This window comes from Cheilinus undulatus, linkage group 24, assembly GCF_018320785.1.
Source record: "Cheilinus undulatus linkage group 24, ASM1832078v1, whole genome shotgun sequence".
Lineage (NCBI taxonomy): Eukaryota > Metazoa > Chordata > Actinopteri > Labriformes > Labridae > Cheilinus > Cheilinus undulatus.
In genome coordinates, this window is record NC_054888.1 from 3,321,007 (window position 1) to 3,432,576 (window position 111,570).

The following is a 111,570-nucleotide window of genomic DNA, read 5'->3' on the forward strand; positions in this document are numbered from 1 at the left end:
CAGTTTTAGTCATCACAGATCTATTTTTGTCAGCTTTAGTCTAGTTTTTGTCATGGAAAAAGACTGTCGACAAACATTTTTAGTCATAGTTTTAGTTGACGAAATTAACTGCCAAAAAAACAAGATGAAAAGGTTGAAATCTTGAGAAAACAACTAAAATTGACTTATTACAAGAAAGTTAAGTAAATAAATTTCCATCAATATGAGTATAGTGCAAAGGAGTATAAGGGCCACTCTTAAGGATTAAAAAAAATACCAAGTAAGCATGTAAACATGATCAATAAAGAGCTGTATTTATCTTGTTTTCATCAGTAGGATATGTTGCAGGGAAGATACAGATGGTTCTATTCAAAGTTAAAGCCCAGTATGTCATCTCTGTGGAGAAACTCCCCTCATTTGAGAGCTTTTACTCTGAATTTCCCCGGCTCAGTTATACAGTGAATAAAGACACTCTCAGGGAAATTAATTGAGGTAAAACACACCCAGTCTGAAACAAGCACAGCACCAACTTCCAGAAATTTGATGTAGAATTACAAAAGAGTCCAGTTTTATCAAGACTTACACAATAAATCGACTTTTACTGAGCGTCAGTGCTGTGAGTACTGTAACCTTTGGAGCCCTCTGCTGGACAAACAACACCACTCATATCACCCAAGCATGTTATGTGTTGTTTTAGCACGTCTGTAACGTCTGATTTCGGCCTACTAAGGTATCAGTCAGGCTCTAGTTCTACTTTTACACTGCCTTCATGTCTGTAGTCATTAATGCTTCTAAATGTGCCTTCCCATATACATTCCATTGTGCCTGAATCTTTTGATCCTCTCTTGACTTTGTTGACCAGCTTTTTAAAAATACAAACTCATAAAAAAATCCTTCCATTTATCAATCATTAAATAATTTCATATAAAAGCAAACCTAACCAATCTGCGCTTTATGACCTCCTAACTTCACCATGCATGCACTCAATGCATGTATTTCAGTCCTGGTGTCTTTCTCTCTCATGCACACACATCAGAACAGCTTCATGGTTCAACAGCCTGTCCTTACATGCAGTACCGAAGCAGAAAGCTCCTCGGCTGTGTATTCAATCCAGTACGTGGCACAAATTTATGGCAGAGAAGCGGATACATGGTTCGGCTCAGACCTGGATCCAGTAATATTTTTGTTATTAGTGTTTAGTTACATCTGCTTGGTGCACCAGATGGAAGGGGATTACCATACAGAGAAAATTAGGACTTCTTTACTCAAACTCTCCTGTGTTAATCTTAATTTTCTCATGATGCTAAATCCCACTGATCAAGCACATCAAGCTTTCAAAAGAATGCACTATAAAGCAAAAACTAACTGATCACGGTCCAGTTCAGGTTGAAGTATATACACAGTCATTTTATGAATATTCACTCCCATATATTCTTCAATTGTCTTTATCTGTCTCCAAACTCAACACTCTCCGGTAAGTTTCGTGCCGTCCCCCCGTTTGGGCGGTGCAGGTGGGGGTCCTCGTCTTAGCGTTGCATAGCCTGAGATGTTTCCCGACATGTAGCCGCCGTTCCCTCCATTGCTTTGCTTCCCTTGGTCCAGGAGCAGCTCTGGCGGCGGGGGAGGCAGCGCCATGTCGTCCATAGTTCCTGCAGGTTCCAACTTGCCCGTGATACTGGCTGAGTTTTGGGAACCTTGGCGACCCACTGATTTCCGTTTCAGTGTCCGGTTGAGATCCTCCAGGAAGTTAGGCTGGCCCGAGCCGCCCTTTGGGGATGTGGGTGGGGGTGAAAGTGGAGGGGGATCTGGTGTGGTGTTGCTACGCCGCACTAATGTTGGCGGAGCAGTCTTTTTCAGTGAGCTCTTCCCCCATGTTGAGTTGCTTACAAGGGATACAGGTGGCGGAGGAGGGGGAGCTTGGGGCTGGGGGTTGACGACTGCAACCCTTGGTGGTCCACCACTATGTGCATCAGAACCAGGAGGGGGAGGAGGCGGGAAAAGCTCTGAAGCAGGAGGTGGAGGTGGGAAGTAGGCGCACTCTGGTGGCGGAGAAGGGAAGTCGCCACTGATTTGCTTTACTTGGCTGACTTTGGCCTGGAGTGCTGGGGGAAGGTTGGAAAGGTTTAGTTTGCCTGGTTTGGGTGGAGCTGGGGGTCCATTTGAGGGGTCTTTAGACGGGGAACCAGAAGAGTAGGAGGCAGAGGATGTGGTGCTGCTTTTGGGGGCGAATTTGCTCAATAAGTTCCTTCGATTCTCCTCGTAGGAAGTTGAAGCGTTATCCTTGATGCTGGAGTTCCTCTGTGGGGTAGGCGGAGGTTTCTTGCCTCCAAAACCAGAGGATCCAGAAGGTGACCTCCTCATAGGGGAGCCCAGATTTCCAGGAGGGAGGGGAGGAGGTGGAGGAGTTGGGCCAGTGACTGGGGGTGGTGGTGGTGGTGGAGGAGGAGGAGGTGGGGCAGGGAAGCCAGCATTGTTGTCCAGAGGAGGGGGAGGGAACTCTGGAGACTGAAGCTGCTGGCCTCCACCAGGCTGCCATCTAGGTTTGGTCTTGACTGCAGGCGGGGATAAAGGGGCTTTGGGGCTTTCTGTGTGACTGGCCGATTGAGATGGTGCTCCTGGAAACTGACTTGCGAGTTGCTTTACTAAAGACATCGTTGGTGGGGCTCCTGTTGAAATGGAAGATGGCTTGGACAAACTGTGCTGCTTCGGTAGAGTCGGAGGTGGATTATTGGAGGTATGCCCTGCCTGCAGGCTGAACTGCTTCTTTAGAGGAGCTGCTGGAGGAGGTGGTGGAGGCGGGGGTGGGCATGGGCCACCTAGGACAGTGGGAGGTGGAGCAGGAGGGAACGGGGTGACAGGAGAGATAGGTTTGGGTGCAGAATGCGGGATGAAGCCTGGGTTGAAGGTCTTTGGAGGTGCAGGAGGAGGAGGTGGGAACTGGGCTGGCACTGGGAACTGCTGGGGAGGAGGAGGAGGTGGTGGCGGAGGTGGTGGTGGAGGAGGTGGTGGAGGTGGAGCTGGTGCAGGAGGCGGAGATTCCTCAATGCCTCCGTTTGGAGAGAGGAGCTCCCGTGGTGGGCTGGGAAAACGCTCCTTTAGTGCCTGCTTCAGCCCGTTGTGGTAAACTGGGTGGCTCATGGGAGCCATGACCTCAGGAGGTGGAGGAGGAGGTGGAGGAGGGGGAGGAAATGCTACTCCATTCATTTGGGAGGCAGGTGGAGGTGCTGGGGGTGGAGGAATGAAGGAGGGCGGGGCAGCAGGGCTTGGAGGACCCAGTTTTAAGACAGCCATTGCTGATCCTGGAGTCGGCATGGATGGTGGTGGTGGAGGAGGCGGTGGAGGCGGAGGTGGGACATTAGTCCTTGCGGCAATGTGGTTGACATTGGGTTTGACGGGTGCTTGCGCAGGGGGTGGAGTCGGGGATGGGGGCAGAACTTGTTGACCTAGAGCATGGATGTGACTGGGCAGCTTGTGGTTGGCGTTGTTGGAGGATTTCTGATTCTGCAGGCGGTTGATGGTGCTGAATTTGTACATGGTTGGAGCTGGTGAGTGGTGGGAGACCATCTGAACCGGTGGTGGGGGAGGAGGGGGAGGTGGCGGGGGAGGAGGAGGAGGAGGTGGAGCCATTTCTTGTTGCTGGGGTTCTGGGGGAATGTGGTTGTAGCTGTTAAAGTTTTGTTGGGGAGATTGTGGAGCTTGTGGCGGACGTTGAAGTGTCTGTGGGGGAGGAGGCTGCAGGATCTGTGGTGGAGGTGGCTGCGGGATCTGCTGAGGTGACTGAGGCTGAGGGGGCGGGGTCTGGTGCTGTATGGGTGGTTGTTGAGGTGGCGGTGGGTGATGGTGTTGGGGCTGAGGTGGAGGCTGAGGCTGGGGAGGGGGCGTCACAGCGGGATGATCGACTGAATGCTGGCTGTGATGGCGGTGACTGTGTGAGCTTGCCCTGGACGCCTCCATCCTCATGTGCTGAAAAAGAAAAGACAGCGACAGTTCAGTGATGTTTTCTGTTACAAATGAGCAACACTGACCGTGTCCTAACAGCATGTGACGTGAGCATAAGCATCTGCTACAAAATCTGCTCAATAGATTTTCCTATTCAAGTTTCCTCACAGCCTATGAGTAACGCAGCGCAACGTTTCTACTCTATCATCCCATTTTAAGATACTTGCTGCCCAATTTTAAAATTTTCACCTGTTTTTATTGTTTCATCCCATTTTTAACCTTGCCACCCCATTTTTACCTTCTCACCTTGTTTTTACTCTGCAGGCCCGTTTTGACCTTGATGGTGTTTTTTTTGCCTTGTCATCCCATTCTTAATATGTTGCCTAGTTTTTGCCGTTTTCTACGGTCTACATGTGGACAGGGAAAACGCAACTTTCTGAAAACGCACATGTGCATTATGGTTGCGGTCGATTGCCATGCACGAGTTGGGCTCCCTCCGAGGAAGGATGGGTCTCTAGCATGTGTGTGTTTTGGTTCTTTGCAAAAAATCCTACCGCCAACTCGCCAGTTTTCCTGTCTCCTTTGCATGGAGATTGTTTTCAAAATGTTTAAAGAGGGCCCTAACCGTGCTGGTCCCTTTATTACCTTGTCTTGCCATTTCTGCTTTGTTGCCATCTTTACCTTGCAGCCTTGTTTTTACCCTTTCACCCTGTATTTATTATGTCGCCCCGGGTTTACCTTGTCACCCTGATTTACTTCGTTGCGATGTTTTTACCTTGTCGCCAAGTTTCAACGTGCCTACTCTGTTTTTACCTTGTTGCCTGTTTTATACCTTCTCACCCCATCTCTATTTCCTCTCTGTCTCTCATGTCAACATGGACAAAAAACAAAAAAAGACAGAGATATGGCACTAGGAATGTCTGACAAATAATGATTTTCTTTTATATTTTCCCCCTTGAAAGCTTGTTGGCTTATAATCAAAGAGGAAAAGCGGTGCATAAGTAATATCCAAATCCAAATTGTGATTTGTCAGTTGTGCTCTGACAAAGCTGCATTCTTCTCTTTCTCAGAATAAAGGCGCTGCATGTTATATTTTTCACAAGAGGAACACTGGCGTTTACAGAGCAGGGAGTTACATTTTAGACGGATGCAGTGTGGAGTCTGAGCATGCACACTGCCTAATATCTCTCACGGTGTAAGAAGTTGTAAAGAGAAAGTCCTACCTTAGTGTTCTCCTCAATCTGGGTCCCTCTTTTCCAGGCCTCAGAGAAAATGGAGCTGACCACACTCTGGGAGCGACCATGAGACGATCCAGTGTCCACGCCGCTGTCTGAGTGTCCGGAATGATTGGACTGAGACTCTGGAAGCACAAAGAGAACAAAGAGGCAGGAAGGTATATCAGTGATGCAGCCACATTATAAAGAACTATACACCTGCTCCAGAAGTCCGGAGCATTTCTGCCCTATTCTTGTGGACCTAAACTGGTTTTATTTTAAGATTTGCTTGCCATTTTAAGAGCCTTATAAAGACCGGCGCCATCTTCTATTTCTGATATTTTAAGCCTTTAGGCCCCTGATTGGAGTTTGAAATTCTTTGGCAGGAACTTTATGATCAGTCCTGAATCTAGACTTATGAATAACGGTGACTGAGCCTTAAGATGTCCTCAATCAGCTGCTCTTTTAGGCTACTTATGTTCCAATGCTAATTAGACAGTGAACTAACCAGGTATGCTGGCAGAGCTGGAGCCTGATCGGATACTGGAGGTGGACAGGGAGGACCAATCGTAGGCTGCTTCTGTCCTCTTCATGGCCTCCTGGTAGTTCATGTACAGCTGCTTCCCATACTAAAACACACATACAGAAGGATTAACCACATATTCACCAAACAGACACATTCTCTGTTTATGTCCCTTTCTTTCAGAGCAGAAATTCTGTTTCAGACTCACCTTTGCGATGCGAATCCCATTCACCCACTGGTGCAGCGTCCTGACATCGTCACAGCAAAGATACTTGATGTACTGAGACTTCTTCTGGATCTGTGGATGCTGCAGAAAGACGTTTTACCGTTTAGAAATGCTTCCACTAGAAATGACACAAACTCCATTATAAAAGCATTAGGTATGCTTGAATGGGCTGCATGCCTCCTACATTAAATACAAAGAGCAATAACACTTTATGTGCTGGTTAAATGGTAATCTAATTCAATTAAACAACTTTAATTGACTTGTTTGGAGGCCATTTGCAGAGTGCTTTCAACAGAATGGAACTGAAGGCTAATGGCAGCAAATGCAGCGAGATGTTTGTCTGAAGCTTGAGTAGAGAAGCTTTAATAAGTCTCTGTAGGTCAATTAGAATAATATCACATGTCAATGTGTGTGATATGCAATATAAACATGATGCATCTGTTGCTATGAGCAAATTTCTTTCAACATTTGCAGACTATTCCAGATTCTATCACAAAGAAATTGAAATTTCTCAACAAGAAAATTACTTTTTTTACCTTGAGGGCTAAGCAGTAGTCAGTAGGAGCCTTGTATTTGCTGCGGTAGTCCTGACCATAGTACACGTTAACATGGTCCAACTGCAGGAAACACACCAGATCCCTAGAGGCCTGCAGAGGAGACAGAAGAAGATGCAACCATAACTTCTCTACAATTGCATCTAAAAATTCAGACTGACTTTATTTAGAAAACTTGCAAAGGAAAAAGTCTGATTTACATATTAATGGACTACAAGTATTCTTGGACTCAAACTGTTTCTGCTCTTGAGTGATGCTGCTCTAAGTTGGCTTTAAATAATTATGCTAAGAGGATTCAGCAACCACTGTAGTGGATGTTTGTGCATGTTTGTAAGAGTAGTAACAGAGATTTTAATTTAATGCAAAATGCTTTATTCAATAGCTAAGATCAAGCTAACAGTATAGCAGGGTTTCATGTTTTTCCTAGTTAAAGTAGCAGTTTTACAATACATTAGCCTAATGCACCAGCTGTGTTCTAGCTTAAGTTGTAGTGCCAAGTCTACATTAAATGCTACACTGAAACTAATCAGGTTGTAACTTAAGTTGTACCATTGTTGGGTTATGTTATGGCTAGCTCTTCAGTGTAACTGTTACTGAAGAAACTAATGGTTGAAGTTATGGTCTGTTATTCCTAAAAAAACCTTGATGATACAGACCAAAAATCATACCTCGATATTTAGAGCCTGAGCACCAACTTCAGTCGGCAGAGACTCTATTGTATCAGTATTTTTCTGTCAAAAGTTTGGAGGCTTTAACACACTCACATACTCACCAAACTTTACAGAAAATTGTCCAACAGTGAACATTTTTGTATTTTGGTGGAATCGTGAAGGTGCATCAAGCAGGGGCCCCACAGGGGCTCCTAAACTGAGATAGGGTCTGGGTAAGAACTGCGTGCATAAAAATCAGTACACATATGTATCATGACTAGACGAAGAAAAGAGTCTATTGGGGGCCATCCTCTGAAATGTACAGGAAGCGCACTAAAAACAGCTAAAGGTCAAATTGATCTTTTTTTTGGCGATTCACAAGTTTCAGATTTTACCAAACTAGTAGAAGGGATTTCATCAGATTGATTTAAGATTTTTTTTGCTCATACTAGACAACCCAGAGATCTAAAGTTGTACAAACTGTGACTTTTCACCACAAGGTGGAGCTGTGACCAGAGCCCAAACTTCAACTATTTTTTTGCCAATTTTTTGCAGTGAAAATACACCACTAATGCCTTATAACTTTTAACTTTTCAATGCTTCTGTGAATCATCACCAAACTTCACAGGGACGATCACACATTGATCCTGAATTCATTCATACAGCACTATCATTATTTTGTCACAGCGCCCCCTTCTGGCAATTGAACATTTCCGCCTCTGACTTTGAAATTTTCTCATTTAATATCCAGCCCTCAAACACTATTCAGCCTGGGCTTGAGATTTTTGGTCTATCGTCAAACCTACAAAAAAGCCTCTTGGAGCCATGCCCAAATCCAAACAGGAAGTCCACAAGCCTCATCTCTATTTCAAAATAAGGCATTTTTGATGGTGCTAAATGACTTAAGCCTATTACTTTAGCATACAATGATCTTTGATCTACTGCTCTTTCTTGAAAGACAATGATATCATACTGAACACACCCACATGAAAACATCTCATCATAGCGCCTCCTACTGGCAACAGGAAGTGACACACTCGACTCATTCCTCTTATTGCGCTTAACCTGTTTAGCTCTGGTTTTGAAAGAAAAGCTTCAATAGTTGGCCAAAACACAGATATGTTTCACTGGAAGATCACTGGTGATGGCAAGCATTTCAAAAGCTCCAATTAGACAGGAAGTATGTGTAACTCTCATGCCAAAAATCTGATTGCCTTCAAATTTCACATGTAGGATCAAGGCCCACCCCTCTACACACTCAAAGGTTAATTTCATCATTGTGATATAGCACCCCCCCCACTGCAACAGGAAGTGACATGATTGGGCCATATCTTTACTGGTGATCAATTCATTATCTCGCCATTTCACAGGAAGTCACCATAACTCTTATATGAAACTTCTGATTTGCATCAAATCTCACATGTATGACTAGGGTCTGCCCCGCTGGATATTTAAATATGTGTTACATGTTTTTGCTAATGCGCCACCTACTGCAAGGAAGCAGACGTATCTCTAACATACAATATCCTGTTTTTTTCTTATTTACATGAACAGTCTTAGGAGGATCGACATGCTTTCTGCGTTCTGCAGCAGCACACTGCATGGATTGCCAAAACCAATTATTCCTACATATTCCCAAAAGAGTCAAAGGAAAAGGAAGGTAATTGAAAGGTAAGCTCCTGCTGGATGGATGAAATGATCTCAGCTTATGTTAAACTAAAACAGAGGTAAAAACAAAGCCCTCCAGCTGATGCAACACCCTTCAATTACACTATGTATTAATGATGCTTTATAAATTAACTTGACCTGTCTTGCCTAGTCATTCGAACCACAAAATGTTGAAAAAAATATCTAAATAAGCTATGGTTTAATAATACCTGCTTCCCCCTTTATAAGGAGGTAAAAAGTGATCCACAGTATCAGCCTTTGAAGTGAAGCAACTAAAAATGCTGATGTAGCGTCGCTGCTGGCTGTGCAGAAAGTTTGGAGGATCTTTGTGATAAAAATACAGAACATGTGTGCAACTAATGAAAAACTTCTTGCACCTTAATTTCGTCTCACTGACCTTGGCTTTGCCTTTAGGGACGTAGTAGATCCCTGAAGCTCTGAGAAGGAAGTAACGCTTCTTCCACGACTTCTTGCCGTCCTCTTTCAGCCACAGGATGCCTTCAATCTCCGGCACTGAGACTGTGCCACCGCAGAAACACTCCTAGGAAACACACAGATCAATATTAGAGTAATTCTGACCTATTAAATGAAAGAAAAAACAATTATTAGTGTGTAATCTCACCTCTAACAATGCCTCTTTATTCCTGTCAGCCATCTCAGACGTCTCTTTCCGCCCTAGCAAATAGTTCTGGAGAAGATTGAGAGGATTAGTGGAGTGAATGGAGGACAGAGAGGAGGGAGGGGAAGTCAGCAACTCACCTCGTCTTATGTGAAATAAATTATTCACCTTTTACTCGCTTTAGAGCTTTGACCTACTTCCAGCTCTCCTACACAAACCGACTCACTGTTCACTCTGAGCCGTGCATGCATAAACAATGTGTTTATGTGTACAGTGTATGCTTTCAGCCTTTTACACACCGAATACAGAGCAGATATGTGAGAAAATGATCGTCCTCGACCTTGTGAGTAAGAGGTAATGTGGAGTCACCTGAGGGTTCTTGAAGAGGGCGTATTTCTCGATGCGTTCGATGAACATCAGCTTGTTGTGGCTGTCTCGGGTCCAGTTTATGAGGTTCTCCACCAAGTTCTCATGATCCTCGAAAATACGCTCTGAAGAGAAAGGGATGAAAGAGAAGAGGGAGTAATGAAGATAAGATGCAAGATGTGCAAGGTTTTTTTGCTGATCAGCAAACGTGCACTTAATTTTCACCTCCAAGGCAGTGTTACTGAAACCAGCTCAACCAAAGAGCCAAATTGTTGAAAAATACCTTTGCAAGAGCCACAATCTAAGTGGGGAAAAGTGGAAAAAATGGCTTGAAGTAGCAATAAAAATAAGTTAAAGATGAAAAAAATGGCCAAAGAGCAGCAAAAATGGATGAAAAGGGGCAAAAATGAGGAGAAGAAGTCAGAAAGTAGCAAAAAAGGGTGATAAGCTACAAGAAATGAGTTAGCACTCAAGGACCTCAAGTTAGTTGGTTCAAAATTGGCAAAAACAAGGCAAAGAAAATGAGTAAAAAATAGCAAACAAGTGTTATTTAATGACAAAAGGTAGCTTAAATGGGCAACATATGGTGAAAAGGGAAACAATGGGATAAAAGTGGCAAAAAGATGTGGCAAAATGGGCAAAAAAAATAGGAAACAGTAGTTTTTAATGGCAAAAGGTAGCTTAAATGGGCGAAAAGTGGCAAAAAATGGTGAAAAAGGCAAAAAATGGGGAAAAAATGGCAAAAAAAGCAAAAATGGGGAAAAAAATGGCAAAAAGCAAAAAGGGGGGAAAAGGAAAAACGAGCTTCTAAATGGCAAAAGGTAGCTCAAATGGGTGAAAGGTGGCAAAAAAAATTGTGAAAAGGGCTAAAATGGGCAAAAGTAGGAAAAAAGTGGTATTTAATGGCAAAAGGTAGCTTAAATGGGCAAAATATGGTGAAAAGGGCAAAAATGGAATAAAAGTGACTAAAAGAAGTGGCAAAAATGGGATAAAAATAGGAAACTAGTCGCATTTAATGACAATAGGCAGCTTAAATGGATGAAAAGTGGCAAAAAAATGGTGAAATGGGGCAAAAAGAAGTGGCAAAAATGGGGAAAAAAGGAAACAAGGGGTATTTATTGGCAAAAGGTAGCTTCAATTGGCAAAAAGTGGCAAAAAAATGGTGGAAAAGGGCAAAGATTTAAAAAAAGGGGGCAAAAAATTGTGAAAAAGTGGCAAAAAGACGTGGCAAAAATGGGCAAAAAGAGATGAAGTGCATTTGGACTTGAGAAAGATCCCTCCTGTTTAATAAAGACAGCTTCTGGGATGAAAAATTGATATAAACTGGCAAAAAGGGTTAACTGAGACATAAAAGTAGGCAGAAATTGGCAGAAAAGGGTTAAACCGGCAAAAATGAGCTATCAAAGATTGAAACGTGGTTTAAAATGGGCAAAAATCAGCATAGATGTGGTTAAAAAAATGGAAATAATGGCATTAATGGATTAACAAAGGAAACTTTGATGTGAAGTGGCAAGAATTGGTTTAGAAATGGGAAAAAAAGGCAGAAAATGTGATGGAAAGGGTTTAAAAAGGACAAAATGGGTTTTTTGTGGCAAAAATGTGTTAAAATTGGCAAACCTGAGGGGAAAAATGATAAAATGGCTTAAATTTTTGAAAAATTGGTGTACGGTGACAACAGTGTGATTTGAAAATATTCTTAGTTTTTTTTCAGGGCATCTGACGACCCTCTCTTAGTGTCTCGTGACCCCCATGGGGTCCCAACCCCAACATTGAGAACCACTGGTCTACACACAGCAGAACCTGAAGGCCCACATCAGCCCAGTGATGAATGTGGAATTGAATTAACATTGACGTCTTGGGGACAGGACAATCACCCTCAGCACACAGCCAAATTAACAGGAGTGGCTTAGGAACAACTTTTAACACTCAGCCCAAGCCCTGACTCGAACCCTACCCAACATCTCTGGAGGGACTGGACTGAGCTTGAGATGATTTTTCTTCTGCTGTAAATCCAGAATGGTCCAGATTACGTTCATCTCTACGTGAATGCAGGCTAGAACAGGATGGCTGCACACTTATAAATGTAATGTTTCAACTCCAAACATTCCCATGCTGCCGACGGTGAAAATCATCAGGAAATAAAGACTAAAAGCCAGTACTGTGCAGCTGAATTAAGGCCATTTTCTGCTCACTCCCTGTCAACAGTTTGTGCTCTCTGCTGCTATGCTAACTGTGATGTCACGTTCAAGTCTGTTTACATGTATGACTTTAAAAACTACTGCTACAGTTTGATCAGTCATTCCTTGACTGTCCTCGTCTTACCCATCTGCAGCTCGTTGATGGTTTCCACCAGAGACCAGTCAGGGCTGTATCCACAGTGGGATTTATCCAGCAGGCTGTCCAGCACCTGCCTGACTGTCTGACGCTCGTCCACCATCATCGTCTTGGAGCTCTCGTCTGACATGTGGACCCGGATCACCAGCTGGAGAGAGGAAGGCGAGGAAAGATTAGGAGATTTATCTCACATTTATTTCAGGAGTGGAAAACCTTGGAGGCTATACTGAATATATTTAATCTATTTATTATTCAACCTTGAATACAGTGTTGATCACTAGTGTTAGTTCAACTCTGTAAAGCATCAACTGATTTAAGCTCCGCCCAGTGGGATGTGTGGGAAGAGTTTCCCATCATGCCCTTGGGCAGAGTGTTTAGATCAAGCGGCAACCTCCAGTCCTGAAAAATGAAGCCAATGCGGAAGTGCAAAAAATTGCAATACCGCGAGTGTCCACTTGAGGCTGGTTGCAGGAATACCGGAAGTCTCATCTGGACACCTGTTAGACAGCCAGGTTTTACACTAGAAATAAACTGGTTTACAGCCTGGTTCAAAAACCAAACGTGTCTCATTAGCTAGTGTCTTATTGTGCTCACTGTATGGGAGGGTGAATTGTTCTGTACCACAGTGGTTTAGATTATATTTAAGAAAAACCTCACTGTACTGATTGGCGTGTCTCATTTGATTGACAGATAGCTCAACAGGCAGAAGCTACCTATCTGTCCTGTCAGCTGACAGGAAGTCGAGCTCAGTGGGCAGGCCGTTAGGTTGATTCAAAGTGTTAGGAATAAGCATGATAGCTAGAGTCCCTCTTCCTTTCCTTTCTTTTTTCTTTGTGAATTATTTTGGACTGGTTTTCATGTGGGAAATAAACATTGGGTTAAGCTGTGTTGGAATGTCCGACAGTCACGAATGCACCATGACAGCAGTGCGTGCAAAGCTGCAACTGTGTCACCTTTAAATGACGTCACAAGACTCAGGTGGAGGCCAACGCTGCCACTGAGACAAGAAGACGCCAACTCGGACTCTACAACAACCAAAACCCCACGGACTTGAATGAAACCTGTCATTGTTTTTGAATTATAACTCAACCAAAATACAACTGAACTGAAAGAACGCTTGGGCTCGCTGAACCACACAACGCTTCAGCAGCGAACTAGGCCGGAGGCCCTGACGACCACGGCGTGCAGGTGAGCTAACCCAGACTGCTTCTCCATACTGAAAACCAGTCCTGTTCTCTTTCCTTTCTTTAATACACTAGATGTTAGTGCTGTAGTCTGACATCATTCACTTACCCGGGTTTAGCCCGTAACAAAAGTTTGGTTGAGACTGCGATTTCAATATGGAATATGGGGTTTGTCCAATTCTTTCTACAGTCTATGGTTTAGGTGTGTTTTTAGTGTTTCCATGTTGTCTGTTCAGTGATCCCTGCTGGAGTTCTTTTGCTCATGATTCTGGAGAATTGAAGCCGTTTTTGTTGCACAAGACCCATTTGCTACATAAGTGAAGTTGTCTGATGAGTTAGAGTTCCTGCCTGTGTATTTAGGTGCTCCTAAAGGACGTATGGGCCAAAGTCTTCAGCAGTATGCATTTGTTGTCAAATATTTAACACGTTCAAAAATGTAGATTAACTATAGACAGTGTGGACCAATACAGACACTTTGTTTTACTTTAAAGGTGATTTTTTTTGTCAGCTGACCCATATGCTCTTAGAGTATCACTTCTGAAATAAGGACTACTTCATGATTTTTGTTTTTTAGCAGGAAAGAAGCTTGACCAAAAAAGTCTATATACACATATGATAAAGAAATGTAACTTCCAGTTTCCACAGTCCTTCTTAAATCAGGCCACAGCTTCCATTCAGCTTTCTTTAAAAGAAGCAGAAATCTGATTATGTGTGGGGGGGGGGGGGGGGGCTTGTTCCAATTACTACAAAACTATTTATGGGGTCAGTCTGGTCACAAACAGTAAACACTCAAATCCAGTAATCTGGCCAAAGTTGACTCCACAGGCAGCAAAAAGTCCCCCGTAAATCAGCCAGATTAAAATAATCTGGAGACAAACATACACGTGCCAAATCCTTGGAAATCTTGTCCTGTGTGAAATCTAGTAAAGTCCTCAATTCCTTGACCTCCCGTCTGCCCGTCTTCCTCTGCGACGGTGACGTCCAATAAGTTTACAGATGCTGCTGATTGATTGGAGATTTTGACCAATGAGAAAGAGGGGCGAAGAAGCGGCGTCTGACCTATATTTGTGATTACATGAACCTAAACCCCCAAATCTTCATGAAAACGATAAAAATAAAGGCACGTTTTCAAACCTTCACTTGAAATGCAATGAGCCAGTGCTGAAACTAAGAATCCAAAATGTGGTGAAACGTCCCCGCTGTGCAGACAGCTGACCAATTATTTAGTACGTGACAGCCGAGGTTTTGAACGTGCTGGCCGTACCAGCTCTCTTTATCTTGTCATATTGTGTTAACTTGGCAGTGTGGAGTCCAAATACACTACTGGCTCTTTACTATTCATGGCATTAAAGGACACCATTCTATCGCTCTCATTCACAGAGACAGCTCATTCAGTGGCGGTAAAAATGGCCTGCCTGTGGAGTCCCTTACCCACTTCCCAAAGGAGGCATGCACACGCTTTGAATGGAACCGATTGCACTGGTTGCTACGAAAATCAGCTCTTGTTTTAACAAATGGGGCATGTGTGGAGTGAATCTGCATTGTGTTGCAGCGTGGAGCCTCTTTCTGGTTTCTAGCTCCCTCCCTGCAACATAATCAAACACCGCAATGACCTATTTTCTCTGCGCTTCAACGTGAATGAAGTTCACAAAGAAAATCCAGCGTGTGGCGAACACGACGAGACAGCTATTATTTACACGAGTCGGGATTGTGTGGGTTTTTAAAAATCAGGAGGTGCGAGTGTGTCCTACCTTTTTGACCTGGGCCTCCTTGATTTTTTCCAAAGCGACTCGGATCTTCTCCGCTTTCAGTTTGGCAGCTTGCTCCTCCTGGAAGGACACACAAGACATTTAGGATTCACACCGAAAAATGCCCACAGAACGAAGCAGTGTCTGACTTCATAGCCTTGCCTCATCCTCTCCCTGCATGTCTTTCATTATTCTCTGGCAGGAATGAGACATCATGCTCTTCATTAAATAGTAAGCAGCCTTGGAAACCGTTTAAACCCACAAGCCTGGGGCGTGATGGCGCGTGCTGTCAAGTGCAAATCCAAATATTTCATCCACATTTTGATGCTTTCTTACCTGCCCCCTCCAGCAAGACGCCATCACCTCCATGCTGCAGGTCGCGTTTACTTCCAGGTGTGCAAGTAGTAACTGTTGTGCAAGTGTTCGATCAAAAATGCAGCTTTTGTGACATCAGTCGCTCAAATATGGCGTCTATGTTTCCATACTGGATTCATATGGAGCTGCAGCCTTTGATCTCGCTGTATAGGAGACAATAGTAGGAGATCCCTGAAGGGCGAGAGGCTGCGGATGATGCTCTCAGATCTTCTGTGAGGTTTGTATTCGGATTTCAAGAGCAAAAATGGGAAAAATGTCCAGATTCATCCATGGTTTTTGAATTAAAAGAAGACAAAAATAAATTTTTTGAAAATATAGAGCAGAAAAAATGCCTCAAAATGATCCTGGAAGTTATTCCAATTCAGCCTTGCATCCTTGTCTTCCAGATCAGGAGGACTTGGTGAGTGACACGCAGACATGTGCGCCTCATATGAGCACAACTTGACTTAAAAAGCCAAGAGAGACAGCCAGGAGGACGATGCCCCTCCCCCCCTTTCTGCTTCCTCTCTCTCCCTCTCCCTCCCCATATATATCTGATGCAGGGGTTTGGGAGCGTGCCCAATCGATGGAGCATAATCCCCACAAAAATCGTAGCCTCTTCTGCAAGACTCGAGAGCCAATCAGGACGAAGAGGGGAAGAACCGTGACCGGCACCAGCCCATGGCTAAACTACAGTGACAAGGACGGAGGGAGGAATTTGGGTGAATGAGAGGCTGACGTGCTGAATATTTGAAGTGCACAGACGGGGTGAAGGGGTATTAAAAGTGCTCCCCAAGCCTCTTATCTCAAAACTCAAGAAAGAGCCCCCCGCCTTCCTCGCCGTCTTTCCTTGACCCAGACTACCTTTTTACACATGACCGCACATTAATGCTAACACTGTGTTTGGCCAACACATAGTGGCAGGCTTTTAGTCAGCCGAGTGTGAGTGTGAGGAAAGGGGAGGTCACGGGGGGGTTTGTGTGTGATTACAGCCTGAGTCACGCTGCAGGTTTTAGCCCCATAATTGTCAGAGTAACCCAGCTCTACACCCCCCATTATTTCCTCTCTGCAGGCCACCTCCTCTCTGCTAACACCACAGCACACTTCTTAGTCCACCTAAGCCCAACGGCAATAATACAACCATAATTCCAAAAAAGTTGGGGCACTGTGTAAAATGTAAATACATTTGACTATCATGAAAATATGAGTCTGCAAATGCAGTGAGGAGATCAGTGCTGGGACAGGAATGTTGTCCCATTCCTGTCTGACGTATTGGTGACAGGTCAGGACAGCAGGCAGGCCAGTGTTGGACTCTTCTTCTGTGAAGCCATGCTGTTGTGACGGATGTGGTGTGTGGTTTAGCATCAAGTCAAGGTCTTCCCTGAAAGACACGTTGTCTGGATGGGAGCATATGTTGCTCTAAGTCAGTGTTACTCAACCCTGCTCAGCAAAGGGACAAATTGTTGAAAAATGTCATTGCAAGAACCACAATCAAAGTGGTGAAAAGTGACTACAGAGGGCAAAAAAAGCTGTAAAAAGGTGGGTAAATGGCATTTAATGGCAAAAGGGCAGCTGAAAAGGGTGAAAAATTGCAAAGAAGCAGCATAAAAGTGGCTGAAACGGATGAAAAAGCAGCAGAAAAGCATTCAAAGTGGCAAAAAATAGGGGGAAAGGGGAAAATTAGGCATACAATGGAGAAAACTGGGAGAAAAGTGGCAAAAATAGGTACAAAGACAAAAAAAATTGAGTTACAGTTGGTCAAAAAGCAACAAAAATTAGTGAAAAGTGACTAAAATGGGCAAAAAAGCTGTAAAAAGGTGGTGAAATGTGGGAAAAGTGGCAATTAATGGCAAAAGGCAGCTGAAATGGATAAAAAATTGCAAAGAGGCAGGGTAAAAGTGGCCAAAACTGATGAAAAAGGGCAAAAATTGGGTAAAAGTGGCAAAAATGGTCAAAAAGAGGCTAAAAGAAGTGTTAAAAATGGGCTAAAAGCAGCAGAAATGGATTCAAAGTAGCAAAAATTGTAAAAAAAAAAAAAAAAAAAAAAAAAAAAAAAGAAATTAAAAAAAGGGAAAAATAAAGGTTTACCATTAAAATCTACTGTGTACATGTGGGGAAACAAACTGGTTAATGTAACTTGTAATGATAGATTTATGAGGTCAAAGTTTAAAAGAATAATATTTCTAATTAAGACATAAAAGAGCCACATGTGTCTCCAGAGCCACACGTTGAGTATCACTGATCTCTCTAGCTGCCCACGCCATAGGCACTAATGCAACCCCATACCATCAAAGATGCAGGCTTTAGAACTGAGCCAGGAGAACAAGCTGGATGCTCCCTCTTCTCTTTAGTCCACAGGACACAGCGTCTGTGGTTTCCTCTGACCACAGAACAGTTTTACACGTTTCCTCAGTCCATGTTAAATCAGCTTTGGTCTAGAGAAGACGGCAGTGTTTCTGGATCCTGTTCACGTATGGCTTCTTCTCTCCATGATCCAGCTTTAACTGTCGTCTGTGGATGGCATGGCCAACTGTGTTGACAGACGATGATTTCTGGAATGTTCCTGAGCCCATGCAGTGATTTCAGTACAGAACTAGGCCTGTTTTTAATGCAGTGGTCCCTGAGGGCCCCTTCAGCCTTGTTCACAGAGATCTCCCCAGATTCATTAACTGTTGATGGTGGGACATTCAAAGTCCTCGCAATTTTGCCTCTCTAAAATGCTCCTTTTATACCAATTCAGGTGACTGACCCGTTGCCAATCTACCTAATGAGTTGTAAAATGCTCTTCATTTTACCCCTTACTTTTCCAGCCAATTTTTTATGAAATGGTAAAATGTCTCAGTTTCAACATCTGATGTGTTGTTTAATTTCTTTTGTGAATAAATTATGGGTTTATGAGATCTGACAATTATTGAACTTTGTTTTTATTTACTTTGCCCCAACTGCGCCCAAACTTTAGAATCGAGGTTGTATAAAAAAATCCTATTTGTACCTTAATTTTTCATTATCATTATCTAAGACCAAATACAAATCTTTACACATCTAAATCTCTTCTTGAATCAATTTAAAAACATTTTCTTTCATTTTGATTTTTCTTCAGCTTCTAAATCTGCAGCTCTAGCCCTCCTCTTGGATAATTAAGTGATTTTTTTCCTTCACATTTACCGTCCAACCTTCAATAATAGACTTTTTCTGGGAGAGCCCAGGCATGGTCCCATGGCCAACAATAGCTCATAACACAATAATGCTGGGCATAACAACATTCAGAGAGATTTGGGCATAAACGGGTTAAAATGCCTCCTCTTCTGCTGAGAAAAATTTGGCCCCCGCTCTCTTTGATGTCTCCCCTCTCCTCGCTTGTTCCCAAACATCATCGAGCATTCTGATTCGCTGAGCGAGGAGGGGAGCGAGAGAGAATCTGTGAGAGGAGTGTAACACTAACACATAAACTCGCCTACAGCCCACGAGCGATCTGCCCTCCACTTCTTTGTGAAAAGCATCCAAACGGTCTCTTTACACTGAGAGCTGGAAACAGAGAGCCTTTTAACGCTGAACTAATCCAACTGTTGTGTAATCCAGAGCTAATAAAGCAGCGCTTCTTGTAGATTTTGGCAGTAAATTTCATGGCCGGCAAGTTTCTTGGCTTTCCTCCCTCATGTTACACTCCAAAAATCAGATAACTGAAACAAATTTGGAAATAAACCTGTGAGTCAGAGCTAAGAAGACTTAAACAGATCCTTTAGTGTATTTTTACCCTTGAATGAGGCTGTCTATCGTTTAAAGGAGACTTTAAAAGCCTTAAATGTAGAATTGGCATGACTTATTGCTCCTCAGTCCTGCAGCATCAGCTCTCTCTGAATCGGAGCTGCAGCACTTTTAAAAGCATGCCGTGTCTTTAAGTGACAGGAGGATTAATCACAATCAGAAGCTAAACTCTGCACATCTGATCTGCATCTGCATCATATGAAACTCCAGAGGCTGCAGCTGATTCATTTGCATGGGAGAACAGCTTCTGGTAACAGTTAAACACCATAAACAAAGTGCTGAGTACGGCTTTGGAGTGACATATGATGCAAACACAGATGTGAAAGTTTGTTTCCCACTCTGAAGGCATTCATGCACTTGATTCTGATGCATATATTAGTAGTCGTCTTAAAGTCCATGTACACGGACGTGATTTAATACAAAATAAAGTTAATGCAGAATAATCTCTAAATGTAATGATTTTAAATATTCCTCATCTATAATGGGAGAACGGGGTTGGTTGTCACATGGGTTGGTTGTCACACTCATTATATCTTACCATGAGAAGGCACTATCTCCTAAAATTTGGTATGGAAATGTCCAGAATTGGGATCTGAGCTCAACTACGTAGTCCTCTCTGGAGTAACAGAGCTTAACTTGAGGTGAGAGAACTTTTTGTGTTTTTCATGTCAAATTGTAAATATCCAGCTCCTCAGTATTTTCCTCTTTTACATAAGAGGTTTATAACAAAACATGTGTAACCCTTAAAAAGTGTGGAGGGAAAGCCATAGTTTAGATTGTTGTTAGCTAGCAAACAGGTTGTTAACTAGCCAACTAGTTGTTAGGGAGTTGTTAGCCTTGATGCTAGCAAGAAATTCCACTTGGGGTTGGTCGTCACGTTCTCTTTGGGGTTGGTTGTCACATTCTCTTTGAGTTTGGTCATCACGTTCTCTTTGGGGTTGGTCGTCACGTTCTCTTTGGGTTTGGTTGTCACGTTCTCTTTGGGGTTGGTTGTCACACAAGCTTAGATGGAGTACACGGATCCTACATTTTCCACTGCTGTGACTCAGATAGTAAATGTGTAGCCTAGCTGAGTCGGCTGTTATTGTGAGGCCTGTTTATTTTGTTCTTTATGTTGCTATCGGCCTACAGGCTGCCCTAAAGGTGTACCAGTTCACGCGCCTTGCTCATTTTGTGTTAAGATGCATCAAGTTATGGATTTGTCAACTTGGCAATGCAATTTCAAATGTAGTTCTGCCTTCTTGCCTTCTTTTTAAGATTTTTCCGATTAAAATAACATTGTGACAAACAACCCCATAGTGTGTGACAACCATCCCATGATTGGGTTGGTTGTCACAATGTGTCAGGGTCTTTAATCATCAATTACCTCTTTGTTACAATTAGTTGGGAAATACAGGGAAACATATTTTGAGCCAACACCTTAAGCTTCATTTAAATCAATGACTATTAAAGGATGTTTTGATGATGAGTGATTTTATAAGAGTAAAAAGTGTTGGTGCGCAGATGGCTTAGTGGTTTAAGGCGCGTACCATGTATGCAGGCAGACTGGGTTTGAATCCGGCCTGTGGCCCTTTACCGCATGTCTCTCCCCACTCTGAATCTATCCACCATCCAAATCCAAATATATCTGAATTAAAAAAAAACAAACAAAAACAAAAACAAAAAAAGTGTGACAACCAACCCCATGACACAAATCAACAGCACCGATTTCAGCATGATGGGAATAAAGACGCAATTCTTTAAAAGCATGAAACTGCTTAAGGTTAACAACTATGATATGTCCTCAGTTAACTTCTCTATTTAATGCTTAATTTTTTTTGTGATGGTCTTTGTGACTGTCTAGACCAGGGGTGTCAAACTCCATCACATCGGGGCCTGATTCTGAACTTAGGTCTAACCTGTGGCCCTAACAGGGTCAATATTTAAACATAAATTGTCAACATTATTTTCACCAGGAATGAATTCTGGGGGTAAAAAACTTGGCACTGATGATGATTCTCAATTAAAGGTGAACATGATAAGTTAAAAACTCAAAATCTGAGACAAAAAGTCAAATTTATAAGTTTTAAAGGTAAAAACATCCCATGTAGAGTCAAAATAATGTTTTTAAAAGGCAAAATATGAGATAGAATACTGAAACCATGAATTTTAATAGTCAAAAACAGAGATAAAATTCAAAATCATGATTTTTAACAGTCAAAATATGAGACAAACATCGAAATCATGAGTTTCAAATATCAAAATATGAAATAAAATTAAAAATCATGAGTTTTTAAGGTAAAAAAAAGTGAGATAAAAGTTAAAGTGAGGAGTTCATAAAGTTCAAAAGAGACCTCATACTGGTGGGCCACTTATAATAAAAATACCACATAATCTGGTGGGCCTGGTATAACTGCACCATGGGCCAGATTCAGCCCCCGGGCCTTGAGTTTGACACCCATGATCTAAAGGTAAGGGTACCTTACATCCTGTTGAGGAAATAACCTGCTTTTATTTTGAAAGAGAAGGAGAGGAAAGCACAAGACTCCTTACTTGTCCACTGAGCCGTCTGTGGTTTTTTACAGTGAAATGAGACATTAAGGAGCATAGATGGACTTATTTTACATCACTCTGAGTCTCCAGCTGCTGCCCTGCTCTATTGTAGGAGGTATTTATGAGGCTCAAATTTTTACAAAGCTAATTTCTGACCTTAATCTCATCGTGATTAGTGCTGCAATGATAATAGCCCTGTTCTAAACACAGAAAAGCAAAGACATTGTACATTAGAGGAGCTGAAAACACAATTCCTTATTACAAACAATCTTTGAAAATGAAGAATGCAAATCAAAAGCAACTTGATGGAGAAAGAGGAGGAATAATAAATGAAAATAAACACCCACTGACAGACAGACACCAGCCAAGAAGCAGGAAATAGAACAATCATTGAATCTACATGCATGACACAGTGTGTGCATAAATACTAATGTATGACATTTGATTTAGTCCTTGTGACGTTATCATGACATGCAAAGCAGCAGAGAAGCACACAAACACAGAGAAGCAGCAAACACAGAGAGTGTATGAGGAGGTCACCTTGGTCAGGAGGTGAGAAGGCTTTCCAGCTATGCTTTTCAGAATGAGCGAGGTTTCTCGGTCCAGATACGAGTGCTTTGTGGGGCGAAGAGAGATAAAAAAGGAGAGCAGGAGGAGAGACAACAGAGAAAAGTCAGTGCCAGATGATTCTTAAGGCTTATTAATCGCAGGTGTTGTGATTTCTTTTGTATAAAGGAGCGTGAGAGCGAGAGAAGATTTAAAATGAAGCATGTGTGGCTGTCATTAGCTGCAGCTGTGGAGAAAGAAGCAACAGAAACGTACCAAGTCAAAGTGAGTGTTTACTGGCTGGATTAAGATTTACTATATACAGCTACTGTCAAGTCATTCACACACTTATGGTTGCAGGTGCATGCTGCACAGCATGGAGCGACGGCTGCACGCTGTCGCTGAATCTGATATGAAAACCAACTCAAATTTAATGATAAAGGTTTAAATCAGGTTACATTTATGACTGATTCTTAGTATGAGCACTGAAAGACAAAACTAGACACAAGTGAAAGTTCAAACATGAAAATTACTCGTGTTTCTGATGGTTGCAGTCATTGTTTGATAATTCTTAATAGATTAAATCATGGAGGAACATTCACGTTTTTGAAGATCTGGGCTCTATTTCTGCATATTTATAAAGGAAAAATGACTGAGAGGTGCAAAGACACGATGGATTTTCTCACATCAGTGGCTTCAGGCAGGAATGGCTGCAACATAATCCTAAGAAAACTCAGAGCTTTGGCTATACAATAGTATAAAAGCACCAGGGAAAAAAAATATCTATTAACAGAAGTAGGTCTGTGTAGCCTTGAACCCTGAGCATGATGCATGCACGCCTCCTTTAAAATGTAACTATCATGGTTCAGACTGTAAGCACACCGTGATTGGTCCTTTGGTTAGCACTGGCTGAGTTAGACAAATGTTTGCAGACGGCAGCAAAACTGGTCAAATAGAGCTGCTGAAGTTGAGAAATATCAGACGTGCATTTCCTCCTGATGTCTGCTGTCTTTTGTCTTTTTGCAGTAACTGCAGTACTACTACTAATGATCAGTATTTATCCCCTCCTACTCCAACATAACACTCTCAGCTCCAGTTTTGGTTGTTATGGTTTTGTGTGCACAAACAAGCAGGAAACTTGGCAGTGTGGCCAGAAATGGGAACGGAATGAAAACTTTACATTTTGTATGTATCCGCAACTGCTACCCCCTAAGCCTGTGGTGATATGAGAAAAACAGACGATTCTGCTATCTTTATTCTGCTGTTAACTCCGAGGTCAAAGTTCAGCTCAGCCACAGAGCAGTGTTACTGAACCAAAGAGCCGAATGGTTGGAAAATACCTTTGAGAGAGCCAAAATCTAAGTGGTGAAAAGTGGCAAAAATGGCTTGAAGTAGCAATTAAAAAAAACTAATGGGGGCAAAAATGGTCAAAAAGCAGCAAAAATGGGTGAAAAGGTGCGAAAATGGGGAGAAAAAATGAATACAGGGTCAGAAAATAGCAAAATGGGTGCAGAGCGACAAAAAATAAGTTATAGGTTGCAAAAATGGTCCAAAGGGGGAATTACATGGCAAAACATTTGTGAAAAGTGAATAAAATGGGAAAAAAGCAGTGAAAAGAGGAAAAAAATGGTGAAAAAGGGGAAAATGGTATAAAAGTGGCAAAAATTTGAAATAAGTGGCAAAAATAAGAGGCAAAAATGGGCAAAAAACAGGAAACAAGTGGTATTCAATGGCAAAAGTAGCTTAAATGGGTAAAAAAGTGGCAAAAAAGATGGCAAAAAGAAGTAGCAAAAATGGGGAAAAAGTAGGAAAAAAGTGGAATTTAATGGCAAAAGGCTTAAATGGGTGAAAAGAGGCAAAAAGTGTGAAAAAGGGCAAAAAGTTTCCTTTTTTAAGGTTTTCTGAGTGAATAGTATTTAAAATTAAGACACAAAAGTGCCACAAATAATCACAAAAGAGCCACAGGTGGCTCCAGAGCCACACGTTGAGTATCACGCTACAGAGCATGCTCAGAACGTCTGGTCTAGTTTGGGGCTGGTTGGGGTGCATACAAGTGGGAGCAAATCAGTCTCCAACCACATTATCTAGGGCAGCATATTGTCTTTTTTCCCATTATTTAGGAAATGCACGCATAAAATTAGTTAATGAAAAAGGTATTTAGATTAATTGATAGTATCAGTGCATGTGTGTTTATGAGTAGCATTGTAGCTAGCAACCTGGCTAACAGTTAACTCATTTAAGAGCCGAAAAATGTTTTAATGTAATATTAGATTCTTATTTTCAAAGTCTTTACCTGTGCTGATTTAAAACCACTTTACCTGCTCAATTTTGCTACTGTTATTGAGACTTTTCCTCAAATTTGCACCCCTATATGCCTTTAATTTTTACAGATAATTGCCATTTTGCACCAATTTCATCACTTTTCTCACCAACTTTTGCCACTTTTAAAACATTCTACTACTTTTTAACCCCCTTTCACCCTCTTTTCAGCCCATTTTTTCTACTTTAAAGCCGCTGTTGTCACATTTAAACCCTTTCCACCACTTTTTCTGCACGTTTTTGCCACTTCTAAACCAATGCCACCTGTTGTTGCCTCTTTTGACCTGATATTGCCACAATTAACCTCTTTCACTGCATTGTATGCCGATTTTTACTGCATTTAACCATTTGTTATGGCCATATTTCACAGTTTAACCCATTTCTGACACTTTTCACCTCCTTTCCTTCTTCTTTTAACCCATTTTTACCACTTAGTTAATCCCATTTCACCACATTTTTCACCACTTTTGAACCCTTTTTTGCCCCTTTTGTCCCCTTTCACCAATTTTTATGCCAGTTTTTTGAGAAAGGATTACACCAAAAGTAGATCTTTGTTAGACTGCAAACAGCTGATTGTCCTGAAACATGCCTGTGTTGATGGCTTACTTCTAATTTGATGTACTATTTTGTGTTTTTGACTTTCAAACTGAGAGAATAAACCACAGACCACCGTTTTACTGTAAAGGTTATATTTAGCTATGAACAGATACCTTCTTTCCTGGATGCCCCCTCTACTACCAAATAAAGGCAGAAACCCCCTAAATAAATCTAAAAAACCGTCTCTTACTCACAGAAATCCTTTCCATAATAGTGTCAGAAGTACAGAATAACACAAGTCGTCGATTAGAGGACAAACTTGTCCTTAAAGATTACATTTCAGCCCTTCCTGCCTGTTTTGTGGCTAACATCTTGACTACTGGAGATAATCTACAACTATGTGAACATTTTGGTGATTTTGTTCCTAAAATATGAAGAAAACAGAGCCCAGTTTCAAAATGCCGACCCCACCTTTAACTTGCAGCCTTGCGTAATAGGAGTGTATGTCAAAAAGCATGCATGCACACATGCACGCTCACACACATGCACTTACAGTGGCCCGATCCACTTCACCCTCTCGTGAGGTGAAGTCAAGCTGCCGCCTGGCCGTCTTACTGTTGGCCCGCCGCAGTGTGACATGCTGGGGTGCAGGCGTGGAGGTGTATGAGGGCAGAGGCCACGGGTTATAGGAAAGGATGCAAACACAGATAACATGGTGACATGCAGGGAGGTGCAGGGGACATGCAAGACACAGTGCAAACACGGAAACGTGACTCTTTACGCCTGTTTTTACACTTTCTGTCTCATGTTAGCGCTGCTTCTGGCCTCTGAACGTATCCTGCAGGATATTTGCTTTTGTTAGAGAGCCAGCAAGCTTTGTGAGTGACAAAGGCAAAAAGAAATAGTAGAAAACATTGTAATCCTCATTTACAGCCTTTTAGATTACAATGTTTACAATCCACAACCAACGGGCTGCATTGTGGATTGACTGTGTTGCTTTCACACACTTAGAGCATGCAGTTTTACTGGAAAACGACATGCTGTGTGGTTAAACATGCAGGATCAGAGCCGGATTGAGGTCAGTTCAAAGGGTTCGTGTGTGAATGGAAGCCGATTTACGCCAGCAAGAAAAAGAAATACATGACCGCTAAGCATGGATGAAGCAAAAGTTAAAGTCTGAAGTCATAATTATGAGTAAAACGTCAAAACTTTGATGTTACAGTTAGAAACATAAGTTAAAAGGTCTAAATTATGGAGGTAAAAAGTCAAAATTTTAGGTTCAAAAGTCAAAACAATGATGAAAGGTAAAAAAAATGTAAAAAGTCAAAATCATTACACAGACAATCAAAATTAAATGTTAAATAGTCGAAAATATAGATAAAAAGTCTTATAATGATTTAGAGTAAAAATAAAATGATAAACAGTGTGAAGTATTACAGATAAAAATCAAATTATTCATTAAATAGCCCAAATTTTATGATAAAAAGTTGGAACTTTGACACAAATGTCATTCTTATGAGTTAAAAGATCAAAATTTTAAGTTTAAAAGTCTAAATTATGAGTTAAAAAAACAAAATTATGTGGTAGAAAGTCAAATTTCTGAGATTAAAAGACAGAATTATCTGTTCAAAAGTCAACATAATGATTAAAGGTTTAAAAAATTGTAATAAAAAGTCAAAATTATTACACAGAAAATCAAAAAGATAGGTTAGACAAAATTATAGATAAAAGTACAAATTATGAGTTCATAGTAGAAAATTTGATTTAAAGTAAAAAAATATGTGATAAAAAGTCAAAAGCATTACAGAGAAAATTAAAATTATGAGTTAAATAGCTCAAATGATGTGATAAAAAAGGCCAAAACTATAACATATACACTTATAACTTTGACATAAACGTCATTCTTATTATCTAAAGACTCAAAATTATGAGATTAAAAGTCAAATTAAGAGTTTGAAAGTCTTAATTATTAAATAAAAATTGAATATATGATAAGTCAAATTATGGGTCAAAAAGTTTCAAACTGTGAGACAAAAAAAATTAAGACAAGAAAAAAAAAAACAAATTCTAAATTAAAAGCCAAAATTATTTAAAACTTAGTCCATAATTAGGAGTAAAAATGACAAATTTCTAAGGTAAACAGTTTAAATTATTCAATAAAAAGGGGAAATCATAAATAATCATAAATAAGAGATTCAGTCATAATTATTGGATGCTGAGCAAACTTATGGAAATAACATTTAAAATAATTAAATAATATCTTAAAATCATGAGATAGAACATTGAGATTATGAGATATTAAGTCATAATAATGAATCAGCTGTCAAATAGTGAGTTTAAATGTCCAAAATGTCAAATTATGCCATGAAAAATCCAAAGAACAGGACAAAGGAGGATAAAAAAATCTAGTGTGAGATAAAATGTCAAAATAATGAAAAACAAAAATCTGCAGTTTAAAATTAGGATATAGAAAGTCAGGATAAGGAGACAGTAAGTCATTATGGTTGAAAAGTCAAAATTATGAGATAAGAAGCTAAATTTTAAGTTTAACAGTCATCATTGAGATTAAATGTTTACACTAACAAAAATCCATAATTATCAAGAAAAAAGGAAAAAATATGAGAAGAAACGTCAAATCTTAAAGTTAAAAGTCAGAATTAAGAGATATATTTCATAAAAATGAGAAGAAAATATCTAGTTATGACATAACTCAAAATTATGTTTCACAATTTTGTCTTTTATGTCATAATTGAAAAAAAAAAGAGTATTTCATAAATGCTTAACTTCATTTATTTATCTTATTTTTACTGGCAGAAATGGGCCACCGCATTTCTGAGCGTCTCTAAATGTGAAAATAAAGAGAAAAGTGCTTGTGTGCTTTAAAATAAATAGTGAAATGACCTGATTCTCTCATTTTACTCACATTCACATGAAATATTCACACAAATATTCACTCACTCTCATCAGCTCATTAAAGCATCGATCTTTGTGGTGCAGCAACAAAAACAGACGTCCAGGAACCCAGGGGACCATAATTTCTTGGTTTTGTTTGCCAAAAACTGAAAACTGTCTAAACTGCTTAAATCTAACTCAGCTGTGAAGTTTTCTGTGTGAACTCTAGAACTTTTAAAAACCATCAGCCTTTAATGAAGCAGATTTATACGGTAGGTTTAAGTGCAGAAACGCCGCCATCCTGGGCGTGCAGCTGCTCGTACCTCTGTGCTCGTCTGGTTCTGTCCCTGCGTGCCCGGGCCGCTCTGACTCTCCCCCTCTCCGGCCGGCATCGCTTTATCGATGTCCAGCGAGTCCATGCTGGACGCTGAGGCACACGCTGAGTTCACGCTGCTGCGCTGGGACGGAGCCTCCTGCTCGCTGACGGCGCCCACCGAGCCCGTCCTCCGATGCTGACCGCCTCCCGACGAACCCGACGAGGGTCTCCTCATTGTGGTGGAGGAGAAGGAAGAGGAGGAGGAAGAGGAGGAGGAAGTTTGGCGTGCAGCTTCGTCCATGCTGAGGGACGCCTTCTCCAGCTGGGAGGTGATGTCATCCAGGGAGATGTTGGAGGCGGCGGGTCGAGTGTTGACGCTGCCACCTCGGACCGTGTTGGCCGGTGACGCACGGGTGCTGCTGCTTGCACTTCCTGTTAGAGAAAAATGATAGAATTTAAATCAGAACATTTAGATTGACCCACCTTTATCTGACCGGGATATTCCTCTATTCAGATCATACCAATCTCTAAAGCATGGGTGTCAAACTCAAGGCCTGGGGGCCAAATCCGGCCCGTGGTGCAGCTACACCAGGCCCACAAGATCTTATCCTGTTCTTATTATAACTGGCTGCCAAAAATACGAGGTCTGCAGATTTCCTCCAGTATAAAAATGTAAACTTAACCTTGATGATATCAAATATCCTGAAGTCAGAAAAATGTGAAAAAAAATAAAGACTAAAAAAAAACTGACAAAAAGAAATGTGGGAAAAGAATGCATTTGTTTTCATTTCATATTTTCAATTTTGCATCGCAAAGTTATGACCTCAGTTGATTATTTGGGCTTTCATTTCATATTTTCAACTTTTACATTTATTATTTTGACTTTTTATCTCATACTTTAACATTTTCAACTTATAATTTTGACTTTATCTAATGATTTTAGCTTTTCAATTTATGATTTTGGCTTTTTATATCATATTTTGACTTTGTAAATTTTTTTTTTTTTTTTTACTTTTTATGTCATATGCTGACAGTTTCAATTTTTAATTTGACTTTTTATGTCATATTTTGACCATTTACAATTTATTGTTTCAACCTTTATCTCATATTTTAACCTTTTCAACTTATAGTTTTGACTTTATCTAATAATCTTAGCTATTTCAATTTATGATTGACTTTTTATCTCATATTTTGACCTTTTCTTATTATTATTTTAACTTTTATCTCATATTCATTTTATCTCACATTCATTGTATATCACAAGGATGCAAGGCATCTGAACAAACTGGTGAAAAAAGCTGGCTCTGTGGTTGGAATCAAGCTGAACTCATTGGAGGATGAGGTGGAGAGATGCACAATGAAGAAGGTGGAGGCCAACCTAAGGAACATGGATCATCCACTTCATATCTCCCTAAATAACCAAAGAAACAACGGTGGTGGATGGCTCCTATCCCTGCGCTGCAGGACAGAAATATTTAGAAAATCTTTCAATCCATCAGCAGTTAGACTGTATAATTCTACCGTAAACAGATGAGACTCCATACGATTGAATTTCCCTGTGGGGATAAATAAAATTATTGTATTGTATTGTATTGTATATTTTGACATTTTAGGTGCACGATTTTAACTTGTAAGTCATATCTTTGCCTTAAAAAATGACTGTGACTTTCTTTTTTATATATTTGCCTTTTAAAAGCATTATTTTAACATCTTATTTTGTGTTTTGACCTTTCAAACTAAAAAGTTTGACTTTTTATTTCAGATTTTATGCCCTTTAACTTATCATTGTGACTTCTTAAATCTCAGAATCATTTTTCACCAGTGCTATTTTTACCCCCATAATTTATTACTGGTGAAAACGTGGTTGACAGTTTGATTTAATGTGGACCCTGTTGGGCCCTCAGGTTAGACCTAATCCAGAATCCGGCCCCTTCTGTGACTGAGTTTGACACTCCTGCTCTACAGCTCGGTGTAGTTTACTGTGAGGGGAGCCAGACTGAAGGATGGAAACAGGTTGGCCACTCAAAGAGCCCAAATCAGACCACACTTACATTTAAGCATCAGTGTTTACTGGAAACTAAAGAACAGATTTATAAGAAGTTTGCTTTAAAGACCCTGTAAAGTTAAAATGAATCTGTATTTAGGTTTGTTGTATGACAGGCCACTGTGTTATGAACCCCAGGTCAAATTAAACATCCCTATGTAAATGAAATTAAGCTTCAAAATCATGAAAAATGAGGCGGTAAAATCTGCTCTAGGATGGTGTGGGCGTGTCTGTTGAGTGAGCTGAAGCCACGCCCATTCAGGAGAAATACGATCTTCTCAGGTTTTAAAAATATTACAATCTGAACGGAGGACAGCTATCACACCATTATCCTGCCTTTTGACCTTTTGTTGACTTCAGAAGAAGAGACAAAGTCTGTTTTCTGTCTCAAATCTCTGTTATGATGCTTTCAATGATCCATAGACCACTGTGGCTGATAGATTTAGCAAATTTACCTCTCAGTGAACAGAAAAACAGCATTTAACTGACTGTTAACTTTCAATAAAGGCAGTGACATCAGCTAACAACAGACTGGACTGAGATGAACTGCTCTGTGATTTTATATTGTAGTGTTAGAGGGGCGGAGTCATTCCCCACTGTGGGCTGTTGACATCATGAGCCCACATATTGGCCCAGCCCACATGAAACCCAGCCAGAAAAGAGGTGAAAAACTTTCTAACAGTCTAAATCCAGACTTCAGTCACATGTAGATCTCAGTGTTTTCACATGTGTACAGCAACCAGATTCCAACATTTCTAGAGTGTAGAGACAAAAATTTTGGATCTCACTTTACAGGGTCTTTAAAGGTCTGTGCCATTCAAATGAAGGCATTACAGTTCAATAAATGAGTGAGAGGGCCTTAAAGATGGTCTTTCTTAGTCCGCTCAAGTCTCCGTGTGCATTTTAAGGCTTTTACAGTATGGTGTTTGCAGATGTGTTTTATTGATGTGAAAATATCAAACATATCATAACAGCTGCAGCTCTACCTCCACTGCTTCCCCCTCCACTGGTGCCTGTGTGCTTGGTGCTGGCACTGCGCCCCCCTGGGCCCCGCTGGCTTTTGTTCTGACCGCGTGAGTTTGGTTTGGAGATGGTGTTCAGCTCCTGTTCGATGGAGCACAGGTCGGCCATGAGGGCGTCCAGGTCCACCGTGTCGCCCTGACTCAACGCCTCTGCAGTAGGGAAACGACAGAAGATTAAAAGGAAAGGTGAAAACTTTCTGATTTATCTGATGTTTGTGATGGATTTCAGGGCTGACTGAAGTCTCACCGTTGATGTTGTACATGGAGAAGCGGTAGGAGAAGTTGGCCATGTTGGTCTCCTGCCTGAGTGGGGGCTTCTGCAGAGCTTTCTGCGGCCTGCCATCATCCAGACTCTGCAGAAAACAGCGATATGCATGTATGCAAAAACACTTTAACATTACAGTTGCATGAACAGGATCCTAACAACACTCATTCAATCCTGCAGAAACACAATAGTGAGTGGCTGTGGTTGCTAGGATACAGTAAAAGGAGACAGGATTAGCAGTGTAAAGGTTGCTATGCAGACAGCCCCTCTCTCTTCTTTTCTGTGTGTTTAACCTGTGTGAGTTTGTCCAGCTCGCCCAGCCAGGCTCCAAACATCTTATCCAGGTCCTGGTCCTCCTTATCGCTGTCCTCCTCGGCCCCATGGTCCAGCTCATCGTCTGAAACCTGCTCCATCTTCAAACACAGAGAGAGAAAACAGAGAAGGATTCGACGTCAGATGAGTCCACACATGTGTACAAACTCACTATCAGATCACACCCACACAGCAGGGAGAGGAAAAAAACCACCTAGCTCATGCCAACCGCACTGCCTGTTACCATGACAACCACTCATGGACCCCTAGCGGGCGCCCTATGCCGTGAATCGCTAGTGTGCTCTGTAGTGTCTCCTTTGCTCCGCTGACACACCCAGCGTTAAAAAAAGCAGACCTATCTGTTTCAGGAGGACTAAATTGACTCACTGATCACCTTTGGGATCAATAAAGCTGCAGCTAATCTCTACACAAGTGGAGGAAATGTCAGTCAAACCACTCCAAACGACGCTAGAAGGTGCTGCTGTGGGCTAAATGGGGCAGCGGGGGTAAAAACACACACATACAGAGCAGGCAGGGAGATGGAGAGCAGCTGTGATGTCAAAGGTGATGATAGAGCGCCCTCTAGTGGAGGCAGAGGAGAGAGGTGGAGCTGCAACATGCAGATGTGAGACTGGTGAATCTCACGCTTTAAGATCATGTCTGTTAATGTGAGCAGGGCCAGTTCTAGGAATCAGAGACCCCAGACAAAGAGCAGTATGAAGCCCTCCCCCCAAATAATACCCAACAGTTCTCAGTCCGCTAAATCTGAATATTTTAACACAACTTAAAGAAGAAAAATATGCTCACTAGTGGTGCAACATCCATTCTTCTGTGACAAATCAGGTGATTTAATGTACTGTATGCACTTAAAGCTGACATTAATCACAGGGGTTCACCAGTCAGAGCTTTATGAGAGAGTGGCAAAGAGAAAGCCACTGTTGGAGAAAACTCAGATTCAATCTGGACTAGAGTTCACCAACAGGCATGTGGGAGACTCCATGGTCAAGAGGAAGAAAGTTCTTTGGTCTGATGAGACCAGAATGGAGACGCCAAACACTGACATCACCACAAACACACCATCCCCACTGTGGAGCATGGTGGTGGCAGCATCATGCTGTGGGGATGCTTCTCAGCAGCCGGCCCTTGTAAAGGTAGAGGGTAAAAAGAATCCTGAAGGACCATCTTATCCAGTCTGACAGAGAACCACAGCTTGGGGGAAGATTTATTTTCCAGTAAGACAATGAGCCGAAGCATACTGAGAGTATTTTTTTTTTTTTTTTTTTACTTTACTTTGTAGAAATCTGTTTCCACTTTGACTTTAAAGAGGGATTTTTGTGATATTTTTTGTCTAAAAAGCCAAATTTTATTGACCATGATTGATTTATAAAATAAAAAAATAAAAGGGTAAATCAGTGATACCCAACACGTGGCTCTGGGGCCACATGTGGCTCTTTATAGATGATTTGTGGCTCTTTTATGTCTTCATTTGAAATATTATTCTTTTAAACTTTGACCTCAGAAATTTATCATTGCAAGTTACATTAACCAGTTTGTCTCCCACACGTATACAATAGGTTTTAATGGTCAACCTTTATATTTTTCCCTTTTTTCCCCATTTTTGCCACTTTGAATTAATGCTGCTTTTAACCCATTTTTAACATTTTTTTTAAGCCACGTTTTGACCATTTTTTTCCCACGTTTTCCCCATTTTTGCCCTGTTTCATCAGTTTCAGCCACTTTCAACCTGCTTCTTTGCAATTTTTTGCCCATGTCAGCTGCCTTTTGCCTTTAAATGCCACTTTCCCTCCATTTTCCCACCTTTTTACAGCGTTTTTGCCCATTTAGTCACTTTTTACTTATTTTTGCTGCTTTTTGACCACCTGTAACTCAATTTTTTTGTAACTTTGTACCCATTTTTGTCACTTTTCACCCAGTTTTCTCCATTGTTTGCCCAATTTGCCCCCCCCCATTTTTTTGCCACTTTGAATCAATTTCTGCCGCTTTTAGCCCATTTTTACCACTTCTTTTTGCCACTTTTCAACCAGTTTTAGCAACTTTTATCCCACTTTTGCCCTGTTTCATTACTTTCAGCCACCTTTATCCTGCTTCTTTGCAATTTTTTTGCCAATTTCAGCTGGCTTTTGGCATTAAACGCCACTTTTCTCCCATTTTCCCACCTATTTACAGCTTTTTTGCCCACTTTAGTCAGTTTTCACTCAGTTTTGCTGCGTTTTAGACCACCTGTAACTCAATTTTTTGTGACTTTTCACCCATTTTTGCCACTTTTCACCATTTCTCCACTGTATGCATAATTTGCCCCTTTCCCCTTTACCACTTTGAATCCATTTCTGCCGCTTTTAGCCCATTTACCACTTCTTTTAGCCACGTTTTGACCATTTTTTTCCACTTTTGCCCTGTTTCATCAGTTTTAGCCACCTTTATCCTGCTTCTTTGCAATTTTTCGTCCATTTCAGCTGCCCTTTTGCCACCTTCCCCACCTTTTGCACAGATTTTTTTGCCCATTTTAGTCACTTTTCACCACTTAGATTGTGGCTCTTGCGATGGCATTTTTCAGCAGTTTGGCTCTGTGGTTGAGCAGGGTTGAGTCACACTGGGGTAAACCATCTGGGGGGCAGGGGGGTGAATACTTGCCTACTTTGCCTGTTAAAACCACCCTCAGTCAAGTGATGATGTCCCTAAAAGCACTGGATTCAGGAGAAAGAAAAGCTTTATTCTTAAACCTAAATCAAACTCTAGAAAATATCAAACCCTTTGACAACATTTCTGGGTCAGCTGGGACCTTGGTTAGGTAATATGAAATTATGAAAACACAGTGAAAGCCAGAGTACACAGAGAAGGAATGTTGTCTAATCAGCAGAATGTCTGAGTTCAAGGAAAAGGCCTCTATAATAACTGCTGAGATGCATAGCACACAATAAGGCTTTCTTAATGTAAATGGAGCAAATATTCATTGAAAAATAAATCTTACTGCATCATCTCCCCCCCTAAATGTCTTGGTACAGTCCTGTTCCCCCCTAAAGCCTCCTGAAATGGCTTATTCCAGAGTAATCCCATTGATGTTTTCACATGGTGTCATTCCTTCCCGCTAACCACGCTGCATGGTGTCAGTCACCGCTGCGGACAGTAGATTAACCCCTCCTACAGCCCCCGTTTCTTCTGATCCTGTCAAATCTGCATGTGTGACTTCCCTATGTGTGTTTTTTAGCCCTTTGTTGCTGCACGGCGTACTTGAGAGCACTCTACCGTCCCGCTTTATTGTTTGAAGGTGATAAAAGCAGGTTATAAAACAGTCAGTAGGTGAAAAGGCAATAAAAGAGACGGCGATTGGCAAAGCAAACAGGAATATGATAGCAGCGCCGTAGAGAATCGGTCAGCTGAAGACAAACATACACAGCTGAGGGGCGCTTGTTTCACATCGCATTCCAGATGGAGCACACGCTCTGCTCCTTTAAGTCACCAAACACACCCCCTAACCCCATCACAGCATTTTCCTCCTGTTTGTGCGTGTTTATGACGGATGGTTTCCTGTTTTACACTCCTATCAAACAGAAGAGGAGCATCACGGAGCTGTGATCCTGTCAGAAAACATGGTATGCAAACCCAAACAGCTCCACATGTGTGTATATTTTTGTTTGTGAGATGGGACATACAGCGGCTGTGTGGGAGTCGGAACAGGAAATGGCCAGGATGTGCAGAATTCCTAATTTCCCCCACGGCCTGTTTCTCCTCAGGAAACTCCAGCTGTCCCTCGGTTATTCATGCCACTTACAGGACAGGAGGGGGGAGAGGGGGGGCTGTGGTGGGAGGAGGGAGACCTCTGCAGGGCTGACCCAAGACAGATTTCCATCAGTTTACTCACGTAGAGCCATATAAATGAAAGCAAATGCTTCCCTTTAAGCTCAAACATGGCCCATGGAGCATCACTGGTGCTCTTATGCTCTAATCTGCTGCAGACGCTGCTGCAGGTCGGCAGCGGGATTTCAATGCTAGTTAGGTCCACAGTTTTCACAGATTAAGCCTTAAAAATTAGAAAATAAAGAGTAAAAACGTATAAATTAAAGTCAGGACTGTGAGCAAAGAAATTGATCTTTGTGTTGATTTCATATTTTTTAATTGTGCATCTCATAATTAGGACTTAAACTTATAATATGGACTTTTTATCTCATGTTTTGACCTTAAAGTTTCACAACTTTTAATTTTAAGCCATATTTTGACTTTTAAAACTCATTATTTTGAACTTTATCCCATATTTTGAACCTTTCTGATCCTAAATTTGAATTTTAATCCACTGTTTTGACCTCTGAGACTCACAATTTAAGATTCAAACTCATAATCTGACCTTTAAAACTCAATTTTGAATTTATTCCAAATTTTAGCCTTTTAAAATCATGATTTAGATTTTCATCTTGTATTTTCACCTTAAGAGCCATTTTTTTTAACCTTTTGCTCATGTATTTACCCTTTAAAAACATTATTTCGACTTTTAATTCTGTGTTTTGACCTTTTAAACCAATAAATTTGACTTTTTATGTCAGATTTTGAGCTTTTGAACTTAATTCATTACTGGTAAAAATGAGGCTGATAAGTTTTTGGTTAGACCAGTAATACTCAATACTCCGGAGCCACGTGTGTGTGGGTATTTGTGGCTCTTTGATGTTTTAATTTCAGATATTATTCACCCAGAAAACTTTTAAACAGGGAAACTTTTTTCACATTTTTTTTTGCCACTTTTCATCCATTTAAGTTACCTTTTGCCATTAAATACCACTTTTTTCATACTTTTTTGCCCATTTTTGCCACTTTCACATTTTTTTTCCTTTTTCTGCCTATTTCAGCTACCTCTTGCCATTAATACCACTTGTTTCCTATTTTTTGCCCATTTTTGCCAATGTTGACCGCCTAAGTCCCTTTTCACTCATTTTTGCCACTTTTGGACCATTTTTGCCATCAGTAACTAATTTTTTTGTCACTTCTCACCCATTTTTGCTACTTTCTGACCAATTTTCCAGTTTTCCTCCCCATTTTCACCCCTTTTCATCCATTTTTGTTGCTTTTTGACCATTTTTGCCACCCTTCACCCACTGTTATTGCTACTTCAAGCCATTTTTGCCACTTTCACCACTTAGATTGTGGTACGAAGGTATTTTTCAACAATTTGACTCTTTAGTTGAGCAGGGTTGAGTAACACTGGGTGAGATCTTGACCCTGTCAGGCTCTTGAGTTAGATTAAATCAAGAACCCAGCCCCTGCTGTGATTGAGTTTGACACCCCTAAGAATGTCTCTGACCCTTAAAATACACATACTCTGCACTACGCTCTGGCAATGGTGAGGGACCTCGCCGTGAGCAGCCCATGGTATCATGGGCGAACTGTGAGTTCACCCGGGAAAAGCATGTAAGCAGCGGATTATTTAGCCTCTCTGGAGTTGATTAGTCATGATGTTTTTGCTTCCACCATAGTCGAGTTAATTAGGAAGTTAAAAGGTTCATGTTTTCTAGTTAGGATGTGTGGTTTCATGTAAAATTCTGTGGTTTTGCACCTTTTCCCAGCTGTTTGGATCAATCTGCTCCAAGCAGGCTGACGTTGTTGATAATAGACCTAGGATGGACTAAAGCCTTGCTTAATAAAACACACATTGTGAAAGAAGATATTGATAGGAAAGACATCCTGCGGAAGCAGCAATGGCTGCTATAACCAATCTATTTTTGCACTGGTCTCAAACCTGCCTTACTGGCCCGGCTCTGTTGAAAAGGTTCACTATCCTCGCTGTGAGGTATGACATCATGGCCGTCTGCAGGCGGACAGAGGAAATGGCTAAAATCAAATGAGCCTCCATTGTGTTTGCCGATGCTCTCTGGAGCCGCTTCCATATGTAAATAAGCCTGAAAGAAACCAGCCCAACTGCAGGACACTTTAACAGCTGTGTTTAAACAGAAGCCAGCCCGCGGCTGCCTCACAACGCTTAAACACTTCTGCAGATAGGTAGTGTGCTGGATTATATTCATGCTGTTGGTGCATTTTAAACGGGACTGTGAGAGAGAAACAGAACAAAAGACGAAGCGGCTCTGTGAAAATAGCTCTGCTGCTGTCATTCTAATGGAATCACAGCGTCATGCTGCAGATGATGGAGCAGGTTTAAGTGAATTACCACCTGAGGCCCGGCTTTTAAGCTTATGGAGCATGACCGGGGGGGCTGTGGGGGAGGGGGTGCATTAGGGCTGGCCAAAACTGACCAAAGAGCATATCTAATATATTTATCTTGGAATGGCAACACATGATGTGTCTGAATATTTCCACGGTTGTCACAATACCCTGATTATAATTCCTGATGTGATTCTAGTAAAATAAAACCAAACTCAAACCTCTCTGATCCCACGGCAACAAGATCTTCACTGTTGGCGTGCAAATGGGTATGGATGTGTATGAATGGGACTAGCTAAATCTGATGGCCACTTCTCCATAGCAACCGCTGCCAAGACAACGCAAACTAATGAAGAATGTGCTCTGTGGATCTTTAAGGAACGCCTACTGACAGACAGGAACCCTGACTCAGTGGATAACTTCACTCATGGTGCAAATGTGTCTTACATAATAAAAGAGGAGGAAAGAACCCCAGCAGGACGCGATGCACAGCAGGCAACAAGCAAACACAAAAAGCACCGGTTCTAAATGATTAAACAATCTATAAGCAGAATAATGCTCTTAGTTTTGGGGAATCCTGCTAGAATCAGGGTGGGCAGCATGGATCCTGGATGACCAGTTGTTACATAACTGGACGAGTGTTTTACATCAGTGATACTCAACGTGTGGCTCTGGAGCCACATGTGGCTCTTTTCTGATGATTTGTGGCTCTTTTTTTTTATTTCAAATTTCTTTAGTAAGTTTTAATCATGCATATATATATAAAAGTGCAAACACAAAAATACAGAAACAGGGTTGGGCAGTAAGATTTGTGGGTCTTTTACATCTTAATTAGAAACATTATTCCCATTTTTGACACTTCTTTTTGACACTTTTATCCTGCTTTTTGCAATTTTTTTGACCCTTTTTTTGCTACTTTTTGCCCATTTACACTGCCTTTTGCAGCTAAATGCCACCTATTTCCCATTTTGCCATTCTTTGATGCGTTTTGCCCATTTTGCCACCTTTTAACTGATTTTTGCCCATTTGAGTCACTCATTTTTTGCCTCGGTTTTGCCACTTACACCATTTTTGCCACCTGTATCTAATTTTTTTCCCACTTCTCACCCATTTTGCCACCTTCTGCCCTTTTTCTCCACATTTTTGCCACTTTTCTCTCAGTGTTTGCTGCTTTTATCCCACTTTTGCCACTTCTTTTTTGTCACTTCTCACCTATTTTTGACACTGTTATACTGCTTTTTGCAATTTTTGCCTATTTTTGCCAATTCTCACCCATTTAAGCTGTCTTTAGCAGTTAAATTCCACTTAATTCCCATTTTTCCACCTTTTTTAACTGGTTTTTGACCATTTTAGTTACTTTTCACTCATTTTTTTGCCACAGTTTTGCCACTTTAGGACTATTTTGCCACGTGTAACTCATTTTTTTTGCCACTTCTCCACTTTCTTGCCACTTTTCGCACAGTGTTTGCCCCTTGTTGCCTATTTTTGATACTTATTGCCCATTTAAGCTGCCTTTTGCAATTAAATGCCATTTTTTTGCCCATTCTCCCACCTTTTTTTAAATTTTTGGCCATTTTCACCGACTGTCTTCAGATTTTTGCTACTTTTTGACCGTTTTTTGCCACCTTTAACTTATTTTTTGGTCACTTCCCACCCATTTTGCCACATTCTGCCCTTTTTCGCCACTTTTCTCCCAGTGTTTGCTGCTTTTTGACCACTTTTGCCACTTTTCACCACATAGATTGTGACTCTTGCAAAGGTATTTTTTTTTTTTAACAATTTGGCTCTTGAGGTTGAGAAGGGTTGAGTAACACCGGTGCAGAGTGTATTTGATCACAGTGAGTCAGATAAATTCAGAGGGTCTGATTTAGCACATGCAACACTAGATTCTCTGAATTCTAGAGAAAAATTATGCAACAAATTGTGGAGGAAGCTGTTCAGAATTGTTGGCTTGAAAACAAAGATGGGATACGGACATCTCTTACTCATAGTGCCTTTCTTAAATCTAAGACCCACTGGTAGAAATCAGACTTTAAGACTTTGTAAGGCCTTACATTTCAAATCTGCAGCTTAAGACTTGTCAAGGATCTGCAGGAACCCTGGTGACTTTTTGCCCAAAACGATAAATAAAAAAACAGAGATTTTCAGGGACTGTTTTGGCACCAGTACTGTCCTAAAAGTGTTGATTAGCAGCCATAGTGGGGAAAAAAACAAAAACAAATGATCCTTTATATGGGATATGTAGATGAAGCTAAAGTGGTCTGTTACCTTTCTATACGCTCCATAAGGCCACAGTGAACGCGTTACTGTTGTATCAAACAATAATAAATATTATTTACTGCAATTTTGTATCTGTTTAAAAGAGGGGGAAACATTTCTTAGCATTCCTAGACTATTCTTGATAATATTTTAGATAAATATTTTTCACATTTCCTCTGAGCACATATCACACAGAGAGGAAGAGCGGGTAAAAGGAGACAGAATGAAAACATGAAATATTGCGTTGTTATGGTGTCAGTTTGAACGTCTCGAGGTGTGAGGACAGCGGTGCTCCAGCCGTGTGTTGTTGGATGAAAACGCTGTGGAAACACCGACTGATTCTTGCTCTAAAAGCACATGTTCTCCTCTTTATTTCTAGAGAAAGGAGCGATGTGAGAACTAGGAGAATGCACCCACAAACCCACCTGCCAGCGGGGGGCAGTAGAGAGATACGTCCCATGAATTGGGACATAAAGAGTGAATGTTAAGCATGCTAATGCTGGATTATCATCATGCTAATTTGTTTAGCCTGTTGAGGCATTTTCCATCATGTGTTAGCATTAAGCTAACAGACCAAACTGGTCCAGTTGTGAGATGTGAGCACGTGCAAACTCTCTCCTGCAGGCTTCATGGCAAACCAAACAACAGCCGTGGCCTTTCTGCCCTCCTGATCCTGCACGGTCCCCCTCTGTTTTTTGTGCATGACCGGCTCTCATCTGTCTCTTGAGACTCGGAGGTCTGAGGGCGAGAGGCTAAAGGTCAAAGGTTCCTCCCAGTGGAGACTCGCTTGGCGGACTTTTAGTGTCACCGTGCAAACGCATGGGAGGTACAAAGTATGTTCTGGGAGATGGAACTCTGAATTTAGGAGAACGTGAGGCAAACATCCATCACTGAGGAGGATGAAGAGACAGAGGAAGGAGGAGGAGGATGTGTCTATCTTTAGCATGAGTTGTATCATATCAGAGCATCAGGAGGATTGGAGCTGTATGAAAACTGGACCTTCAGTCACTCAACAAGCAGGAAAAGCCTAAATTTCATGCCTTCTGTCTCATGTAGTTTGTTTTATTGGTCTACATGAGCGCAGTAAACACGGTTGTTTTGGTCCAAGAAGGGCGGGTCACAAATCAGACAGAGCACCTTCACTGGAGGCAAGAAAACACGGCACAGCTTCAACTTCTTGTCACATGTTCGGTCACACTTCTCCAATGACTGATGCTGCCTGAGAGCTATTTTCACACCGAATGTGACAAACAAATGTAGGCGCTCGGAACTGCAAACAAGTCTGTGGAGAGGTAGAGAGCTAGATTATTAATCCTCCTGGAGCTACACGAATAGCTGCTAACTCTGAAAAGAGTCTGGGATTGATGAAGTGTTTGGGTGTGACAGAAACACACATGGAGAGTTTCACATGATGTCATGGGTTAGATCAGGGGTCTCTCCTTAAAATGTCCTCAGTAAAGGAAAGTGGTTTAAATCCAAAACTAACTGTTACTGCACAGATCCCATGTCCAGCAGTGTTACCAGCCTTACATTTGGTTTAATGGGAGAGATTCAGCTGCATGCAGGATTATGCTCACTGATAACAGCATTTACAGATGTTTTGAGGTAAATAAATGAGGCTGTAAAAAACACTCATTTCCCTGGAGATTGTTGTCATTATTTTATGAAAATGCTGCATGGACTGAAAGCATCCTTTCCGGTTTGCTTTGGCATCCAGCCCTGCAGGAAATGCCGGTTGAATTTTCTCCTCTTTGGATCATTCATGTGAATATTTGCATCCTGTTGACTGGACTGGCTTTAACCTCTCATGCACATCAACAAACTGAACACTTACAGCCTCTAAGTGCTAAAAAAAAGGACTGTAGGGTCTGTTCAGCCACTCTTTCAGCACCTGTGATCATTCAAATGATGGACTCGTCTGCACATTTGAGTACCAAATAAAAATCCTTTCATATTTCAGTCACACAGGAAGCAGGAGGGCCGGGATGTGGAATATGACCTTCGCTGTGTAAACACTACTGTGGGCCAGATGCTCCGCAGCGATGAGGGCAGACTGGATGTTTCCATGAAAAACGCTGAATTACACTATTTTGGGACTGAATACTCATCATGTGGATGCTACCTGATGAACCCAGACATCTGCCTTCATCATCTTCACCTGACAAAATCAGATTTTCCTCACAGCTTTTTCGCAAATATAAACTCTAGAGCAGTGATGCTCAACGCGTGGCTCTGGAGCCACATGTGGCTCTTCAGTGATGATTTGTGGCTCTTTTACGGCTTCATTTGAAATATTATTCTTTTAAACTTTGACCTCAGAAATTTATCATTGCAAGTACCATGAACTAGTCTGTCTCCCGCAGTAGGTTTTAATGGTCAAACTTAATGGTCAACCTGTATTTTTTTCCCTTTTTTAAACATTTTTTGCCGCTTTGAAACCATTGCTGCTGCTTTTAGCCCATTTTTACCACTTTTCATTAGCTTTAGCCACTTTTTGACGATTTTTTTGCCACTTCTCCCCCATTTTCGCCCTGTTTCATCAGTTTCAGTTTATTCTTCTGCTTTGGAATTTTTCACCCATTTCAGCTGCCTTTTGCCAATAAATGCCACTTCCCCCCATTTTCCAACCTTTAAACAGCTTTTCGCCGCCCATTTTAGTCACTTTTCACTCATTTCTGCTGCTTTTTGACCACCTGTAACTCCATTTTGTGTGACTTTGTACCCGTTTTTGCCACTTTTAATCCATTTCTGCTGCTTTAAGCCCTTTTATACCACTTGTTTAAGGCACTTTTTGATGATTTTGTGCCACTTATATCCCATTTTTGCCCTATTTCATCAGTATCAGCCACTTTTATCCTGCTTCTTTGCAATTTCTCGCCCATTTCAGCTGCCTTTTGCCATTAAATGCCACTTTCCCCTGATTTTCCCACCTTTTTACAGCTTTTTTGCCCATTTTAGTCACTTTACACCACTTAGATTGTGGCTCTTGCAATGACAGTTTTCAACAGTTTGCTCTTTTGTTGAGCAGGGTTGAGTCTGCCCAAAAAATCCTCCAAACACATGATATCATCACTAATGGCAAGCCAAAAATGGAGGCTGAATGGGACTTAGAATTGGCCAAGAAAGCTTCATCTCAATAATGCAACCTCACTAAACTCACACCAGGCTTGAAGATTGTGCAATACAGCAGGAGGATTCATGAGTTTAGTGGGACAGAAGATGAAATATTTAGCATTAACGTGGCTAGAAATAGCTCCAAACAGGCGTTCAGCAGGTCGGCTGGGCGTGCTCCGAGGCTGTGGTATCTGTGAGGGAGAGCAGGAGTTGTGAGCTTGTGTAACAGTTTCACACCATTTGCATGTTTTCTCGACTTTGACAGTGTTGAGACTCGGCTGTTTCTTCTCTAGAACAATGATGCTGGTATCTGTGTTCACTATAGGAGGAAAGAATGGGCTGTTTGTCTGCTTTCTTTGCTTCATTTACTTTCTAACGGGGCTGTCACAATGCCAGACTTTCACTATTCCCTATGAAACTAGCAGAAATTAAACACTGACACCTATTTTGATACATGAAAAATACTTTTCAATAGCAACAGAAGCTTAACATAACCTGGAATAACCTAAAAGTACCACATGTCTTAGGTTTGACAATGACCTCCGTTATCTCTCTCCCCCGTCAGCCATCATCCACGGCAGTCTGTGCTCCCAGGCCCACAGACAGTGAATCACCTCTTACACATACAAGTGTCTGATTGTCATCATGGCCCATAAACCTGACCATAAAACAAGCAGATGACGAAGACGAGTGTCAAGATATCAGAATGACATCCTCATAGGATCTTTCATGTGGCGAGGGAAACAAGGCTTGTATCAGAGAGGAACAAAGCTTTTATTGCTGCTCTAAAATGTTTAATTTCACCGACACGGAGGTATAAAAGAGATGCAATCTCACTGTAATTGTGCAAACATGTAATGATGGTTATTTCCAGCCTTGTGTGCTCAGCGTGGTCTGTGGTTATTTGCTCATTTCCGCCCCATCTTTCTGTTTCCTGCCCTGCCTTTTTTTCCAGGTCGACTCCCTTCATGTACGAACCAGGAGAGAGGAGACCAGGAGGCTACGTCACCTCACCAAAAAGACGTCACACTAATCGTGGGAGGGGAAAAAGGGGAGCATGAAACGTGTGAGTAAAACTGTCTGAACAAAGTCCAACTGGGTGTGGGCGGCTTCTCCACCTCGACTGACCTGGAGTGTCCAGTGGAGTCTGACGCTGTTGTGTAATACTCTCCATGTTTGTCTAATGAATGGGTAATGTGGGCTGGATACCGCTTTAAAGGTTAAAGAAGCTGGAGACACTGGCAGAGCTTTCATGGATTTTTGCACGCTAAGTATTGAGCAGGAAAGTCAGCTTGGAGCCGGATTTCTTCACCTCTGACATCAGAATCGCTCTGATATAGTCGTAGTCTGTGCTAATTTATTTGTCTCATGTAAAGAACGACATGCTGGACAGCTCACCGCCTCACTGCCTGCTCATTATGCCCCAATGAGTTTTTTCATTGTTTCTGTGGAGAAAAGACCGGCAGAAGGAGACAGATTTCCTGTTTTGTCTTCTTCTACGCCGTCTTTTCTTGTTGGTCACCTTTTGTTTGTGACGATAGCGTGAAAACGACTGAAGTCAAACAGTGAATGCTGACACTGCTGTAACAGAGTTATAGACAGCTGGAGCAGAGACGGGGATAAAATGAACCACCCCGTGGGGTGAAAATTTATCGTGAAGGGTTATCAGCAGCAGAGGGGATAAGTCCCACCAGCAAATCGGACCCTGCGAAGTGCTTCAACGTCGGCACAGCACGCTTGAAGGTGGGGCTGGCCTGATTTGAGCGCGGCACGGCCAAAAGGCGTAGTAGAAAAGCCCCAAATCACTCTGCTGCCAGCTACCGCGCTACAGCATCCTAGTCTCCCTCCCGGGTCCTGCTGGGCTGCACTCACATACAACAGCCGTGCAGCGCTCACGCAGGAATATGCGGAGTATGTCAACAGTGGATTATTTTACCTTACTGGGATTGATTTTTCATCCATGGTATTATTGCTTTCACCATGGGTGAGTACATTAGGAAGTTAGCAGGTTAATTTTTCCTTAAAGGATGTGTGGTTTTATGTAAAATTCTGTGGCTTTTTACCTCAAAAGTTCACTTTTCCTTGTCAGTGGTGCTGCCGTAGCTCTGTGACCCCTGGTGACCTTTTTTGGATGTGACATAATGTTGAAATAGTGTTGATTTATGATCAGGAGTCTGTGCATTGTATTGTATTCTGAAAGTACCGGATACTTTACACAGCAGTTTGGAGTAGAGCATCAGTGCCGGACTGATGAGCATCTAGTGGAACTGCTCTGATTGACAAGAGAGAGGGAGCGATTTGCTCTGCGGCCGACAGACCATGATGCAGCCGTTGTATGTGGAAATTGGAGGTAAGCATTTCTGAGCACAGGTGTTTCATCACGTTGTAATACGACATGGCCTTTTATGGCTTTTTTTGGGTCATTTTGGTCATAAAGCTCTCCAACACTCTGCCAATGTTTAAGATGATTGTTGAGAGGAACGGGTGCCTGGGAAATTGGTAACCTTTCTTACATGCAGATTGGAAAAAAACACTAAATTCACAGATTTTGGATGTCCAGGAGATCATTTTTGTTGCTGTGAGATGGAGACAGGTCTTGATACTATCATATCAAAACTCTAAATTTGGAAAAATAATGTCTTTATCATTTATTTTTCCACCTAACGTTAAAGAGCCGCACCATGGCTGAAGTCAAAGCAGGAAAATGACAGTAAACTGAAGCTGCTGCTAGTGTGGAGTTATCAGACAATCCCAGAAATAAGCAGCGATAAGAGCGTGGGTATCTTCTGCAGACATCTCCACAGAGGAAACATGCTACAGTCACCGTGACTATTCTGGGTCTCTCCGTCCTGAATTTGAATAAAAAATACCTTTTTATAAAAGTGTGCCAGTCCAGACAGAGTGGTTTCATAGGGGTTACAGACAAGAGGAGATGAAGAGCAATAAAGAGGAAGGGCTGATGGCTGGAGAGTGATAACAAAGAAAGCAAACATGGACGCGGAGGAGTGATGGAGGGAATGATGGACGGCTGCAATAATGAAAGGAGGGAGGCAGCTATTAGGCTGTGAAGAAAGGGGAGGACCTGATGGCCGGTTCAGCAGCTACAGTGACATTAGTCAAGTGCGACCAACAGCCTGCTAACAGAGCAGGAACGAGCTCGGCGAAGCACGGCGTGACACAGTGAGAGCGCTCAGCCAATTAGGAGGGAGGGGCAGAGAAAGAGACGGGGGACAGAGAGGAGGGGGGATGTCAGGAGCCGACAGATGGAGAGAGGAGGAAACTGAGACGAGCGTGAATCTGCACGGTCACTGGTGGGCGGGGATGTGAGCACGGCGACATCTGAGCATGCAAAATTCAGCCGCCGTGTACAGAACGCATCCTAAAGACTGGCGTGCTGCTACCACTCCATGTCAGAGGAACTTGGCCTGGATCTTAGGACATATTGATGTGATGTTTCCACTTCCCTGCATACATGTCCATCTGCTTCCTCATGCTACCACAGAGCCTCCAGATGATGGATTTACATCATTTTTCCTAATTTATGCTGAGCTTCATTCACACTAAAAGCAAAGCAAACATGCTTATTTGCATTAGTTTAACATAAACCTGCAGACAAACATGAGCAGATATGCTGTAACACTAACCATAAGTGCAGGTTCCTCACGTTAACAGAAGATTAGACTCTGTCTAGACAATCTTTACATCTTCATTCAGCCTCTAGAGCCTGATCAGCACCAGATAGGATGACTTTGACCCTGTTTCAGACTGGGTGTGTGCAGACAGGACAGTGAATAGTGATGGAACCTGGGAAAATAGCGAAAGAGTGGGGGGTTACATGCAGGAAACAACACTGAAGACTGCAGTCTCTGTTAACAGACTGATCTGTTCTACTGTAACCCAGTTTACTAATGTAGTGTGTGAACAACACTGATGACTGTAGTCTCTGTTAACAGACTGATCAGTTCTACTGTAACCCAGTTTAATAATGATGTGTGTAGTCATTAAAGGGAAAGAAAAGAAGATAAGGTGTTACTTGGGGGCTAAAACTGACAGACTTCAGTCTACAAATAGGCTGTGTGTTTGTCTTTCTTTCTCCCACTGTCTGACAGCCATTCTCTCTCTCCTCCTTGCTCACAAACACAGTGAGGATGTGTCAGCTTCCCTGCAGGGCATCAGTCCAAATGTGAAATCAATAGTCTTGTCCCTGCCCTCCGGAGATTGGGTTACATCCACGTTTTTATATATATATATATATATATATATATATATATATATAGAGGGGCTCAGGTGGTCTGCTGCAGAGTTTTTACCATGATGCAGCACTGCAGCAGCAGACTGCTGAGAAGAAGCCAGACATTAAAACCAGGCTCTGGTTCAAAGATGAGGCTGACTGCTCTGCTTCAAAGAGCTGCAGAGCTGTGAAGTCAATCCTCAGCTGATGCTGATTTTCTCTTCAGCTCCACTTTTATTGCTCGGTAAAGTTTGCAGGCTCTGCTGAGGTATGAATAATGTGGACCTAAACATTAAGCTTTTGCTTTAATGAGCAAACATCAGTGATGAAGTTCAGGTGGCTGAGTTATGATAAGGAGCGTAAAATCCAGCAATCAGGCATCAAATCAACAACAAACAAACATTTAGACCAGTGGTTCAATTATTATAGACGCCTTAAGCAGACATGATTACTCTGTTGTTTCTTATCAACATGTGCATTTGTTTAGGAGATCTAGAGGAAATGCCACATTATCATAATCATGATGTTCAGCATCTCTGTGAGCCTAAAGATGTTTTTTTGCTGATTATTGAGTTTTATTGCTGAATATTAAAATCACACTAACACATGGGGCTGCAGCACAGGCTCTCTCTCTCTCCATTATGCTCTATTCAGGCAGATTACAGAACAGCCTGCCATTGGCTGACACACACTCACAAAGGGTAAACAATATGATGGTTAGCATTCAAGCTACCTGTAATAAATGACTGTAATTGGATTAAAATGGATGAAAAGATGTTAAACACCAGGTATACTGGTGTGGATTTAATCATTACAGTCCCCCAAAATCACACAAGTTCCAGGCTCAAGGGATTCAAAGGCATCAATGGGAAAGCACAACGGCTAGCGTCTAGAGGAAAAACAAGTAAGAGGCAGCGATTTACGGTTCAAAAGTTATTAAACTTTTGATAAACTGAGTCACTTCCTGTTGCGTATGACAGCGCTGGTCTGGAAGGCGTTTTAACGATCACATTCAGAGAAGAACTGTCATGCAGACACCTTTCTCTGCTGCTGCAGTGGGTCCTGTGCTTCTTCTTCACTGCTCTAAAAATGGTAGATTGTGCACGCAGTGCTTTCCGGCAGTAAAGAAGAATTGATTTCAGATTTATAGCGCTAACAGTTAGCATGGCTAAATGAAGCTAAATACAAAGCTAAACCATAACAGTATCGGATTGGTGCATAATCTCGTGTACTCACCAGTGTTGAATTTCGTCACCTAAAACTATGATTAAAAATGTTCGACAGTCTTTTTTCTAGGACAAAAACTAGACTAAGACCAACAAAAATAGATCTGTGATATCTAAAACTGACAAAAACTAAGTTTAGTTTTCATCAAGATGACTAAAACTAGACTAAAATGTAATTTAGTTCTCGTTGAACATTCAAAATCTGTGATATTTCTCCACTGTGGGTAAATCTGTTAAAAACAATGCAGCTGTATCTAGTCTGCCTCTCAGCTGTAGAAAGCAGGGACCCCAGGTTAGCAGGGTGCAGAGAACACACTACCATGATTCGGGACCAGATTTAGGCAAGAAAATAAATGCTTGGACTAAAAGTAAGGACTAAATGTGAGGACTTTTTATGGACTAAAACTAGACTAAAACTAAAAAGGGCAGAAATGACTAAAATGTGACCAAAACTAAAAGACATTTCATCTAAAGACTAAGACTAAAATTAAAAACAGCTGCCAAAATTAACACTGGTACCTGCTGATACCAATACCTGCATCTTAAGCACTATCAGATGTATTTCTGATACTGGTATCGAAATCGAAACAACTCTAAAAATGAGCAAATGATGTATGGATCTCTGTCCAATCAGGGCTTCCATACATCATAGACACAATTTCCTGAATTAAGACCCACTGAAATGAGCTCTAAAACCCATTTTTAGATCCCCACCCACCAGCTCATAAGGTTAATTAGATCACTGGTTCCCAACATGGGGTCCTGGACCCCTAAGAGGACGTGCCACAGATCTTAGATGAGGATGAGCTAGCCAAATTTATGCGTTTTAACTAAAACCATGAAAACACACGGAGTGGACAGGTGTAAAGAGCCATGATGTGTATGCCTTCTCTGTTGGGTGTTTTCACTTTGTTCATTGGTGGGTCTTAGGGGACTCTGCTTTTCCTACATACTAATGAGGAGGATGCAAAGGAAGAAGGGTGGTAACCACTGACTTAGCTGACTTCAAGAGATTTTGTCCTCAAATGCCGTAGCAAACAGCCATCTAGAAAACGGCACGATCTCAGTCATTGTGTGAATTAACCTGATGCACAACCAATATCACACGTTTGCAGATGCAATGTGTTGGTAAAAAGTGTAATGATGGCAAGGCTTCACTAAGATGCGGCTGCAGAGCAGCACTGTGTAAGCAGCTGAAGACTGCAGCCTCTGTATATGGGTTTGTTGTCGCTGACGGACTCTGATTTGTATTTTAAATGTCTAATGGGTGTCAGTTTAGCTCTGTTGGTCACCCCACAGAGGCGGCAGTCCTCGACCCACTGATTGCAGGATTAATTCCTGATTCTGACGCTGTCTGGTGGCGTCCCCCACTCTGTCTTCCTGTATTTCCTGTCTCTCTTCAGCCATCCTATCAAAATAAAGGCAGAGAGGCTAATAACTGATATAGACCTTTCTGAATTCTGTGCCTGTTCCACCTGCATTTGCTTGTTTGATTGGGCTATCGGGGTTTAATGGTAGGTTTAGATCCACCTGATGTCTGTAAAGCTAAGGAACTAAAAAATAACCAGCTCAGGCTGGGGTAGACCACCAACTCCCATGTTCGACAAAGCTAAACCAATGAAAGAAGCTCCCATCCTCTACTTTGATCGACTCCACATAAATAAAATCATTCTGCTGCCAACAGACTGAATTTTTCATCATCCTTTGGCTGCTTCGTCTACCCAACAGAAGGTTTACATCTGCCACCTGTTTGGGAATACAAAGCACAGTGGGTAGAACATACTGCACGAGCAACACATGCACCAACACATGCATAAGATTCCCTCTGCAGCACACCCAGCACGCACGACGTGTGCTGCACAGAGACAACGAGAAACGGCCGAGCAGCTGGGGATGTCTGCTGCTTTTAGCTTACTACGTTTCCCATCTGCCCTTCAAAACGTTCCCCTTCAGCTGGACTCTGATTGGCTGCTGCTGAAAGACTTCTTGTTATCTCAATTCAAAGCAACTGTCCGAGGGCGTGTTTGTGCGTGGCTTTAAATGGCAACAAAAAATGTGCCAGCCTGCTTCCTGCCACACACCACCTCCTCCTTGGGCATTCCTGTCGAGCCGACTCTGCCATCCTATCAGACTTGGAATGCACACACACAAACACACACATGCACACACTTGAGTGTTTTCTTGCTTGGGAAGTGAAGATCTCTTCAAGGACAACCTGGTGCATGAATGACTCGATCTCAGAGCGTGACGTGCTTACGCTGCATTTGTGAAGTACGTGATGAACATTATCGACAGCTGAGAGTCAGATTTAGGAAGCATCTTCACAGGACAGCTGACACAGACACACTTATAAACCTCCTCAACACTTCCTGACACACAACCATTACGACTTCCGAGCCGACAGGATGCAGGCGGCATCGCCTCCGCCTCAGGCTCCAACACTGCTGGACTCCCGGTGCTTAAAACCACCTTCTTCCTTCAACATCCTCTTTACTCATAAATCAGTCCAGGTTTAGCTGTCCATTCACATCTTCAAAGTCCTGAAGGACGACTTTCAGTCCTTGACCAACCAGCGTTCTTCTCTCTTCTAGTAAAATACCACCTCTGCTTTATAAGACAGGTGAGGAAGGAATCCTCCAAATACTGCAAGGTGCACAAATATGCTGTCAACGTTTGGAAACCAAACAGAAAAATCAAAGTTAAAATAACAGAAAATATGTAAAAAAAACGGATGGCATTGAAGCCGTAGTTGTGTTGTGGCACTGCCTGCAGACTGTGGCTGAAGACTGTTCATGAACCTTTAAGCAGCAAATATAGGAGACACTATGTCATTCTAGAATTAACCATGCAGGGGAAGATTAGCAGTCTGTAACTCTGCATACTTTAATACCACCACAAAACAGAGTTGTTAAAATGTAAGCAGGTTTTTCTCTTAATATCTGTGTATGACTATCTTTGAATATTGCTCCATCATCCCTGATGCACGCCTGGCTTCAGCTGCATCCCTATTTGGCTCTTAAATTTGCCCGTCAGTGTCCTCCTTTCTCACGCATTTTCTCAGACGCTGGTCTCCAGCAGGAACAGGAAGTCAGGAGGGGCTGCAGGCTGAGCTGCTAACTTGTTTTTAACAGTTCTGCATGTTTTTAGGTCAAGCTTCCTTTAATGTTCATCATGGAGGTTTTCACTGGGAGCAGATTCTCAGCAGAGGTTTATTCCTCTCCAGAACATCAGAAACAGGAAATAAACAGTTTTCCTGACTGAATGTAGAAGTTAAAGGCTAAAAATGTGATTTTCCATGGCAGATTCCAGCCTTTTCAGTCGGCGACCCCAAAATAAAGGTGCGAGTGACCGGGGACTAAGACTTACATTTTAATTTTTTTTTTTGTTTGTTTTGTTTTTTAATCAATTTGATTTCAGCATAAATCTTAACAAATAACAAGGTTTTTATATCCCATTTAAATAATTACATGCATATACTTTTATTAAAAATGGGTAAAATATAATTTAAAAAAATACATATTTTTATTTATTTATTTATTATTATTATTATTATTATTATTATTATTTTATGTAATATCTTTATTTGGTGTATGTTTTGTGAAAATGTCCCAAGGTTGAGGACTTAAATCTGATTATTTATTTATTGTTATTATTATTATTAAAGTAAAGTAAAGGAAAGTAAAGTAAAGTCATACTTTATTATTATTATTTATTATTATGCTGTATACATCCTTTTTGGCTCATATGATTTTGATTTTCTGGAAAAAAAAAAGGAACAGGAAGTCCTGTGGCCAAGTTGAGATGTGGAATGTTATGGCTCGGTTCTTAATAAAAAAATCTAAAAAACAAAAAAAAAAACCAAGGGGTAAAATATGCTTTTTGAAATAATTTTGAAATATTCTTTGTTTGTAGAAGCTATCTGACGACCCCCAGGGTGTTACCAACCTGGGACCTGGGGACCCTTATGGGGGCGCAGGACAAGTTGTCAAGATTAGAAATTAGATTGCATTTATGTATTTTTTAAACCTTGAAACGGCCAACCTTAAAGACGTAAACATTAAGGGAATCTGTTAATTTTTGCGCAAAAAAGTCACAATTTTCAGTGGAAAAAAAAATTAAAATTTTGAGATTATAAAGTTGTATATTTACAAGAAATAAAACTCAGAATTTTAGAGTTTAAAAGTCCAAAATTAACAAAATTTTTTGCAATTTCAGAGTTTAAAAAGTGTTATATTTTGACACTAGAAACTCAAAAATTTCAAGTTTTTAAAATCATAAATTTACAACAATGTACAGTGTTTAACAAATGTATTAGACCACCTGTCATATTTGTCTCAGAGACCATCCAGCATCATGAAGTGCTTTAATGTGGACTCTTTCATTTTCAGTCAGCTCTCCACGTTTTACCATTTTGAACAGGAATGAGGAATTTCAAACTGAATTCACCCCAAATTTGAGCCGGCTCACATGGGCTTCTCTGAGAAGTCAGAAATGAATCAAGCATAACATTCAACCACTAAAACTCATTTTTCTCTTCAGGAATGACAGTAAATAACTATAATTTGACATATTAATCAAGAAATATTAACATACTTTACTTTTTTTGTTTGTTATTTTGTAAATAATAATTATATTTTAGCATTAAAAATATCATTTGGGTTAAAGAGCTTCTACATATTGGTGTATTAACCATTGCAGAAACATAAAAAATGATTTTGGTAATTACCAATGCTGTTAATTTAGGGCAGCTGTGGCATAAACCTTACTTTGGGTGATGGTCTAATAAATTTGTTAAGCTCTGTTAAAAAACTTAACAAGACACCAAACCGTGGTTAGATTTCTGACTTTATAGTCTCAAAATTCTACTGTTTGGTGAATGTACTTTTACAACTTTTTTATAAGATTTATTTTTGGGCTTTTCATGCCTTTATAGACGGCGGAGGGTGTGGATAGAATTTGAAACAGGGAAGAGAGAGACGGGGAGAGACGTGGGAAAGAAAGTGCCACAGGACCAATTTGAACCTGAGTACATGGGGCATCACCTGCACCCCCAACATTTATAACTTTTAAAGTTATAAAAAGATCCTTTATTTCTCTAAAATGAAGGACTTTTCAAACTTGATACTATAGAGTTTTCCCTGAATTTTAACAGATCCTCTTTATCATTATATTTTCTCCAGTGGCCTCATGAAAAAGTACAAAAATCTGCTTGTAAATGTTTTAAGATGACACAGTCTGTGCTTATAAAAGCTCTGGTAAACAGTTGGGGTGGTCATTTCAAGTCAAAAGTCATAACCCTGTTGAAAATTAGCCATTTAATTCCTCCCTTTGTCTGATTTTTTTTCCGTTTATTCTCCTGCTACATCAGGATGTGTGTCTTCTTGTGTACTCAGCCCGGATCCAGTTACGCAACTCCCTGCAGTCACTGATTCACTTCTTTCATTTTTCTTACACGTTAAGTTGAGATAAAGTTCATGGCCTCGATTCTGGCTCACTTTCTCTGCCAAGAAGGAACTCCAAAATGTTTTTTTGCTGTAAGGAATTGGTCTGTATATTTTAGAATAAGGGGATCACTTCATATCCAGATAGAAAAATGGCTGTTTTTAACTTGTGTTGCAAAACTAAGAGGTAAGAATACAGCTTAACCCAACACAGATCCTTGACAGTGAGAGAATAAAGGCTCACTGTACATCTCTGTGCTTCAGACCACAGCCACGGTTCGCTCACATGTTTCTACTTTAGTCGGGAATTATCTCCTCCGGCGAGGAAGACACGATCCTCAGAGGCTCCACTCTTTCATTTGGCTCTGATTTACAAGCTCCCTATGACGGAGGCTTTTTGTGAGGGTGAAACCTCCGTCTTCCTCTGGATTTGCCTCTTTTTACCATCAACAAACAAGCTGATCCTCACTGTCAGCCGGGGATTCCTTCTTTGACATATGATAGTGTTTTTCAGCACATGACGCCTCTGACACACATGCAATAAAGCCGGCATTTGAGACAACCGTAAATAGAAATTCTCATGCAAGCAGCCTGCATGTCAACAAACAAACTCTGGGGTATTTGTGCAAGAATGCAGGGCTCTGTATATCTTTTTAGAATAACAATGAAGTATACTAAAACTCCAGAAGACTTTTCTCCTCTTACCTCTGAAGCGACTTCCCCTCTTCCTCCTCAGGCGAAAAGGTCAGATAAAACCACCACTCAACTCTGTAACCAGGCTTTTATCCTGGAAAAGAGGACAAACAACAAGATTTAGAGTCTATTATTTGACAAAGAGAACCAGCGAGCAGTCTCTGCTTTTGTCACATCATTAAAAAGTCTGACATGGAAAACTTTCGCATCTGCAGCTCTGACTGCAGGAGAATTCAGAGGCTTGGCAGGCGGCAACTGGAGGAGAGAGCAGAGCGATTTCACTGTCACAAGAATGCAGAGGATTAACTTCGGAGGGTGCTTGAGCGAGCGACTCAACCGAGTACAGACAGAAATGACACGTAGAGGCAGAGAGACACTTATCACAAAGCTCTGAGAGCAATCAGGCGAGGTCCGCTCTTCATCAGAAACTGTTTATCTTTACGGCCAGATGAAGAGTGTGACGCTGGAGCAGCAGAGGTCTTTTAGACTCACATGCACAACAACCATCTAGATGTGAACTCTAAGATTTTATTTGGGGGTGTAAATCTCAGCTTTCACCATGATCTGACACTGTTCTTTAGAGCAGGGGCTCTCAACCTTTCCAGCCCATGACCCCCAGAATAAAGGTTCCAGAGACCGGGACCCCCACCGTACCTGTGGGTGGATGAACACAGCAAAGCACATTCAAGAATAGTCATGTACAGCCAAGGCCGTCCATAAGGGGGGTAAAGGGGAGAGCTTTCTGGGGCCAAGAAAAACTGGGGGCTTAGGGAGGTCAGGTACATCATGGTCCATTGTAAGGTAAGCTGTGGCATCCATATTTTATATTTACCTGAATAATAAACACTCTAATCAAAGAAACAATTATCTTGATGATTCATTTCTGTATAGCCTTTTTAAAAATGTAAATCCCTTTGTTGAAAACAGAAAAGCTTAAAAGTAAGGAAATTTGTATTTGGTAAATTGTTTCTTTTTGTAACAATGCATCTTGGCAGTAAATCTTACACCGTTGGAAAGCCTGTTTGTTTCCCTATAAATGGAGCCACAACTGTAAGGAGCATGCCTTTGTGGGATGAGCAGCAGAGCTGACTATTTGGAGGTCACCCATGAAGAATTTGGGGGGTGCAAGGCTTTGCCTGCTTCCCACTTATGAACTAAAATCATGATAAACACTTATTAAGCCTAAGGTGGTAGGACAAAGTTAGGGTTGTTCCGATACCAATACCAGTATCGGAAATACATCCGATACTGTTTAAAATGCAGGTATCGGTATCAGTGAGTACACGAGTTCATGCACTGATCCGATACCGTTTGGATTCACGTTATAGTTTGCTTCGTTCAGCCATGCTAACTGTTAGCGCTATAAACAGGAAATAGTTTTTTCTTCAGTGCCAGCCTTCCGTTTTTAGCGCAGCGGCAACAAAGAAGAACAACCAAGGGACCCACTGCAGCTGCGTGACAGTTTCCTCTGAATGTGATCGTTAAAACGCCTTTCAGACTGGTGCTGTCATACATACAGTTATGTTCATAATAATAGCAGTGTGTTTAAAAAGGTGAGTAAACCTCAAAATTCTTCAAATAAATTGTATTTTAATGAACACAAATGCATTGGGGACACTGCACGTTCTATTTCAAAGCAAGAAAATTGGAAAAGGTAATTGAATTTGATAATATTTGACAGAAAGTCAAGAAATACAATGTTGAAAAAAAATAGCAGTGTTGACATCTTTCTTTACAAACTCAAAAATGTACTGTATAAACTAAGAAATGCTTGAAGATTCAACTTTCCTGAGAATCATAAACTAATATTTAGTTGCATAACCACGGTTTCTGATAACTGCTTCACATCTCTGGTACATGGAGTCAACCAACTTCTGGCACCGGTCAGCAGGTATTGCAGCCCAGGACAATTGTACTACGTTCCACAATTCCTCTGTATTTCTTGGTTTTGCCTCATGAACAGCATTTTTTATGTCAGCCCACAAGTTTTCTATGGGATTAAGGTCCGGGGATTGTGCTGGCCACTCCATTACTTGAATTCTGTTTGTCTGGAACCATGATTTTGCTTGCTTGCTGGTGTGTTTGGGGTCACTGTCTTGTTGAAACACCCATTTCAAGGGCATTTCCTCTTCAGCATACGGCAACATGACTTCTTCCAGTATTCTGATGTACTCAAACTGATCCATGATCCCTGGTACGCGATAAATAGGACCAACACCATAGTATGAGAAACATCCCCATATCATGATGCTTGCACCACCATGCTTCACCGTCTTCACTGTGCACTGTGGCTTGAATTCAGTGTTTGCAGGACGTCTGACAAACTGTCTGTGGCCCTTAGACCCAAAAAGAACAGTCTTACTCTCATCAGTCCACAAAATATTACGCCATTTCTTTTTAGGCCGGTCAATGTGTTCTTTGGCAAATTGTAACCGCTTCAGCACATGTATTTTTTTTAACAATGGGACTTTGCGTGGGCTTCTTGCTGGTAGCTTGGCTTCACATAGACGTCGCCTGATTGTTACAGTACTCACAGGCAATCTTAGATCTTCTTTGATCCTCCTGGAGCTGATCATTGGCTGAACCTTTGCCATTTTGGTTATTCTCCGATCCATTCGAATAGTTGTTTTTCTTTTTCTTCCTCGCCTTCTGGTTTTGGCTGCCATTTTAAAGCGTTTGATATCATTTTAGCTGAACAGCCTATCATTTTCTGCACTTCTTTATAGGTTTTCCCTCTTTTATTAATTTCTTAATCAAAGAATGCTCTTCTTCTGAACAGTGTCTTGAACGACCCATTTTACTCTGTTTTTCAAGGACAAATGCACAGCCAGCATATGCAGCGTCAGTTGCCTTGATCCTTAAATAAGGGCCACCTGTTTAACCCCTATTTTTTTCACATAATCAATGACCTCTCTAATTGAACTCGGCACTGCTATTTTTTTGAACATGCCCCTTTCAGTAAATGATTTAGTTTCACAGAATCAGCAGCATGCACGGCATGCCTGTTGGGTCTGTTGGTTTTCTATTCCTTTACTAAACCTTCTAGAAACTTATTTGCAGTGTAGAAGTTGAAATTCTGACAAAAACCGTGATTTATCTTGCTAGTGATGTAGGACTGCTATTATTTTGAACACAACTGTACAAGACATGAAGTGACACAGTTTATAAAAAGTGAAATAACTTTTGAACCATAAATCGTTACCTCTTGTTTTCCTCTTGAATCTAGCCGTTGTGTTTTCCCATTCACGCTACTGATGCCTTTGAATCCCGTGCGGCAGCGTTTTCAGCATGCCTGGAACTTGTGTGTGTTTTGGGGACTTTAATGATTAAATCCACACCAGTAAACCCGATATTGAACACCTTTTTATCCATTTTAATTGAATTACGATCATTTATTATCGCTAGCTCGAATGCTAACCGCCATATTGTTTCTCTCTGAGTGTCCGTCAGCCAATAGCAGGCTGTCCCGTAATCACGTGATGCTGCACAAAATAACAGAAAGGAGAGAGAGAGTTCAACACACTTGATGATTTATACAACTGTACACATTTAGTACATATCTGTTAACAACAATTGCTAATCTGTGAGTTGTAAGTTTTATATCGTATTTGGAAAAGTGCACTAAGCTTTGTATTTAAAAAAGAGAGAGAGCCTGTGATGCAGCCCCCTGTATTATTATTTTAATATTTAGCAGTAAAACTCAATAAGACTGGTATCAGATCAGTATCAATACTGATACCCAACACCTTGGTATCGGTATCGTTTCAGGAGGGAAAAATGGTATCGGAACATCCCTAGACAAAATGCATCGGCCTCTTTTCTTGAGGTTTTATCAATGAAACGATTCAAATAAATGTTGAATTTTGAATGAAATGCATTACTTCTCTTTTCAGCTGGGTCTTGGGGGGCGTTGCTTTTCTTAGGGTCATGTGGGGGGGGGGCTCTAGGGTGGTTCCAACAGACTGTGTCACATAAATGGCATGGAAAATATTTCAAATCCATCTGGGCAGCAGCCCATAGACGGTGTTTGGGAAGGGCAGCACCCTTGAAAAGAAGAAGGAGCCTGATTGGATCAATCACATGCATTACAGGCCAATCAGAGCAACAAAACACATGACATAGCAGCATGCACTGCTGCAAAGAAGTAAAACTACGTAATGCAAAAGAAGTCAGAATATATCCAGAAAGATGTAACTTAATCTGAAGGTAACAGATGGCTAATTTAGCTTCATTTGACAGCAAAGTGTTCTTGAGATATCCCTTCACAAAGAATGAACATGAGCATTAGTGATCCTGACCTTTGACCTTAAACGTCCACTTTTTAATCAGTTAATCATTAAATCAGAGGACATTTATGCAAAATTTAAAGATGCCTGAAAGCATTCTTGAGGTGTCGTGTGCAAAAGAACGGCCCAGGATCATATTTTAGTTCTGTAGTTCTTTATGTTAAACACCTAAAACACTCAGAGGCTGTTCACGGCAAAAACAAACTCTCACTGGATGATTTTTTGGCTGCTATTAAATAAAGCCCATTTTCATGGCTTTAAGCTGAAGGAGCCACTCCTGTTTTAAGAGGATAAGTAAAAATAGGTCAAATGCTTCCAAAACTCAACCCTAACCCTGTTCATAAGTTGGTCATGTCTGTCTGCATGAGCTCCAGGCCTCTCTTTGTTTTGAGCCCAGCTGCCTGCAGGCAGGGCGGCCCCACTGTTGTGACTGCAGCAGCTGCGTCTGCCGCAGCTGCACAAATCCGTGTGTCACTGCCACACCTGCTCGCCGGCCTCGCATCGACGGAGTGATATCACACGTTAACCGTGTGCAAACTGCACCAGAGAGGGAGAGTGACAGGGAGGAGGTGACCTGTAATCTGAGGAGGCAATTGTGTGCTTTCAGCTCGCATTAATGCATGACACATAAAGTCATACTCTCCTGACACACTCCCCGTGTTACAAGAAGCCTGTTTGCTGTGAAAACACCGACACCAGCAGGGCCACATGCTGAGTTTGAACAACAGTTGGTGAGCAGAGAGAAGGAGGAACAGCTGAGGCCAGCGGGAATATCTTCCTTGTAGTTAGCCATAACATCAGCTGCCTTCCTCTCACACTCTCACACTAAGTCAACAACACCGCCACCAAATCATAGCGTTGATATTTCCCAGCCAGCTCAGCATGTTGTAACCTACAACCAGCAGGCTGTTCTACATGCTCTCATTATGTTTTATGACCAAATCATGACTCAGCATGGAGACTGTGTCCAACAGAAAGAGGATGACTCAGCGCTGTTGATGAAAATGTTTAAAGCTCGTTGGAGTTGAGTCACAGCTGATGCAGACTTAAAGGGTTTCTACTCTGACTCATGAATGATCAGCCTGTCACTACCTGAACATCCCAGTCAGACTAACACGACTAGATAAGGAGGCTGGAGATCGATTTACTCACGCCAGGCGTTCTGCTCATGCTCCACAGCTCCCAGCTGATCTTTGACACAGACACTGATGAACACAAACACTTAGGAAAGCAGAAGCCGTGCTGTTGTTGACCTTCAGACATCACTGTAAGGTCCGACCTTAACCCTCAGGGGTTGTTTTCATTTTAGTCACACTCAGGCTGCTAAGAGCCAAAAATGTGCTTTTCATATAGTAGCTAAAAAATGTTTGCAGAAATATTTTTTCTACTTTCATTAAGCTATCTTTTCACCTACAACTGACCTAATTATTGATATCAAATATTCTTTAATTTTTTCGATTTCAACCCTTTGAATGCCAGTTTTCTGTCATTACGCCACCACATTTTTCAATGAAAAAAAACCCTGCAAAATTAATTATTTTTTAATATATTACATAATAGTACATTTTTGGTGTTGGATTATTTTAGCCTTGGATATGTTAATGATTAGCAGAAATGTTGATTTGGGGTCTTTATTATTTTTTGTAAAATGTCAAATACTGACTGTCAAGCTGCTAAGAGCCAAAAATGTGCTTTTAATAAAGTAGCTTTAAATTATTGTACATACATTTATATTTTACTCTACTTTCATTAAGCCATTATTATTTTCACCTACAGCTGCCCTAATTATTGATATCAAATGTTCATTAATTTTTAAAGATCTTAACCCTTTGAATGCCAGTTTTTTCATGACCCAACAATGAAAAAATGACTATTTTCAATATACATGCAAAGTTTTTTTTTTAATTAAATTAATACAGCCCCAGATATGTTAATGATCAGCAGCAACATTGATTTTTATCCATTTTTTTTGTGCAATGTCAAATACTGAGTCTCAAGCTGCTAAGAGCCAAAAATGTGCTTTTCATACATCAGCTATTAGAAGTATTATACATTAATATTTTACTCACTTTCTTTGAGATCATTTTTTTCACTGACAACTGACCTAATTATTGATATTAAATATTCTTTTATTTTTAAAAGATTTTAACCCTTTGAATGCCAGTTTTCTGTCATTACGCCACCACATTTTTCAATGAAAAAAAACCCTGCAAAATTAATTATTTTTTAATATATTACATAATAGTACATTTTTGGTGTTGGATTATTTTAGCCTTGGATATGTTAATGATTAGCAGAAATGTTGATTTGGGGTCTTTATTATTTTTTGTAAAATGTCAAATACTGACTGTCAAGCTGCTAAGAGCCAAAAATGTGCTTTTAATAAAGTAGCTTTAAATTATTGTACATACATTTATATTTTACTCTACTTTCATTAAGCCATTATTATTTTCACCTACAGCTGCCCTAATTATTGATATCAAATGTTCATTAATTTTTAAAGATCTTAACCCTTTGAATGCCAGTTTTTTTCATGACCCAACAATGAAAAAATGACTATTTTCAATATACATGCAAAGTTTTTTTTTTAATTAAATTAATACAGCCCCAGATATGTTAATGATCAGCAGCAACATTGATTTTTATCCATTTTTTTTGTGCAATGTCAAATACTGAGTCTCAAGCTGCTAAGAGCCAAAAATGTGCTTTTCATACATCAGCTATTAGAAGTATTATACATTAATATTTTACTCACTTTCTTTGAGATCATTTTTTTCACTGACAACTGACCTAATTATTGATATTAAATATTCTTTTATTTTTAAAAGATTTTAACCCTTTGAATGCCAGTTTTCTGTCATTACGCCACCACATTTTTCAATGAAAAAAAACCCTGCAAAATTAATTATTTTTTAATATATTACATAATAGTACATTTTTGGTGTTGGATTATTTTAGCCTTGGATATGTTAATGATTAGCAGAAATGTTGATTTGGGGTCTTTATTATTTTTTGTAAAATGTCAAATACTGACTGTCAAGCTGCTAAGAGCCAAAAATGTGCTTTTAATAAAGTAGCTTTAAATTATTGTACATACATTTATATTTTACTCTACTTTCATTAAGCCATTATTATTTTCACCTACAGCTGCCCTAATTATTGATATCAAATGTTCATTAATTTTTAAAGATCTTAACCCTTTGAATGCCAGTTTTTTTCATGACCCAACAATGAAAAAATGACTATTTTCAATATACATGCAAAGTTTTTTTTTTAATTAAATTAATACAGCCCCAGATATGTTAATGATCAGCAGCAACATTGATTTTTATCCATTTTTTTTGTGCAATGTCAAATACTGAGTCTCAAGCTGCTAAGAGCCAAAAATGTGCTTTTCATACATCAGCTATTAGAAGTATTATACATTAATATTTTACTCACTTTCTTTGAGATCATTTTTTTCACTGACAACTGACCTAATTATTGATATTAAATATTCTTTTATTTTTAAAAGATTTTAACCCTTTGAATGCCAGTTTTCTGTCATTACGCCACCACATTTTTCAATGAAAAAAAACCCTGCAAAATTAATTATTTTTTAATATATTACATAATAGTACATTTTTGGTGTTGGATTATTTTAGCCTTGGATATGTTAATGATTAGCAGAAATGTTGATTTGGGGTCTTTATTATTTTTTGTAAAATGTCAAATACTGACTGTCAAGCTGCTAAGAGCCAAAAATGTGCTTTTAATAAAGTAGCTTTAAATTATTGTACATACATTTATATTTTACTCTACTTTCATTAAGCCATTATTATTTTCACCTACAGCTGCCCTAATTATTGATATCAAATGTTCATTAATTTTTAAAGATCTTAACCCTTTGAATGCCAGTTTTTTTCATGACCCAACAATGAAAAAATGACTATTTTCAATATACATGCAAAGTTTTTTTTTTAATTAAATTAATACAGCCCCAGATATGTTAATGATCAGCAGCAACATTGATTTTTATCCATTTTTTTTGTGCAATGTCAAATACTGAGTCTCAAGCTGCTAAGAGCCAAAAATGTGCTTTTCATACATCAGCTATTAGAAGTATTATACATTAATATTTTACTCACTTTCTTTGAGATCATTTTTTTCACTGACAACTGACCTAATTATTGATATTAAATATTCTTTTATTTTTAAAAGATTTTAACCCTTTGAATGCCAGTTTTTTTCATAATGCCACAATGAAAATCAATATATTCAATATACTGCATGCAAAGTTATTTTTATGTGTTAAATTATTACAGCCTGGGAAATGTTAATGATCAGCAGCAACATTGATTTTTATCCATTCTTATTTTTTGTGCAATGTCAAATACTGACTCTCAAACTGCTAAGAGCCAAAAAAGTGCTTTTCCTATGGTAGCTTTAAAAATATAATAGCTTAATATTTTATTCTACTTTCTTGAGATAACTTTTTTTTGTTTCAACAGACTTCACTATTGATAGCAAATATATAATAATTTTTAAAAAGTTTACCCTTTTGAATGCCATTTTTTGTCAAGATGCAACAATGTGTTTCTATGAAAAAAAAAAGAAAAGTATTGTTCTGTTACCGCAGTTAGTTCTCAAGGTTTGTCTGTGTAAATTTTGATCACATGTCGTGGTCCCTTTAAGAAATACAGGAAGTTAGTGACAGGAAGTCAGGTTAAGCAAGTAACATGAGAAAAATAATGAGATGCACATGCTAGAGAGAGAACAGCTATCATCCTACTGTCTGCTTTCATCGGCAAACATCTGCTTACATCTTATGCCATACGCAGCATTGTCAGTATGTAATGTTATTTTACATCCTTATGTTTAATTCCAATTTATTATTTGCCATACAAAAGGTTGTTTTGTGTAGTTTGATGTAAAAATACAATGATGTGTTGCTCAGTTGATTTGATGACTTACCGCAGCTACTATTTTAGTTTAGGCTGATTTAATTTGTAATGCATCTTTTGTTTATTGTCCAATACATACAGAAATGTGAGCTAGTTGTAAAAGGAACAATGTTATTCATGATAAAAGTATGTTTACAATACATGTCCAAGAGACTTACAGCATACCTATTGCTGATTATGCCCTTTTTTGTTCTTAGTTTCACCCTTTTTCTAGTCAATAAACCTGCAGACAAACTGATGACGGTCTCCAGAGTTTTGATGAACAGAAGGTGTTTCACTGACTGCCAAGCTATATTCTGCAAGTATATCGAGGGTGGTACAAGTACATATATATATATATATATATATATATATATATATATATAATTTTTTTTCCCAATATATTACAGGCATAGTATTTTTTGTGTTTAATTTTTACAGCATGGGTTATGTAAATGATTAGCAGCAACACTGATTTTTCAGTTTTTGTTTTTTGCATGTTTAGCATGTTTTTTCTCCATTTGCCAAATATGGTCAAAATGACGCCATCTGGTGGAGAGTAGTAAAAATGATCAATTGCAACGCAAAAGCCCAGACTGACACCTAGATATAATAAAATGCATGGATTATGCTTTAATGGTAGTGGGATCAAAAATGTCAGTTTGAATGGGTTTCAATGGAGCTTTTTTTGCTCTTAACAGCATGAGTGTAACTTTTGCTTGTAAACAGTGAATTTTAGACTTACTGTAGGAGCTGAGCTGGAAATAACAAGATCAAATAATAATACACAATCTTGCAAAAATATACATGAACACAATAATGTTGGCATCCAAAATAAAACTATGGTGACAAAAAACGGTGTTGGTCACCACAGCTGTTTTGAAACATGCACTCCTGACCCTAAAGGTGTAAAAAATAGAGTAAAAATAGGCCAGTTCTTCTTTAAACTACACTGAGCATCATTCAGTGGCAACAGTAGTTTGTTCATAAATGCTAATCTGACTCCTCTGGCACCGTAAAAACACACAACAACCCAAAAAGGTGCCCTGTGTGGCTGCGTCTACAAAAGTGAGTTTTTCATGACACTTTTCTATGCGGGCCAGATCGCTGCCCTGCTCCAACAACAGAGCGGCGGTGGAAACACAGGCTCCTGTGTGGGGGCACACAGGTGTGTCCTTGTCCACCCGCACTTCCCCCGTTAACAGCAATCCTTCGGGGCACGCTCATTTCCGGTCGAGGCGGGAAGTGGGTAGGAGGGCAAGGCGCCGGGCGAGCAGGAGTGATGATGATGTCACAGCAGGAAAAGAAAGACGGGATTGTTGGAGGGGAAGTACAGAAAAAATGAGTAAGCAGGAATCAGGCAGCATGTCAGTGCTGTAGAACACCAAATCTATGACTTCTGCCCTCATTATGCTGGAATTTAGCACGATCGGCTAATCCTCTATTTATAGACTCATACTGTAACATGGGCTTTATATGACCGCATGACAGGCTGTCCTAAACTGACATCAAACAGAGGAAAAGATGACACACAAGCCACAACACAGGGTCTTTGTTACTCACAATGACACACAGTATTAATCAGTGTGCATAACCGCCTTCAGGCACTTTAGCTGACTCTTCAAAAGGGCAGAAAACCCCCATTATCACGCCTTTCACTCACCGGTTTCCCTTTTAAGATTGAGTTTTAACCGATATCTTTTTTTTTTTGCATTCAACAATTTAAAGATGGACAATACATTTTCTGATTGCGTGCATCCATAAAATGCCATGCAAACTTGTTATTCACAGAGCACAGCCATGCAGAGGCAATTATCAACAGTTTGCACACAAGCAGTCAGAGTAATGCCACTGTTTGCCTGCAAAAAATCTAGAAATCCAACTAAACGTACACTTGGAAAGGAAAAACTACTACAAACATGACCTAGCTGTCTGGTTGTAATGCATTAAGAAGATCAAATGGAATATCGGTTGAATCCACTCCTTTGTGTTTATCTAAGGCAGTGTTACTCAACCGTGCTCAACCAAAGAGCCAAACTGTTGAACAAATACCTTTGCAAGAGCCACAACCTAAGTGGTGAAAAGTGGGTGAAAGTGGCAATTAAAATTAAAACTAAAATTGCCAAAAAAGCAGAATAAAGGTGTGGGAAAATGAGAGAAAATTAGAGAAAGTGACATATAATGGACACCTTAAATGGGCAAAAAGCAGCCAAAAAGGTGAGGAAAGATAAGTGAAAAATATCAAAAATTGGCAAAAAAGCAGCATAAAGGTGGGGGAAAATGAGGTAAAAATAACAAAAATTGGCAAAAAGGTGGGGGAAAATGAGTGAAAAGTGACTGAAATTGGCAAAAAGCAGCCAAAAAGGTGAGGAAAGATAAGTGAAAAATATCAAAAATTGGCAAAAAAGCAGCATAAAGGTGGGGGAAAATGAGGTAAAAATAAAAATTGGCAAAAAGGTGGGGGAAAATGAGTGAAAAGGTACATGTAATGGCAAGAGTCACCTTAAATGGGCAAAAAGTGGCAAAAAAATGGAAAAAATGCAATTTGCGAAAAGCAGGATAAAAGAGGCAAAATGGGATTACAGTGGCCAAAAGGGTAAAAAAGGGCAAAAATAGCAAATAAGGGCAATGAAAATATACAGACAAAAAAAAAAGGTTGAAAATTAAAGCCTGCTACATAAGTGTGGGAAACAAATTGCAATGGATAATTCTGAGGTCAAAGTTTCCATTTTTTATGGTTTTCTGGGGGGATAATTTAATGTAGATATAAAAGAGCCACACATTGAGTATCACTAGTCTAGGAGTGTATTATTCAGCCTCCTGTACACAGGGTCATCTGTAGCAGCATGAGATACTACCGTCTAAAGACAATGGTCTGACAGACACAGAGGCTCCTCTGCTCTTTAAGATAGCCACTCATGATAGCAGAACGGTGGCGTAGCAGACTGCAGATTCATGCTTAAGATGTCTTACACTCGTTGCACAACAAGATAACATCTAGAAATGTGAACTATTTGCTGGAACATGGCGAGGAAAAGACCGTTTAACGTCTTAATCCGATGGTGACCTCTAAATCACAACACAAACTTCCAAATTCAGCAGACATGTGTGTGACATTCAGAGCTTTAAAGGAGGTGTATTGATCTGTAATCCAGGCAAGATAAAGCTGAGCTCTGGCCCCGAGACTATCCAGGTAAATCATCAGTCAGCTGACCGACGGTGGCTCACAAAGCCGATCTTCACGGTGAGGTGCATTAGTATTGATCAGCCTTTAAAACAAGTCAAGTACAAGTTATGCAAGACGCTGCTGCAGAGTGGACTGACTGACCTCTTCTTTAAAGGTTCAGTACAAAAGCACTTCAAAAGATGTTAGTTAGCCTGTGTCATCCATATTAAATGAGAAATTATGATACCAGCTGATTTTACAATGCACTTCAGCATCATAATAACACTCCACCTTAATACGGTGTATCAAGCTGATTCACTGTTGAAATAAATCTAAAATCTACAAGAAAAGTGAGCTATATTATCAAATAAACAAAAGGGTAAAGTAGCCAGCTGTAATTAAGTGAGTATCTGGCTGTTTGGCTGGATGCTAGCTTATGAAGGCACTGTAAACGGGACCACTGACATGTCTGTCTTCAGGTGTGCCACCTTGTTAAAATCAGATTTTCAGCTTAAGACCTCATCTGATCAGCTGCTTAACTGTTGCAGAAATTCCTCTATGAGACTATTTGACACCTTTTGTTCTCATAAACAATGAGCATTGTGCATGTAATAAAATGCACAATGCTCTTGGAGAAAATCCTCTAAGAATGCTTTACAGGATGGGCAACTTGGTAACACTGCAAGTGCAATCCCAGGTGAAATGCACGGCCCTACCCCACTGATAAACTTAATTCAGTCAACTTTTCTAATCATGTAAAACATCAAAGTCCCTCCAGGTCCCATGACGAGTCAGTCTCTGCAAAAACAGCCTACTTTCTCCACACTATGAGCTTTCCCCTGGTGTTGTTTAGCCGACCTTCCACTATCACTTCCAGACTCGCACTCTCACACCGTGAGGTCTGCTTGTGATTACAAGGAGCTGATCTCTCCTCGCTGGGATTCTCCACGGTCCCTGCAGTGAGCGCTCGGCCCTGGAAAAACCACACATGGTGGGAATTATGGAATAACGCTGCGTCAGGAATTTTCCCACGATGGCCAGCGGGACCTCCATCGGACCCCACCGGCCGGCCGGCTTGCTGGGGGTTTATGGGTAATGTAACACACACATACAGTGTTTCATGATTAAATGCCTCTTGTGTGCGAGCCCAAATTTGAACCTGTTGCCCTTGTGCTGGATCATAATAGGCCTTTGTGTTTGAGCATTTCAACAAGTTTGAGTTGGTTCCAGTAAACTGAAACAGAAAAGAGCTGAATCCTCAAATGTCATCATTTCATAGATGAGCAGATTTAAAGGGGAAGTATTTCAAAAACAAGGGCCATATCTTTATCCCTTTTTAAGACATTTTGTGGTTTGAGCAGGTGTTGGGAACAGCATCATTTGGACCTCTTCCATCTGGAAGCCAAAAAGGGCCTTAATGGCAAAATTAGAGTCAAAATCCTTGGAGTGGATCGACCTCCAATCGGAGCACCGTCCAAATTAAAGAATTGTCACTTGCAGCTGAAATTGTTGTTCCAAGTATCCAACAAAGTTACAGAATGGTTCCTACCAGAGACACATTTGAGAGCTTCTTTAAACCAGAAATATCTTTAAAACTATTCCCTTTAAAGGAACCAGACTGAAAAGTGGCAGCTTTACCTCAAGTAACAGAAACTGCTGCTCTACCTCTGCCTCAGTCTGTTCGTGTTATTGCTGGGTCTGATCTAAACAACAGATTTTAAACCAGAAACAGTGGTTTCATCACTGTTTTTCAAAACTACCATACCCCACTGACAAAGAGAGAAATGCCCCCAGATAATATAGGAATTGCTGATCTACCTCTGCCTTAGTCGTTGGTGTGTTTCACCGTGCTGTGTCTGGCGTTAACATTTTTACATGACGAACAGTTTCACTTGTCTTTTTCAAAGCCACCGTATCTCAGTAAGAAATACAATAAATTTGTCTTACATAATACAGAAGTTGCTGGTCTACCTCTCCTTCAACTGTTTATTTTGATATACGATGTTGCCTCTTTTCTACCAACAGTTTCAAGTTAGAAACAATCAAGACACTGGTCACCACATCCCACTAACAAAAATACAAGATTTACCTCACATATTAAAGGAGTTGCTTGTCTACCTCTGCTTCAATTGTTTATATTCATCATGTTGTGTCTGATGTAAACTGACTTTCTAAAATATGGAACAACTATTATTTGCGGGGTTTTTTTCAAAGCCGCCATATTTTTCAAACATAATGAATTAACCTGAAACACTAGGGGAGTTGGTGATCTACCTCAACCTCAGTAGATCTGTTTGGTGTATGATGTTGTTTCTGATCTACAAACAATTTTAAATGAGAAACAATCAAGACACTGGTCTTTTTCAAAGCCACCACATCCCACTGACAAAAATACAAGATTTATCTCACATATTGAAGGAGTTGCTAGTCTACCTCTGACTTAATCTTTTTGTTTGTGATAATATGTTGTGTGCACACTTCTACAAACATTTTTAAATGTCATACAGCAGTTACACTGGTCTTTTTCAAAGCCACCATACCCCACTAACAGAATTAACAAACATATCTAAAGCAAACACAGGAGTTGGTGATCTACCTCTACCTCAGTATATTTGTTTGTTGAATGATGTGTCCGATCTAGTTACAATTCTAAATGAGAAACAATCAAGACACTGATCATTTTTAAAGCCACCACATCCCACTAACAGAATTAACAAACATGTCTAAAGCAAACACAGGAGTTGGTGATCTACCTCTTCCTCAGCATATTACAGGAGTTGCTGGTCTGTCTCAGTCTGTTTTTTTTCATACTATGTTGCGTCTGATTTTGCAGCAGTTATAAATGAGACTTTGGGGATCAAACATGCTCAGGCTATAGATGGCCTAGATTGAGTGCACCCCAGGACCAGGGGGACCAACTTATTCAGAGTGCAGTAGAGCAGCAACCTCCATGATCTGCACAGTTAAAATCCTTGTTTATATTAATGAAGTTTCAGAGGTTTGAAGAGTGTTAAAGACTGTTTCTGGAAGGATGTACTGAATACAGAGTACTGCTTCAACTTGACCTACCAAGAACTTCAGCTTAGTATAAGTGCCAACATTCATTACTGGTATTAGCATCCAAGCATCCCTAGCTTCTGGTTTATATAGCCTCATATTTTTAAAAAAAGGGTCTGTATCTGGAGCGACTCTTGCTGTAATGTCAGAAACAATTGAAGTCTGCGTTCTTTTAATGGATGTACTTTGATTTAGCGCATTTATCGAGGATTACGTCTCAGACATTAAAATCTGTCATGTGGCTGCCAACCGCAGCAATCTGCAGGAGCAAGCTGAGAACAATTTGCACCATTTACACACAAGTTAAAGCCAGAAATCTAGCTTCTAATTCAAGATGCTCTCTCCTAATAACTTCTCGGCCGGGATCACCAGCAGCAGCGAGGGGTCAAGCTGACTTTCCACAAATGAGTCGGTGACCCATAGCCTCAGAAAGTCGGTCATGGTGCCAAACTCCAGGGCAGATCTCGAGTCAGTCACTGGGTTTAGTCGCTGTGTGGCACGTGGTGGTGAAATAATCAGAAATCACTCGAGAGTGAAGATCAGCGGGGCAGAGAGAGAGAGATTAGCCGGCTACTCAGCCACTAACTTAACCCACAGACTCAGTGAATAGCGGCCCGGGCTCACTCACAGAGCTGCTGGGGTATTAGTCAATGAGATTTGGCAAGAGGCTGCCACACAAGCACACACGCAGCGCTATTTTGTGAGATTAAGCCTGAAGGTTTGAGTGACTGTCAAGGGATTCTGTTGCAAAAATGTGTCAATCCACTTCCACTAGGCAGGCACGGCTGTTTCCACTTGTAGGTCACTGCAGTAAATGAAACTCTGCATTCCTTCAGTGTCCTATATGTGAAGAGAAAAGTGGTGCAGGCTGCCAACTTCTCTGAACATTAAGTGCGGAGTGCAAGCTGGAAGCAGTGTGAAAAATTGTGAATTTGGCAACAAAAGTTAAAGCTGACCTCAGTGCTTCCACGCCATCGTAATTCACATGACATCATCCGGACTCAAGAGCGTTTTTGTGGCTCTCATAAACCTGTCCGCTCCCCCTCGACTGATGTGAGTCCTCACAGGTGTTTTTCCACTTGTCTTTTTGGCAGTGTGCTCAGTTTACATGGCGATATATGGGGCTACCCTCTTGGTTCACAGGCCGCCTTCCAATCACCTCATTTCCCTTGGTTGAGGTTTTGCCGCACGCTTAAGCACTGCCGGGGTCGTGCAGCCGCTTTCTGGTGGGGTAACTTTGCTCATTATGGGTTAGAGGGAAGTTAAAAGGTCCAAGGGTTGGAAAAGTAGGCTGCAGTGCATATTTAATGGCAGAACAAGCTCCACTGTTTGGAGTGCTGCTAGTTTGCGGCTTGAAGTAAGCTCAGAAACACTTGGAACATTTAAATTATGTAAGATGGAGCCTGTTTTTGATTTCTGTGTATGTTTGCATGGGAAGGAATAAGAGGCTAACTTAAATACACAATCCTATGTTTTTTAACCTGGGAGTAATGGCGACAAGGTTTGTATTATTTTAAAATTCCAGGGCATTGCTTCAGCAGGAGGCTGAGGCTGTTTTAATGGCTGCAACATGATCTTTTCAGACATTTACAAGCAAGCAAAGAGCATCCACTAGAGTGCTTGTTTTTGACAAGAGCAGGATCAGATTGTTCGGCAATACGTCAGACAAGATAACACTAAGAATCCCTGCAGGAAGAGACCGAGAGAAACATGGGAGTTGCTCATCTATGCTGCTACTCTCAAGAACTGTTTCTCTGGTATTACTTTGAACAATGGAAGGATCGAAAAATTAGGCATCTGACATGACTAAGGAGGCGACGCACATCTTGCAAAGCCAGCACAATTATTCTAATGGCTTGTGCCATGGTTGACAGTTTGCCAAGCACCATGTATCATGTATCTGTCAAACCAGTGCCATCTTCTATTGTCTGTGCATTGAAAGCATGCTTGGTTTTCAGAAGCATCATCAATCTCCCCTTTCTATCCACTGTGGCTCGAGTGTGAGTGGTGTTTGATACAGGATCTACAGCTAAATGGAGGATAAGTCCACTGATACATGCCTTCTTGGATGCACAGTCCAACATCTCCAGTTAGATTTATCATAAAACAACTGCTTCTCCTAGAGTTTCAATTAAAATCATTTTAGGTTTAAAACACCCAAACCTCACAACAAGACTTAGGGGGCTTTCACACCTACGTCGTTTGGGCCGGACTTTCTGACTTTTCTGTTTGGTCAGAACCAAAATGATAGATGTGAGACCTCCCTTGGATGGTGGTCTGGACCAAACAGCTGGACTATGGTCCAGCCAAAAGAGGTGGTCTCGGTCCGGACCAAACGGAACCACGGTCTGGTTCATGCCCAGTGTGAAAGCATTATTTTGAAAGGTTCGGACCTTGGTGTCAATGACAGGAAGTTACAACATGACTACCGGCAAAGGAAATCCATCACCAAAACAAAATGAGCCGCGGAAGAGCCCACAACAATCTCACACTACAGAAATTGAGAAGCAGCCTGGACAGGGTGGGCTAACGGTCGCTGCTTTACGTTATGCGAGGAGTAGAAGTGTCCATTATTATATTGAATGGAGATTGTCCAAGCATGGAAAATTTCATAAAATTGAAGATAAAGTTATACCTCACTATTGACAGCTCATCTTTTCAAGAGTTTTACAACACATACCTTCTCTCCCGAGTCGGTGTTCCAATGGCTCGCTGGATTGCATACTTTCTTCTCCTTTCCTGTCAATGACGATAAAGTTGTCGTCTAATGATAAAACTCATAAGCCGAACTCGGACCAGCCTTATATACAGCTCTTCAAGTTGTTGCTTTTGGTAGTAGGAAATCAACAATAATATGATGGTAGGAATGACGATTTCATTCATTGTTTACAAAATTCAAGCCTCGAGTTATTCAACGTGTTGACGTCAGACGCCCTCCGGCCAAATGGCCAATCAATGTAAACTACAGACACGCAAACCACGTAGTTAATGACGATATCACGTAGGTTCGTCATGTAAAGTCTGTTAGTCTGTTTGCAATAATGACAGTGTGAAACCCAAACAGACCGAACCAAATGTACACAATGCAACAAAAACACAGACCTTGGTACAGACCTTGGTCCGGACTTTCAGGTGTGAAAACACCCTTAGAAACTAACAATTCAAGGCCATTTTTGACTAGCTGCCAACGCGTTCTGCAGGGTAAATTTAGAGTCTGTGGCTGTTCCTGGTTTTAAAATATAAGAATCTTGTATTTAAGATGTTAATATCTGTATGGATCTTTCTGTAAAACCACTAAGTCTAACAATCTCAGCCTTTAATGACCACAACAGCCTCTTTAAGGTGATAAATGAGCTTTTCTCTGCCATTACAGCCTCTCTTGTAGCTCCTGGAAGCAAACAGGAGCACTTAAAGGGTTTATGGACCTTAGGGTCAATTTGTCCCTACAACATGAGTTCTCCTTTAATGCTCAGATCCGCATGTAAAGACATTTGTTTATTCAAGCCACTGCTTCTGCAAACCACACAAACAAACACGCCGCCCTCAAACCCACCATCAGTCACTGTAACAGCGTTCTGGACTTTCTCTTATTGTCTTATACCTTCACTCGTTTTGTACGCAGAGTGGTATATAACCCAGAATCCTCAGTGGATTTGACTGGAAAATGACAAGGAAGTTGATGGTTAGAAAGCAGCGGTGCACGCAGAAACTCTCATCTAAACATTTGGGGCATGAGGCAGGCATTTCACAGCGGGGTGAGGGAAAACAGAGAGCTTCACTCTGTTTGCATATGTGCATCTGAGTGTTTGTCTGTCTCTCTCTCTAAAAAAAGTCTGTTTGATGGACTTTAAGTGCATCGACAGACTGCAAGACGGCAAACAAACACAACCAACCCTGCACAAATAAGCACACGGACATGAGAGGAGGCTGAAATCTAACCCATGGCTGCTTTCTTTCTTTCACCCTTGTTTCTGACTATCTGCTGTCCTCTCAGAATGAAGGCATAAAAAGGCCAGAAAAAGCAGAAGAAGGCAGGTAGACTGGGTAGCAGCAGAGCTTTTTAAGCTTTGCTTATTTTCTACAAACGCAGGCTTGAAATCACAGTTTGTTTGTTTTTTTAAAGATTTACTTTTAGGCTTTTCGTGCCTTTATTCTATAGAGGAGGACCGTGGATAGAGGTGGAAACAGGACAGAGAGTGGGGAGAGATATGCAGTAAAGGGCCATAGGCCATGGGTAGCGCCTTAGACCGCTAGGCCATCTGCGTGCCCGAAATCCCAGTTCTCAATGCTCTTTTAAACTGTGATGAACCTCCCGCCACTAGAGGCCGCTGTAGCTTCAGTTAACATGCTCTGTCTTCCTGTCTGAGCTCCTCGGCACTTCACCAGACGTAGGTATTAGAAGCTTAGCGGTAGCTTAGCGGTTAGCGTGTAGTAGGAACAGCGCGTTATGACTGTTTTTAAATAGTAAATGGGAATAAGGTGGTAGGTAGGCTGACCTCACATTTAACTACTCAATGGAAGCAGCCACACATCAAAACACGATATTAACCAGCAAAGAAGAACGAAGGCTGGCGGAGCTAGCTGCTAATGTTAGCCATGCTGTAGAGAGTATATCAGGCTCACGTCACACCCGCTGACACAACGACCCTGTGAGGAATTTGACAGTTTCCAACAGTTTTCTCCTCCATATACTTGCCGGTTAAATGCAATTTAAATGAGCATTTAGAGGAACTGGGAAACAGACGCTATGGAACATCCTTAGTTTTCAAGAAAAACTTTGAAAGACAGTAAAGAGTGGAAACTCTTGGTCTTGGTCTTAAGACATTTTGAATGTCTTGGTCTTGTCTCGGTCTCGGACTGGCTGGACTTGGGATTTTCCATCAAGACCGGTCCAGACCAGCACTGATCTGCTATTCCTCAACTTCATTAATGTGATAATAAGGAGAAGCACTAGCTAAAACAACAAATAGCTACACCCAGGGGCGTAGCTAGGGATTCTGGACCCCCAGAAAGACTATTGCACAGTCGCCCCCCTTAACTGGCTAGCCAAGCAACAAATGTTACATCCTTTTTTCCAATTTATATGCATTTTCATGTATTTTTGAAGCACAAATTTCCCATTCATGAGCAATATTTTTACTTTGGTTAAACTGAATTTACTTGCATTATTTTGCAGCGCTGGACCATCAGAGTCATGTTAACTGTTTAGGGCCTTTTAAAGCTCAGATTTTAAAGTTGAACTGTTCCTGTAATTTTATTGGAATATCTTAAAAGCTGTCCACATTTTATTTTAACTACACAAAGTGGTTTGATGGTACTAAATCAGGCATGAATCCCTTTTAGCTAATTATATTATTCTGTACCAACCATAAGTTGTTTCCATGTTACAGGACTTGCAGTAATCTTGTATTTACCTTAATAGGCTATTATTAAAACTTTAAAAATGGGCTATTATTAAAACTATTATTCTTCTATAGGCAGCTATAGCAGGGAAGCAGGTCTGTGCTGTCCTGCAAAAGGCCATCTACCAACATGGATGATCAAAATGAGGGAGAACAAGAAAGGCATGAGCAAGAACAGCTGTATGTGATGACACAATTGCAAAGATAGCTACTATGCAACATGTGCCTGTAATTTTTCTTTCTTTCTTTTTTTAAATCTCACACTGCTATAATAAGGCAGCCGGCAGTTCCACATGCCGCACACAGTGCCCTTATTTTTTCACTGAGCATCTGCCTCCCAAAAATGTCTGTGCACGCCACTGACTATACCATTTGGATATTTTCAAGGAAGGAGCACAGGCCCCCCTGCATTTATTTTACTCTATTTGATACACATTTCAGCCTGCTGACCCATTCGTTTTGTCACTTTTCATTCAATAATGACACCAACTACTAAGACAAAATAGATAAAACACACTTTTCATTGCAGGCCCCTTCCCACTGTGGGCCCAGGTAATCACTAACCTTTTCCCCCGGTGCTACGCCCCTGGCTACGCCCCTGGCTACGCCTGAAAAAACTCAGACATCAGTCCATCTTATTTCTACTCAGACATACCTCTGAACTCTTACTTTAGACCTCATTCACCTGACAAATCTACATAAACATCTCATTTTCAGATATTTAAAATAATTCTGGACGGGGCGCAGGTGGCCTAGTGGTTTAACACTCCTTTCGTCCTGAGCTGTGATTGGCTGTGAGTACTGGCCTCCTCATTTGCTGGAGCATCATCCCTTGCTGGTGTTCCTAAAGTGAGCGTGCAGCGCGAGAAGCCATTGCAGAAGTGTGTTATTCTGTTAGAAGGCTTCAATAACAAGACCCTGGCAGGCTGTGTTGTTTTTGTGGGCATACAACACTAACAATAAATCGCTTACTGCAGCTTCAAGTCTGACTTTTTGGATGCATTTATTTCACACACCCATGCTTCTATAACAAGGAAATCATGATTTCTTTTGCAGCCCTGGGCGGCTTGGAGGGCATAAGAGTATTTAAAATGATTAATCAGCACAAGACATCACATGGTTGCGGAGGAAATACACAAAATGTTTTGTTGGGTGTGAAAAAATGCAAATTTGCAAAGCTTATTTGGTGCATTATGACGTAAAAATGAGCTCTTAATGCTCAGAAAAGTTGCCACATTGAAGCTTTGCCAATCAACCTGAGCAAACCTGAACGGTCTCATACTGCAAAAATGATGCATGGCAGGAGTTTCTTCTCTTTTCCTTCATAGAAGGCATATCTCAGGTTTGTCCGTTGTGTATAAAGTGACCGTGATTAATAGTTTTGGAGGGTTAAAGTCACTAAAGAGGCCATATTTTATAACAGCCACAATCTTTTAAGTAAATTAAAGGGTAATAATAAACTAGGATGGATTTTCTACAACCAGGAGTAAAATTGATGGACTAGAGGAAGTGGAAGTTGACACAGGAGCTGACATGGCTGGTAGAACATATTGCACGCTCTGCTGCCAAGAAACCGGCCTTTTAAATCATTTCAATCAGAGATGCAAAACTGCACATGTGAAAGTAATTCACAGAGTAGGAAATAAATCCACTTTCTCCATCCATGTTTACATCACCCAGTCGATACTGCTCATTCTCTCCAGCAGCCAGACGGCACATATACATTTCCTCTGAGTTTGCACTTTGAGCTCTCTCAATCCCTTCCCTGGTTGCCTCCAGCATTTTCTGTTCTCTCCACATCTCTGCAGGAGCCATTATCCACAGCCGGGCCTCTAAAGGCTGTCCATCCTCGCAGACGGGACGCACCATCCATCAAACCGTCCCGTGACTGCTGTGGTGGAGCTTTAGCTGGACTCTACATAAGCAGGATGAAACATGATGCCATAAATCGCCTCCTCTGCTCCTCCTTAGCGCCGATATCTGATGCAGCCGCAGGAATCTGAGATGAGAATTCCCCCTGGGATGAAATTCCCTTTTCAAAGCTCTAAGATCAGTTTCAGGGTGATAACCCACCTGTGTGCAACTTCACTTGATGTAGATATTTGTCTGTAAAGAAAGAGTCAGATTCGTCAGTCCTTCTCTTCTTCGTTGGTTGTTTGATAGCGGTTAGCAAACACTTAGGGACTTCACTGCCACTCAGATTGGCGACTAAACACTTGTCTTATTTGTTTGCTTTTTTTTAATGGTTTAGACGTGGAGTTGTGCACCGAATCATGGCCCTCAGGATGAATACAAACACCATTACGCCCCGAGTTAATACAGTAATAATTTACACTAAGGAGGGGAAATGAGGAGAGACGCAACTTGGCTGCAGTCGGTGATGAAAACTGATGTAGCGCTCCAGCAGAGCGGAGTGGCGCTTCCAGTGGGAGTGTAAGTGACTAGAGAGGGATCAGTTCGCTTTGGAGCAGGGGTGTCAAACCCAAGGCCCAGGGGCCAAACCTGGCCCGTGGAACAGTTAAATCCGGCCGGTAAGATTGTAACATATTTCTGTTATAACTGGCCCATCAGTCTGAGGTCTGCAGATTTCATCGAGTATAATCTATGAATTTGTCCTTTTAAAGTCATAAAATCTGAAAAAGGAAGGAGTAAAGATAGATGAGAAGTCAGGAATATGGGAAAGGAAATTAATTTGTTTTTGTATGTCATGTGTTCAATTTTGCATCTCACAATTAGGACTCAAACTTAGGGTTTTTACTTTTTTTTTTATGGTTAAAAAGCGACCCTAATATGACTCAGTTAAGCTTTCCACGAGGACGGCCGCACAGACAAAAAATGATGCGGAACCTTCTGGTGCATTCATACCTAGCGCCGGCTTCCTCTTCGCTGCATTCTCCCAAAAGCCAGGGGGCAGTGTCTTCAAGAATCACGTCAGTAGAGTATTTGATGCCATTTTGATGTCTGCCGTGTCAGCGTCTGTAAAAATTCCGGGATGTGCGTTGGCAGCATGGGACCCCCGCGAAGGGGTGTGTCTTAATATTTGATGTCACGTTTCGACGCGTGGACACTCGCGACCTCATGGATGCGTCAAGCATAAAACAGGAATTAGGCCCTCAGGTTGGACCTGAATCCAGAATCCGGCCCCTGCTGTGGTTGAGTTTGACACGCCTGCTTTGGAGTGTACAGAACCACTGCACAGATGGAGTATGTGGAAATAAAGGGTCAATCTAGCACCAGTCGTTAGTTTTTCCATATCCAAAGAATTGGGTCTGGGCCAGAGAAAAACAAGTTCCAGCAAGACACCAACCAGCAAGGAAGAGCTCCATATGTAAACAACAGTGTTTTAAAGACGACCAACATGATCACCGTTAAAAACTGACACAAGCAGCAAAAATGCACTGGACCAGTGTAGTTTGGACTAAAGGAAGGTTCAAAAGCCAGAAGTGAAGTGATGCGCCTGAATTTAGCTCGTCTTGCTTTGAAAACACAGACGCACACTGATGCTTAGAGATGCAAAGACGAGGCTCTCTGGCCGGAGCCAGTCTGTGGAAACGCTAACCTGTCCCTTCATCACTCGTTGATTGAACCAACTGCAAACTGGCTCCAGGTCCGGCCTAGCTGAAGCCCTGGAACTGGCTTGGTGGAAGAGGTACCGGTACCGGCCCTGGCAAACCAACTCCTGCAAAGAGTTCTCACACTAGAAGGAAAACGATGCATTTGCTTATTGCCCAGCTGCATGAAAAGCTCAGAAAAGCACCTCTAGGCTTTGTCACAGGTGTTGAAAATCTAGTCAGCATGTTGCACAAAACACCTAATATTTACCCGGCCCCTTATTTCCCATCACGTGTTGGGTTAAACTAACAAAGAGTGACCCCCTGCAGCACTGAGCGGAGCAGGCCATCTGTAATACGGGGTAGGAGGAGGGGGGTGAAAATCAGCCACCTGCCATTGTCAAAGTCACACTGCCTGATTAATGGCTGCCTAAGCTGCTTAAACAAAAATGTACAGTGAAACAGAGAGGAACAAAAGGGACAACTAATGATCAGACAGGCTGGACATGTAGAGGAGAAGATAGGAAATATGAAAATAGGTCAGTGAGGGAGAGATGTCACACTACAGAGGCTTATGTGCTTCTATTTATGATTTATTTTTCCTTTAAAATATATTTCAAAAACAGAAATACATTGACTTTTATTTCAAAGAAAAGGCACCTGTCCTTTAATTAGATTAGCCTCAGTAGACATGAAAGGGTGGACTTTAATGGGTGAGGGGGGAGGTTTAGCCTAAAGCTGGAGTTTTCAAACTTGTGTAGGTGGCTCTAACTTCACCTAACTAGATCACCATGCTACCTTCCTGTGCCAAGCTTCACAGCAGGCTCCAAAGGAGGCTATATTTGGAGTTTCTGATTTAAATTGGCTGGAAGAAGCACTGGATGTTCATCAGCTTCTTCTCTCTGCAATATCACCACAGCACAGGGGTGCCAGTGGTTAGTTCACTCACACCATGTGAAGAAGCAGATGCCATGCTGCAGCAAAAACACAGTATTTAACAAGTGGTGCAACCATCACTTTCACTGCACTTCAACGCTTGCACTCTTTCCCTAACTACAAATTAAAGCAAACAGCAAGATGCAACAAGTGTAGACCGATTGGCACATCTATTTTAAGAGTTTAGTGCACAGGCAGCTGCCAGTGTCTAATGTTTTAGAGGAGTATAAAAGTGAACTGTTCCTTTAAGAGTCTCATCCCACCAGGGCATGCACATACTAAAAATGTGCCCACTTGTGATACTGTAAAATGCTCCTGGTGAAAATCGCTCACCCAGTGGCACAGATATGAGCACTCACACGGCAAAGACATCAAATGGAGGTCAATTTTCTCCATTTATATCCATGCTCGTCTTTCTCAAAGCAGCGCGGCGGTACGCCTGAGTGCACCTGCTGAACCAGGACCCAGATCATGTAGTGCCCTGGAAAGAAGGGAGGCTGTCCTCTTTCTGCCGACTCCAATCAGCTGTACATGAGGAGAATTCAGGCAGATATGTCCATACATTTCTCATATATCTACATACATTACCTAGCCACTCATAGTGGTGGATATACATTAATAAAAGAGGGTAAAAGTGCATGTTTTTCTCTCAAGTTCCCAGCCTTATCCTTACTGTTCTCAGATTTAAATCTAAGGCCCTAAAACAATTAAATTTCCTGCCATAGAGCACAGTGAAATCAGCATCAGTATGCATAAAAAGGCCAACAGGAAGAGCCACCCTCCATCAGAAACAGTGGAGGTTTTCGTAGGCTGCAGTCGGCCTGGTTAGCCATTTGTCTTTGTCTCCAAATGGCAGGGGCAGCTGCCACCAAAGGTCAGCAAAATGTTACCAGAACAAGGCCCTATAGTGGCGGGGACCACATGCCTGTGATGGGGGGGGGGGGGGGGGGGGCACCCAGGTGGAGTGACTAATAGACGCTTTCTCTCTGGTTTTCACTCACACACGCAAACAGCACACCCATAACATGCTGTCTGTGTTTATCTTGATTGGCTGCAGCAGGCTCTGGTATTCTGCACTTGGGCTGTTCGACACAGCAAAGAAAATGAACAAGTTAACACTGATAGAGATTACTGGCAACAGATGACAGATGCTGTGGCCGGGGTGTAAAGTGTCTTTATAACAGCGAAGGCCTGAAAACAGCAAAATGTTCATTAGTTAAACATTAGAGAAAGCTGCCAGTGTGTTGTATTTTATGGCTTTTTAGGTTAATATAGTTAAAAAGAGAAATGCTACCGTTCAACAGTCACAGAGTCACTCTGATGACCACTCAACAGTCACAGAGTCACTCTGATGACCACTCAACAGTCACAGAGTCACTCTGATGACCACCCAACAGTCACAGAGTCACTTTGATGACCACCCAACAGTCACAGAGTCACTTTGATGACCACTCAACAGTCACAGAGTCACTCTGATGACCACTCAACAGTCACAGAGTCACTCTGATGACCACTCAACAGTCACAGAGTCACTCTGATGACCACCCAACAGTCACAGAGTCACTCTGATGACCACCCAACAGTCACAGAGTCACTCTGATGACCACTCAAGGGCAACAACCAGCCACGTCTCTTTCAGGGAAGGCCTTGACTGTTTCAGGAAGACAATACCAAACCACATTCTGCTTCCATCACAACATCATGGCTTCACTATAGAAGGGCCTGCATGATGAACTGGCCTGCCTGCAGTCCAGACCAATAAACATTAGTAACATAATTAAGCAAAAATCCAGAAAGAAGACCCAGGACTGTCGAGCAGCTAAAATCCTACATCATACAAGAATGGGACAACATTCCTCTCCCGAAACTCCAGCAACTGGTCTCCTCACTTCCCAGAAGTTGACAGACTGTTATTTAAAAAAAAGTATCACTAGCATGAAATTCAAAATAAGCTGTTATTTTTCATGAAATGGTAGAAAGTCTCAGTTTCAACATCTGACGGTTATGTTCGATTATGAATAAAATCTGTTTTTATTTACATTTTACACAGCACCTCAACTGTTGTGGGGATTATGGTTGCACATCAGTTTGAAAAGTCTGGTTTTTATCAGCCTTTTTCTGTCCTGTAAGCGTACTGACTGGTAGCTGACACAATGCTGAGAAATTAGAACTCAGCATGTAATGGATTGCAGAATTACTTGGGCCTAAGTCCACCCTCTGAGAATACTTTATAGAAGTATATAGGAATGATCCTGATCCCCTATCCAGGTCAGCTAATTGCCCAGCTCCAATGTGGAGCTTTTTGTTTGGCACTAGCGAGCAAGGAGCTGGACCCAAACAGCTGTCAGCCTTTCCCAGTTTGTTATTCTCTTCCAAACCCAAGCAGAGCTCCCTCCTCCTATCAGTGGAAATATCAGTTTACACTCTCCCTCTGGCTCTCCATCAACGCCGTTTGAAGTGCCATCCTCTCCCCTTACCCCCCTTTACCCACCTACACCCCCGGCTGTAACCCAACCAGGGTAAACGTACACCACCAACCCCCCAGTCTCATCTCTGGAGCTTTTGTGCAGAAAACCCTTGGATGGGCGGAGGTCAGACGTACAACTCACGCGACACAGCCAGAAAAGTGCTGACAGACCGGCACGCATGACATATTAACACAGAGACAAACCAAGAACAGCTCCTTTCTTCTCTGTGGATCACTCCTCCAGCTAGAAACCCTCTGACAACTGTTTTTCTCCTCTAATCAGCTTCATCCCAAAGAAATCAAGCGTATGAAAAATGGATGAAAAGCAGCAGCTGAGGGATGGATTTGGGGTAGTGAAGGGTTTTTTATTCCCTTCTTCCTCAAGGAAAACATGTCAGAGCGTCTGAATGAGAAAACCATGTTTCTGCTTATGTATTTGGAGCCGATGCTTCACCCCCCTGAGGTCGCCTGTGGGACAGATTCAAGAAAAGAAAAGCTGACACTGAAAACTCCCAACATGTACGCTCAAACAGAGGCAGTGAAATGACACGCTCCCCTCTCCTAACATGTGTTTTACCTCTGTGGCTGGGAATTTAATCCATGACTGAGCTTTTTATGACTAAGCTGTGCACCCTACAGCCTGGATTCACTGACTTCACAGCTATTAAACATGGAGTAAGCACAATCCAAGTATGATACACTCACATGAGCTGCTCTACCGTCCCTGTCTAACGTGTTCAACAACAACATTTAAGTCTCAGGATTAAAATGTTGATCTTCAATGATGTTAAACCACACGCACAGTTTTTTTCAACCTCGGACTAAACCATTTTTACATGATTTTCAAAGTAGACTAAGGCAGTGGTTTGGGACCCCCTTGGGGTTTGCAAGACACTGAGAGGGGGTCCCCTGATTCTCTAAAAAAAAACTAAGAATATTTTTTAAATGACACTGTTGCCACTTTACACCAATTTTAACCAATTTTCCCTCCAATTTGAGCACATTTTGCTGTTTAACACCTATTTTTGTCAGTTTGAAACTCTTTCCACCATTTTTTCTGCCTGTTTTTGCCACTTCTAAACCAATTCTTGCCACTTTCCTCTGTTGACTGGGGCTGAATGATTTGGGAAGAGAATCTAATTGCTATTTTTCTACCCAACATTGCAATTGCAATTTGAAATGTGATTATTCCTTGAATTCCTCATCTTATGTATTTTTCAACAAACACAAGGAATAAATCATTCTATATTACAATGAACACAATATTAGACTAAACAAGGGCTGAACAATTTTGAAAAAATACCTAACTGTGATGATTTTTGACTCGTATTGTAAACTGGAGATGAGTTGTTGTATTGTCATTTTCATATTTAATTTGAAAAAATGATAAAAATGAAGAAAGTGGGATTATTTGTAGACCATTCTAGAAAGAGGCACTGGAACGACTGCATAAGTTTGTAATTACTGACGTCTCTGCTGCAGCAAACAAGTTTTAAAATAGTATTTTGACAGAAATTTCAGGTTAAAGAAATATTGCACCTTCTGCCATTTGAAAATTGCAGCAGGCCAAATTGCGATTTAATCTAATTTTCGAATAATTGCCCGGCCCTACTGTTGACCCATCATTGCTACTATCAACCCCTTTTCATCACTTTTTACACCCAGTTTTTCCCATTTTACCCACATTTCACTATCTGGTATGCCCATTTTTGTTAGTTTAACCAATGTCTGCCAAATCTGCCCATTTTCTCTATCTTAGTTAACACTTTTTTGCCAGTTTAAATCAATTCTTCCTCCCATTTCACCAAATTTCCACACATTTTACCTATTTAAAGCCATTCCAGCCACTTTTTAACTCCCTCTTACCACTATTTAGGCCCATTTTTTTCCACTTTAACCCACTTTTGCCTTGATTATTTTTTTTTTTTTTGCTATTTTAATGTAATTGTCGCCACTTCTAACCCATTTCTGCTACTTTTAAAATTCAATTTCATCCCTTTTTAACCTTTTCTTGCCATTACTAACCCATTTTAGCAACTTTTAATCCATTTTGGTTTTTTTTACAAAAGGGATTTATGTTTTTAAGAAGGCTAGTTACTACACAAATGATTAAAAGAAGGTATTTGTTTCTTTGATAAGAGTGGTTATTTTATCAGGTTAAATATGAAATATGGTTTTCACAGCTTAACTTTACAATGGATCATGATTTTGCTGACCTCCATGGGCCCCAAATTAGGCTCTGCACCAGAAAGCTCTCCCATTTATCCCTCTTATGTGTGGCCTTGTCTGCACAGGACTATTCTTGAATGGCCGTGTTCAACCTCCTTCAGGTACAGTGGGGGTCCCGGTCTCTGGCACCTTTATTTTGGGGGTCTTGGGCTGAAAAGGTTGAGAACCACTTGACTAAGGGTCAAAGATTATGTAGAATTGCTCCAGTTTAACAGCCACAAAACAGGCTGTCATTTTATCTTTCTAGGTAAATTTGAAGTTCTCGTTTTTGCCACGTTATTGTCCTGAGTGACAGACAAGATAACAGAGAGGACCCTTTAACAAACAGGATGATTTTGCCAAGGTTCTGTCCCTTTTTGGACACCAGAAAGAGATGTTACATTATCATCTAGGCCAGCGATACTCAACCCTCCTCAACCAAAGAGCCAAACTGTTAAAAAACGCCTTTGCAAGAGCCACAATCTCAGTGGTGAAAAGTGGTGAAAACTTTGCCACTTTACACTCATTTTTGCTGCTTTTTGACCACCTGTAACTCAATTTTTTGTGACTTTGTATGTTTTATTGTTTCACAACGATTTATTGTTTGAATTTGTTGAAAAATATAATAGATGAGGAACTTAATAAAAATTAATTATCAAATTGCTGGTTTTCGTTACATCTACGGTGGTTTCCTTGATAATTTTGAACAAAAGACAAAGGCCAAGCAACCGATGAGAGTTCAGAGGTAAAGTCTGTATGTAGGGAAAAAGCCACGTATAAGGGTAGAAGTATGATGTTAAGAGAAGTCTCGTCTCTTCTGTCTACATGTACTGCGCCATGTTGTCTCAGAGTGACTGGTCATGTGACACCGTGCGTCACGTCCCGTGACTTGTAAATGCGGAAAAAGTGTTTCCGTTAAACTTTTGTGATATATTTCTATATCGAAATGCCTTAAAAACCTCCTCATGAAAGCATAAAAACTTTTTAGTGATATTTTAGGGTTTTTTCGAAATTCAGGCGTTTCCATTACCAGTTTCTTTATTGCGCTATTTTGATTTTGCGCATTTTCCAAGAGTAATGGAAACCTAGGTAATGAAAAGGCATGAAGACGAGGGAGACGGGAGTCTCTGCCTGCCTTGGTTGACTGGTCTCAGTGTTTAATCACCCATTTTTGTTTTATTGTTTTTAAAGACATAAAAAATAATCCAGAGAACAGCGATGCTCATCAGTCTGAGACACAGAGGAAACAAAGCCATGCTTTTGGTTTACTAGCAAAAAAACAGCAGATCATGTCAGCTGACTGGGCGGTCTTTAACGTGTGCAAGGACATGTGTCTGCACAACCAATCCAATCCAGCTGAAGACATCCCAGATCAGCTCTGAATGCAGTCTGAGCTATCAAACTGTTTTCAGTGTGCAGTGAGGTTACCACTTGGTATCCACGTGCCCTAACCAGATATGAATCCTTGTTCATGCCATGTATACCAAGGTATCTGCTACTTCCTGCAAAGCCAGCCAAGGGGGGTCACTTCATCCTCCCTCTACACCTCTGTGACGATAATCCTAAAGGCAAAGCAACACAGGGGTGTAAAGATCACACTTTGAAATGGCAGTGAGAATAATCCTCCACACTCTCCCGTTTTTGTTTGTTCTATCAAATAAAGACAAAAACATCAACCTTAACACTACAAACTCAAAATTTGGGCCTAATTTAAATATGCAATGACAATAATCATGCTGGAATTCAGCCACAAGATCATAACAAGGCTACAAAGTTCCTCTGAACATCAGAAACAGAGCCAGCCCTCCATTTTACATAAGCAGTTGATAATTAAACTGTTCAAAAGCACACTGAGAGCAGGAAACAGACACACAATAACCCTCCCAAAGGGACAAACACTAAATATCACTGGGTTTCCAGATGCGCTTGTGGCATCAACACATTTTTTGTCTTTGTCTAGACGCTGAGTGAACTTCAAGCCCGTCCCGCACAAACAGCACGGCGAGCTCCGAGGCGTCTGACTGGAGGGGGACGGGACCAGAAGGCCAACAGTTATTTTCAACCCATTAACTGCACTGTAAGCCAATGGGTCGCATTGTTACAGCGCTGTCTCCAAGCCTAGAATAATGTGCTTCTAGTCTACTGCTCAGTGGATGCAAATCAAGCGCGCCTTAAGGACACAGACGGTCTATTATGACGCCACTGTGGGGAATAAAGGACGGGCCAAGTGGCCTTTTTTGAGCTGTTTGTTTTGCGTATTCGCCCCCGAAGGAAAGAGCTGATGAAGTATCCTCGCCTGGCCTTGGTTTTGTGTACAAAGCAGTCAAAATATAGATGTTTGCTCAGCGGGGATCCAGTTGAAAAGACGTTAAAAAACAGTCATGAAAAACTGTTTCAAGAGTACAGGTGTTCCCACCTGCTTAAACGTCAAAAATGTTCAGACAAGATTTTAAAGTTAGACACCAGGTTCTCTTTGAACTTTAGATCGAACATGTTAGTGCTGTAAACCAAACTTTCTATTTCTAATGAATGCCTTCATGATTCCTCAGAGGATCTTTACATTTCACATTCATTTGGGGAGCAGCCCACAGACGCTGTTAGGGAAGGGTGGAACCTAAAATAAAAATTTCAGAGTGACTGGACAACTGTTCTCTCAGTCAGATTCAATGTGGGCCAATCAGAGCAACAAAACAAATGCCAGGGAATAAACTTCATGACACAAGCTTGACAAGCTGCCGATATCATCGTTCACTACCAGTGGAGCCAGCTGGTAAATTAAACTCTTGCTGTTGTTGTAGCTTTCAGTGCTTGTCTCTTAGGCATCATCCACACTGAAAAGTTTTCCTGTAAACATGGGATCATCTCAAGAAATGTCTGTGTAAGCACGAAACTGTTCAAAACGCAGGAAAAGCTGCGCGTGTAAGTGGCGCTGTAACGCTGCCGTGTAAATGCACCAAAAACAGAGAAAAAGACTGTGAATCAAGCGCACCCAAAACTTCCTCCTGGCTGCCTTTCTGGTTGCACTGACTGACTATCTGTTGCTCACGACGGTTGAAGAAGAGCAGAAGACACAAAACAATCACGCATCAGCCGTTATTATTGCTGTTGGCTTGTGATGCAGGTCAAAGCCTGATTTATGCTTCTGCGTCGCGTTGACGGCGTAGCTACGCGTAGCCCTCTGCGTCGACGCGGACCCCTATGCCGTGGCCTGATGCACACTTCCAAAAAATCATAACTACGCGTTGCGGCAATGCAGACTGCAAGGGCTGTGATTGGTCCGCTCAAAACGTCATTTCCGGAAGTTGCTTATTCTAGTCTTTCTTCCTGCAACACCGCCATTTTTAAAGTTCTTGTGGAGCGGTGCGAGTGTTTCAACCACGGATCAAGTTGAAGACAGAATGACTGAGGAGGTTAGGAAATATGACCACCTTTACAACTCCTCCTCGAAGCACTACAAAGACTGCCAAATGGCAAATAAACCCTGGTGAGAAATTTCCAGGAACATGGGGCTGGAGGTCTCCCACTGCACGAAGAGGTGGAAACCACACACACACACACACAGCCACACACCCCTGGTGGCATGGCGGTGAATTGCAGAGCGAAGCGCTCCCTCGATGCAGAACTTCGAATCGTCAATGATGGCGTCGTGTCAACGGTGTACATCAATCAGGCTTAAGTGGGCCATGGCGTATCAGGAAAGATGCACCCATGTGTACACACAGAGACGAAACGTTTGGTGTATACAGACTGGTAGCGTTCCAGTTCCATGTGGATGACACGCCGATATGATTAAATACTTTTGCAGATACTCCAAAGCTTGTCTCCGTGTCGTCTGCATCCACACTAATCCCTTCACTGGCCGCCGTTGTTTACAGGTTTGCAGTCACTTTAACTAAACCATGCCTGCAGATACAGTCTCTTTTTTTTTGTTAATATGTGCTAAATAAATAAATAAATAAACCTAAAGCTTTTCTTTAATGGATGCTGATTAGTGTCATCATTCTCTGACCACCAGGTACCTAACCTTGCAAAGCAGAAGGATAAGCCCGTTTTCCGTGTTTCTCACTGGCGAATCCATCTTGCAAAGCTCCCATCTGAACCGTTTGGGCCCAGTTAGAAAGTGATCGGACTAATCAGCAACGAGGGGCGGTACTTTCAGGCACGGTGGAGTCATGAGGTAAGCAAGCAGCAACAAGAGGCCGGTGCAGATATGGCAGAAGAGATTAGCGTGGATGCTGCTAGAGCGCCGGTTTAACAGAACTTGACGACATTCCTTCGTTAAAAGAAAACAAAGAACGGCAGTGAGTTGTTTTCTTTTCAAAAACGACAAAAGTCGTGTTCTGACATGTCTACAGTCGCCGTGGTTCGGGTTACGCAGTTCTCCATGGATTTACTCCTCGGTAGCGGCTACGTCACGTGTTTTGTTGCTCTGATTGGCCCCTAAAGATGTGACGGAGTGTTTTTTTTCAAAGCCTCTGCCCTTTCCCAAACGCTGTGTATGAGAGGTTTGCCAGATGGATGTGTGAAACACATCAGGTTAGCAGGCACGAGTGTTACAGGCTGCAGCTTTGCAGGCTGGATCTGAGTGATGACAGACATGGAATCTGGCCAACATGTCTGCTTTGCAAGGTTTCCCACAAAGAGCCTTGTCTATTTTTATACCAAGTTAAATTTGAATACATTTTCTAAAAAGACATTATTGTGATTATGTTGACTCATTCTGACCACCTCTCACACCTGCATCTTTTAATGATTTGCTTCAGTTCTTTGTTTTGGACCTTGATAATGGATCTGAGAACTCTGACTCACTGTACTACCTCGACTACTTTGTATAATAAAAAATAACAGTAGAAGAAGCAGCAATATCATCTACAATAATGCTAGTTGGTGCAGTAAGGGAAAACGTATGCATGTTTTGGCCCTCAGTTTTACATTCTTGGCATCTTTTGGCCCTAAAGAGAAGATAATCAGGTCAGCAGTGGAATAACAAACCATGCACTTAATCATTCCTCTACTGGAATTAAATTAAGCACGGTGCAACATCGTGTATGATGGTATAAGTGTGTGATATTGTATTATTGTAGTTTATGCTTGGTTTAAACCTTTTAGCCAGCCTAGCTAGCATGATGTCCAGCCTCTTTTCCAATGACCTTTGAGCCCCACTGTCAGTGGAGGGTCACTTATCTCTCCTGTGTGAATGTTTGAGGGAAAACAAACAATTCCAGCCTCAACTTTTCCTTCAGGTTTTTACTTTCCTGACCAAATTAGGCCACGGAAATTAAGAAGCTTATAACGATTAAGCCAATTATCCTGGCTAAAGTGGGAGCTAGTTTAAATTGGGGATAGCCACTGGTCAAACTGGCTTCATGTTATCCAATCCGCTGCCAGCGGCGTCATCCAACAAAGGGAATTATAACAGTGTTCACGCGCTGCAGTGCACGAGGCAGCTAATAATAAACCAACCCCTGTTGTATTAACACATACAACCTCTTAAACTAAACATTTAGAAGGAATTAATCGTTGGTTTTCAATAATTTACCAGTGAAAACAAACATAACCGCGACAAAACCATCGGCCATTACCAGAGGCTGATACATGGATAGATAGCCTCCTCCCGTTAAACAGGGTGGAGACTGTGCATCTTTCCCAACATGCGAAGGAGCAAAATCAGGTTTAAAATGTCTCTAATGAGCTAGACACGACAATTAAGCGAACAAACATGACAAAAGGCTCGCCTTCAATTGAATGAGGCTCTTTTCCAAGTCGGCCCAAACGCTGCACGCCCTTTCTCCCCCAAGAAAAGGGATTGTTCAATGGCCGCATAGGGGGGCTCTCAGACCCCCACTCAAACAGACAAAAACACTTTAAAAACAGGCGACAACACACCTATAATAGCCTGCTTTCCCTTTGTTTTAAAGCAGAGTATTACAGCATTTCTACTGTCTCCTTTCCTACCCCGAGGATACAACGTAGGATGGATGGGCTGGCATGTTAATCTGACATTTATTCATGTTTGACATTTCTAGGGTATGAGTATGCTTATTCAAAGGAGAAAGGGGGAAATAGAGGATTTAAACATGACAGAATAATTAAGAAAATCTACTTACAGTCAATTGGGATCCACAAAGAGGGTCCTCGCCTTTCCTGGGTTCTCCAAAGGCAGCAAACACCTCTTCCTTCAGGTTAAAAAAGAGGAAAAGTCCTGATAAAATAAGTGGAATTGTAAGTTGTAAATGTAGTTTAGAAGCAGCCAGTTGTCCTCATGTTTTCACACGCCGTCTCGTCTGCATACACAGGCTCATTCCCCTCTTTCCCATTCTTCTCTCCCGGAGCTGCTGAGTGAGGAGACACGCTGCGCGTCTCCGTCGTTTCCTGTCCAGCCCAGAATATGGCGCTGCGTTCAGGGACTGTAGGGAATTTGGAAATCATAACTGACCGAGGGGGATCGAAGACCTAGCTCAACAATAATCACTTAGAAAAGTTGTTATGCTCAAAAGACGCCAGATACAGATTCTATACAAAAACTAAAAGTACGACAAACTGTCTAGATTTTGATGTGTTGGGTTATAAGGGAGAAACAAAATAACTATCATCAATTTAACTGTAAAAAAATACCAAAAACATGCGTTTAGCTTGAATTTATAACCGTCACAACTGTGTAAAGAGAAATCAACGGTTAAAAAGTTAATTTAGCAGGAAATGAGTTGAAATTGTGTGAGAAAGATTCTGCGGTTTTTAATCAACTTATCTCACTTTTAACGCTTTTGGGAAAAAAAAATCCTTTATGTCCTAAAAGTTAAACATTTCATCAGGAATGTGCTTTTTGTGTAAGATTATTGACGATTATTTGAGTAATATTCGAGTTACTTGCTTGTTTTCTCACATCTCACCCAGAGGTTCATCGAAATTTGTCAGTTTAATGCTAAGACGTAACAAAATAGCAAGCTAACAGATATAGATGTAGATAACGCTTGCAGTGGTTTTAACCTATTTCTTCAGGTAGTTTAGTAAATTGTTTCTTGATGGGCTAAGCTGGTTTCTTAACATGTTATATAGTCTGAAAAAAATATGGGGTATGCTTTCTACTTTGGTTATTTAATGGCGGTTAGCAACCATTACCGCTGTGAAACAAAGCTCTAATTTTCTACATTATCCATAAAAAAATACTTAAAAGCTCTGTATCATAACACATAAAGCCTGTTATGTTGAAACATGTCAAAATATTATATACAGGAGCCATAAATATGAAAAACTGCTTAAATTACGTGACCCAAAAGTTAGTTTTGATTGAAACTGGAGTATGAAGGGGAAGATAACCATAGTGGTCAAAAATGCTCCATAAATGACATGTTTAGTTGAAATTAAACCATAAATAATTACAGTAATGACAATTAAGAGAAAATTTTTTATAAAGATATGTTTAAAAGAGCTACAACTGTAAGCTAAAGAGATGAAATCAACAGTAAAATAAAGGTTAATTTAGCAGGACGTGCTGACATTGTGAGGCAAAGGTGAGAGGGCTAGTAGCTAGTATATGTATTTAAAAATATATATCCTTGATGTTATAATGTACTCTACATTAGGGATTTGCATTAAAGTAAAATTAATGACAGGTATTCCAATAAATTAAAACTTTTGGCTTCTTTTCTCACAGGCGTTCATGTTATTAGAGATTAGCAAGCTAACAAATTTAGCATTTAGTGATCACAGTGATTTCAGCTGAGGAAAACACCTATTATTGCACCAATTTCTTCAGGAGGGTAAGAGTTTTGTTTCTTAATACAGGGCTACGAAGTTAGTGTCTTAGTATTTTATTGTCTGGAAAACTACCGTGTGTGGTATGCCGTTATTTCATGGCGGTTAGCAAACCAGCGACTAGCATTAGTAGCTAGCTTGAAAAACACCTTTAGACCCATCTCTTAATCCTCAAAATGACTTTATAAAGAAAAATGGGGTTTATCTTATTTGACATTTTAGAGAAAATTAAACGCTTGTGTATGTATAAGTACATTCTATCCACCTAATACTCTTTTCACACAAACCTTTGTTTTATAAGAAAGCCCCAAAAAAACCATCTTTGAGGCTCTGGCATGACTTCGCTTCAGTATAATAGTGGATACAGTGGAAAGTCGGTTTGTCCGAGGGGCATTGAATGCAGCATCAGCATCCAGCAGATATTCCCACCTTTGCCAAAGACAGTAAAATAAATATAATAAAAGCTTAGCATTACTTTTTCTCCTTATTATAATTTCATTGTTTACAAACTCCAATAAAAAATTGGACAAAGAAGAACACAATGAAAGTAACGTTTCTCTTTCTACCATGATCACATATTCTCCACATGGTGAAAAGCTAAGGTCACAAATAAAACCATTTTATTTAACAATTATGTAATGGAGCATAGACATTTTTATTTTATTTTATTTGGCTGATGTTCATTTAAAAGCAGCAGACAAAAGGGACTTGTTCCAGATTAGGAGATTACGTGTAACCCATATGGACACATGGCATTACTAACCCGTCAATCCCCCAGTCATCCATTTTCTCACTCAGATTTACAAACATCATTTTTAGAAATGCAGTAATCCCCACTCTAAAATCCTGTGGATCTGACACCATGTGTGGCACAGGGGGTAAATATTTTCTGCTCTCTAATCCGAGCTCTGGGGCTTAAATCCAAATAAAACAGGAAAAGGCCATGAGGAAAACTGAAATATTGTTGCAATTAATATAAGACTGTGGGGAATCATTTTCCTGGCTTGCAGTGAAAAATGACTTTCTAATCAGCCTGATACTCGTCGTACTTTGTCTCCATCTAGTGGCCAAAGACGGACATTGCAACCTGTATTCAATCTTACAGACGTGGGTAAATAAAATTCAAAAAAGACTTTTAGAGTATATTTTATGTCATTACCTTCTGCTTTAACTCACGTTAGAACAAAACAAATATCAGACTTTTAACGTCTTAACCAGTGTTACTCAACCAAAGAGCCAGATTGTTGTAAAATACCTTTGCAAGAGCTACAATCTAAGTGGTGAAAAGTGGCAAAAAGTAGCATTAAAAGTAAATTAAAGTTGGCAAAAATGGTCAAAAAGCAACAAAATTGTGTGAAAAGGGAAGAAAAGTGGAAGAAGGGTCAGAAACATCGGCAGAGTTAGGGGGCGGCTACATGGGCTTAAGCCCCGGATTTTTTCATTAAACACCCTCTTAGACTCTAGTCTGATTTTATTGACCCCAATAATGTGGAAACAGTTCACTTGAGAATGTTAAGCTAGCCACTTCATTTTAGTAAAAAAAAGTGCAACACACACCACATGTTAGGCAGGACTGGTGTGGAACCCAAATGCTAGACACAGAGGCTGAGGCAGGGAGACGTTGCAAACAATGATTTATTTCTTGCAGTGGAGCTGAGAGGATCTTGTATCAGGAATCGTCTTAAGTTTAGAGCTGTGGCAGAGCTGCTTCAGTGCGAAGATATCTTCAGACCAGAGGAAAACCAGAGTTTACAGGAGTGGAAGCTCAGGCAGGAGTTGAACCAGGAACTCTGTGGACAGAGGAAAACCAGGGTAAGAAATCTGGGTTCAAAAATGGGTAGAAATACAATTAGATGGCTGGAACTAGACTGACTGCGTGAACAGAGTCTACGATCTGGCAGAGTGGTGGAGTAGCAGCCCAGTATTTGTAGTGGAGGTGACTGTAGATGGATAGCAGCTGCAGCCCAACTCCTGCACACCAGAGTCCACTCCTGCAATCAAGCAGAAGCACACACCCCCAGCCTACTGGGAAGAAGAGAGCATGACACCACAATAAAGGAAATAAATCTTTAAAAGCTCAAAGATTTCTGTGGAAGGACGCCCCACACACGTCTGGAGAAAACCCTACATGCCTGGCTGGTACCTATGGGTGTGGTTTACTTTTAGTAGGTTTTAGTTAAAGGAAGGATAAAAATAAATAAAGGTGCTGAGTGAAGGGCGGTTGTAAGGAAAAGATGAGGAAAGGACAGTCGAACCCCACACAGATGATGAAGAAGAAGACTGTACAGAAGAGGAGAGCTGATGAAGAGGAACAACAGAAGTCAGGAACAAAGGGATGGAAATGCGTGATGAGCCAAGAGAGGAGAGTTATTAAGAAAAGGCTGAGGCTGAATTCAGAGGAATCATGAAACATGAAGTGACAGAAAATGTAAAAACAGGAGAATTGGGAAGGAGAGAAGAGGACATGAAGACAAAGAGAGACAGAAGATGAAACTGCTGGTCAGATAATAGAGCTTTGTTACAGAGAAGACAGCAGAGGTGCCCAGAGTTGATGTAAAACTTGCTCTTTTAATGGTGATATCATGGTCATAAATCTAAAACTCCTTGTTTTTATATCTTCTTCTTTCAGTGGAGCAAACTTCCATCCAGGAGTGAAAGAGAGGAGCAGAGAGAGAAAAGGAGAGAGTTCAAGATTAGAGGAGGAAGAGAGAGCAGAAAACAGAGTGAGTCAGAGAGGAATAGATGACATACCTACAGATTAAATTCTGTCATGCTGTTATCTTTGGAAACAAAAACAAACATACGTAATTATGTTACAGGAAAATCATAAACACTGTTTCTAATAGGTACTTGAAGTTCTCCTAAATACAATTTGTGCATTCAATGAACACAAATGGTTTAAAATCAATTAAAATAGTGCCTGTAAAGCAGGAAAAATCTCTCGGGGAGAATGCCCCTGGACCCTCTTGGGCTAAGCCCCTAATGTTGGCAAGGTCTAGCTCCACCTCTGGTCAGAAAATAGCGAAAATGGGTGCCAAAAAATGAGTTACAGGTATCAAAAATTGGTCCATAATTGGCAAAGACCTGGCAAAAATGAGTGGAAATTGACTAAAATAGGAAAAAAGTAGTCAAGAGTGGCAAAAATGGGCAAAAAAATGGGGAAAAAGTGGTATTTAATAACGAAAGATAGCTTAAATGGGCTAAAAGTGGTTGAAAAGGCAAAAAATGGGAAAAAAGTGGAAAAATAAGTGGCAAAAATGGGCAAAAAAATAGGAAACATGTGGTATTTAATGGTAAAAGGTAGCTTAAATGGGCTAAAAAGTGGCAAAAAATTGTGAAAAAGGGCAAAAAAGTTTCCCTTTTTAAGGGTTTCTGTGGGGATAATATTTAAAATGAAGACATAAAAGAGCCACATGTGGCTCCAGAGCCACACGTTGAGTATCACTGGTCTTACTGGTGCCAGTGTCTGCACCAGTCTGTACTCAGTGACTCAGATAGAGAGTATAAGGACGGTCTGAGACTTCCTCTACACATATTTCCTCTGCCAGCCTGCTCCTGGGTTTCCTCCGTCTTTCACAAAGTAAAAGTTTCAGTTTAAACTAGTTTCAAATGGAACGGCAGGTCACTGCACTCAGGGTCGCTCAGTCTGGAGACATTTTTGGAGCACATTCAGCAGAAAAACAAACATTTACATGGGATTCTCACAAATATGTTTTGCAATTCTCAGTTTTTCTCCAGCTTTGAAATATCTTTGCATTCATGCTTATCATTTTTCTGTCCTTTTAGTGCATTCTTTGCCAACCTAGTCCTCTGGTTTCCTCTTTTCTTAGGTCTTCACCCTCAGTCCAAATACTTGACTGCACTGACACAGGGAGTCCTGGGTAGACTTTTTAAGCACATATCTTGAGGAAATAAAAGCGTCAAAGGTCAAACACATGAGAGGAGGAGGCGGTGTTTCTGCCAGAGGATGTTTTCTCTGTACAGAGGATGTGTGACTTTCAGTCTTTGCAGAACTGTGGGAGTGATTCTGTCAGAGCCACACTGAGGATATGATGCAGTGAGCTCAAAGGAAAGCATGCATGGAAACAAGGGTTATCAGATCTGATTCTTCTGCAGAATAAAGTTAGGAGGAGGAAATTAAAGCTCTGGGTGATGAGGGGAAGATGCACACTGCTGGAGGAACGCTCACGCAGTCGGTGCAAAGGTTCGCGATGACGGTTTGTTGGATGTTTTTGTTTTTCTTAGTGTGCAGGATTTCCAATGCAGCTGAGGCTCAGGACACCTGCCCGAGTAATGGTGAGTTTTGAATGTTTTCATACAGCATCTACATCCATGTATCTGTATCACTAAAAGGCTGGATATTGACTAGAAATGACAATAACTTTACTTTGCATGTGTGGTTACAGTAGGACAGTGGCTTTCTCTGAGGTTAACTCCTTCATCAGTAATACAGTAACACCTTTCTTCAAAGGGGATTTTGTAAACTTGCACAAGCTGTGTCTGGAAATATGTAAGCCCAGAGCAGATGTGCATCAATCCAAGGGAGGACATTTCTCATGCTGAAGAGTTCATTTTCTTCAGATCTTTAGAAATGAACTTGTTATCAAGAGAAAGCAGATATGAATGATACCTGATATTGGTCTATAAGAACATCTAATGCAATGATTTTATAACTGCTCTGAATTTATTCCCATTTCTCTGCACAGACTGCAGCACAATAACATTAAAGCAATCACATTTGGCTGGTGGTTCATGAAGTTTGCAATCACCAGGCAGTAAAAGTGTAGCTGTGGGTCAAAAAGACCAGAGCTAGAGCAGTGTTACTCAACCAAAGAGCCAAGCTGTTGAACAATGCTATCGCAAGAGCCACAATCTAAGCGGTGAAAAGTGACTAAAGTGGGGGAAAAGGGGGGGGGGGGGGGGGGCTGGGGGAAAGTAGCATTTAATGGCAAAAGGCAGCTGAAACAGGTGAAAAATTAAAAGTAGCAGGATAAAAGTGGCTAAAACTGATGATAAATGGCGAAAGTGGGATAAAAGTGGCGAAAAATTGTCAAAAAGCTAAAGAGAAGTGGTAAAAATGGGTTAAAGCAGCAGAAATGACTTCAAAGTGGCAAAAAAATGGGCGGCAAAGGGGTAAATTAGGCATACAATGGAGAAAACTGGGTGAAAAGTGTCAAATATGGGTACAAAGTCACAAAGAATTGAGTGACAGGTGGTCAAAAAGCAGCAAAAATGAGTGAAAAGTAACTAACGAGGGCAAAAAAGCAGTAAAAAGGTGGAAAAGGGGGGAAAAGTGGCATTTAATGGCGAAATGCAGCTGAAATGGGTGAGAAATTGCAAAGAAGCAGGATAAAAGTAGCTAAAACTGATGAAACAGGGCAAAAATGGGATAAAAGTGGCTAAAAGAAGCAGTAAAAATGGGCTAAAAGCGCAGAAATGGATTCAAAGAGGCAAACAATGTAAAAAGAAACCAAAAAAATAAATAAAGTTTGGCCGTTCAAAGCTACTGTATACGTGTGGGAGACAAACTGGTTAATGTAACTCGCAATGATAAATTTCTGAGGTCAAAGTTTAAAAGAATAATAGTTCAGATTAAGACATAAAAGAGCCACAGATCATCACTAAAGAGCCACAAATCATCATTAAAGAGCCACAAATCATCACTAAAGAGCCACAAATCATCACTAAAGAGCCACATGTGGCTCCAGAACCACGTGTTGAGTATCACTGGGCTAGGGCTGAGCATGACGCCTAAAGACACGCACCTTTTACCTTCATCACCAAACCTGCAAAGTCTGAAGAAAATTATGGAAAGCAATCTTGAGAAGTTGTACAAGTAAGGAATACACACACTGACCTTGACCTTTGACCTAGAATAGGAAAACAGTTCATCCTTCCTGTCGAGAAAGCAAGGGATTCACTGAAGGCCCGGTGACCTTGACCTTTGACCATCATCAGTTCATCCTGGGTGAACATTTGTGCAAAGTTTGATGAAAATCAGAGTGTTCTGGAGATACAGCATTCACAGGAACGACCGTAAGTACGCATGGAAATCTGGAAATATAAAGCTTGAGGAGTAAAAATGTTTAACCATCAGGACAGGATCTATGCATTACAAGTCCTGCTCCCACCTAAATTACCCAGAAATCTTTGGGCCCACTCACACTTGGCTGGAAAAGGTGGCCTCAGCCCTCATCGGTATGCAAGGCCGCCCATGGGGGGGGGGGCTTTAAGGGGGCTGGCCAAACGGGGGACCATATGTTTATTTATTTTAGCAGAATAATCACCAGTCTTATCAGAGCAACACAGATGATGATTTTTGATGTAATGTAATGTAAACCCATGTTCATAAACACACTACCTTTGAATCAGTAATGTTAACAGTGGTGAGCACACTGAACTTCAGAGCTACACATCAAAGTGAACAAATGTCAGAAATAAAGGTGGAAGGAACAGAGACAACCTTTTTGGAAAGAACACAATAATTGTCAAAAGAGACAAAAAAAGGTTAAAAGTGGCAGGAATGCCAAGAAATGGCAGAAATGGGTTAAAGAAGTTGTAGAAATGGGCAAAAAGTTGCAACAAACCATGCAAAAATGGGGGAAAAGTGGAAAAAATGGGGAGGCAGAAAAAGGAGCATCAATGGACAGAAATGGGAAAAAGGTGCAAAATCACATAAAAGCAGTTAAAGGGAATACAAGCTGCAACAATGGGCAAGGGTAAAGCAGGCAGAACGATGCTGCAGAAAGGGGCAAAAAATGGCAGCAATGAAAAAAGGGCTAAAAAAATTTTTGCAAATATGTGTATGTGTTGTTGACATTTGTCAACACAAATGTTAGCATGTACCAGAGACTTCTGTAAGTCTTTAGCTGACACTCTAGGATTCTTCTTCACCTCATTGAGCATTCTGCGCTGTGCTCTCGCAGCCATCTTTACAGGACGACCACGCCTAGGGAGAGTAGCAACAGTGCTGAACTTCCTCCATTTGTAGACAGTCTGTCTTACCGTGGACACATGAACATCAAGGCTTTTAGAGATACTTTTGTAACCCTTTCCAGCTTCATTCAAGTCAACAATTCTTGATCGTAGGTCTTCTGAGAGCTCTTTTGTGCCAGGCATGGTTCACATCAGGCAATGTTTCTTGAGAACAGCAAACTCAACACTGGTGTGTTTTTTATTGGGCAGGGCAGCTTTAACCAACACATCCAATCTCATCACATTGATTGGACTCCAGGTTGGCTGACTCCTGGCTCCAATTAGCTCTTGGAGAAGTCATTAGCCTAGGGGTGCACATACTTTTTCCACCCTGCACTGTGAATGTTTACATGTTTGTTCAATAAAAACATGAAAACATGTCATTTTTTTTTGTGCAGTATTAGTTTAAGCAGACTGTGTTTTTCTATTGTTGTGACTTAGATGAAGATCAGAACACATTTGATGAGCAATTTATGCAGAAATCTAAGAAATCTCAAAGGGTTCACATACTTTTCTTGCAACTGTAGAACTGCATGACGTGCACCATGGCGACTGTAGACATGTCAGTACTTGACTTTTGTCGTTTTTGAAAAGAAAACAACTCACTGCTGTTCTTTGTTCTTTTAACGAAGAAGTGTGGTCAAGTTCTGATGAAACTGGCGCTTTAGCAGCATCCATGCTAATCCTTTTGTAAACTGTTTATGTTGCATGTATTTTCTTACCTCCTTTTGCTCACGTTTGCTTTTTTCCTACCCGTTTTACCCATTTCTGCAACATCTTGCTGCCTACTTTAGCCATCTTTTGCAGCTTTTAACCCCTTTTGATTGATTTTCTTACATTCTTGTCATCTTTTGCCCACTTTTTGCTCATTTTTGCAGCTTTTACCCCATTTTTATTGCTTTTCTGTATTATATGCCACGTTTTACCCATTTAGGGCCACTACTTGCTGCTTTTCGCCTGTTTTGCACCACTTTTTAGAACTTTTAATCCACTTTTATCCTGTTTTTGCACTTTCTCAGACATTTTATGCCACTTGTTTGTTTTTTTTTGTACCACTTTGTAACCGTGCAAAGCAGATGGATACACCTGTTTCTGTGTTTCTCACTGGTGAATCCATCTTGCAAAGCTCCCGTCTCAACCGTTTGGGCCCGGTTAGAAAGTGAGAGGACCAATCAGCGATGAGGGGCGGTACTTTCAGGCGTGGCAGAGTCGTTACCTAAGTGAGCAGCAGCAAGAGGCCGGTGCAGATATGGCGGAAGACGTTAGCGTGGATGCTTCTAAAGCGCCAGTTTCATCAGAACTTGACGACATTTCTTTGTTAAAAGAAAACAAAGAACAGCAGTGAGTTGTTCTCTTTTAATAAAGTCGTGTACTGACATGTCTACATGCAGCTATCTATGGAGTTTATTCATCTGTAGGGGCGCAACTCGTTTGGGGGAGAAAGTTTGGGGCTACGATGTCACGTGTTTTGTCGCTCTGATTGGCCTGTAAAGATGTGACAGACAGAACGTTCATCCAATCAACCTCCGAGTTTTTTTCAAAGGCTCTGCCCTTTCCCAAGCGCTGTGTGTGAGAGATTTACCAGATGGATGTGTGAAACAAATCCATCTGGAGTGTCAGGTTAGGATAAAAGTGGATTAAACAGTTCCACAAAGTGAGCCAAAATGTGTGAAAAGCAGCAACACATCCATTTCCTGGGATGGGCGTGGTCAGAGGCGGAGTCAGACAGCTTATTGGCAGGGCTAATCAGGGCAGGGCTGAAACAGAGGGTATGTAAACATGCAAACATCCAGAACTGGAGTGATTTTTAGCAAAAAAACTTCACAGGCTTGTTCTGGGGACCTCTGAGACCGACATAAAGTTGTCTCAAAGGGTTCAAATATGTGACCTTTAACTTACTGTGCTTTCAGGTTAGACTTTGCTCTTTATTGCTCTTGAATATTTTAGATCAGTGATACTCAACGTGTGGCTCTTTAGTGATGATTTGTGGCTCTTTTATGTCTTAATTTGAAATATTTTTCCCTTAAAAAGGTCAACTTTAACTTCAGAAATGATCCATTGATCAGTTTGTTTCCCACTCTCGTACAGTTGGCTTGAATTGTCAACCTTTATTTTTTTGTTTGTATAATTTCCATTGCCCCTATTTGCAATTTTCCCCCACTTTTTGCCACTTTTAATCTATTTTTACAGCTTTTGTTAAAAAATACCTTAGCATGTTTGCCACTTCTTTTACCCCTTTTGTCCAGTTTTTTCTTTTTTTGCTATTTTCCACATTTTTTTTCCACTTTTTTGCCATGTTTTGTCCCTTCTCACCCATTTAAGCTGCCTTTTTCCATGTAATGCCACTTTCCCCCCACTTTTGTCCATTTTTAGCTTCCTTTCACTCATTTTTTGCCACATTTTTGACCAATTTTGCCACCTGTAACTCATTTTTTGTTATAAATTTTTTGCCATTTTTCACCAGTTGCCTTGTTTATCTTACTTTTTGCTATTTTCAAAGTTTTCCCCCTTTTTTGGCCATTTTTTGCCCCTTCTTGCATATTAAAGCTGCTTTTTGCCACTGAATGCCACTTTTGCCCATTTTAGTTACTCATTTTTAACAGTTTTTGACCATTTTTGCCATCAGTAACCAGAGGTGTGGACTCGAGTCACGCGACTTGGACTCAAGTCCCACTCGAGTCACAATTTTGATGACTTTGGACTCGACTTGACAATATCATCAAAGACTTGCAACTCGACTTGAACTTTGACATCAATGACTTGGGACTTGACTTGGACTTTAGTCCGATGATTTGAAAATACTTAAGATTTTCAGTGAGCGTGTTGAGTAAAATGTGCCCCCATTCAAACTATTCAACCAACGCAGTGATACTCAGCCCACGGCTCTCCGGCCGCATGTGGCTCTTTGGTGACCAGCTGCATGCGTAAAAGAGCGCAGAGGAAGTCTGCTGGTGGCGCGTGTCTTCAGTAAGTTCATTCATAGAGGTGTGCTGTCTTGTGTTCCAAGATAAGCTTCTAATGCCTCGTTTTAACACATTTCCTAGTCACTCCCCGCCGATGCTCTCCCATACTCGTAGTTGATGATGACTTTAACAATGGGCATCATCATCAATGAGCCAAACACACACGCTCACATTTTGAAATAATGTAAAACGGAGTAAAACTTGTCCAAACGTGAGTGTTTTATTTGAACTTAAACATACCAATGATAAATACTGTCAAAAGAGCAGAAACAGAAAAATGAAAGCAACACACTGGCAGAACGATTTGTGAGGGGGAGCTGCAGGTGTGAGGCAGGGCCGGCTTTAGCCATTTGGAGGCCCAGGGCAGAGACTGCTATGGGGACCCTCCCCCTTTAGCTAAAAGCGATAATAATGAGAGGGAAAAAAAGAAAGCATAACTTTAAGTTAACAGAGTCACAGAACTACAGTAAATGTCCAAATATGAAATATAAATACCCAAACAGACACCCATGATTCATCAGCTCTTTTCTTTGTTTTTTCATTAGGAGGCAGTCAGGTTAAGAACTGGTTATAACTGGTTATAACACCTTAAACCTAATGCTGACCAGTCAAACATGTTCACTGAAAAACACACACAAACACTATATATCCACTCACACACCTATACACACACACCCACTCACCACACACACACTCACATTAGATGAGTTAAAATGACTGTACAAAGTCTTCAGAGGTTCATTTGTTGTTGCACCACTTAGCACTGATCATATCCTGAATGCTGCGTCAGCACTCTTTTTCTGTGTAAGTTCTGTCACACTGGTCTGATTTATTAAAAAAATAAAACAATTCAAAATCCATTCACTGTCAAATTGAATAGATTGTTACACTGTTAAAATGACATTTTATTTGGTAAACAGTGCTAATGACTTGTAAAGACTCGAAAATTTCAAGCCTATGACTTGGGACTTGACTCGACTTGTCTTTACTTGAGACTTGACTCACGACTTGGGATTAAAGATTTGAGACTTACTTGAAACTTGCAAAACAATGACTTTCTCCCACCTCTGACAGTAACTCATTTTTAATCTATATTGTCACTTTTTCTCCCCATTTTTGCCACTTTCTTGCCAGTTTTTGACCATTTTGTCAGTTTTTTTCTGTTTTCCACTAATTTTTTTGCCACATTTTTTTTAACCTATTTTGCCACCTCTATCTCATTTTTTTGTTATCAATTTTTGCCATTTTTCACCAACACTTGCCTGGTTTATGTTGCTTTTCACTATTTTCAAAATTTCCCCCATTTTTTGCCATTTTTTGCCCCTTCTGGCACATTAAAGCTGCCTTTTGCCAATGAATGCCACTTTTCCCCATTTTCACCTTTTTTTGCCCATTCTAGTTACTTATTTTTTACTGTTTTTGACCATTTTTGCCACCTGTAACTTGTTTTTTAATCAATTTTTGCCTCTTTTTTCTCCCCATTTAGAGCCACTTTTTGACCATTTCACTACTTTAACCTATTTTCACCTCTTAGATTGTGGCTCTTGCAAAGATATTTTTGAACATTTTGGCCCTATGGTTGAGCGGGGCTGAGTTACACTGGTTTAGATATTCTGCCTTTGTATGATGACATTACATCTTTGAGCATTGTTGAGATTTCAGGTTCATCTGAAACAAACCGCCTCAGGCTGTACACAGAACAACATTCTGCTCAGTGTCACTGCCACCAAAGTATTTCAGGGCTTTGACCTCAGCAGATATTTCAAACCCCCACAGCGGACACTGAGGGCATTTTCCCAAATTTAGCCAAATTGTTGCTACAGCACTTTGTCTTGAGAGTGAACGGTTCAGATCTGACCCCTATACACTTAACTACCTCTGTAATCCAGCGTTTATCAACTGACATGCTCCTGCAGAGCTAAAGAAATAATATTTCTACCCCCTAAAGCTCCCCCTCCCTCTACTTTCACTGATGAGGATTGATGAAGCTGACAGAGGCAGATCACATCAGACTCTACAGTCACTGTGTGAGGATGTTTGTAATCCAGCCAGCAGAAGGATATCAGAACGAAGTTTTAGTGGCACACTTGAGTCACTCGACATCTGACTCAAGTTTGTCACTTTCTGTTTTTCTGGTAAAAGGTGAATGAGCAAAGACTTGCTGTTATTGTAGAAATTCCGTGTGGGGGTGGAGATGTGGTGAAATGTTGAGTGAATTTCAGCTAAATGCAAATAAATGTATCTTTGCATGAGCTGTTTCTCTGCAGAGCTGCCAACAGCTCGACTTTTTTCACCAGAGCAGCACACAGATGTAAAAGCAGGAACGAGCTTCTGATAAAAATAAATAATAATTACATAAAATAATGAGCTAAAGAAAATCTACCATGAAAACATGAGCCAGGTGATTATAGTCCTCTGTTACCAGACGAGAAAATCTCTGTGGAGGATAGAGCTGCATTATCATACAAGGATGCATGACCTTTGACCTCTGAACAGGTCACTCTAGAGCTGAGATCAGGCCCCGAGTTTCCAGCCCAACCTTACCTGAGCATGCTCTCTGCAACTGCGCCCATTCCTTTTCTGTACTTCTTTATTTATCTATTTATGCTGTAGAACGATGTGGCATTTTCAAACATAAACCTCTTTAAACAGACTGATCTCTTTGGTGAAGTTAACGGTGTGGATTAGCACACTGAACAATCCTTTAGAGGGTAATATCAGACTTCATAGTTGAGACAAATGTGCACAGACGCCAGGATGCCAGAGAGTAAACTTGAAGAATTAGAAACAACTTTACAGGGAAAAGTAAATTTTTAATTGTAAAAAGAGACTAAACAGTAACAGAAATTGATTCCAAGTCAAAATAGGATATGGGCAAAAATGGGCTAAAAAGGCAAATGGGGGAAAATGGTGAAAAGCAGTGAAAAAGTGGCAAAACGGATTAAAAGTGGCAAAAATGCTTAAAAGGGGCAAAATGGGATAAAAGCAGCAAAAATGGGCTAAGAAAAGGTAAAAGGGGTGAAAATGGGAAGAAAATGGTGAAGAGCAGGTAAAAACTGGCAGAAAATTGGTTAAAGGTGGCAAAAACAGGCAGAGAGTGGCAAAAGAAGGTTAAAAATGGGATAGCAGCGAAAATGTGCTAAGAAAGGTGAATGGGGTAAAAATGGTGAAAAGCAGTGGAAAAGAGGCAAAAATAGGCATACAAGGATTTAATAAATGAGATAGCGGCAAAAGTCGACTAAGAAAGGCAAATGACGGAAATAAATGTGAAAAAAAGGTTCAAAAGTGGCAAAAATGAATAATGAAAGGCGAATGGGGAAAAAATTATAAAAAGTAAATGAGCTAAGAAAGGCTAATAGGAACAAAATGGGCAGAAAAATGGTGAAAAGCAGTTCAAAAGTGGAAAAAACTAGGCATAAGAAGCTAAAAAAAAAACAGGATGGCGACAAAAGTCAACTAAGAAAGGCAAATCAGGGAAAAAATGGTGAAAAAAGGTTCAAAAGTGGCAAAAATGGGCTAAGAAAGCCTAAAAGCAACACAATTTGGCAGAAAAATTGTGAAAAGCAGTTGAGAAGTGGCAAAAACAGGCATAAAAAGCTAAAAAAAAATGGGATAGCAACAAAAGACAACTCAGAAAAAATTGAGAAAAAAAGTTCAAAAGTGGCAAAAATGGGCTAAGAAAGGCTAAAAGGACAAAATGGGTAGAAAAAATGTTAAAAAGCTGTTAAAAAGCAGCAAAAATAGGCAAACAATGGCAATAATGAATTAAAATGTATAAAATGGGATAGCAGCAAAAATGGGCTAAGAAAGGTAAATAGGGGGCAAATGGTGAAAAGGCTAAAGGGGATAAAATGGCAGAGAATGGTAAAAAGCAGTTAAAATGTAGCAAAAAAGTGACAAAAATAGGTAAAGAGTGGCAAAAGAAAGTTAAAAGATGTAAAATGGAATAGCAGCAAAAAATGAATAATGAAAGCCAAATGGGGAAAAAATTATAAAAAGTCCAAAAAAAGGTGAAAATGGGCTAAGAAAGTCTAAAAGGAACACAATGGGCAGAAAATGGTGAAAAGCAGTTGAAAAGCGACAAAAATAGGCATTAAAAAGCTAAGAAAAAAAAAAACAGGATAGCAACAAAAGTCAACTAAGAAAGGCAAATCAAGGGAAAAAAAGGTTAAAAACTGGCAAAAATGGGCTAAAAAAGGCTAAAAAGAACAAAATTGGCAGAAAAATGGTGAAAAACAGTTGAAAAGTGGCAAAAATAGGAAGAAAAAGCTACGATAAAATGGGATGGCAACAAAAGTCAACTAAGAAAGGCAAATAAGGGAAAAAATGGTGAAAAAAGGTTCAAAAGTTGCAAAAATGAGCTAAGAAAGGCTAAAAGGACAAAATGGGCAGAAAAATATTAAAAAGCAGTTTTAAAAAAGCAGCAAAAATAGGCAAACAAAGGCAATAATGGATTAAATGGTATAAAATGGGATAGCAGCAAAAATGTGCTAAGAAAGGTTAATGGGGGATGATGGTGAAAAAAGGCTAAAAAGCAGTGACAGTAGGTTTAAAGTAGCAAAACTGAGCTAAGAGAGGATAAAATTGGTTAAAAGTGGCAAAATAGGATATGGGCAAAAAAAATGGGCTAAGAAAGGCAAATGGGAGAAAAATGGTGAAAAGCAGTTAAAAAGTGACAAAAAAGGTTTAAAGTGGCACAAATATACAAAAATGGGTTAAAAGTGGCACAAATATACAAAAATGGGTTAAAAGTGACATAAAAAGTGATGAAAAAGTGGCATGAATGTGAACATCGAAACCTCGTAATAGCTTGACACACTTTTCAGCTGCAACAATAGGAAACCGTTAGCATGGATGCTAGCTCTAATGCTACTAATCCAACACACATGCACTGATACCTTCAGTAAATCTCTGCATTTGCTGAGTTTTTCAGGGGCCCAGTCGAGTCTGTGGACAGCTCTGGGTCTGAGCGTGGTTTCTTCATAGGTCGACTGTCACTTTAAAGTTTTAACTACAGTTCTGAGTTGTTTTAATGGCAAAAATCCGTCATTACTGCTGGATGATGGACTGTTGTGTCGGTGTTCTTACTCACCTCCTTCTTTCCTGATTTCTCTGTGAGGCCTTTTATAGAGGTGTGTGTGTGAAAACAGGGAAAAGGCTTATGCAATTATGACTTACAGGGTCAACCTCTTTCTAGACGTATGTCCTGTCCACATGGGTGACGTCCCATCCACAGAGTTAAGAAGTGTAGGGCCCTGAAAAGAAGTGTTTGAGAGAAAATGAAGCCGTTTTTAACCGACCGTCTCAGTCTGAATTAACCTCGTTCATGATTCCTAAATTAAGATTATTTGACTGAAGTTCCATCTTTTCCTCCTCTCTAGACAAACTTCAGCCTTTCTGCATTTGTGCCGGACAAAGCGTCTCTGTGCCGTGCCCCAAGCTGAGCGGTGAAGAGTTCAAATTCTCCCTCTTAAAAGACGAAGTGGAGATTTACAACCACACCTGCAGTCACGTCAACAGAACACCACAGTGTGAACCGCTGCACACCAGAGCGGGAGTCCAGCTGATCAGTGAAGGGAACAGCTCTCTCAGTTTCATGCTCACTGGCCTGAACGCCAGCAGCCAGGGTGTCTACAGGTGTAAGGGCACGGTCCGGTTCCCTCCTCCCTTGTGTCGAACAAAAGGAGCTGTGGTACTGGTTCTGATAAAAGGTAAGATCTGCAGACGCTGAGGACATTTAAAATGTTTGGATGTATTTAATCTGCTAAATCATTCCTTCATGTTTCTACTAGAGCATCTGTGCAACATCAAAAAACATCTGGATACAGAACCTGGTGACCACAGCAGGGGATTCCCCTGGGTTTGGGTTCTGGTGCTGGTTCCTGTCACTGTCTACGGTATAATCGTCAGCATATTCGCCTTGTTCTTCTGGGTAAGAAAACGTGACCTGTTATTAATGTTAGACGGCCATATCTCACCAAGACGTCTAACTGTTGATCTTTTACAGCTCAAACTGAAGAGGACCGACTCTCAGAGCGACTACATGAACACCAAACCCAGAGCGCCCAGAGGCCACAGGAAGAAGCGAGGAGTTCAGAATCCTACGCCACGATACTTTTGATCAGCCGGAGACCATTCCCCCATCGATACGACTATTGACACTTTTCTGTTTGGTGTTACGTTTAACATATCATCACATTTTATTTACAGTCACTTTACGGAGTCGTCCTTGAAGGCATCATAATCTAACATCTGCCAGCTCGTTAAGTCTGCTAATTGAGTTTAATTCTGCTGATTTAACACAGATATCCACAAGACGTCACAATGCGTCATCATCAATTCTCATAAACCCATGTCTTAGAAACAACAGAACATCAGGCCACGCCCATCTCGCCCTTTTGTCCATTTTGGCCAGTGCCTACAGCCCTTTTTTGGTTCTTTAAGTTTGTATTTATTAAGTGACTGCATTTTTCATTTACGTTTACAAAGCTGGGATTTTGTTCTACTTTATTTGAAGAGGCTGTAACTCTTGTTCACACAGATTTCTTCAGATTTTCTCAATCTTTTGACGATGTTATGGCCTGTAGATGGTGGGAGATTCAAAGTCTTTAGAGTTTTACTTTGAAGAACATTTTTCCGAAATTGCTCGACAACTTTTAGACTATTTTAGACCTCTGCCTCTCTAAAATGCTCCTTTTATACCCAGTCATGTTAATATATATTAATAAATTAAAAATGATACTATAACCCAGTGTTACTCAACCTAAGAGCCAAACTGTTGAAAAAAACATTTGCTAGAGCCACAATCTAAGAGGTGAAAAGTGGCAATTAAGATAAGTTAAATCTGGCAAAAGTGGTCAAAAAGCAGCAAACACTGGGAGAAAAAGGGCGAAAAAGGGCAGAATGTGGGAAAAATGGGTGGGAAGTGACTAAAAAATAAGATAAAGGTGGCAAAAATAGTCAAAAAGTGGCAAAAATCTAAAAAAAAAGATGGAAAAAATCGGGAAAAAGTGGCATTTCATTGCAAAAGGCAGCTTAAATGGGTGAGACGTGGCAAACATGCAAAAAGGGGCAAACACTGAGAGAAAAGTGGCAAAAATGGGTGAGAAGTGGTAAAAAAAATGAATAAATGGTGGCAAAAATGGTCCAATAGTGGCAAAAACATGGCAAAAATGAGTGACTCAAATAGGCAAAAGTCAGAAAAATGGTGGAAAAATGGGCATTAAGTGGAATTTAGCTGCAAAAGGCAGCTTAAATGGGTGAGAAGTGGCAAAATTGGCAAAAAGGTCAAGACATATCAACTGCCTTCCTATATTTCTATATTGATAATACTGTTCCATAGACTTTTAATGATAATGCTCTGCACTTTATACATCTCATAGAGCAGGGTCTAGTTATGGCTTTATTTATCTAGTGTGTTAGGACTTCGCTTTTAAAATACATATGTAGAAATTTTAGATTATTTTCTTACCCTTATACAATTTTCACATAGTAGGACTTATTTATCGGCCTCTTAACAGCGTAATTTTTGTACTTTGTCTCGTTAGCTGTGGTCCTGTCATGTGTATGCCTTTGTCTCTGGTACTGTTTTGTGTCAGTTTTATGTAGACAACAGATGGAAATTAGCGACTCGCTAAATCTGGTGCAACCATGTTTTTTATTTACTTTGTATGAATGATCAATGCCATTGCACACTGTCCCTGGATAAAAAAAAAAAAAAAAAAAAAAAAAACATTAAGAGGCAAAAAAATTGCAAAAAGCAGGATAAAAGTGATGGCAAAAAGGTGAAAAGTGACAAAGAGAAGTGGCAAAAATGGGTCAGAAGTGGTAAAAAAATGAGTTACAGGTGGCAAAAATTGTCCAATATTTGCAAAAGCGTGGAAAAAAATGAGTGAAAAGTGACTCAAATGAGCAAAAATCAGAAAAAAGGTGGAAAAATGGGCATGGGTGAAATTTAGCTGTAAAAGGCAGCTTAAATGGGTGAGAAGTGGTAAAAAAAAATTGCAAAAAGCAGGATAAAAGTGTGAAACATGGATGAAAAGTGACAAAGAGAAGTGTCAAAAATGGGTGAGATGTAGTAAAAAATGAATTACAGGTGTCAAAAATGGGCTACAAGTGGCAAAACCCACATACAATCCCTGCAGATATTATTGCTAGTTTATACAAATCTGTGTGCATTGATGGTTGCAAGATGTGCAAAGGGTGCAAGACTGCTGACTAGATGTGATCAGAATCGCCAAATATGCCAGGATGTGGGCAGATTAACATGAGGGAGATGAGATCATTGAGGATGGATTATTAGTGCAAGTGTAAACATGGAGTGAGGCGTTTTTCCCACATGAAAGTTCTATTTTCTATAAGGGCATCAGATATGTTCCTCCAGTTATCACTTCATTTCAGACATGTCTCTGTTCAACCAGCTTTTCTCACTCTCAGGAAGAGCACGTTAGCTCGTTCTGTGTCTGAAGGTTCAGCTTGTTTTACTTTGCTACTGTAGAAAAAATAAAAACTACACGACTGTCTCTGGTTTCCTGTGTCAGTGGCTCCCTCTCTGCTCTTCTCACAGTCAATTTTAACCCCTCGTTGTGGTCGAAACAGAAGGTGGTGTCTGAATGAGGGGATTTAACCACAATCAAAGTGAGTGATTCACGGAGAACTCCACCACCTGTATGTAGAAAAGATCTAACTATCCTGCTGCAGATTAAGATCTCCTGTCTTATTTCAGATTAAATTTCTGAGAATCTTCACGTTCTCACAGCGCTGAGGTTACGGAGCAGAAACACGACTAGGAGAGGCAAACTTGAAGCAATAACAACCTGCACCGTTTCCTGTCTCCACACCTCTTTTT

At 40.8% G+C, this 111,570-nt stretch overlaps 2 protein-coding genes across 7 annotated transcripts; one reads left to right on the forward strand and one right to left on the reverse strand.

The window, feature by feature from the left end:
- Positions 1-270: 270 nt before the first annotated feature.
- On the reverse strand, positions 271-91,377 carry raph1b (Ras association (RalGDS/AF-6) and pleckstrin homology domains 1b). 6 transcript variants are annotated; one of them, XM_041781770.1, is made up of 19 exons: positions 91,137-91,377; positions 86,514-86,591; positions 55,047-55,128; positions 31,890-32,009; positions 31,579-31,684; positions 31,296-31,481; positions 28,273-28,697; positions 25,611-25,697; positions 22,196-22,270; positions 15,008-15,085; positions 12,061-12,220; positions 9,742-9,863; positions 9,376-9,441; positions 9,151-9,294; positions 6,418-6,528; positions 5,864-5,962; positions 5,641-5,761; positions 5,142-5,278; positions 271-3,942 (listed from the first exon to the last, which is right to left on the reverse strand). In XM_041781770.1, exons 4-19 carry the CDS (start codon positions 32,007-32,009, stop codon positions 1,441-1,443), a joined length of 4,539 nt encoding a protein of 1,512 aa, XP_041637704.1. In that variant the 5' UTR covers positions 55,047-55,128; positions 86,514-86,591; positions 91,137-91,377; the 3' UTR covers positions 271-1,440. The 6 variants fall into 6 exon arrangements, with proteins under 6 accessions (XP_041637704.1, XP_041637703.1, XP_041637705.1 ...); XM_041781769.1 differs by lacking the exon at positions 86,514-86,591; XM_041781771.1 differs by lacking the exons at positions 86,514-86,591; positions 91,137-91,377 and adding an exon at positions 58,237-58,304.
- Positions 91,378-96,805: 5,428 nt separating this feature from the next.
- LOC121506403 (T-cell-specific surface glycoprotein CD28-like) lies at positions 96,806-109,513 on the forward strand. Its single transcript, XM_041782193.1, has 4 exons — positions 96,806-97,080; positions 108,104-108,433; positions 108,515-108,654; positions 108,730-109,513. Exons 1-4 carry the CDS (start codon positions 96,948-96,950, stop codon positions 108,841-108,843), a joined length of 717 nt encoding a protein of 238 aa, XP_041638127.1. The 5' UTR covers positions 96,806-96,947; the 3' UTR covers positions 108,844-109,513.
- Positions 109,514-111,570: the final 2,057 nt, after the last annotated feature.

What these genes read in the sequence shown, in the direction of transcription:
- raph1b (XM_041781773.1), bottom strand. Translation starts at nt 32,009, where the DNA reads ATGGAGCAGGTTTCAGACGATGAGCTGGACCATGGGGCCGAGGAGGAC. An exon ending in TGGAGGGGGAAGCAGTGGAG is followed by an intron (nt 28,698 to 31,295) that starts GTAGAGCTGCAG and finishes TTTCTCTAACAG; the next exon opens with GAAGTGCAAGCAGCAGCACC. An exon ending in CCCTCTTCAAGAACCCTCAG is followed by an intron (nt 9,442 to 9,741) that starts GTGACTCCACAT and finishes AATCTTCTCCAG; the next exon opens with AACTATTTGCTAGGGCGGAA.
- LOC121506403 (XM_041782193.1), top strand. Translation starts at nt 96,948, where the DNA reads ATGCACACTGCTGGAGGAACGCTCACGCAGTCGGTGCAAAGGTTCGCG. An exon ending in GGACACCTGCCCGAGTAATG is followed by an intron (nt 97,081 to 108,103) that starts GTGAGTTTTGAA and finishes CCTCCTCTCTAG; the next exon opens with ACAAACTTCAGCCTTTCTGC. An exon ending in TATTCGCCTTGTTCTTCTGG is followed by an intron (nt 108,655 to 108,729) that starts GTAAGAAAACGT and finishes GATCTTTTACAG; the next exon opens with CTCAAACTGAAGAGGACCGA.